Source organism: Coregonus clupeaformis, chromosome 30 (assembly GCF_020615455.1).
Source record: "Coregonus clupeaformis isolate EN_2021a chromosome 30, ASM2061545v1, whole genome shotgun sequence".
Lineage (NCBI taxonomy): Eukaryota > Metazoa > Chordata > Actinopteri > Salmoniformes > Salmonidae > Coregonus > Coregonus clupeaformis.
In genome coordinates, this window is record NC_059221.1 from 26811680 (window position 1) to 26939916 (window position 128237).

The window sequence follows — 128237 nt, forward strand, 5'->3', positions numbered from 1 at the left end:
ATGGGTTTTACCAAAACAGTGGAAGAGTTCCCCTTAAACATAGAAAATATGTTTGGTATTATACCCAGGGGCGCAACTTTGGTTTTAGAAGTGGGGGGGACATAATCAAAATAATATTCTAATAATATTCTAATAGATATTTTTTAGGGGGTAAATCAACTTTAATATTGCAGATAGATTGAGTATACCACATCAGTCACCGGCTTCATCAATAAGTGCATCGATGACCTCTTCCCCACAGTGACCGTACATACATACCCCAACCAGAAGCCATGGATTACAGGCAACATCCACACTGAACTAAAGGGTAGAGCTGCCGCTTTCAAGGAGCGGGACTCTAACCCGGACGCTTATAAGAAATCCAGCTATGCCCTCCGACGAACCATCAAACAGACAAAGCATCAATATAGGACTAAGATTGAATCCTATTACACCGGCACCGACGCTCGTCAGATGTGGCAGGGCTTGCAAACTATTACAGACTACAAAGGGAAGCCCAGCCGCGAGCTGCCCAGTGACACGAGCCTACCAGACAAGCTAAATTACTTCTATGCGCGCTTCGAGGCAAGCAACACTGAACCATTCATGAGAGTACCAGCTGTTCCGGATGACTGTGTGATCACGCTCTCCGTAGCCGATGTGAGTAAGACCTTTAAACAGGTCAACATTCACAAGGCGACTGCTTACATCACTGCCTGGTATGGCAACTGCTCGGCATCCGACCGCAAGGCGCTACAAAGGATAGTGCGTATGGCCCAGTACATCACTGGGGCCGAGCTTCCTGCCATCCAGGACCTCTATACTAGGCGGTGTCAGAGGAAGTCCCTAGAAATTGCCAAAGACTACAGCCACCCTTGTCATAGACTGTTCTCTCTGCTACCGCACGGCAAGTCGTACCGGAGCGCCAAGTGTAGGTCCAAAAGGCTTCTTAACAGCTTCTACCCCCAAGCCATAAGACTGCTGAACAGCTAATCAAATGGCTAACGGGACTATTTGCATAGACCCCCCCCCCACTTTTTTTTTACACAGCTGCTACTCGCTGTTTATTATCTATGCATAGTCACTTTACCCCTACCTACGTGTAGATATTACTTCAATTACCTCGACTAACCTGTACCCCCGCACATTGACTCGGTACTGGTACCCCCTGTATAAAAAAAACTGAAATACCTTATTTACATAAGTATTCAGACCCTTTGCTATGAGACTCGAAATTGAGCTCAGGTGCATCCTGTTTGCATTGATCATCCTTGAGATGTTTCTACAACTTGATTGGAGTCCACCTGTGGTAAATTCAATCGATTGGACATGATTTGGAAAGGCACACACCTGTCTATATCAGGTCCCACAGTTGACAGTACATGTCAGAGCAAAAAGCAAGCCATGAGGTCGAAGGAATTGTCCGTAGAGCTCCGAGACAGGATTGTGTTGAGGCACAGATCTGGGGAAGGGTACCAAAAAATGTCTTCAGTATTGATAGTCCCCAAGAACACAGCGGCCTCCATCATTCTTAAATAGAAGAAGTTTGGAACCTTCCTAGAGCTGGCCACCTGGCCAAACTGAGCAATCAGGGGAGAAGGGCCTTGGTCAGGGAGGTGACCAAGAACCCGATGGTCACTCTGACATGGCTCCAGAGTTCCTCTGTGGAGATGGGAGAATCTTCCAGGACAACCATCTCTGCAGCACTCCACCAATCAGGCCTTTATGGTAGTGTGGCCAAACAGAAGCCACTCCTCAGTAAAAGGCACATGACAGCCCGCTTGGAGTTTGCCAAAAGGCACCTAAAGACTCTCAGACCATGAGAAACAAGATTCTCTGGTCTGATGAAACCAAGATTGAACTCTTTGGCTTGAATGCCAAGCATCATGTCTGGAGAAAACCTGGCACCATCCCTACGGTGCAGCATGGTGGTGGCAGAATAGAAAGAGGAGTGGGAGGCCCCGGTGCACAACTGAGCAAGAGGACAAATACATTAGAGTGTCTAGTTAGAGAAACAGATGTCTCACTGGTCCTCAACTGGCTGCTTCATTAAATAGTACCCGCAAAACACCAGTCTCAACGTCAACAGTGAAGAGGCAACTCCGGGATGCTGACCTTCTAGGCAGAGTTGCAAAGAAAAAGCCATATCTCAGACTGCCCATCTTAATCTTTTCTTTTTATTGACCAGTCTGAGATATGGCTTTTGACGTTGAGACTGGTGTTTTGTAGGTACTATTTAATGAAGCTGCCAGTTGAGGACCTGTGAGGCGCCTGTTTCTCAAACTAGACTCTAATGTACAGTGAGGGAAAAAAGTATTTGATCCCCTGCTGATTTTGTACGTTTGCCCACTGACAAAGACATGATGTCACGCCCTGACATAGAGTTTCGATAGTTGGTTTGGTCAGGGTGTGAATATCTATGTAATGTGAATATCTATTATAGGCCACACCCGGCCTATGTTGGCCGGGTATGGTTCCCAATCAGAGGCAGCTGTCGGTCGTTGTCTCTGATTGGGGGTAATACTTAGGTAGCCATATTGCCTACCTATATTGTGGGATCTTGACTCTTGTTTGGCTTGTTTGTGTGTAGCCATTGTGAGCTTCACATTACGTTTCTTTTGTTGTTTTGTCATGTGTTAACGTCGTTAATAAACATGTACGCATTCCACGCTGCACCTTGGTCCAATCCTGTATTCAACGAACGTGACACATGATCAGTCTATAATTCTAATGGTAGGTTTATTTGAACAGTGAGAGACAGAATAACAACAACAAAATCCAGAAAAACGCATGTCAAAAATGTTATAAATTGATTTGCATTTTAATGAGGGAAATAGGTATTTGACCCCTCTGCAAAACATCACTTAGTACTTGGTGGCAAAACCCTTGTTGGCAATCACAGAGGTCATACGTTTCTTGTAGTTGGCCACCAGGTTTGCACACATCTCAGGAGGGATTTTGTCCCACTCCTCTTTGCAGATCTTCTCCAAGTCATTAAGGTTTCGAGGTTGACGTTTGGCAACTCGAACCTTCAGCTCCCTCCACAGATTTTCTATGGGATTAAGGTCTGGAGACTGGCTAGGCCACTCCAGGACCTTAATGTGCTTCTTCTTGAGCCACTCCTTTGTTGCCTTGGCCATGTGTTTTGGGTCATTGTCATGCTGGAATACCCATCCACTACCCATTTTCAATGCCCTGGCTGAGGGAAGGAGGTTCTCACCCAAGATTTGACGGTACATGGCCCCGTCCATCGTCCCTTTGATGCGGTGAAGTTGTCCTGTCCCCTTAGCAGAAAAACACCCCCAAAGCATAATGTTTCCACCTCCATGTTTGATGGTGGGGATGGTGTTATTGGGGTCATAGGCAGCATTCCTCCTCCTCCAAACACGGCGAGTTGAGTTGATGCCAAAGAGCTCGATTTTGGTCTCATCTGACCACAACACTTTCACCCAGTTCTCCTCTGAATCATTCAGATGTTCATTGGCAAACTTCAGACGGGCCTGTATATGTGCTTTCTTGAGCAGGGGGACCTTGCGGGCGCTGCAGGATTTCAGTCCTTCACAGTGTAGTGTGTTACCAATTGTTTTCTTGGTGACTATGGTCCCAGCTGCCTTGATATCATTGACAAGATCCTCCTGTGTAGTTCTGGGCTGATTTCTCACCATTCTCATGGTCATTGCAACTCCACGAGGTGAGCTCTTGCATGGAGCCCCAGGCCGAGGGAGATTGACAGTTATTTTGTGTTTCTTCCATTTGCGAATAATCAAACCAACTGTTGTCACCTTCTCACCAAGCTGCTTGGCGATGGTCTTGTAGCCCATTCCAGCCTTGTGTAGGTCTACAATCTTGTCCCTGACATCCTTGGAGAGCTCTTTGGTCTTGGCCATGGTGGAGAGTTTGGAATCTGATTGATTGATTGCTTCTGTGGACAGGTGTCTTTTATTCAGGTAACAAACTGAGATTAGGAGCACTCCCTTTAAGAGTGTGCTCCTAATCTCAGCTCGTTACCTGTATAAAAGACACCTGGGAGCCAGAAATATTTCTGATTGAGAGGGGGTCAAATACTTATTTCCCTCATTAAAATGCAAATCAATTTATAACATTTTTGACATGCGTTTTTCTGGATTTTTTTGTTGTTATTCTGTCTCTCACTGTTCAAATAAACCTACCATTAAAATTACAGACTGATCATTTCTTTGTCAGTGGGCAAACGTACAAAATCAGCAGGGGATCAAATACCTTTTTGCCTCACTGTATTTGTCCTCTTGCTCAGTTGTGAACCGGGGCCTCCCACTCCTCTTTCTATTCTGGTTAGAGCCATTTTGCGCTGTTCTGTGAAGGGAGTAGTACACAGCGTTGTACGAGATCTTCAGTTTCTTGGAAATTTCTTGCACGGAAAACGACGTTGGAGGTGCCTTATGGTAGAGAAATTAACATTCAGTTCTCTGGCAAAAGCTCTGGTGGACATTCCTGCTGTCAGCATGCCAATTGCACACTCCCTCAAAAGTTGAGACATCTGTGGCATTGTGTTGTGTGACAAAAGTGCACATTTTAGTGGCCTTTTATTGTTCCCAACACAAGGTGCACCTGTGTAATGATCATGCTGTTTAATCAGCTTCTTGATATGCCACACCTGTCAGGTGGATGGATTATCTTTGCAAAGGAGAAATGCCCACTAACAGGGATGTAAACAAATTTGAGCACAACATTTGAGAGGAATAAGCTTTTTGTGAGTTTGGAAAATTTCTGGGATCTTTTATTTCAGCTCATGAAACATTGGACCAACACTTTACATTTGAGTTTATATTGTTGTTCAGTGTACATCACTTTTGCAATGAACTGTCAAATTGAAGACAATTATTGACTTGTTTCACTATAACTAAGCCTAAAACATCTGGTTACTCTTTAAGTTCCACCACTTCATATTGAAAAGCTGAACCAATACCTAGGGTGAACACATTTAAAATACCCAAATTCATTCCATATCATTCTTCCAGCCCAGCAGAAATGTCCCATCCACATAATAGGATTGTAGATGTGCAGATAGACCCAAGCCCAGTCTATTTTACCGTTACTATAGTCAAGTCTGTGGGTTAAGGTATTTTAATATAGATGTTACCATTTTAGTAATCAACTTAGCTAGTTTTTTGGGGGGTCTTTCAGATGGGCGGACCGGAAACCCAGTGACAACACTTGGGTCTGTAGCTGCCATTTACCGGTGGGAAAGAGAAATGGCCCTGTATTTACCAGAAAATGTAGCTCATCCACCATGGCAGAAGAGAAAGATCCAAACTTAAATCCGTTTTACCTCATTTCTACCAGCATGTCACATGTGCAACCAGAGGGAAAAAAACTATAGATCCAGACTGTTGATTGGGAAACAAGAACAAACAATGAGGCATGAGGATTGGGTGTTGAGGGACCACTTGTCACATTGTCTAAGCTGGGTTTGTGTTATGATAATGCATTTTCTGTCCAGATAAAGATGTTGATACGGCATTGAAAAAGACCCACCACTGACCCACCGCATGTGGTAGAGAGAATCCCCTGGTCACCTATAGAGACCTACCAAGAGGAAGGATGTTAAGTGCCACATGCCTTTCAATGCATGACTTTGAACACCTTGAAATGCATTTGTTGTAAGAAATGTGCTATATAAATAAAGTTTGATTTGATTGATGACATTACAGCTGTAGAATATTTAATAAACTGTCATTTTCACATGAGGACAAGTGTAGTTTTTCCATAAACTTTTAATTTATACTGTGCCTATGAAGATTTGTCTCTGGTCATGAAACTACAATACATGCTGGATGTCTAAACAAAGTAAATTTCGAATGTCAATAGATTTTTTGATTCATTCTCATCAATGACAACATTCTAGAACTGAGTTATCACTCATCAAAGTCTGCTGTCTGGGGTAATCTGGTTAATGATTATATCGACTTCATCTCGGGCCTAACAACACCCATGCCAATATATCCTCCATACACCGGCTTCTCGGGCATTATCACTTTTATACAACGGGTTACCAACATATTCAAATAATCATTGACATATTTTCATAAAAAAACGTTATTTTGATTAATTTATTAATACTATTTCATCCTTCCACAAGATACAGTCCCGACACAAATCTAGGGTTGCTACCCAAGCCCGCTGGTCATTCCTTGTATTGGTTCGGTTGCCAGAGACCATAGATGTAGGTCCCCTGTAGCTCAGTTGGTAGAGCATTGCGCTTGCAACGCCAGGGTTGTGGGTTCGTTTCCCACGGGGGGCCAGTATGAAAAATGTATGCACTCACTAACTGTAAGTCGCTCTGGATAAGAGTGTCTGCTAAATGACTAAAATGTAAAATACAGTTGTTTAGTCATCTTGTTCATTCTAAATGTTTCATTGCCATACTGGCTAGCAACGTTTTTATCCCTTGCTTGCTAGCTAGCCAGCTACGGCTAATTTACAGTCACGTCAAACAGTGCAGCCAGAATAACAACAGTAGCTGCATTTGCATTTTTTAAGCTGTTTTCTAGTGACATTTATTTGGATACATCCATAAGAATGAGCTAATGAGGCGTGATTTTGCCTGGCATAGAAAATGTGCTCTCTCGCCAGGACACTGTTGTTCAGAGGAGCTAGCCAACAACACAGCTAACACAATCGCTTCAAACTGAAGCTGGAAAGACTGCAAACTAGCTGCACTTCGTTTCGTTTTACCTTTTTTCAATTGACATTTCTTTGTATATATTGTTAGAAATTGCGTCAATCCAAATCTGGTATTAGGAACAAAAGAGGTCAACACGACTTCTAAGATCTACTATTTATTTTAATTAATGCAAAAACCTTCAATGGTAAATATGATGTTTCGTATATACGGGCTCTCTGAGATGTCTCGCAGGACACTCCAGACAACTGACACATTGTTTCAGAAACAATACCCAAATACTCTGACAGAGGAAGTTTCCCACTTCTCTGCTGGCCAATTAGAGTAAAGACTTGAGCGTGGTTTAAACTTTCTCAGCCAATCCGTTAGTTCAGGGGTTGGTCTCATCTCCTCGGCGCCATTTGTTGCACACTTCAGCCAGGCACAAGATTATGATAACAACCTATCATAGTGAGAAGAGCCAGCTCCTTTAGACATCATTCCTATGTCCAAGGAAGGCTCATAGATCACAAAGAACTATTATAGTCTAGCATTTGAAGACACAATCCTTATCTTATTTTGCCCCCTAAAACAGCTCTTCACATCAATCACAGCCTTGCCAGGTGTCACAGCCTACATTAGCCCAGTCAAGACTGCATTCTTTCTAAGTTAGTCATCCCATCAATTTAGGAGAATAATAAATCCCCAATAATCCCCCTTTTCACACCTAATAAGGTGTGATTCAAAAAATAAGAAAACACAGATTGTCATTCATTATAATACAATACAAACAAAAAATCACACTTTTATTAATAGGCCATAATGATACTAAAAAATTAAAACCCTCAGTCCATCTACACCCCACTTGCAAATTGTTACCAGTCACCAAGGAACTTCAAACCATCACATAAGGAAAGACAAACATTCACATGGTTAACTTGATTAATAAAGCATAAAACACAGGATTAATAGAACACAAAACCTAAGACTATTAAAACATAAAACACAAACAGAGAAGTATATTTTGGCCCCCTTTAGACACCCTCTAGTGTCACTCCACCAAGCCTGGTAGGTCATATCCTCAATTCCTTAGGTCGGAGTCCAGGATTGGGCCATATCTCACCATCTTTTGGGAAATCACCTTCTCCATCTCCTTTCTCACCAAACCTCAGACACAGGAAATAAGACAACATCCACAAAGAACAAGTATACCCATAGAAGCTATAACTTCACCCAGAATAGTTACAACAATAGTTTTCCATTTACCAAATATGTTATCAATCCAACCTTTTATGGAGCTCTCACTACCAGAGTTCTCAGCCAGTTTGTTCGTCAGTGTAGTTACTCCCCTGAAGCTCTTTTGTCACTGACCCGTCCGGTGCTATATTGTTTGAGGATGAAAATACAGCACATAGATCCAAACAGAACACAAACTCCGCCCCTCTCAGCCAAAAGCATATCTAAAGCTATTCTATTCTGCCTTGTCATTAAGATAGTTGCCGCTGTCTGCTCATCTAATCCCTTTATTGCATCACAAGTGTGGTTTATAAATCTTTTCTGGTTATAGTAAATATAATTTATCCAATCTACGTTTTTATTAATTGTTGACCACCAAAAAATACTTGATTCAAACTCAACTGCGATCTGATTGTGGATCCCATCAATATATATCCTTTCATCAAAGGATCCCGGGAGGAGGTCCTACTTTCTACGTGACAACTCACCAGTCTCTGACACGTTTGATTGTTTACATATGTAGGTGAGTTCACAATCAGTTATCACCACACATCCATCAGATGTCAGCACGGGTCTGGTTTTGGTTCCTAAAATCCTCTGGCTGCAACAAAGAGGAGAGATTAGTCATGGTCTCTTTTAGTTGTGATATTCTCTGTGTGGGAGCAGGAGCTAAGATGCCCTACCCTGTATCCTATCTTATTAGTCCTAGAAAAACAATAAGAATCCCCTGTGACTTCAAACTGAGGCAACCCAGGTCGGGATGACTTTGTTATCGGGGAAACAGATAGTGCAAGTTACCATAAGACTCTTTCACCACATTCCCAGGTGGCTTGCATGGAGGATAAACCTGACAGAGAGTTAAAGCCTGTCAAGGGGAACGGATTAGTTGTTAACCTTGGTTTGGCTGTCCTACAGGCATAACAGTCCTCTTTAGACCGTATACTGAATCCATTCCAACCACAGGTTAAAATCTATTTACTCCATCTCCATCTGTACTACTTCCTTCAGGTCTATAGTTTGCACTGTCTCACTACCTCCCTCAGAGAGGTTTACTCTATAGGGTGCCCCAGTTGAAGAAGATATCTCACCTGTCAGGTCTGTAATCTGTTTTAGCATAATTCAGACTTTCAGACAGTACCTACCCTCATATGGGTCGCACTGCCATTTCTGATAATTCCCTACTTTCACAATACTCCACCTGTCCCTAAACTGTGTATGGAGATTGGTGATGTCCTTCCCTAAAGTCCCTTGTATTTCCCTTTTCCTACGTCTAGCTGTCTCCTATGCCTTTTCAACTTGTGTTAGGTTAACTACTACTTTTTGGCTGATCAGAAGGGTTTGAGTGTGTTAGGAATATGGCCCCCACAATCAGACAGCTACCTACCGTCAGGAGACCTGTGAATCCCCACCCTTGCCCTGAGAACATGTCAGATGCCAACCCATTGCTTCACCTTCTACCAAACTCACACAGGGATGATCAGACAGGGTAAGGGAATCTTCGTTAAGGAGCCAACCCCCGAGCCCTAATGGTGATCGGATCTTTCTCCTAACTCTGTGTTTGTTCATCAGGTGTAACTGGGTTTACCTTTTTGCAGTGTGTGACATGCACCCAGATGGATCTAATAGGACTTGATAGGGCCCTTCCCAACAGGCCTGCTTCCAGTTTTTCTTCTTTTAGGGACTGGATCCACACCCAGTCTCCTGGTGTGATAGAGTGGGTCACCTTCTCCTTTAGTTCACCTGTGGGGCACAAAACCTCTGACATACGGGTGTGGTTAATAAACTATCTTCACACATACATGTTGAGCTCTCAATTTCTATTGTTGTTTTTTCTTTTTAAGTATTTTTATTTATTTAATCCTATCATTATTATTTAATCCTATCATTATTATTTAATCCTATCACTCCCCCTTTTTGACACATGATTTGCCCATGTGTCAATATGACCACCTTTCTAAACCATTCCTTATGTAATTTATCATCCTATTGCCATGCCTTTCATTTTTGGGATTATCTTTTGCTTCTTTATTGCTCCTCCCACTTCCTTTGTCTTTTATGGCAGCTAAATTCAACTTTCATCCAGTTCAGAATCGATTAGTAATCCAATCAATCAATCTCTTATCTTGTAAAAACACTTATGTTTAGTTCAAACTCTGTTCTACCCAGGCTCTCCCGGGCTTGACCTGAAGACTAATTGTTGGACATGACAAGTCTATTTTTTAAGTCACCTAAGTCTTCTGTCTAGCAACAAAGAATAAAAATCTTTATGTTCATGATTAACCCAGTTATATCTAATAGCCCACCAAAAAACTTCATCATCTTTAAATCACTACCAATGTCATATCCCTCGTTACTCTCTACCATTTGGATAACATCCCTGATGTATGTATGCCTCCTTAGAGTTCCAAATTACTTTACCACGGGCTACCATTGCCTTCCCATAGATAAGATCACTTAATTTACCCGTATGCAGTACATAATGGAGTACGCAAACTTTACAGCACTTTATCATTACCAATAAGCTCATCATTTGTTTTTTGTTTTAACGGTTTTGGCGCTCCAAATATAGCAGTTTTCCTGGATGAGTTTAACATTCGCCCCTCCTGTGTTATAGTGTGTCCTAGGTAAATGACCTCGCTCTACCAAAGTTGAAGTTTCTTTTTGCTCACTTTGTGTCCCTGTTCTGCCAGGAAGGTTAACAATTGGATTGTATCCCTCTTACATCCCTCCTGAGTGGGATTAGCCAATAGAATATCATCTACATAAACTAACATTTGCTTCCTTCCCTAGGTTCAAACTTTCCCAAATTCTTAGTTATAGCCTGGGCTAAGATTGTAAGACTTTCCGAGTAGCCTTGAGGCATCCTAGCCTAAGTCCATTTCCTTCCCTGAAAAGTAAAGCCAAACCACCCCTGACTATCCGGATGAACTTGGATACTAAAGAAAGCATTAGCTAAATCTATCACTGTAAAATAGGAGTTCTCTGGTTTCAATTGGTTCAGCAATGTATTTCAGCAATGATATTTCTATTAACGCCCTGCAAGTCCATGACCATCCTCCAGTCGGCGCTAGGTGCCTCCTTTCTAACAGGAAATATTGGAGAGTTTCATTGTACCTCATCTCCAGGAATTATCACCTCTCCCTTAAGTAAATGCTCAAATGTAGGTGTTATCCCTTTTATTGCTTCTGGTTTCATAGTATATTGCTTTTGGTATGGTCTATTATCGAATCGAGGAATCACTTGTACTGGAGCTACCCCCTTAATTAGTCCTACATCTGCTGTGACCATAATTTGAACGGAATTGCTTCTAACTCAGCCTCCTGTTCCTGAGTTAAGAAAATCTATTCCTGTCATCCGTTAAAACTTATCTCCAGATGGACTCTGGGCTTGGTTTTTTGCTCTCCAATTTAACTTTCTTCTATATCTCCCAGTGGAGTGGCCATACTGATCCCCATTTGGTGTATTCTGCCAGTCAGTAATGTTTTCCCCCTGTTTTATCCATTTACCTAGTGATAACCATTCCTCTGAATGTTCTTTCACTAGGGCAACATGGGGGCTCCACCTTTCTCTGTACAGCCTCTGGCTCTGTGAACCCATTTTAACCCAATTCGAAAAAACAACAATCACAAATAGCCAGGCCTCACTCAATTTGATAGCTCACTTTTATGACCTAAATACTGCCTAACTGAGATGAGCTAATCTCTTTCTCCTAGTTATAATCTAAAGATGGTAGTACACACAAAACATGATAGATATTCCCAGTCTTAACCCATCAATAATTGTTTGTATCATTCTAATTCCTCCTAACTAATCCATTAAACCACTCAAAATTCCTCGAGTATACAATGATTATTTAATTGATTACCCTAACTCTGCTACATGTGATCTCATCTCAAATGATCCATTTATCAATTATTTATTCAACCCCCTAGGAAAACCTGTCTTCCCTTCTATTGTTCCTGTCCTCCCTGTAAATGTCATATTTGAGTTTTTAGCCAATACAATCACGGTTACATCAAATGTTCCCTCATTTAATGGTATTTTCTTTCTAATATAACTTCCCTAAATGAGATTAAATCCCCTGCCTTCCGCTACTATCCTTATATCATTACTGGATCAATGATAATAACCGTAACAACTATCAACAACAATTGTAATAACTATTTCACATTAAATTGTGTCTTTTTTCTGATAATGTTATAATTGTAGCCTATTCCATCACTTTAATTTAAAATATAAATTTATGTAACAAATCCATAACCCACTACAGGCTGGCGCTATTCCCCAGCACAACAGCCAATGCATACTTTCATCCTAACCAAAATAAATTATCGTTTTAAAATCGTCCAATTATTCTGTATTTTCCCGCTAACCCATTTCAGTTCGCTATTCAATTTATTTAACTGTTCTCTCTGATTAGGCCCTAATTAATAAAACAAATACTTGCTATCGTTTATCAGCATACGTTTAATGATGTTCCTACCATCTGAACTATACTGTCTCTCACCCTCCCCTTGCTCCTTCGGGGAGAGCGCATGGTAACCTTATAACATATTTTCATAGACTTTTCTAGAATACTTCTATTTAAGCTATCTAATTCAACCTTTCACATTTCTCAATCCACATAGTAATCTAGGTATATAGCCCCACTGCGAAAGCTTTGTCTACTGTCCCTACCTGTGTTCGAACCAGGGACATCGCCAGTCACTCCACACCATCTGTGATGCTCTCAAAGTAACTACTCCCAGCTCATAGAGCAAGTGACGTCACCAAATGAAAATCGCAGTAGCTTTCACCTCAGCAAAAAACTCTCTCTCCTTTTGATTCCCTATTGTATGATTTAGTTTTTCTATTTAACCCATAAACACGCTACAAATAGTCCATTCAACATTACCAAACCAAATACTCCATCGTACCCATTCAATCAACACATCAGCCGTGGAATTTACACTCATAAATGCAGATTGTTACTCCATGCCTTGAAATGATAAATAGATTTCCACTAATAGTACCATTAATGATCTCATCTTACCCTCTGACACAAAATGAAGTTCCCTCACTGTACTACGTTAGCTCTACCATGATAATTAGTTCAATTTAACCCTCTATTTGCTTTGTACTATATTATACATTACGTCTAAAACAACATTACTTATGGTCAGTTTATTCCAATCACATTATCCAACAACGCCACAATCTTAAACTCATATTGGGCGGCTGGCAGTTTAGTGACCAATAGCGCCGCGCCAACAACCGAGAGGTCGCCGGTTACAATCCCCGAGCCGACCAGGCGAAAAATCTGCCGATGTGCCCTCGAGCAAGGCACTCAACCCCAATTGCTCCCATAAATCGCTCTAAACAAGAGCGTCTGCCAAATTACCAAAAACGCAAATGTAAATATTCTCTACTTTCTCACCCAACGCACGTCTACGCTCGGTGAGCAAGTTTAGAACACTCTCTCGTCAGATACCCACATGCGTTCCCAGCCAACTGCCAGTCTTTTCTGGCTCCAAAAGCCACACTTTCGCTCTCTCCAGCCCCTCCCCTCGCAACTCTACCTTTTTGAGGAGCTGTGAGGAGCTGCTTCTCGTCCCAGCGCGCCTCCAATATTCCGCCGTTACTCAAAGTACTCCAGTCCATTTATTTAAATCAAATAATTCCCACCTAATTAGTTAAAGTTGGTGCACGTTTATAAACCGAATTATTTCGGTCTAATTGTTTAACCAGTATTTTGCACGGTCAAACATCAAACGTTAAATCAAATAATAAACCGAATTGCTTCGACACAACTATTCAAAAGCAGTATTATGCTATGTCAAACACCAAATGTTATATTTCAAATATCAAGGTACTCTATCATTCACACCCTCATGCATACAGTAACACTCTAGCTTTAAAGTACCTCCTATGGATCTCTAACCATAGCTCGCACCGTTTTTTAAAGGTACCTCCTATGGATTTTCTATCCATAGCCCGCACCGTCTTTAACACTCTAGCTTTAAAGTACCTCCTATGGATCTCTAACCATAGCTCGCACCGTTTTTTAAAGGTACCTCCTATGGTTGTCTAACCATAGCTCGCACCTCCCATGGGTTTTAACCATCACATTTACCAAAGGTTTGCATGTCACAATATTGTGCTTATCTACTCATAATAGTTTCATAATTTAGTTCACTTACATCAGACAGTTGTTTCACAAAATTAATTTGGATAAAGCCAATGTGCAGATCTTTGGTTATTTAACAACAGGTATCTGCTTACCTTTTTAGAAGCCCGGGCAGTTTGTGAAACATACGGTTCGATGAAAGAGTTGACCAAATGTGTCGAACATTACCCAGCAAAGTTCTACCAGACCGCGTCGGGGTCACCAATTGTTAGAAATTGCGTCAATCCAAATCTGGTATTAGGAACAAAAGAGGTCAACACGACTTCTAAGATCTACTATTTATTTTAATTAATGCAACAACCTTCAATGGTAAATATGATGTTTCGTATATACGGGCTCTCTGAGATGTCTCGCAGGACACTCCAGACAACTGACACATTGTTTCAGAAACAATACCCAAATACTCTGACAGAGGAAGTTTCCCACTTCTCTGCTGGCCAATTAGAGTAAAGACTTGAGCGTGGTTTAAACTTTCTCAGCCAATCCGTTAGTTCAGGGGTTGGTCTCATCTCCTCGGCGCCATTTGTTGCACACTTCAGCCAGGCACAAGATTATGATAACAACCTATCATAGTGAGAAGAGCCAGCTCCCTTAGACATCATTCCTATGTCCAAGGAAGGCTCATAGATCACAAAGAACTATTATAGTCTAGCATTTGAAGACACAATCCTTATCTTATTTTGCCCCCTAAAACAGCTCTTCACATCAATCACAGCCTTGCCAGGTGTCACAGCCTACATTAGCCCAGTCAAGACTGCATTCTTTCTAAGTTAGTCATCCCATCAATTTAGGAGAATAATAAATCCCCAATAATATCCATATAAATGATGCCAGCTGATTCATGATTTCGACTGCTTTCTGTCTCGTCCTGACTCCCGACACGTTCATTACTATGGGAGGGCTGGAGATTGAATTTGAATATTGAAACAATGTTGCAAATGTCGGAGAGACAGACATCAAGGTTTATACAAATCGCCACTGTTGAAAAAGAAATGTCAATCTTAAAGAAATGTGAGATAATGTCTAGATGCTTATTATAGTGGAGATCAAGTTTATAAATTGTCTGGCTGAGCTGATGAGATAGTGGATTGCGCAGTCAGATGGAATAGAGTAAATAGGCATTTTAATGTAATAGATTTAGCCGGCGCTAACTCGTGGAATAGACACCGGCTGGAATGCGGTTTTAACCAATCAGCATTCAGGGTTAGAACCACCCGTTTTATAAAATTAATTAAGTGGCTCTTTTCTAGTAGAATGTTGAAAGCAGTATAGAACACATTGTATTGCTAAGATGCTCAAACCTAACTTAATAGCTACACTCACTGACACAGGATCAACTTTATCCCTCAGGCTGGCCCTGACCAAACCGCTAAATTGCCTCTCACTATAGCTGCACTTCTCCACATGGCCAGACTTATAGTGGTCTTCTCCCCTTTTAATACTCTTATGCTCATCCTTGAAAAATGTCATAAGGTCTGAAATAGACACCAAAGTCGACATACTGTACAAACAATTATCTAGGCTAAGTAAAACAAAAATATTGTTTGATCTACTGCTCCGCAAACTAGCTAGCTAAAGTGTAGTCAATGGCTAGTTAAGACAGAGAAAGGGGACGGAAGTTCATGGATTGGGCACAGAAGGTCTCTGGGTACAAAGGTCTCTGATCGCGCTGGTGAACGGTAGCTGACAGTGTCAGCTAGAGATGACATGCAGGAGCTTCCTGCAGGAATTTATAGTCTTGCTGAGGTCTTCTCTGTTGCTAATTAGCATTTTGAATTTTTGAGAGTAAATTGAGGCGAATATATTGAGAAAACTCACCTTGTCTGAGAGAGAATTACATGGCTATCAGAGAGAATTACATGGCTATCAGAATGTCAAGCCAGGGTAAGCCTACACGAAACACAGACATTATATGAAGTAGCTCTAAAGTTCCAGACGCAAAAATAAAGGGAGAGAAAACAATTGGAACCATTACCGGGTTTTATCGCTAGGTTTTATGGGTATTATGACGAGTCCACTCTGCCGGACTATAGTCTGCAATAGTGGACGTGTCATAATACCCATAAAACCTAGCGGTCAAACACGGAAATGGTTCCAGAGGGGGACGATTTTGGAGGAGGAAGAAGACTTTCCGCGGGAACTTCGTTGAGGAGAGGGATTTTTGAAATCGTTGAGAAACAAACAAACTTTACTCGGTGTGGCGGAGGTTCGGCACGGCCGTGCTGTGAATGGGTCAGAGATGGTAGGAGATAGTGATGGAGAGGAAAGGGAAACAAGTATGGAACATTGTTGTGTCAATTCCTGACTACAAGCTATACCGAGCACTCAAGCCTAAATCCACCCAGGGTGCTCAAAGCACTCCCAACCTGCAGGGGGCAACCATGCAACCGGAGCTGTTGAAACCAACCACCAGGAAGTGCTCTGGGGACCATATTAACGTGCGCACCCACAAGCAGTGCATGTGCATGGCATCGAAATGTTTGGTAAAAGCTTACTTGGCTCTCACTCATTCCTGAGAAGAGATACCAATGACCACAGCTCCTGATCATCCAAAGACGCAACTGGTAGGACAGAATGTGTTGTGAATTCATGCTTCTATATGCCCTTTTGTTTGGTTGTAACATACAATACAATTATTAATTAAATTAAATAGTAAGACTTCATTATGTGAACGTAGAACTTGACAGTAACGTTACTATAATCATGTGTATTGTTAAATGTTTAATTATGATATTGATATTTAATTATTAACTTGCAATGATCCTAGGTTAATCTAAATGATGAAATGATTGTTTGGTTAGGTTGAGGATTCAGTAACATTAGTTTATGCTTATTTTTGAGAAAGTGGAATTGAGAGTTATTTGTAACTAATCCATGGGTTTTGTTTGTGTGTTTTGAAGGTTATCAACCTATTCTGTTCCATCTTTATGACAATAAAAAATCATAAAGTGAACAGTTTTGAGTTGTCCTTTGCGTTCATCAAGGATAAAGCCGTTTTCAAGTTTGGGCAGAGCTGTGGTCAGCCAAAAATCACGCATAACTTGACAAACATAGTGGTACAAATAAAGGAGGGAGTAAGAAAGAGAAAAAGAAAGCGGGAGAGAAAGGGAGTAATAATAATAATAAAATGCCATTTAGCAGACGCTTTTATCCAAAGCGACTTACAGTCGTGCGTGCATACATTTTTGTGTATGGGTGGTCCCGGGGATCGAACCCACTACCTTGGCGTTACAAGCGCCGTGCTCTACCAGCTGAGCTACAGAGGACCACATAGGGGTATGAAGGGGAGCGAGAGTTCTATGGAGGTAGAGAGGAGGCAGAAAATGAAGTTTGAGGAGAGCAACCTAGATTCCAACGATAGTGGAAGTTCGGAGGCAGAAAGTGCAGAGGAAGGGCAAGATAAGACACGAGAGGAACATGGAGGTGAGGAGGAGCATAAAGTGATTATGAAGTTTAGGGAGGAAGGGGGAGTTGGGGCGTTGAGTCCGATAAGGTTGACGGCTGTGATAAAATAGTTGATTGGGGAAGTTGTTAATGCTAAAGTGTTAAGAGATGGGAGCTTGTTGGTGTTCTGTAAGGACATGGCGCAGGGGGGAAAAGCTATTGGAGTGAAGCAAATCGGGAAGTGTAAGGTGGAGTCGAGCAGCTGGTCTGACCAAGCAGGGAAGCAGTGGAGTAAAGGGGTGATAACAGGAGTGCCTGTGAGTGTTAGCACTAAAGAGATAAGGGAAAATTTGAGAGGAGGCGTTCTAGTGAATGCACAAAGATTGCAAGCAACAAGGGGTGGAGATAGGGTAGATAGCACGTCTATTCTGTTACATTTTAAGGACCGGGTACTGCCAAATAAGGTAACAATAGGATACACTGCTACTCCTACTGCTCTCTCCTCATCTGACCATGTGTTCTCGCATACCCCGAGAGCATCTGGTCAGCGGGGTGGTGGCACAGGAATCCTCATCTCTCCCAAGTGGACATTCTCTATTTTTCCCCTGACCCATCTGTCTCTCCTCATTTGAATTCCATGCTGTCACAGTCACTAGCCCATTTAAGCTTAATATCCTTGTCATCTATCGTCCTCCAGGTTCCCTTGGAGAGTTCATCAATGAGCTTGACGCTGTCAAAATGCTGAAGTGTATGCAGCGGTGAAGTCAGGCGCAGGACACAGAAGATAAGTAACGACTGCTTTACTTTCCAAAATACGCACAAAACAAAAGCCTCCAAAACACAAGAGGAGGATAATACGCAGAGTGCGTAATAAACAGGATGATCAATGCCAACCATACATACAGGACACGCGGACAATAACACACAAAGGCAAACATAAAACAAGGGAACTTATATGTAACATAATCAATACAGAATACGAAACAGGTGTACCAACTAGACATTACAAAACAAACATCGAAAACATCGAGCGGTAGTAGCTAGTATTCCGGGGACGACGAACGCCGAAGCCTGCCCGAGCAAGGAGGAGGAGCAGCCTCGGCGGCATCCGTGACAGTACCCCCCCCCTTGACGCGCGGCTCCAGCCGGTCAGGAGGACGCGGAGCAGGGCGCGTGGGATGACTCCTGTGGAACTCCGTCAGGAGGGAGGGATCTAAAATGTCCCTCCTAGGCACCCAGCACCGTTCCTCCGGACCGTACCCCTCCCACTCCACGAGATACTGCAGACCCCCCATCCGACGTCTCGAATCCACGATGGACCGGACTGAGTACGCCGGAGCCCCCTCGATGTCCAGTGGGGGCGGAGGAGTCTCCCGTATCTCATTGTCCTGGAGTGGACCAGCTACCACCGGCCTGAGGAGAGACACATGGAACGAGGGGTTAATGTGATAATCATTTGGCAGTTGTAACCTGTAACATACCTCGTTCAATCTCCTCAGGACTTTAAATGGCCCCACAAACCGCCGACCCAGCTTCCGGCAGGGCAGGCGAAGGGGCAGGTTTCGAGTCGAGAGCCAGACTCAATCTCCAGGTGCGTACACTGGACCCTCACTGCGGTGGAGATCGGCGCTCGCCTTCTGCCTACGGATAGCCCGCTGGAGATGTACATGCGCAGCGTTCCATGTCTCCTCCGAGCGCCGAAACCACTCATCCACCGCAGGAGCCTCGATCTGGCTCTGATGCCATGGTGCCAGAACCGGCTGATACCCCAACACACACTGGAAAGGGGTCAGATTCGTAGAGGAATGGCGAAGGGAGTTCTGGGCAATCTCTGCCCAGGGATATACCCCGACCACTCCTCCTGCCGGTCCTGGCAATAAGATCTCAGAAACCTACCCACATCCTGGTTCACTCTCTCCACCTGCCCATTACTCTCAGGGTGGAAACCCGAGGTAAGGCTAACCGAGACCCCCAAAGCGTTCCATGAACGCCATCCAGACTCTAGAGGTGAATTGGGGACCGCGATCAGACACTATATCCTCGGGTACCCGTGAGTGCCGGAAGACGTGGGTAAACAAAGCCTCAGCAGTCTGTAGGGCAGTAGGAAGACCCGGCATTGGGATGAGACGACAGGCCTTAGAGAACCGATCCACAACGACCAGAATAGTGGTATTCCCCTGGGAGGGGGGAAGGTCCGTGACAAAGTCTACCGATAGGTGAGACCACGGCCGTTGTGGAACGGGTAGGGGTTGTAACTTCCCCCTGGGCAGGTGTCTAGGCGCCTTACACTGAGCGCACACCGAGCAGGAGACATAAACCCTCACGTCCTTAGCCAATGTTGGCCACCAGTACTTTTCACTAAGGCAGTGCACTGTCCGGCCAATACCAGGATGTCCAGAGGAGGGTGACGTATGAGCCCAATAAATGAGACGATCACGAATCTCGAGCGGAACGTATGTCCGCCCCACTGGACACTCTGGAGGAGTAGGGTCGGTACGTAACGCCCGCTCGATTTCCGCATCGACCTCCCACACCACCGGTGCCACCAGACAAGACTCCGGCAGTATGGGAGTGGGCTCAATGGACCTCTCCTCTGTGTCATATCGCCGGGACAGGGCGTCTGTCTTAACATTCTGGGACCCTGGGATGTAAGTGAGCTTAAAAACTAACCGGGCCAGAAACATGGCCCACCTAGCCTGACGAGGGTTCAGTCTCCTAGCTGCCCGGATGTACTCCAGGTTACGATGGTCAGTCAGAATGAGAAAAGGGTGTTGAGCCCCCTCAAGCCAATGCCTCCACACCTTTAGGGATTGAACCACGGCTAGCAGCTCCCTGTCCCCCACGTCATAATTAAGTTCCGCTGGGCTGAGCTTCTTAGAGTAAAAAGCGCAGGGCCGGAGTTTAGGAGGCGTGCCTGAGCGTTGAGACAGTACAGCCCCAATACCGGCCTCTGACACGTCCACCTCCACCTGGAACGCTAAAGCGGGGTCCGGATGCGCCAGCACTGGAGCCGAGGTGAACAGGTCCTTCAGTTGTCCAAACGCCCTGTCCGCCTCAGCCGACCACTGCAAACGCACCGGGCCCCCCTTCAGCAGGGAGGTGATGGGAGCTGCTACCTGTCCAAAACCCCGGATAAACCTCCGGTAGTAATTGGCAAAACCCAAAAACCGCTGCACCTCCTTAACCGTGGTTGGAGTCTGCCAATTACGCACGGCTGAAACGCGGTCAATCTCCATCTCCACCCCTGACGCGGACAACCGATGGCCCAGGAAGGAGATGGACTCCTGGAAAAACAGACATTTCTCTGCCTTGACATACAAGTCATGCTCCAACAGCCTACCCAACACTCGACGCACCAGGGCTACATGCTCGGCTCGTGTAGAAGAGTACACTAGAATGTCGTCAATATACACCACTACACCCTGCCCATGCAAATCCCGGAAGATCTCGTCCACAAAGGATTGGAAGACTGAAGGAGCATTCATTAACCCGTATGGCATGACATTTTTACATTTACATTTTAGTCATTTAGCAGACGCTCTTATCCAGAGCGACTTACAGGAGCAATTAGGGTTAAGTGCCTTGCTCAAGGGCACATCGACAGATTTTTCACCTAGTCGGCTCGGGGATTAGAACCAGCGACCTTTCGGTTACTGGCACTACGCTCTTAACCACTAAGCTACCTGCCGCCCCAGGTCATAGTGACCCGAGGTGGTACTAAATGCTGTCTTCCATTCATCTCCCTCCCTAATGCGCACCAAGTTGTAGGCGCTCCTGAGATCCAGTTTTGTGAAGAAACGCGCTCCGTGTAATGATTCCGTCATACTCGCAATCAGAGGGAGAGGATAACTGTATTTAACAGTGATCTGATTGAGACTACGGTAATCAATACACGGGCGCAACCCTCCATCCTTCTTCTTCACAAAAAATAAACTAGAGGACGCAGGAGAAGTGGAGGGCCGTATGTATCCCTGTCTCAGAGACTCGGCTATGTATGTCTCCATAGCCGCCGTCTCCTCTTGAGACAGAGGATACACATGACTACGCGGAAGTGCAGCACCTGCCTGGAGGTCTATCGCACAATCCCCCTGTCTATGAGGTGGCAATCGCGTCGCCCTCGTCTTGCTGAACACGAGTGCCAAATCATCATACTCAGGAGGAATGTGCAGTGCGGGCACTTGGTTCGGACTTTCCACCGTGGTCGCCCCTACGGAAACACCTAGACACCGCCCGACACACTGGTCAGACCACTCCTTGAGAGCCCTCTGTTGCCACGAAATGGTGGGGTCATGGGAGATTAACCAAGGAAGTCCCAGCACCACGGGATACGCAGGAGAGTCGATCAGATACAACTGAATGATCTCCTCATGACCCTCCTGCGTCTTCATCTTTAGTGGCGCTGTGACCTCCCTAATCAACCCAGATCCCAATGGACGGCTATCTAGGGCATGAATAGGAAAGGGCACATCTACTGGTAGGAGGGGAATCCCTAACTTAACACAAAAATTACGATCAATAAAATTCCCAGCTGCGCCTGAATCGACTAGCGCCTTATGCTGGGAATGAGATGCAACCTGGGGAAATACTACTGGTATCCACAGGTGAACAACAGAGAGCTCTGGGTAAGTTGGGTGCCTACTCACCTGGAATGACTCCCCAGTGCGTGACCTGTTGCCTCGATCCCCTGGAGGCCCTCCCCAGCACCGAACCGCAGTGTGTCCTCTACGGCCACAGTTGGTGCAGAGGACGGCCTCCCTCCGGATCTCTCTCCTCCTCTCTCTAGCGCCAGCACCCCTGAGCTCCATAGGGCTCGGCTCGGAGGTGCTGGGGGATGGAATGGACGGCCCCAACTCCGGACGTCCGCGGGTAGCCAGCAGGGTATCCAGACGGATCGACATGTCCACCAACTGATCGAAGTTTAGATTGGTGTCCCTGCAGGCCAACTCTCGTCGAACGTCCTCTCACAGGCTGCACCAATAGTGGTCGATGAGGGCCCTCTCATTCCACCCCGCATCCGCCGCCAGAGTCCGGAAGTCCAGGGCGAACTCTTGTGCGCTCCTCTTCCCCTGTCGGAGGTGGAACAGACGCTCCCCCGCCGCTTTACCCTCTGGGGGATGATCGAAAACAGCCCTGAAGCGGCGGGAGAACTCCGCGTAGCTGATGGTGGCGGCGTCTATTCCCCTCCATTCGGCATTGGCCCACTCCAACGCCTTGCCGGATAGACAGGAGATGAGGGCGGAAACGCTCTCGTATCCCGAGGGCGCCGGGTGTATGGTTGCCAGGTAGAGTTCCACTTGAAGTAGGAACCCCTGACACCCGGCTGCGGTGCCATCATATGCCCTCGGGAGCGAGAGCCGAATCCCACTGGACTCCGGAGATGGTACGATGGGGCTGGCCGATGGTGGTAGTAATGTAGGAGGAGGTGTGGGCAAGCCTCCTCTTTCCCATCGGTGCAGGGTGTCCATCACGTCTTGCATGGCGGAGCCGAGTCTATGGATCATGGCGTCCTGGCTGCTGACCCGATCCTCCAGTGACTCGGTCACCGCCGCTGCTCCTGCTGACTCCATGAGTGGTGTGTTATTCTGTCAAAATGCTGAAGTGTATGCAGCGGTGAAGTCAGGCGCAGGACACAGAAGATAAGTAACGACTGCTTTACTTTCCAAAATACGCACAAAACAAAAGCCTCCAAAACACAAGAGGAGGATAATACGCGGAGTGCGTAATAAACAGGATGATCGATGCCAACCATACATACAGGACACGCGGACAATAACACACAAAGGCAAACATAAAACAAGGGAACTTATATGTAACATAATCAATACAGAATACGAAACAGGTGTACCAACTAGACATTACAAAACAAACATCGAAAACATCGAGCGGTAGTAGCTAGTACTCCGGGGACGACGAACACCGAAGCCTGCCCGAGCAAGGAGGAGGAGCAGCCTCGGCGGCATCCATGACAGACGCCTTGATAAGTTCCTTTCCTGAGGATGGCTCACCCCTCACAGTTCTGGGGGACTTCTACCTCCCTACGTCTACCTTTGACTCATTTCTCTCTGCCTCCTTCTTTCCACTCCTCTCCTCTTTTGACCTCACCCTCTCACCGTCCCCCCCTACTCACAAGGCAGGCAATACGCTTGACCTCATCTTTACTAGATGCTGTTCTTCTACTAATCTCACTGCAACTCCCCCTCCATGTCTCCGACCACTACTTTGTATCCTTTTCTCTCTCGCTCTCCTCCAACACTACTCACTCTGCCCCTACTCAGATGGTAATGCGCCGTCGCAACCTTCGCTCTCTCTCTCCCGCTACTCTCTCCTCTTCCATCCTATCATCTCTTCCCTCTGCTCAATCCTTCTCCCTCCAATCTCCTGATTCTGCCTCCTCAACCCTCCTCTCCTCCCTTTCTGCATCCTTTGACTCTCTATGTCCCCTATCCTCCCGGCCGGCTCGGTCCTCCCCTCCAGCTCCGTGGCTTGATGACTCATTGCGAGCTCACAGAACAGGGCTCCGGGCAGCCGAGCGGAAATGGAGGAAAACTAGACTCCCTGCTGACCTGGCATCTTTTCACTCCCTCCTCTCTACATTTTCTTCATCTGTTTCTGCTGCTAAGGCCACTTTCTACCACTCTAAATTCCAAGCATCTGCCTCTAACCCTAGGAAGCTCTTTGCCACCTTCTCCTCCCTGCTGAATCCTCCTCCCCCTCCCCCCCTCCTCCCTCTCTGTGGATGACTTCGTCAACCATTTTGAAAAGAAGGTTGACGACATCCGATCCTTGTTTGTTAAGTCAAATGACACTGCTGATCCTGCTCACACTGCCCTACCCTATGCTTTGACTTCTTTCTCCCCTCTCTCTCCAGATAAAATCTTGCGACTTGTGACGGCCACCGCCCAACAACCTGCCCGCTTGACCCTATCCCCTCGTCTCTTCTCCAGACCATCTCCGGTGACCTTCTCCCTTACCTCACCTCGCTGATCAACTCATCCTTGACCACTGGCTATGTCCCTTCCGTCTTCAAGAGAGCGAGAGTTGCACCCCTTCTCAAAAAACCAACACTCGATCCCTCTGATGTCAACAACTACAGACCAGTATCCCTTCTTTCTTTTCTCTCCAAAACTATTGAGCATGCCGTCTTTAGCCAACTCTCTTGCCATCTCTCTCAGAATGACCTTCTTGATCCAAACCAGTCAGGTTTCAAGACTGGTCATTCAACTGAGACTGCTCTTCTCTGTGTCACGGAGTCTCTCCGCACTGCTAAAGCTAACTCTCTCTCCTCTGCTCTTGTCCTTCTAGACCTGTCTGCTGCCTTTGATACTGTGAACCATCAGATCCTCCTCTCCACCCTCTCCGAGCTGGGCATCTCCGGCGCGGCTCACTCTTGGATTGCGTCCTACCTGACCGGTCGCTCCTACCAAGTGGCGTGGCGAGAAGCTGTCTCCGCACCACGTGCTCTCACCACTGGTGTCCCCCAGGGCTCAGTTCTAGGCCCTCTCCTATTCTCGCTATACACCAAGTCACTTGGCTCTGTCATATCCTCACATGGCCTCTCCTATCATTGCTACGCAGACAACACACAACTAATCTTCTCCTTTCCCCCTTCTGATAACCAGGTGGCGAATCGCATCTCTGCATGTCTGGCAGACATATCAGTATGGATGACGGATCACCACCTCAAGCTGAACCTTGGCAAGACGGAGCTGCTCTTCCTCCCGGGGAAGGACTGCCCGTTCCATGACCTCGCCATCACGGTTGACAACTCCGTTGTGTACTCCTCCCAGAGTGCGAAGAGCCTTGGCGTGACCCTGGACAACACCCTGTCGTTCTCCACTAACATCAAGGCGGTGACCCGATCCTGTAGGTTCATGCTCTACAACATTCGGAGAGTACGACCCTGCCTTACACAGGAAGCGGCACAGGTCCTAATCCAGGCACTTGTCATCTCCCCGTCTGGATTACTGCAACTCGCTGTTGGCTGGGCTCCCTGCCTGTGCCATTAAACCCCTACAACTCATCCAGAATGCCGCAGCCCGTCTGGTGTTCAACCTTCCCAAGTTCTCTCACGTCACCCCGCTCCTCCGCACACTACACTGGCTTCCAGTTGAAGCTCGCATCTGCTACAAGACCATGGTGCTTGCCTACGGAGCTGTGAGGGGAACGGCACCTCCGTACCTTCAGGCTCTGATCAGTCCCTACACCCAAACGAGGGCATTGCGTTCATCCACCTCTGGCCTGCTGGCTCCCCTACCTTTGCTGAAGCACAGTTCCCGCTCAGCCCAGTCAAAACTGTTCGCTGCTCTGGCACCCCAATGGTGGAACAAGCTCCCTCACGACGCCAGGACAGCGGAGTCACTCACCACCTTCCGGAAACATTTGAAACCCCACCTCTTTAAGGAACACCTGGGATAGGATAAGTAATCCTTCTACCCCCCCTTACCCCACCCCACAAATTTAAAAAAAAAAAAAAATGGTAAAGTGGTTATCCCACTGGCTATAAGGTGAATGCACCAATTTGTAAGTCGCTCTGGATAAGAGCGTCTGCTAAATGACGTAAATGTAAATGTAAATATATGAGTTACTATGTGAGGGCTTATGTACCGAAACCTTTAAGATGTTATAAATGCCAGAGGTTTGGGCATGTGGCAACAGTCTGTAAAGAGAAAAAGAGGTGTGCCAGGTGTGGAGGGGAGCATGAGTATGGGAAGTGTGGGGATGGTGTACAACCAAAGTGCTGCAACTGTGGGGGTGCTCATAGTGTTGTTTTTTTTTGGGGTCATTTAGCAGACGCTCTTATCCAGAGCGACTTACAGGAGCAATTAGGGTTAAGTGCCTTGCTCAAGGGCACATCGACAGATTTTTCACCTAGTCGCTTCAGGGATTAGAACCAGCGACCTTTCGGTTACTGGCACAACGCTCTTAACCACTAAGCTACCTGCCGCTCCCTACTATAGTGGGTGTGAGGCTATGAAGAAGGCAGTGGAGGTGCAACAAGTGAGAGTAGAGAGAAGGGTATCATATGCTGAGGCAGTGAGGGTGGTCCAGGTCCAGGGAGATACAGGTTCAAGGGAAAGAAAGGTAGGAGCATCTAGACCGGGGATTACGGGGCAGGTGGGCAGCGATATGGTATACATAGAAAAGAGAAAGCTGGTGACGTTCATAGCAGGAGCTATCAATAGCACTGATAAAGTATAGTCTAAAACGGAGAGGATTCAACTAATAGTGAAAGCTTCTGGGAGACATTTGAGTATGACAGGGTTGACATGGGAAGAGGTTCGAGATGACCTCAATCAGCCGATGGTGGAGTCATGTATTACTGGATCTTAGTTATGGTAGTAGTACTACAATGGAATGCTCGAAGCCTGTTGGCTAATGGGCAGGAATTCAAGCAATTCATTGTTGATATGCTAGCTAAGCCGGATGTGATTTGTGTGCAGCAAACATGGCTCAAACCGAATGTGGAGTTTATTATACAGGGATATGTAGTGGTTCATAGGGACCGAGATATGGGGGGTGGGGGGGATGTGCCACCTTCATAAAGCAAGGAATTCCCTACAAGATGATAGGCAAAGGTATTGAACAGGAGTATGTGGTGGTGGAGGTGTGGCTGAGAGGAGGGGTGCTAGTGGTAGTGAATTACTATAAACCGTGTCAGATATTGGAAATGGAAGTGCTGGAGAGGGTGGAGGGCCAGGAAAGAAGTAAGGTAATGTGGTGTGGGGATTTTAACGCCCACAACATGCTTTGGGGGGGAAACGGATGGATGGAAATGGCCAAGTGATGGAAAATATGATAGATAATAAAGATCTGGTGTGCCTGAATGATGGCCGAGTGACCAGGATTGATGTAGCCACAGGGAAAGTGTCTGCCTTGGACCTCACTCTGGTATCTAGTGTGATGGCAGGAATATGTGAGTGGGAGGTATGGGAGGAGTCGACAGAAGAGAGTGATCATTACCCCATTGTATGCACAGTAGGCCGAAGGGAGGAGGAGGTGTTAGTGGAGGGAGTAGGCAGGTGGGTGTTTGGAAGGGCAAAGTGGGATCAGTTTCAGGAGCTGAGTGAGCAGGTGATGGCTTGGGTGGATATGAGAGGGGATGTAGATAGTATGAATAACTGGGTGAGAACAGCGTTAGTGGGGGCAGCTACTGAGGCTACACCTAAGAGTTCAGGGAGGAGGAGGAGGAAAGCAATTCCATGGTGGACGGAGGAATGTGGGGCAATGATGAGGATTAGGAACAGGGCATTTAGAGTACTGAAAATGACGCATAATTTCCAACATCTGATTCAATATAAGCAGGCCCAGGCCATGGTGAGGAGAACTATCCGTCAGGCAAAGAGGTCATGTTGGCATCGGTTCTGTGACACCATTGGAAGGGCGACACCTGTGGGAGAAGTGTGGGGGATGATTAAGAGGATGAGTGGGAGCGGGAGTGGGATTATCCAGTGTTGACGAGTGGGGAGGATGTGGCAGTAACAGATGAGGAGAAAGCAGAGATGATGGCCAAAGCATTTGTTCAAGTGCATAGCTCAGCAAATCTGTCAGAGGAGGGGCAGAGGGGGAGAGAGAACACGAGAGAGGAGCATCCTAGAGTGCTGGAAAGGAGGGAGGATGTAAATGATGCGTTGAGTGCACCATTTACCAGGGCAGAGGTGAAAAGGGCAATAGGTAAGGGAGGGTTAACTTCACCTGGGAAAGATGAAGTGTGCTATGTTATGTTGGCCCATCTTAGTGATGAGGCAATGGATAAGGTATTGGTGTTGTACAACAGAGTGTGGGAGGAGGGGAAACTACCAGGCAGTTGGAAGGAGGCAGTAGTGGTACCAATCCGGAAGCCCGGGAAGGATCCAACGAAGCCAACAAGCCATCGGCCAATAGCTTTAACATCACATGTATGTAAGATTATGGAACATATGATCACGGAGAGGCTAACTTACTTCCTGGAGAGCAGAGGGCTAGTAATGCCATATCAGAGTGGGTTCAGGAAGGGTAGGGGAACTTCCTGTTTGGAAGGTCTATTCAGGTGAGGGTGGGAAGTCTTTATCAGGCAGCTACTTGGTGGATAATGGTACACCGCAGGGGAGCATGATTAGTCCTCTGTTGTTCTCAATCATGATCAATTATGTTTACTCTCAGGTACAGCCGGATATAGGGAGGTCATTATTTGCAGATGATGGTGCCTTATGGAAGATGGGAAGAAATGTGCCATACTTAGTCAGGAAGGTGCAGGAAGCAATTGATGAGGTAGAGCGATGGGCATTAATGTGGGGATTCAGGTTCTCTGTAGAGAAAACTCAAACAGTGTTCTTTACCAGGAGGAAGGTGGGAGATGAGGTATGCTTGAGGTTATATGGGAGAAACCTGGAGAGGGTGGGGGCCTTCAGGTTCCTTGGGGTATACTTTGATACTAGACTGACCTGAGCAGAACACATTGAGAGAGTGGTGGGAAAGTGTAAGAAGGTGCTAAATGTGATACGCTGTCTGACGGGGAAGGAGTGGGGGGCTGGGCGTTCCTCATTGAAGACCATGTATGTTGCATTGATCCGATCTGTAATAGATTATGGAAGTATAGCATATGGTTTGGCAGCCCGGACCTCACTGGAAAGGCTAGATGTCATACAGGGGCAAGGATTCAGAATATGTAGTGGGGCGTTTCGAACGTCCCCAGTGGCTGCATTACAGGTGGAGATGGGGGATATGCCATTGCAGATTAGGAGACAGCAGCTGGCATTTAATTATTGGTTCAACCTACAGGGACATGGGGTGTCTCATCCTGCAAAAGGGATTTTACAGGCATGCTTTGGGTGGATGGGTAATACCCAGGCGAAGGAGATGGGGCTGTATGGAAAGGAGTTTAGTCCAATGGTAGTTATTCCTGTAAATCCACCATGGCTACTCCCGCCTCCAGTAGTTGATCTAGAAGTGTTGGAGAGACTACAGAAAGATAGGGAGGGTGTTGATCCAGCTGATTTCTTTAAGAGACGTCTGGAAAGGATTTTGTGGCCATTTACACAGATGGTTCAAAAGATCCAAGGACAGGACATACTGGGTCAGCATTTGTATTGCAGGAATGTGGGGTGGAAGTCAGGAAACATATTACAGATCATCTGGCTCTATATACGGCGGAGCTGATGGCCTTGCAGTGGGTGGAGGAAGTTAAGCCAGACAGAGTAGTTATTTGCTCTGACTCATGCGCAGTGTTAATGAGTCTCCAGTCCTTTAGCTCACGTAGCAGACAAGACCTGCTTTATGAGGTGCTACAAACCCATGGCAGGATTAAACAGATGGGTATTCAGATAAGATTTACTTGGGTTCCAGCCCATGTGGGGGTGGAGGGGAATGAGGAAGTAGATGAACAGGCTAAACAAGCACTTAGTAGTGGGGATGTTGATGTTGAAGTGTCAATGAGCAAGGCAGAGGCAAAAAGACTGATATATACAGTGATGGTGCAGAGAAGGCAGGAGCAGTGGAATATAAATATTAAGGGAAGGCATTTATTTCAAGTACAGAGGAAAGTTGTGGAGGGGAGGACGACAGGAAGAGACAGAAGAGAGGAGGCTATATTTACAAGATTAAGGTTGGGACACAGCCAGTTGAATAAGACATTAAGCGTGATAGGAAAGCATCCATCAGGAAAGTGTGATTATTGTCAGGAAATCGAGACTGTGGAGCATGTATTGCTACAGTGTGGGCAGTATCAGAGGGAAAGAGAGGGGGTGAGATTAAGGATGAGGGAGAAGGGGATACAGGAAATTAGTTTAAAGAGTATATTGAGTAGAACGTCATTAGATATAGTATCACATATTTTGTTGTCTTTTTTAAGAGAAACTGGGTTGGCAGGTAGGATTTAGTTTATCCCTGTCTCTGGCCCACACTCCAGTACGGTAGGTGGCGGTAATGCACCATAACGTTGGATGCCAACTGCCGATAAACCCCACTGAAGAAGAAAAAGGAAACCGTTCCAATCGCCTTTTCAATTTTACAAACACTTCAAATGAAGTATGTGGTTGGTGTAGGCTGACCTTTGTTGATAAAACAAGTTTACTGGAGAACGGAGACCAAGTAGAGACTTTCGGACACGGTGGATAATTGTATAATATGAGGCAGTTTATTCAGAGGTAAAGATATCTGTAAATAGCGTGCACGGACCCGTTCGTCAACCTCGTAGGGAGATATCTGAGAGCGCGCCTCTAAACATTGTGTGCTGACATTTTATACAATAAAATAAAGTAGGTTGATTCTAGGAGTTCTGATCTTCTGATTGGTCCTGATGAGTTGGGCGAGGTCCCCTCCAGGTTAGCATCACTGTTGCATTGGCTCTGAGTCGGGTTGTCTGTCTTCAGATGTTCAGCCTAAAAGAAGGGGGGTTTTTGTGTGTGTGTGCTTAACAATGATATGTGTGTGTATGTGTGTGTATGTGTGTGTATGTGTGTGTGTGTGTATGTGTGTGTGTATGTGTGTGTGTGTGTGTGTGTATGTGTGTGTGTGTGTATGTGTGTGTGTATGTGTGTGTGTGTGTATGTGTGTTTTGGGAAAATGTTCAGCCGAAAGAGGGGATTTTGTGTGTGCGTGTGTTATCAGTAATAATGTGTGTGTGTGTGTGTGTGTTTGTGTTTGTGTGTGTCATGGGAGAACTCGTGAGTTGGAAGGACTGAGAGACCTATGGCGTGGGTGTTGTTCTTAGCCACCTGCTGACAAGGCCGACAAGATAGAAGTCTTTGTCCATTGTATTAAATCCGAAGGCCCAACACAAGATGGGTCATGCACAAAATTTTAGCCAGACCAAGCTATAACATAATATATTTACTACGACAAATCCCTCTCTTCACGTCTCCCCAGAGACGTGACCAAGTAACAGTAAAGAAGGAAAACTTAAGACGTGACACAAGCTAACAGTGTAATTGGCAAAATAGGGAAAACTTTATCAGAAGATAAAGTTTTACATTCCCCCTCTTCACGTCTCACAAGAGACGTGACATAAAGCTTAAATGCTGCAATTTGGCAAAATAGGGAAAACTTTATCAGAAGATAAAGTTTTACATTCCCCCTCTTCACGTCTCACAAGAGACGTGACAAAAGCTTAGATGCTATTCATCATCCAGATATCCTTGGTCAGCATCGTCAATAGCAAGCAAAGGAAACATCTGACCGTTATCTGCAGGATGCGGATCAATAGCGGTGGTTATAATCCTGGTTGTCAGCGTCCGTATGCATGGAATGCAACAGCATCCACAAAGCACTAGAATTGCAGCAAAAACAGAGATGGATACAAGTATAGAAGAAACAAAGCGTTTTATATTTACCAAACGCATCCATCCAAGAGTCCCACATTGAAGTATCCACCCCTGAGTGACTCTTCATTTTGCCATTAAGAGTTCGTAACCCTTCCAGGGCGACAGTCAAGCTGCCATCTGTGGCTGTATTGTTGGGAATAAAGGTACAACATTGTTCACCAAACATAGCACATACTCCTCCTTTTTCAGCCAGGAGCATGTCGACAGCAATACGATTTTGGAAAGCCATGAGAGAGGTCGCAGCCAACTGGCCATGCACCGCCTCAAAACCTTGTTGTGTCCAATTGCCTAATTTTTGAACATTAAAATGGACATAATTGATTCTGTCAACATTTTTATTAATTGTGCACCACCAGCAAAATGAAGATTCAAAACCTGCGGCTACTTGGTCAATCAATTTATACTCATCTGGTACCCCCTAGGGACCCCAATTGCATCAATGTAGGTTGGGTCCCCATGAGTAGGGCCCACAGCGCGCCTGGTCCTGGTAGGATTTAAGTCAGACACATGGGTCACCAGCTCCTGAACACCTGTTGGATACACAGAAATTGGTAGCAAAAGAGAGACTAGTGCACAGGTGCCTGTGGCATTTCCAGGCAGTCCATCAAACAGATGAACGCCTCCACACCACCACCAGACATCAGCCCTGGAAACAGGTTTAAACTCAGCATTAGGCGTATAGATAAACCGACACCATCCAACAGGTACCATACCCAACAATGGTAGACCTTTCGTGAGATTAACACAGGTAAAGTTAGCTCTAGCCACCTGATAGGAAAAAATTGGTTTCTTAGTTGCTTTAGTAACCAAGGGATGAACTACGTCCCATAGTGTACAATTGGCGGAAGGGTTGTCATGTTTCATGACAGACAGGAAGCATTCTGGCGTAATGGCGGCAGGGATAATGCGAAGCAATGGCCGTGCCTCCATACAAACCACACAACTCTGATGAGTCACCTTTGCCGCTTCCTCAGTCAACAAGAGCCAGTTGTTAGAAAGGCCGGAGACACCTGTAGCGGTCAGGATTGCATCATCCAAAGTAGGTGGAGTGTTAAGTAAAATAATATAATTATTCTTATTACCATTTTCATTAATAGCCTGTGCTTTTGTGTTATTAATATGACAAATTCGAACCTTCCAATAGACTGGTGCAGTGGTACAGCTTTCATAAGGAGCAAGTCTAAAGTCCTGGCAGCCTAATGCAATACCAGGATAGATAGTAAATTTGAGTCCTTTAGAGTTTTTTTGTCAAAGTCAAGAGTTTCCTCCATTGTTTTCCTAATGTAGTGGAGGTGCAACTGGACCAGTCATAATTAGTCTCACATACCAAGTTTGTCCAAGTCCAATCGCTATGGGTGTCCCCCACTGTCATATACCAGTCCCAGTCACGGTAGTAGGTCAGTTTTCTGAAGTCTACCCACGGCACTGTCGCAGTAGTGGTAACATTAAAGGGTATACATAATGTGGTGCTTCTATACAATTGTCTGGGCCTACAGGAAAGGGTGTTAGAGACAACTTGTCGTTTATTTACGTGGTGGCTGTGGCTTACATTCTGATCTGGGCTCAATGTGTCGGAGTGCAGGTTGGTCGGACGTATGGTTGTGGCATTGAATGTGTCGTTAGGTTTACTAGTGGGTGTAATGGGTGTCTGTGTCATGTGCTGTACTGACCAGAGTATGATTCCTAGAGTAACCCCAATAGTTACAATCAGCAAAACAAGGAGTGGAGCAGAGCACCCCAGTCTCTCCCATGGTGGTCTGTCCCTCCTCTGTCTTTCCCTCCAGTATCTGAAGATGGGAGTCTCCTCCACATATTCAGATAGTGTTGGTGTCAAGAATTTGATCCGAATTTAATGTGATTAAATCACTTCTGACTTCAGTCAGGGTTCTGGAAGGAGTTGGTGCTGGTGTACAATGTGTCAAGTGGTGCCAAGGTGCGCCTGATTTACCTTTGACCTGGACTGAGTGTGAAGTAACCTCCTTCACTTCGTACGGTCCAGTCCACCTGGGATCTTGCCACTTTCTCTTGTGAACCTTGATCCTTACCCAGTCGCCAACTTTTACCCTTCAGCAGCGCCGGATCTCCCGTCAGCTCCCCCTCTTGGACCTTGTGAATCTGTTTGGAGAGAGCTGCAGAGAGTTCCGTTAGTTTTCTCACATATTCAGACATTACAATTTGTTGTACATCAAGGGCGGGCATATGACCTCCCTCCCTTGGTGGACCAGGCATGACTCTACCAGTCATAATCTCATGTGGAGAGAGATGGGTGCCTGCTCCTGGAGAGGCTCTCATGGCCATCAACGCCAGGGGCAGAGCTTCAACCCACGTCAACTTTGAACCTGCACATACCTTGGCTATCTTAGCCTTCAAAGTTTGATTGGCGCGTTCCACGAGGCCCTGAGATTGCGGCCGGTACACAGACCCAAACTTGTGCACAATGCCGAACCTCTCCTCCACCTGTCTCAGGTGTTGGTTACTGAAATGGGACCCGTTGTCGGATCGAATTTGTCTTGGAACCCCATACCTTGGTATGAGTTCAGTCTGCAGCCACTTAATAACTGACCTAGCATCCTCACGTGCTGTTGGTATTGCCTCAACCCATTTGGAGAATCGATCTACCATTACCAATAAGTACCTTTTCCCATTAGTTACATTATCAGCCCCCCATGTCAGTGTAATCTATGCTAATGTCCTGAAAACATGCATTAGGTACTGGGTATGAACCCATGGGTGTTTGGAAAGGTTTCTTTGGGTTGTGGCTGCCACAAATGCTGCACTCATCACAAAACAAGTCTGTCATGTCCTTAATGTGTGGGTGCCACCAAATATGGGAAACCTTCTGTAAAGTTTTGAGTTTCCCTTCATGGGTGGGCCCATGAGCCTCACGTATCAGCTCGGGGCAGAGATTAGCTGGGGCCACCAACCTGCCGTCATGGCATCTCCAAAGTTCATCAGGTCCTTTGGTGGCTCCCATCTGTCCCCATACCGAGTGCTCATACGGGCCCGCTGTGAATTGTAGTTCCTTTATGTGTTGGTCTGTGAGTTCTGTTCTAGCTGGTTGAGTCTGCAGCACCATCTGTCTTGGAGTGTAGCCCCCAGCTTTCTTGGCTGCTTTGTCAGCTGCGTCATTTCCCTCGCTGACTTTGTTCTTGAGTTGCTGATGTCCTTTGCACTTCATGATGGCCACCTGCTCAGGTAGTGAGACTGCTTTTATCAGTCTCTCCATTTGTGCCTTGTGTTTGATCGGAAGGTTTCCTGTTGTGGTGAAGTTACGTCTGACCCATTGTGGTCCATCTGTATGGACTGCTCCATGAGCATATGCTGAGTCAGTGTAGATGTTCACAGTCTTTCCTTCAGCCTTTTCCAGGGCTTGAGTCAAACCAATGATCTCAGCTAGTTGGGCTGAGGCAGGTTGTGGGATGATGTCTGATTCCAGGGTCACGTGTGACCCGTCTGGAAGCTGCTGTACCACTGCATATGCTGCTATGTTCCCTTCTTCTCCTCTATAGCAGCATCCATCGGTGTACAACCATAGATCAGGATTGGTAAGGGGTTCGTTTCCCAAGTCTGGTCGCAGTTTCAGTTCCTGTGCCGCTCTCTCTTCGCAGGAGTGTGCCAACCCTTCTTCTGCATTGAGTGCGTCTGCCATGTTTTTGTCGGTGTTGACAAAAGTAATGTGTGATTGGGTGCATTTATTCTGGATTTTGTTCTTTCTTTCAGCGCTGAACGTGAATTCCTTGCTCATCAGATATGCTGCAACCCCATGATGCGTATGGATTTCCAATTTGTGGCACATTACCAGGTGGGCGGTTTTTTCAATAGCTTTTGCCACTGCAGCCACGTACCTGGAACATGTTGTCTGACCTGCTTCAATATGGTCCAACTTAGAGGAATGATACATCAGTACTCTTCTCTCCCCCCTCTTGTTTCTGAAAAAGGATGGAAGAAGTGAACCCCTCCTTTTCAGAAACATCAAGATGAAATTTGTTTTTGTAGTCGGGTGCTGTCAGAGCTGCTGCCACCGAGAGATCGGTTTTTAGGAGAGCAAATGCTGTTGATGCTTCAGGTGTCCAGGTAAGTGAGGAGTGTAAGTTTCTTGGTCCTGCTTCTCTCACTATTTCTCTCAGTGGTTCAGTCCTGGATGTGTAGTCAGGGATGTGAGTACGGCTGTACCCTGTCAACCCCAGGAAGGACAACATGCCTGACACTGTGATGGGACGTGGATGATGGAGTATGGAATCTCGGTGGGATTTCGAGTGACCAGCACCTTCTCCTGAGATTTCTCTGCCAAGGAAAAGGACAGTTCTGCGACAGGACTGGACTTTGCTCATTTTGACCTTGTAGCCTTTGACAGCCAAGAAGTCAAGTAGGGTTTTTGTCATTTGTAGACAGAGATCAGATGTGGGAGCCCCCCAGCAAAAGGTCATCTACATATTGGATGAGTATCACTCCTTCAGGGATTTTCAATTCAGCCAGGTGTGTCTTTAGGATATGATTGAAGATTCCGGGAGAACACCTGTAACCCTGTGGAAGAACCGAATACGTATACTGTTGATGTTCATATGTGAAGGGCAAAGAGAGGCTGTGAAGCCTCATCCAGTGGAATGCTGAAGAAGGCATTAGCCAGATCCACAACGGTGAAGTATTGGTGTTTTGGTGAGAGATTACTCAGTGTAATGTGAGGGTCAGGGACAGGTAGGTCAATGGGTGCAGTGACGTCGTTCACTGCTCGGAAGTCTTGTACCATCCGGTATGTTTCACCTCCTGTTTTCAAGACTGGTAAGATTGGTGTGTTCCATGGAGACACAGTGCGATATATGACACGAGCTCCCAACAACCCATCTATGGTTGGTTTGATCCCCATGGTCTGTTCAGGTTTCAGACGGTACTGTGTTCGGTAGATAGGAATTTGATCAGGGTTGAGTAAGGTGATGGTGACTGGTGCCACCTGTAGTTGTCCAACATCAAATGGGGTGTGTGTCCATATGCCTTCATCAATGGTGGAAAGCAGTGCTTGTGATGAGGGGTGGTCTGTGTAAGGTTTACCATGGTGTCTTGGGAGAGTCAAACGTTCAGGAAGGCAATGTTCCTCTGTGTCAACTGTCATAAACCTCCACATGTTCTCAGTGGTGGCTTTGGTTATTCCTGGAGTTTGGGTGGTTTCCCACTGGAGTTTGGATGCTCTTCTGATCATAGGCCCAAGGCTCCTTGCTTCAAAACCGTTTCCAACTGCCAGTGTAACATGGGGAGCAGATTCTTCGCCCAGTAGGTACCAGGATTTCAAATGGGAAGGTAGGATAACCGGAGCAGCCACTCCTTCCTGTCCACACACTATGGTACAACATCTGATTGTTGGTGTCAGGTGCATCATGTTTTCATCCCAGTCATCGGTATATGGGTTGACATCATTATCAGTCACATTAAGTGTACAGTGAATTTCAGCTTGAGGAGTCTTGTATGGGTGAAATGTATAAATGAGTTGTCTCAGCTGGTTGAACTTGAATTGAACCTCAGGGGTTCCTTGGCCGGATTCGATGCACTTCAACCAGTATATTTCTTGGGTCAGGGAGAGCACTGGAGTTGGGATGATGGGTAGCATCAGCACCCTAACTGGATGAACTGGTGTGGAGGTAATGGGATCAATGGAAACCTCCACACCCTTTTCGGTAAGGTAGATTGAACATTTCAGTTTGCACAATAGGTCCCTTCCTAATAGGTTGATTGGACAGTTGGGACAATATAGGAATTGATGCTTCAAATTGGAAGGGCCCCATTGGAAGAGCAATGGTATGGTCTTGTTTTGTGCTTCGGGTGTTCCTGATACCCCCACCACCTGTATTGATTCCGAAGAGAGTGGTTGACGAGATCTTATGGCAGAGTACGTACATCCTGTATCTACCAAAAATTGGTGGGTAACTCCCTCCACTTCACACATGACAGTTGGTTCAGTGTGGAGTGGAAAATGCTGACCCCCATTCCCGTTCTGTGGTGGTGGGCAGCTTCAGGGCCAGGGAGGATATTCGTCTGACATGCCCTGGAAGGTAGGGAGCTGGCTGCTGGTTAGGCTGTTGGTTTGGGTCTTGTTGTGGGTGGTTATATGCTGGTAGGGCAGCATGTGGCTGGTACATCGGTCTTGGGCCTCCTCTTGATCTGAAGGCATAACCTCTACCCCTGTTTGCCAGCCAGTGTAGTTGTTGCGGACTAGGTGGTAATGGACACCATCTGACAGAGTGTCCATATTGATGACAATTGTAACAGGCCCCCCATTACCTTGTGTCCTTTGCTGTCCCCATTGAGTCTGGTATGGTGCCACCGGTGGCTGATATGGTGGAGTTGGTGCTTGATAGTATGGCTGAGGCACCATTGCGATCGTTGGGAGTGTTGTTGGAGGCGGCTGTTGTGTTTGTATCATTTGTGAGACAGTTTTTTCAATTATTTGAGAAATGTCAGGTTGGTCTTCAGCCACCATCTGTTTCTTTGGCTTATCTCCCTTCTGTGCCTCTTTCAGTTGTAGTTTGAGCAGCTGCACCTGCAGGGATTGGACATGTGTTTCCGCCCCTCCCTTGTCTTTGTTGTATTGGGTGATGTGATGATGAACATGGGAGTTAAACTGCGCCCTAGGGAGTGCCATTAATCCCACAGTTCCCCTTAGTTTGGTTCGAACGTCACTTGGGGTCCCGCTCACCACCATCTCTTTCCCACATGCTGCACGTGGTGTCGGAGTGATCATATGGTTCGTCATGGACCGTTCTCCAGGTGGTTTTGGCCCTGTCCAGGTAGGCAGCTGGCTGTTCCCAGGACCGATGGTAAAGAGGTCAGTGTTGCATGGTTTCGTTCGGTAGGATATGCCCTCCTCAGAACTTCCCACAACACAGTTCTATAGACTTCCGGTGGCGTCACACCTCCGCTCTTTTCCAGACCTGCCTCTCTTGTCAGTACCATCATGGTGGTGTGATCTGTGGCCCTGGCCAAGAGTGCCTTCATGTCTGCCAGAGCAAGCCTAAATCCAGATGTAAGGGTTTGAAGTTGCAACAGCCAAGCAGACGCTCCACCATGGAGGCTGGGCATCTGATCCATCAGGGCGGTCAGGTCAGTCATCTTCCAGGGTTGGTATTCTTCATGTTGTCGGTCTGCTGTTGGTCTAAGTGGCATTTGGGAGTTCAATCCCCTTTCCCTGAGTCTGGCAGATTTTCTGATGGGTTCATGCAAGTCAACAACTTCCCCCACCATCACCCCTTTCAAGGCCCAGGTCTTCCCCTTCTCTGCTTCTTCTATTATGGTGGTGTTATGTGACGCCTGTCCCTGACACGCATCCCACTCAGCCTCATAGGTTTTTTCTTCCTTCCTTTGTTCTCCTTCATCATCCTCACTTGGTGGGTCCCCGATTGAGACCCCCCGTGAGCTTCTTAATGAGCCGGACCCTATCGACCCCCAAAGCTCATTGTCCCCTGCACCCCCCTTCTGTCATGGATTGGGTACTTCCCCTTTCGACAAACCATTCTGAGAGTCTGGGTTTAGGCTGATTGGGTGCAGCTGCTTGTCTTAGGCCAGATGCTCCCCCTTTCCTGTATAGATCTGACGGTTGGTTTTGAGTCATCATTACCAGGGACTCTGGGTTGGAACCCCCACTTGTGGGACTGGGTCTGGGTTGGGTTCCGCCGGCCGGGTGTGGCTCCTCTCGTCCTTGTGGCTCGCTGTTGGCTCGGACTTCCACACAGTGAAGTACTCCTTGCCCTACGCTTAGTGCCATGTTCCCCTCTAGGTGTCCTCCTTGCACCACGAACACAGGCGCTTGTACCACTGCAGGACTTAGGAATGGGTTATAAGGGTTAGTTGGAGGAGTGGGTGTGTATGCGGGTGGTGTGCTCTTCGCTTCCTGTGGCAGGGTCGGATACAGTGGTGCTGAGGGCACTGGTATGTCACTCATGGACTGTGTCCCCACTATTGGTGTTGTCTCAGTTGTGGGTTCAATCACCACACCCATCATGTCTGGTTTCTTGTATGGGTGTGCTCGTCGTGTTTCCTCAATTGCCCACGTACCTATCCTTAGCTCAGCCTCTGCTCTCTCTCTGTGTTTAGTCCCTTCCTTCTTGAATAAGTGAGACTTATTCCTTTTCACTTCACTTTCTGTTCCTTCCCTCACTGCCTCCCCTAGCTCTATCTCCATAGAGGTGAGTTGCCCTTTAGACGGGGCACCCCGCTAAAGTAACCTGCCTGTGTCCATTTGAGTTTCACTCCCTCCCACACTTTCTTTACTGTCTTATACTGTTCTTTCCCTCCCGCTCTATCCTGTATTCTTTGATCTAGATATTCATTAAATTTGAGTTTTGGGACGGTAGTGGTTGCCATGGTTATACAGTTTATTAGACTATCTTGGTGCTCTTAGCCCGTCACTGGCCGAATCCAGCAATGTATTCTTGGCGCTGACTGAGATTTATCTCTGATGTCCCACCCTCGTACACAAAAAATGTTCAATGCTTTATTATTAGGAATTATTTTGCAAAAGGTATTATTGTTTTTCAATTATTCGAATTATTATATATTTTCCCAAAAGGTATCAGAACCGCCCTTTTGGAACAATATATTAACAAACCCAGCGCTCCCAAAACAATCATCAATTTAATCCCATGAATTATTTTGCAAAAGTTATTATTGTCTTTCAGGTACTCGAGCTATTATATACTTTCCCAAAAGGTATCAGAATCGCCCTTTTGGAAGAATACATTAACAAACCCAAGCGCTCCTAAAATAATTATCAATCTAATTCTAGGGATTTATTTAGCAAAAGTTATTATTGTTTTTCAGGTATTCGAGTTATTATATATTTTCCCAAAAGGTATCAGAATCGCCCTTTTGGAACAATATATTAGCAAACTCGAGCGCTCCCAAAATAATTATCAATTTAATTTTGGGAATTATTTAAATACCAACACCCCAAGAGGGAAAAAGTTCAAGTCAGCTTTTAGCGCAGCGGCTACATAACAGGCAAAATAGGACTCAGTGGTCCTCTTAAAAGTTATCCACTAGTTAGTCTCATGAAACGGCCAATCTTACACAACATTCAGGTTATCATTTCAACAATTACATTTTCATTACATATCAGCATCAACACACGAATTCAGTTTAAGTTCCTCACAGTACATATAGTTGAGTGCCACGTCAACCAAATTGCCCGACTATCTGAACTTGTATTTTTTTATTATTTTTTTTGATTCTCCTCAAGGAGACTCCCAGTCGTTTAAACCATTCAACTGGCGTCTAGTCGGGAGAACCTTTTCTGGACTTGGATTCTCACGGAATTAACTCAACCCGACTATCTGAATCTTTTTATCAAGTCACCAGATCCTTCTCTTGTGGATCAAATAAAAGAGTCCATCGCTTGTGGACCAAAACCTCTGTAATAGGCTCCTCACTAGAAAGCCGCATTTCAACAGGAAAAAACCACTGTAACTAGACTTCTTCTCTTAGAGTCACATTTCAACAGTAAAAACCTAAGATTTCAGATATCAACAGCAAAAAATAAAAGGGTCCGTCTCTCGTGAACCACAACCTGTAACTAGACTCCTCCCCTAGAGAGTCACATTTCAACAGTAAGAACCTAAAAATTCAGATATCTTTACATATGTGCCTTTTGAGTCATAATAGATATGTTATAAATTTATCAGTAATCCATACTCACGCCCAGTACTACTGATCATAATTTGGGTTTATCCTACAATACAATATGCAGATTTTGTTTTAACAGGTTCTGCTTACCTTTGTATTGACGGCCGTCTAGATCAGTTTCCTGAGGCGAGCTGGATTCCCGGCTGCTCCTGCGGACAGGTCACCCGTCCTTTCAGATCCGTCTCTTACTTGTCTCCTGTCTCTATCAACTTTTATGGACCGAATTCAGAGTTAGAAAACCCTCCTCTGCTACCAAGTTTTGTTGATAAAACAAGTTTACTGGAGAACGGAGACCAAGTAGAGACTTTCGGACACGGTGGATAATTGTATAATATGAGGCAGTTTATTCAGAGGTAAAGATATCTGTAAATAGCGTGCACGGACCCGTTCGTCAACCTCGTAGGGAGATATCTGAGAGCGCGCCTCTAAACATTGTGTGCTGACATTTTATACAATAAAATAAAGTAGGTTGATTCTAGGAGTTCTGATCTTCTGATTGGTCCTGATGAGTTGGGCGAGGTCCCCTCCAGGTTAGCATCACTGTTGCATTGGCTCTGAGTCGGGTTGTCTGTCTTCAGATGTTCAGCCTAAAAGAAGGGGGTTTTTGTGTGTGTGTGCTTAACAATGATATGTGTGTGTATGTGTGTGTATGTGTGTGTATGTGTGTGTGTGTGTATGTGTGTGTGTATGTGTGTGTGTGTGTGTGTATGTGTGTGTGTGTGTATGTGTGTGTGTATGTGTGTGTGTGTGTATGTGTGTTTTGGGAAAATGTTCAGCCGAAAGAGGGGATTTTGTGTGTGCGTGTGTTATCAGTAATAATGTGTGTGTGTGTGTGTGTGTTTGTGTTTGTGTGTGTCATGGGAGAACTCGTGAGTTGGAAGGACTGAGAGACCTATGGCGTGGGTGTTGTTCTTAGCCACCTGCTGACAAGGCCGACAAGATAGAAGTCTTTGTCCATTGTATTAAATCCGAAGGCCCAACACAAGATGGGTCATGCACAAAATTTTAGCCAGACCAAGCTATAACATAATATATTTACTACGACACCTTGGCGTGATGTTTTGATAACCGTGTAATACTCTCTCGGACAAGGTGAGTTTTATCAATATAGTCGCCTCAATTTACATTCAAAATGCTAACTAGCAACAGAAATGACCTCAGCAAGACTACAAATTCCTGCAGGAATCTCCTGCACGTCATCTCTAGCCAACACTGTCAGCTATAGTTCACCAGCACAATCAGAGACCTGTGCCCAATTCATGATGAATCCATGTGCTGTGTTGAAATGAATTGAATAAAGTGTTGAACTTCTTCCACCCCCTTTCTCTGTCTTAGCTAGCCACTGACTACACTTTAGCTTGCTAGTTAACAGAGCAGTAGATACAAAATATTTTTGTTTTACTTAGCCTAGATAATTGTTTGTACAGTATGTCAACTTTAGTGTCTATTTCAGACCTTATGACATTTTAAGGATGCGCATAAGAGCATTAAAAGGGGAGAAGACCACTATAAGTCTGGCCATGTGGAGAAGTGCAGCTATAGTGAGAGGCAATTTAGCGGTTTGGTCAGGGCCAGCATGAGGGATAAAGTTTATACTGTGTTGGTGAGTGTAGCTATTATAAGTTAAGTTTGAGCGTCTTAGCAATACAATGTGTTCTATACAGCTGTCAACATTCTACAATGAAAGAGCCACTTAATCAATTATATGATCATTAACCAGATTACCCCGGATACCAGACTTAGATGAGTGATAACTCAGTTATAGAATGTTGTCATTGATGAGAATGAATCAAAAAATATATTGACATTCAGAATTGACTTAGTTTAGACATCCTGCCTGTAGTTTCATGACCAGAGACAAATCTTCAAAGGCACAGTATTTATTTATTCAGAGTGGTACATGCATTCACACAGTCTTGATTTATAGGATCCCACTATTTGATTGACATGTCAAGTGATAAATTCCCAAGTTATCAATTAAAAGTTTATGGAAAAACTGCACTTGTCCTCGTGAAAATGACAGTTTATTAAATATTGTACAGCTGTTATGTCATCAATCAAATCAAACTTCATTTATATAGCACATTTCTTACAACAAATGCATTTCAAGGTGTTCAAAGTCATGCATTGAAAGGCATGTGGCACTTAACATCCTTCCTCTTGGTAGGTCTCTATAGGTGACCAGGGGATTCTCTCTACCACACGCGAACGCCTCTGTGGAGCTCATAAGTGTAGCCATACAGCCTATATTGCCGGTTTACAGTATTTGCCGGACGGATGTGGAATACAACTGGAGGAAGCCAGCCGTGCCTAACCAGGTGCAGTCAGTGAAGGACCTGTACCCGGCTGAAGACTACAACCCTCTGTCCCGAGAGCCCACAGAGGAGGATCTTCAGTTGCTAAGGAACCGTCTCCGGGGCAGGTTCAGTGGAATGGCATGTCTCCTTGAACCTGAGACAACCTTACCGGCACCAGGTCCAAGGTCAGCTCCACATCACTGGAAGGGACACCTGCTTCTTCGTTGTGTGGACCACCAAAACCTCCATCACCATCCCCATGCAGCTTGACGACCTCTGACAGACTCATATTGCTCCTCCTGTCAGTACCCGTTTTCAGGGAAGCCAATGGTCCAAAAATATTCCACATAGTTCATACAGACACACTAGGCTCCCAGAATAGGTTATATTATATACAAGTTTTGCTCAAAGCAGCCAACTAAAGTAATGTAGTTAGCTTTATCATGGGCACAGTGGGAATTTATATCTGTGATGTTCAAATTATTTCTTACCCCGTGTCTTACTTGCTGAAGGCCCCAGACATCTCTGCCTGTACCTGACATTGTTGAAAAACAAGTGAACAATTAATAAAGATCATACACAAACAATAGGCTCTTAGAATAGGTTATATTATATACAGGTTTTGCTCAAAGCAGCCAACTAAAGTAATGTAGTTAACATAAGTTAAATCACAAAGGCTTGTCTGAGTGCATCTCCTCACAGTTTCATTCAGTAGTACAACACAATTCACATAGCATTTTATCATGGGCACAGTGGGAATTTATATCTGTGATGTTTAAATGATGTCTTACCCCCAGAGTGAGAGAGAGAGTACATTACTTCCAGCAGATCTCCTTGCTGAGGGTGGCATTGATCATGCACTGCTTCTCGTGGGGTGAGCCTGATGTTCCGCATGTCACACCTAATGCCTAAAACATGGGGAAAAGGGGACATAAAGTCAAAATTTCGATGCATCTACAAATTCAATGTTTTACACAATATAGTATCATATTTGATGAGTTACTGACCTGTCCATCCACAGGCTCGATGTGCTGTAGTCTCCACAACTGGACGCTCACGCTTGGATCACACTGGAACAGGATGTCCATGCACCGGATGGTCTGAGGAATGCACTCTTGTTGGACTGGAAAACAAAGAGACATTTGGTCAGTGGTGGGTCTTTTTCAATGATGTATCAACATCTTTATCTGGACAGAAAACGCATTGCTTATCATAACACAAACACACCTTGGACAATGTGACAAGTGGTCCCTCAACACCCATCATCATGCCTCATAGTTTGTTCTTGTTTCCCAATAAAATCAAATTTTATTTGTCACATGCGCCAAATACAACAGGTGTAGACCTTAACGTGAAATGCTTACTTACAAGCCCTTAACCAACAATCCAGTTCAAGAAATCGAGTTAAGAAAATATTTACTAAATAAGATAAAGTAAAAAATAGAATACAAAGTAACACAATAAAATAACAATAATAGTCTTGGCGCTCCGGTACCGCTTGCCGTGTGGTAGCAGATAGAACCGTCTATGACTTGGGTGACTAGATTCTTTGACAATTTTTTGGGCCTTCCTCTGACACTGCTTAGTATATAGGTCCTGGATGGCAGGAAGCTTGCTCAGGATGCTCTCAATGGTGCAGCTGTATAACTTTTTGAGGATCTGGGGACCCAAAACAAATCTTTTCAGTCTCCGGAGGGGGAAAAGGTGTTGTCGTGCCCTCTTTACAACTGTCTTGGTGTGTTTACAACTGTCTTGGTGTGTTTACAACTGTCTTGGTGTGTTTGGACCATGATAGTTTGTTGGTGATGTGGACACCAAGGAACTTGAAACTCTCGACCCGCTCCACTACAGTCCCGTCGATGTTAATGGGGGCCTGTTCGGCCCTCCTTTTCCTGTAGTCCACGATCAGCTCCTTTGTCTTGCTCACGTTGAGGGAGAGGTTGTTGTCCTGACACCACACTGCCAAGTCTCTGACCTCCTCCCTATAGGCTGTTGTGTCATCAGCAAACTTAATGATGGTATTGGAGTCGTGCTTGGCCACACAGTCGTGGGTGAACAGGGAGTACAGGAGGGGACTAAGCATGCACCCCTGAGGTGCCCCAGTGTTGAGGATCAATGTGGCAGATATGTTCTTGCCTACCCTTACCACCTGGGGGGGCCCGTCAGGAAGTCCAGGATCCAGTTGCAGAGGGAGGTGTTTAGTCCCAGGGTCCTTAGCTTAGTGATGAGCTTTGTAGGCACTATGGTGTTGAACGCTGAGTTGTAGTCAATGAAAAGCATTCTCACATACAGTTGAAGTCGGAAGTTTACATAACCCTTAGCCAAATACATTTAAACTCTGTTTTTCACAATTCCTGACATTTAATCCAAGTAAAAATTCCCTGTTTTAGGTCAGTTAGGATCACCACTTTATTTTAATAATGTGAAATAATAATAATAATAATAATAATAATAATATGCCATTTAGCAGACGCTTTTATCCAAAGCGACTTACAGTCATGCGTGCATACATTTTTGTGTATGGGTGGTCCCGGGGATCGAACCCACTACCTTGGCGTTACAAGCGCCGTGCTCTACCAGCTGAGCTACAGAGGACCACATAGGGGTATGAAGGGGAGCGAGAGTTCTATGGAGGTAGAGAGGAGGCAGAAAATGAAGTTTGAGGAGAGCAACCTAGATTCCAACGATAGTGGAAGTTCGGAGGCAGAAAGTGCAGAGGAAGGGCAAGATAAGACACGGGAGGAACATGGAGGTGAGGAGGAGCATAAAGTGATTATGAAGTTTAGGGAGGAAGGGGGAGTTGGGGCGTTGAGTCCGATAAGGTTGACGGCTGTGATAAAATAGTTGATTGGGGAAGTTGTTAATGCTAAAGTGTTAAGAGATGGGAGCTTGTTGGTGTTCTGTAAGGACATGGCGCAGGGGGGAAAAGCTATCGGAGTGAAGCAAATCGGGAAGTGTAAGGTGGAGTCGAGCAGCTGGTCTGACCAAGCAGGGAAGCAGTGGAGTAAAGGGGTGATAACAGGAGTGCCTGTGAGTGTTAGCACTAAAGAGATAAGGGAAAATTTGAGAGGAGGCGTTCTAGTGAATGCACAAAGATTGCAAGCAACAAGGGGTGGAGATAGGGTAGATAGCACGTCTATTCTGTTACATTTTAAGGACCGGGTACTGCCAAATAAGGTAACAATAGGATACACTGCTACTCCTACTGCTCTCTCCTCATCTGACCATGTGTTCTCGCATACCCCGAGAGCATCTGGTCAGCGGGGTGGTGGCACAGGAATCCTCATCTCTCCCAAGTGGACATTCTCTATTTTTCCCCTGACCCATCTGTCTCTCCTCATTTGAATTCCATGCTGTCACAGTCACTAGCCCATTTAAGCTTAATATCCTTGTCATCTAAACAAAGACCCTTGGAGAGTTCATCAATGAGCTTGACGCTGTCAAAATGCTGAAGTGTATGCAGCGGTGAAGTCAGGCTCAGGACACAGAAGATAAGTAACGACTACTTTACTTTCCAAAATACGCACAAAACAAAAGCCTCCAAAACACAAGAGGAGGATAATACGCAGAGTGCGTAATAAACAGGATGATCAATGCCAACCATACATACAGGACACGCGGACAATAACACACAAAGGCAAACATAAAACAAGGGAATTTATATGCAACATAATAAATACAGAATACGAAACAGGTGTACCAACTAGACATTACAAAACAAACATCGAAAACATCGAGCGGTAGTAGCTAGTATTCCGGGGACGACGAACGCCGAAGCCTGCCCGAGCAAGGAGGAGGAGCAGCCTCGGCGGCATCCGTGACAGTACCCCCCCCCCTTGACGCGCGGCTCCAGCCGGTCAGGAGGACGCGGAGCAGGGCGCGTGGGATGACTCCTGTGGAACTCCGTCAGGAGGGAGGGATCTAAAATGTCCCTCCTAGGCACCCAGCACCGTTCCTCCGGACCGTACCCCTCCCACTCCACGAGATACTGCAGACCCCCCATCCGACGTCTCGAATCCACGATGGACCGGACTGAGTACGCCGGAGCCCCCTCGATGTCCAGTGGGGGCGGAGGAGTCTCCCGTATCTCATTGTCCTGGAGTGGACCAGCTACCACCGGCCTGAGGAGAGACACATGGAACGAGGGGTTAATGTGATAATCATTTGGCAGTTGTAACCTGTAACATACCTCGTTCAATCTCCTCAGGACTTTAAATGGCCCCACAAACCGCCGACCCAGCTTCCGGCAGGGCAGGCGAAGGGGCAGGTTTCGAGTCGAGAGCCAGACTCAATCTCCAGGTGCGTACACTGGACCCTCACTGCGGTGGAGATCGGCGCTCGCCTTCTGCCTACGGATAGCCCGCTGCAGATGTACATGCGCAGCGTTCCATGTCTCCTCCGAGCGCCGAAACCACTCATCCACCGCAGGAGCCTCGATCTGGCTCTGATGCCATGGTGCCAGAACCGGCTGATACCCCAACACACACTGGAAAGGGGTCAGATTCGTAGAGGAATGGCGAAGGGAGTTCTGGGCAATCTCTGCCCAGGGGATATACCCCGACCACTCCTCCTGCCGGTCCTGGCAATAAGATCTCAGAAACCTACCCACATCCTGGTTCACTCTCTCCACCTGCCCATTACTCTCAGGGTGGAAACCCGAGGTAAGGCTAACCGAGACCCCCAAGCGTTCCATGAACGCCATCCAGACTCTAGAGGTGAATTGGGGACCGCGATCAGACACTATATCCTCGGGTACCCCGTAGTGCCAGAAGACGTGGGTAAACAAAGCCTCAGCAGTCTGTAGGGCAGTAGGGAGACCCGGCATTGGGATGAGACGACAGGCCTTAGAGAACCGATCCACAACGACCAGAATAGTGGTATTCCCCTGGGAGGGGGGAAGGTCCGTGACAAAGTCTACCGATAGGTGAGACCACGGCCGTTGTGGAACGGGTAGGGGTTGTAACTTCCCCCTGGGCAGGTGTCTAGGCGCCTTACACTGAGCGCACACCGAGCAGGAGGAGACATAAACCCTCACGTCCTTAGCCAATGTTGGCCACCAGTACTTTTCACTAAGGCAGTGCACTGTCCGGCCAATACCAGGATGTCCAGAGGAGGGTGACGTATGAGCCCAATAAATGAGACGATCACGAATCTCGAGCGGAACGTACGTCCGCCCCACTGGACACTCTGGAGGAGTAGGGTCGGTACCTCTCCTCTGTGTCATATCGCCGGGACAGGGCGTCTGTCTTAACGTTCTGGGACCCTGGGATGTAAGTGGGATCACCACTTTATTTTAAGAATGTGAAATGTCAGAATAATAGTAGAGAGAATGATTTATTTAAGCATTTATTTCTTTCATCACATTCCCAGTGGGTCAGAAGTTTACATACACTCAATTAGTATTTGGTAGCATTGCCTTTAAATTGTTTAACTTGGGTCAAACGTTTCGGGTAGCCTTCCACAAGCTTCCCACAATAAGTTGGGTGAATTTTGGCCCATTCCTCCTGACACAGCTGGTGTAACTGAGTCAGGTTTGTAGGCCTCCTTGCTCGCACAACGCTTTTTCAGTTCTGCCCACACATTTTCTATAGGATTGAGGTCAGGGCTTTGTGATGGCCACTCCACAATACCTTGACTTTGTTGTCCTTAAGCCATTTTGCCACAACTTTGGAAGTATGCTTGGGGTCATTGTCCATTTGGAATACCAATTTCCGACCAAGCTTTAACTTCCTGACTGATGTCTTGAGATGTTGCTTCAATATATCCACATAATTTTCCTTCCTCATGATGCCATCTATTTTGTGAAGTGCACCAGTCCCTCCTGCAGCAAAGCACCGCCACAGCATGATGCTGCCACCCCCGTGCTTCACGGTTGGGATGGTGTTCTTCGGCTTGCAAGCATCCCCCTTTTTCCTCCAAACATAACGATGGTCATTATGGCCAAACAGTTCTATTTTTGTTTCATCAGACCAGAGGTCTGGCTTTTTTATGGCGGTTTTGGAGCAGTGGCTTCTTCTTTGCTGAGTGGCCTTTCAAGTTATGTCGATATAGGACTCGTTTTACTGTGGATATAGATACTTTTGTACCTGTTTCCTCCAGCATCTTCACAAGGTCCTTTGCTGTTGTTCTGGGATTGATTTGCACTTTTCGCACCAAAGTACGTTCATCTCTAGGAGACAGAACGCGTCTCCTTCCTGAGTGGTATGACGGCTGTGTGGTCCCATGGTGTTTATACTTGCGTACTATTGTTTGTAAAGATGAACGTGGTACCTTCAGGCGTTTGGAAATTGCTCCCAAGGATGAACCAGACTTGTGGAGGTCTACAATTTTTTTTCTGAGGTCTTCGCTAATTTCCTTTGATTTTCCCATGATGTCAAGCAAAGAGTTACTGAAATTGAAGGTAGGCCTTGAAATACATCCACAGGTACACCTCCATTTGACTCAAATGATGACAATTAGCCTATCAGAAGCTTCTGTTTAAAGGCACCGTCCACTTAGTGTATGTAAACTTCTGACACACTGGAATTGTGATACAGTGAATTATAAGTGAAATAATCTGTCTGTAAACAATCCTTGGAAAAATTACTTGTGTCATGCACAAAGTAGATGTCCTAACCGACTTGCCAAAACTATAGTTTGTTAACAAGACATTTGTGAAGTGGTTGAAAAACCAGTTTTAATGACTCCAACCTAAGTGTCCAGTGGGGGAAAAAAGTATTTAGTCAGCCACCAATTGTGCAAGTTCTCCCACTTAAAAAGATGAGAGAGGCCTATAATTTTCATCATAGGTACACGTCAACTATGACAGACAAATTGAGAAGAAAAAAATCCAGAAAATCACATTGTAGGATTTTTAATGAATTTATTTGCAAATTATGGTGGAAAATAAGTATTTGGTCACCTACAAACAAGCAACATTTCTGGCTCTCACAGACCTGTAACTTCTTCTTTAAGAGGCTCCTCTGTCCTCCACTCATTACCTGTATTAATGGCACCTGTTTGAACTTCTTATCAGTATAAAAGACACCTGTCCACAACCTCAAACAGTCACACTCCAAACTCCACTATGGCCAAGACCAAAGAGCTGTCAAAGGACACCAGAAACAAAATTGTAGACCTGCACCAGGCTGGGAAGACTGAATCTGCAATAGGTAAGCAGCTTGGTTTGAAGAAATCAACTGTGGGAGCAATTATTAGGAAATGGAAGACATACAAGACCACTGATAATCTCCCTCGATCTGGGGCTCCACGCAAGATCTCACCCCGTGGGGTCAAAATGATCACAAGAACGGTGAGCAAAAATCCCAGAACCACACGGGGGGACCTAGTGAATGACCTGCAGAGAGCTGGGACCAAAGTAACAAAGCCTACCATCAGTAACACACTACGCCGCCAGGGACTCAAATCCTGCAGTGCCAGACGTGTCCCCCTGCTTAAGCCAGTACATGTCCAGGCCCGTCTGAAGTTTGCTAGAGTGCATTTGGATGATCCAGAAGAGGATTGGGAGAATGTCATATGGTCAGATCAAACCAAAATAGAACTTTTTGGTAAAAACTCAACTCCGTCGTGTTTGGAGGACAAAGAATGCTGAGTTGCATCCAAAGAACACCATACCTACTGTGAAGCATGGGGGTGGAAACATCATGCTTTGTTGCTGTTTTTTCTGCAAAGGGACCAGGACGACTGATCCGTGTAAAGGAAAGAATGAATGGGGCCATGTATCGTGAGATTTTGAGTGAAAACCTCCTTCCATCAGCAAGGGCATTGAAGATGAAACGTGGCTGGGTCTTTCAGCATGACAATGATCCCAAACACATCGCCCGGGCAACGAAGGAGTGGCTTCGTAAGAAGCATTTCAAGGTCCTGGAGTGGCCTAGCTAGTCTCCAGATCTCAACCCCATAGAAAATCTTTGGAGGGGAGTTGAAAGTCCGTGTTGCCCAGCGACAGCCCCCAAAACATCACTGCTCTAGAGGAGATCTGCATGGAGGAATGGGCCAAAATACCAGCAACAGTGTGTGAAAAACTTGTGAAGACTTACAGAAAACGTTTGACCTGTGTCATTGCCAACAAAGGGTATATAACAAAGTATTGAGAAACTTTTGTTATTGACCAAATACTTATTTTCCACCATAATTTGCTAATAAATTCATTAAAAATCCTACAATGTGATTTTCTGGAATTTTTTTTCTCATTTTGTCTGTCATAGTTGACGTGTACCTATGATGAAAATTACAGGCCTCTCTCATCTTTTTAAGTGGCGGAACTTGCACAATTGGTGGCTGACTAAATACGTTTTTCCCCCACTGTATGTAAACTTCCGACTTCAACTGTAGGTGTTCCTTTTGTCCAGGTGGGAAAGGGCAGTGTGGAGTGCGATTGAGATTGTGCCATCTGTGGATCTGTTTGGGCAGTATGCGAATTGGAGTGGATCTAGGGTTTCCGGGATGATGGTGTTGATGTGAGTCATGACCAGCCTTTCAAAGCACTTCATGGCTACCGACGTGAGCGCTACGGGGCGGTAGTCATTTAGGCAGGTTACCTTCGCTTTCTTGGGCACAGGGACTATGGTGGTCTGCTTGAAACATGTAGGTATTACAGACTTGGTCAGGGAGAGGTTGAAAATGTCAGTGAAGACACTCTGAGTACACGTCCTGGTAATCCGTCTGGCCCCGCGGCCTTGTGAATGTTGACCTATTTAAAGGTCTTGCTCACATCGGCTACGGAGAGCGTGATCACACAGTCGTCTGGAACAGCTGGTGCTCTCTGGCATGCTTCAGTGTTGCTTGCCTCGAAGCGAGCATAAAAGGCATTTAGCTCATCTGGTAGGCTCGCGTCACTGGGCAGCTCGTGGCTGGGTTTTCCCTCTTTAGTCCGTAATAGTTTGCAAGCCCTGCCACATCCGACGAGCATCAGAGCCGGAGTAGTAGGATTCAATCTTAGTCCTGTATTGACGCTTTGCCTGTTTGATGGTTCGTCTGAGGGCATAGCGGGATTTCTTATAAGCGTCCGAATTAGTCTTCCGCTCCTTGAAAGCGGCAGCTCTAGTCTTTAGCTCGGTGCGGATGTTGCCTATAATCCATGGCTTCTGGTTGGGATATGTACGCACGGTCACTGTGGGGACGACGTCATCGATGCACTTATTGACGAAGCCGGTGACTGAGGTGGTATACTCCTCAATGCCATTGGATGAATCCCGGAACATATTCCAGTCTGTGCTAGCAAAAAATGTCCTGTAGCATCCGTGTCATCTGACCACTTTCGTATTGAGCGAGTCACTGGTACTTCCTGCTTTAATTTTTGCTTGTAAGCAGTAATCAGGAGGATAGAATTATGGTCAGATTTGCCAAATGGAGGGAGAGGGAGAGCTTTGTATGCGTTTCTGTGTGTGGAGTAAAGGTGGTCTAGAGTTTTTTTCCCTCTAGTTGCACATTTACATTTTAGTCATTTAGCAGACGCTCTTATCCAGAGCGACTTACAGGAGCAATTAGGGTTAAGTGCCTTGCTTAAGGGCACATCGACAGATTTTTCACCTAGTCGGCTCGGGGATTAGAACCAGCGACCTTTCGGTTACTGGCACAACGCTCTTACCCACTAAGCTACCTGCCGCCCCCACATGTGACATGCTGGTAGAAATTAGGTAAAACGGATTTAAGTTTGGATCTTTCTCTTCTGCCATGGTGGATGAGCTACCTTTTCTGGTAAATACAGGGCCATTTCTATTTCCCACCGGAAAATGGCAGCTACAGACCCGAGTGTTGTCACTGGGTTTCCGGTCCACCCATCTGAAAGACCAATTTTTAAAAAACTTTTACTAGCTAGCTAAGTTGATTACTAAAATGGTAACATCTATATTAAAATACCATAACCCACAGACTTGACTATAGTAACGCTAAAATAGACCCGGCTTTGGTCTATCAGCACATCTAAAATCATACTATGTGGATGGGACATTTCTGCTGGGATGGAGGAATTGTCTGGAATGCTCAACTATAATAGATGATCAGGACAGTCTAGGATACCATTTGCCCAAAGAGGTGAAGCATTGCGATGAGCTATTCGACTGTACTTCTGATTCTAATTCTCAAAAGGAAAGTTAAAACCCTCAACCGTGAGGTCACTGAGGAGGACCAGCAGTGATAGGGGGATCGTCTGAAAGGGACTGACATGCACGGATGGAACATAAGGATTTTGGGCACTGGCCAGCAGACCATGATTTCTACTAGCCCAGGTAACATTCAGGTCCTAAATCTGTGGCATGCGATGTTTGTAGAGGCAACATTTCACTGCTGTTTCGGGCTAGTTTTGCACATTTTCTACTAGCCATTTCACTGCTGTGTCAGGCTAGTTTGGCACATTGTCTACTAGCCCAGTCTGAAAAGTACTAGCCTCTGGCTAATTTAATTTCCATCCCTGCTGACATGTATAACTGACTTCACAGGTCATTTGATTAGTCATGTACAACAGATGCACTCGTGGAACAAAACCGTTTGTGTTTTGTATGGGAAAACATTGAGCCTACAATTCCTTTGTGCGCTAGCTAGCCAGCTAGTTAATGTTAGCTCACCGTTTGTGCAGTCACACTTTTCCACGTGGTGACATGCTAGATAATATTAGCCGACCAGAGCAGGGATATTTAGCTAACGTTTAGCTAGCTAGTTATGTTAGCTCATCGTTCGTGCAGTCAGACTTTCCCCACACCCCACGGGTGGTGACATGCTAGCTAGTCCACCAGGGCGGTGTTAGAAATTGCGTAATTCAAATCTGGTATTGGAATAAGAATCAAGAGATCTTCAATCCAAGCTTAATTTATTATATGCAAAATGTATGTATGATAAGTATGAAGGTTCGTATATACGGGTCCACTGAAATACCACGCAGGGCACTCAGAGAACTGATCCATTGTTTACAGGTTATTTCTCAAATACTCTGACAGAGAGTTCCCACCTCTTCTGTTGGCCAATCAGAGTAAAGGACTGAGTGTGGTTTAGACTTTACTCAGCCAATCTGTTGGTGCACGGGTTAGTCCCACCCCTTGGCGCTCCACCCCTTGGCGCTCCACCGTTCCCAGGCATAAGTTGCTATCATAATAACCTGCGGAGTCAGCACCCAAAAGACACCCCTCCAATCTGTACTCCATGTACCCACGTTCAAGGACGGTTTCACAGACAACAAAGAGAGTGTTCGTATCTGTAAGAAATACAAATCTTATCTGTCCTACCCCTAACGTTCCTTACATGAATCACAGCCTGTTATGTGAAACAATTTATATCAGTATAGTACAAACCTATGCTCCTCATTAATGCATTCCTTCTAAGTTATTCATCACATACAGATCCAATTATGAGAAAAATAGAACCCAACAATCCCCCTTTTGACACCCTCTAGGGTGTCACTCATTAAAATACAATACAAACAAAAATAAACACTTTTATTAATAGACAATTTGATAATAAAAGGCCTTCAGTCCTTCCATCTACACCCAACTTGCAAACGGTTGGCTACCAGTCACCCAGGAACTTCAAACCTTCACATAAGGAAAGACAAACATTCACAATGGTTAGCTTGATTAATAAAGCATAAAACACAAACAGGGAAGTACATTTTGGCCCCCTTTAGACACCCTATAGGGTGTCACTCCTCCAAGTCTGGTAGGTCATATCCTTCATTCCTTAGGTCGGAGTCCGGGATTGGGCCGTATCTCACCATCTGTTTGGAAACCACCTTCTCCATCTCCTTTTCTCACCAACCCTCAGACACAGGGAATAAGACAACATCCACAAAGAACAAGTATACCCATAGAAGCTATAACTTCACCCAGAATAGTTACAATAATAGTTTTCCATTTACCAAATATGTTATCAAACCAACCGTTGATGGAGCTATCAATACCAGAGTTCTCAGTCAGTTCGTTCGCCAGCGTGGTGATGGTCACGGACCCTTCCGGTGCTGTATTGTTTGGGGATGAAAGTACAGCACATAGATCCAAACAGAACACAAACCCCGTCCCGCTCAGCCAAAAGCATATCTAAAGCTATTCTATTCTGCCATGTCATTAAGCTAGTTGCCACTGTCTGCTCAGCTAATCCCTTTATTGCATCACGAGTGTGGTTTATAAATCTTTTGCTGGTTATATTAAATATAATTTATCCAATCTACATTTTTATTAATTGTTGACCACCAGAAAATACTTGATTCAAACCCAGCTGCGATCTGATTCCTAGCTTTGAATTGTTCTGGAACCCCTCGAGGTACTCCTATCCCATCAATATATATATCCTTTCATCAAAGGATCCCGGGAGGAGGTCCTACTTTCTACGTGACAACTCACCAGTCTCTGACACGTTTGATTGTTTGCGTATGTAGGTGAGTTCACAATCAGTTATCACCACACAACCATCAGATGTCAGCACGGGCCTGGTTTTGGTTCCTAAAATCCTCTGGCTGCAACAAAGATCAGGGACTTTGCCCACAGCTCCTTCCAGATGGGGCTGCAAAAAGCCTGGCCTCTGTACCTCAGCACCAAGAACACCATCCTCAAGAAGTACGACGGACGCTTCAAAGATATCTTCCAGGAGATCTACGAGAAGCAGTACCGCTCTAAATTTGAGCAGAAGGGGTTCTGGTATGAGCATCGTCTGATTGATGACATGGTGGCTCAGGCCATGATCACGTCGGGGTCACCAATTGTTAGAAATTGCGTAATTCAAATCTGGTATTGGAATAAGAATCAAGAGATCTTCAATCCAAGCTCAATTTATTATATGCAAAATGTATGTATGATAAGTATGAAGGTTCGTATATACGGGTCCACTGAAATACCACACAGGGCACTCAGAGAACTGATCCATTGTTTACAGGTTATTTCTCAAATACTCTGACAGAGAGTTCCCACCTCTTCTGTTGGCCAATCAGAGTAAAGGACTGAGTGTGGTTTAGACTTTACATTTACATTTTAGTCATTTAGCAGACGCTCTTATCCAGAGCGACTTACAGTTAGTGAATACATATTTTTTTATACTGGCCCCCCGTGGGAATCGAACCCACAACCCTGGCGTTGCAAACGCCATGCTCTATCAACTGAGCTACATCCCTGCCGGCCATTCCCTCCCCTACCCTGGACGACGCTGGGCCAATTGTGCGCCGCCCATGAGTCTCCCGGTCGCGGCCGGCTGCGACAGAGCCTGGATTCGAACCAGGATCTAGTGGCACAGTTAGACCACTGCGCCACTCAGGAGTACTTTACTCAGCCAATCTGTTGGTGCACGGGTTAGTCCCACCCCTTGGCGCTCCACCCCTTGGCGCTCCACCGTTCCCAGGCATAAGTTGCTATCATAATAACCTGCGGAGTCAGCACCCAAAAGACACCCCTCCAATCTGTACTCCATGTACCCACGTTCAAGGACGGTTTCACAGACAACAAAGAGAGAGTGTTCGTATCTGTAAGAAATACAAATCTTATCTGTCCTACCCCTAACGTTCCTTACATGAATCACAGCCTGTTATGTGAAACAATTTATATCAGTATAGTACAAACCTATGCTCCTCATTAATGCATTCCTTCTAAGTTATTCATCACATACAGATCCAATTATGAGAAAAATAGAACCCAATGGAAGACATACAAGACCACTGATAATCTCCCTCGATCTGGGGCTCCACGCAAGATCTCACCCCGTGGGGTCAAAATGATCACAAGAACGGTGAGCAAAAATCCCAGAACCACACGGGGGGACCTAGTGAATGACCTGCAGAGAGCTGGGACCAAAGTAACAAAGCCTACCATCAGTAACACACTACGCCGCCAGGGACTCAAATCCTGCAGTACCAGACGTGTCCCCCTGCTTAAGCCAGTACATGTCCAGGCCCGTCTGAAGTTTGCTAGAGTGCATTTGGATGATCCAGAAGAGGATTGGGAGAATGTCATATGGTCAGATCAAACCAAAATAGAACTTTTTGGTAAAAACTCAACTCGTCGTGTTTGGAGGACAAAGAATGCTGAGTTGCATCCAAAGAACACCATACCTACTGTGAAGCATGGGGGTGGAAACATCATGCTTTGTTGCTGTTTTTCTGCAAAGGGACCAGGACGACTGATCCGTGTAAAGGAAAGAATGAATGGGGCCATGTATCGTGAGATTTTGAGTGAAAACCTCCTTCCATCAGCAAGGGCATTGAAGATGAAACGTGGCTGGGTCTTTCAGCATGACAATGATCCCAAACACATCGCCCGGGCAACGAAGGAGTGGCTTCGTAAGAAGCATTTCAAGGTCCTGGAGTGGCCTAGCCAGTCTCCAGATCTCAACCCCATAGAAAATCTTTGGAGGGAGTTGAAAGTCCGTGTTGCCCAGCGACAGCCCCAAAACATCACTGCTCTAGAGGAGATCTGCATGGAGGAATGGGCCAAAATACCAGCAACAGTGTGTGAAAAACTTGTGAAGACTTACAGAAAACGTTTGACCTGTGTCATTGCCAACAAAGGGTATATAACAAAGTATTGAGAAACTTTTGTTATTGACCAAATACTTATTTTCCACCATAATTTGCTAATAAATTCATAAAAAATCCTACAATGTGATTTTCTGGATTTTTTTTCTCTCATTTTGTCTGTCATAGTTGACGTGTACCTATGATGAAAATTACAGGCCTCTCTCATCTTTTTAAGTGGCGGAACCTGCACAATTGGTGGCTGACTAAATACGTTTTTCCCCCACTGTATGTAAACTTCCGACTTCAACTGTAGGTGTTCCTTTTGTCCAGGTGGGAAAGGGCAGTGTGGAGTGCGATTGAGATTGTGCCATCTGTGGATCTGTTTGGGCAGTATGCGAATTGGAGTGGATCTAGGGTTTCCGGGATGATGGTGTTGATGTGAGTCATGACCAGCCTTTCAAAGCACTTCATGGCTACCGACGTGAGCGCTACGGGGCGGTAGTCATTTAGGCAGGTTACCTTCGCTTTCTTGGGCACAGGGACTATGGTGGTCTGCTTGAAACATGTAGGTATTACAGACTTGGTCAGGGAGAGGTTGAAAATGTCAGTGAAGACACTCTGAGTACACGTCCTGGTAATCCGTCTGGCCCCGCGGCCTTGTGAATGTTGACCTATTTAAAGGTCTTGCTCACATCGGCTACGGAGAGTGTGATCACACAGTCGTCTGGAACAGCTGGTGCTCTCTGGCATGCTTCAGTGTTGCTTGCCTCGAAGCAAGCATAAAAGGCATTTAGCTCGTCTGGTAGGCTCGCGTCACTGGGCAGCTCGTGGCTGGGTTTTCCCTCTTTAGTCCGTAATAGTTTGCAAGCCCTGCCACATCCGACGAGCATCAGAGCCGGAGTAGTAGGATTCAATCTTAGTCCTGTATTGACGCTTTGCCTGTTTGATGGTTCGTCTGAGGGCATAGCGGGATTTCTTATAAGCGTCCGAATTAGTCTTCCGCTCCTTGAAAGCGGCAGCTCTAGTCTTTAGCTCGGTGCGGATGTTGCCTATAATCCATGGCTTCTGGTTGGGATATGTACGCACGGTCACTGTGGGGACGACGTCATCGATGCACTTATTAACGAAGCCGGTGACTGAGGTGGTATACTCCTCAATGCCATTGGATGAATCCCGGAACATATTCCAGTCTGTGCTAGCAAAAAATGTCCTGTAGCATCCGTGTCATCTGACCACTTTCGTATTGAGCGAGTCACTGGTACTTCCTGCTTTAATTTTTGCTTGTAAGCAGTAATCAGGAGGATAGAATTATGGTCAGATTTGCCAAATGGAGGGAGAGGGAGAGCTTTGTATGCGTTTCTGTGTGTGGAGTAAAGGTGGTCTAGAGTTTTTTTTCCTCTAGTTGCACATTTACATTTTAGTCATTTAGCAGACGCTCTTATCCAGAGCGACTTACAGGAGCAATTAGGGTTAAGTGCCTTGCTTAAGGGCACATCGACAGATTTTTCACCTAGTCGGCTCGGGGATTAGAACCAGCGACCTTTCGGTTACTGGCACAACGCTCTTACCCACTAAGCTACCTGCCGCCCCCACATGTGATATGCTGGTAGAAATTAGGTAAAACGGATTTAAGTTTGGATCTTTCTCTTCTGCCATGGTGGATGAGCTACCTTTTCTGGTAAATACAGGGCCATTTCTATTTCCCACCGGAAAATGGCAGCTACAGACCCGAGTGTTGTCACTGGGTTTCCGGTCCACCCATCTGAAAGACCAATTTAAAAAAAACTTTTACTAGCTAGCTAAGTTGATTACTAAAATGGTAACATCTATATTAAAATACCATAACCCACAGACTTGACTATAGTAATGCTAAAATAGACCCGGCTTTGGTCTATCAGCACATCTAAAATCATACTATGTGGATGGGACATTTCTGCTGGGATGGAGGAATTGTCTGGAATGCTCAACTATAATAGATGATCAGGACAGTCTAGGATACCATTTGCCCAAAGAGGTGAAGCATTGCGATGAGCTATTCGACTGTACTTCTGATTCTAATTCTCAAAAGGAAAGTTAAAACCCTCAACCGTGAGGTCACTGAGGAGGACCAGCAGTGATAGGGGGATCGTCTGAAAGGGACTGACATGCACGGATGGAACATAAGGATTTTGGGCACTGGCCAGCAGACCATGATTTCTACTAGCCCAGGTAACATTCAGGTCCTAAATCTGTGGCATGCGATGTTTGTAGAGGCAACATTTCACTGCTGTTTCGGGCTAGTTTTGCACATTTTCTACTAGCCATTTCACTGCTGTGTCAGGCTAGTTTGGCACATTGTCTACTAGCCCAGTCTGAAAAGTACTAGCCTCTGGCTAATTTAATTTCCATCCCTGCTGACATGTATAACTGACTTCACAGGTCATTTGATTAGTCATGTACAACAGATGCACTCGTGGAACAAAACCGTTTGTGTTTTGTATGGGAAAACATTGAGCCTACAATTCCTTTGTGCGCTAGCTAGCCAGCTAGTTAATGTTAGCTCACCGTTTGTGCAGTCACACTTTTCCACGTGGTGACATGCTAGATAATATTAGCCGACCAGAGCAGGGATATTTAGCTAACGTTTAGCTAGCTAGTTATGTTAGCTCATCGTTCGTGCAGTCAGACTTTCCCCACACCCCACGGGTGGTGACATGCTAGCTAGTCCACCAGGGCGGTGTTAGAAATTGCGTAATTCAAATCTGGTATTGGAATAAGAATCAAGAGATCTTCAATCCAAGCTTAATTTATTATATGCAAAATGTATGTATGATAAGTATGAAGGTTCGTATATACGGGTCCACTGAAATACCACGCAGGGCACTCAGAGAACTGATCCATTGTTTACAGGTTATTTCTCAAATACTCTGACAGAGAGTTCCCACCTCTTCTGTTGGCCAATCAGAGTAAAGGACTGAGTGTGGTTTAGACTTTACTCAGCCAATCTGTTGGTGCACGGGTTAGTCCCACCCCTTGGCGCTCCACCCCTTGGCGCTCCACCGTTCCCAGGCATAAGTTGCTATCATAATAACCTGCGGAGTCAGCACCCAAAAGACACCCCTCCAATCTGTACTCCATGTACCCACGTTCAAGGACGGTATATCAGTATAGTACAAACCTATGCTCCTCATTAATGCATTCCTTCTAAGTTATTCATCACATACAGATCCAATTATGAGAAAAATAGAACCCAACAGCGGGGATGTTTAACGTTAACTAGTTAGCTAGTTCTAATCGCTAACATTAGTCACATTCGCTAGCATGTCTCCGCCTGTCGGGAAAGTCTGACTACACCACGGTGAGATATGGTTCAACGTTAGCTAGCTAACGTTCGCTAATGTAGCCAACCAGGGTGCCTAAACTAGCTAGCCCACCAGGCGATATTTAGCTAGCTGAATCCCTGCCCTGGTGTGCTAAAGTTAGCTCGCAAGTCACCACATGAAAAAGTATGACTACACCAAAATAGCTTGTTAGCAGCTAGCAAATAGGGCGTACCTTATCACACAGCACTCCAGCAACACCTCTCGCTTACAGAGGTCGGAAAACTATGAAATGCACATGTGCTTATCGGAGTAGTAATTACAATCCAGTACATAGCACAGAACCATCCTTGCTTTTGATCGATGGAGAGACCTAAGGTTAAGTAGCTAGTTAGCTACAAAGGCCAGGATAATTTAAAAAAATTATAATAATACAAAAATGCTAAGGTAGCTAGCTAGGTCATTTGAAAAATGCTAAACAAGAATACACATGAGAAATACACATTATCAATTATTTACACGAGATACTAAAAAGGCTATAATTTCTACTTGCCAGGTTACTTACTACTTGTCGCTGAGAGTTTGCATGGAGAAATGTGGAGGATTTTACATTTACATTACATTTATTTTCCCGCCTTGAGTGATTATATCAAAGCTTGCAACAGGATGTATAGTTCTATATGACAGCTAATTAGCATTTAATTTTTTTGGGGGGTAATTACAGGCGAATGTATTGATAAAAGTTACCTTCTCCAAGATAGATTTGTGCGGTTATCAAAACGTCACGCCAGGGTAGGACTACACAAAACACAGACCTTATATGAATTACTTTTAAAATCCCCTACGGAAAAATGAATTGTGGAAAAACGATTGGAACCATTTCTGGGTTTTACCACTAGGTTTTCTGGGTATTATGATACTGTGGTACTCAATATAACCTTCCTGTATTTTGTTTCAATCCAAACACATTCTGCCTAGTGGCGAGTGGCATGCGTGGTTGAGTTTTGGCCGCATTCGATTTTTTTGTTGACTATTCAGCTAACCATTCTAAAATCTCATAAGAAATTAGGTGGTGTTTTTTTAAATAATAACGTTATACTATGCTATTATATTTGGCTTTGTTATGTAGAAAGGAATTAATCATTTTGATCTTACAATACAATGATTCAGCTTTGATCTAACTTTACTAAACCAGCACGATAGAGCTCCACAGTGGAGGTGTCATAATACCCATAATAATCGTTTTTCCACCATTCATTTTTCCCATAGGGGATTTTAGAAACACTTAAAATAAGGGCTGTGTTTCATGTAGGCTTACCCTGGTGTGACGTTTTGATAACCATGTAAATCTCTCTCGGACAAGGTGAATTTTTATCAATATATTCAGCTCTATTTACGCTCAGATTCTAAAATGCTAATTAGCATCAAAGTAGACCATGCAAAACTACAAATCCCTGCAAGCTCCTGCACGTCATCTCTAGCTGACACCTTTGCTAACAGGTATTGTGTCAATTTAAAACGTGCACAAGACAGGTCACAGAATTGTCCATTTAAATAAATGTTGCCTATTTATTCATTACTATATTTAGCTAACATTAGATAGTTCATCCAGAGATTCTTACCTTTGCCTCGATATGGCAGTCTCGTCCAAATCATCATGGCATTTGCAGTTCTTTATGATAGCCACATTAGCAGCTAATTAGCATTTCATTTTGGGGGAGTAAATACAGGCAAATATATTGATAAAAGACCTTGTCCTAAAGAGATTTACACAGTTATCAAAACGTCACGCCAGGGTAAGCCTACACGAAACACAGGCCTTATTTGAAGTGTTTCTAAAATCCCCATATGGAAAAAATGAATGGTGGAAAAACGATTGGAACCATTTCCCTGTTCGACCTTTAGGTTTTATGGGTATTATGACTCATACTGTGGTACTCTATTGAGAAGTGGAGGAGCTACGCTCCCGCTGCACTGAAGGACACGCACCTAGTAGGCTATAGTCTACTCTTTTGCCTTGCGCAAAATTAGGTGATGCTGAAAGAGAGACCAGGTGTGGCTGTTTTATGAAAATCTGGGAATATTTGCTGAAAGACACATTTCTGGTTGGTCTCAGTGAATATAAAACAGGAAGGGTGACTTTTAAAACCGGATTGAGTGAAGTAGCAGCAAATATGTTGAATGAGCAAGGAGAGCCTCACACGTTTGACGAAATTACCTTATATCGTTCAGTCAAATATGGCTATTTACTTACTTGTGTAGCTCTTCGTCAGAAGCACACTTTTTATAACCGCCCTCTCCAAGTTTAGCTAGAATTTAACTCAAAAGGATTTGAGAAATGTGATTGGTTGACGATAGGCCTATGACCTATGGCCTACACCTCGTCTTGTGCTGCGCAGAATATCAGATCTCAACAATGATTGGAGAAGTGTTAAACATCACCAGAACCACAACATGACTGCAATAGACAGTTTGGAATGTCTGACTGAAATACGGGACAAATCAACTATTTTTTCAAAATTAGTGGTGTTTGAAATTGCTAATAAAATACGTGACAAAGGGCCAAAATTATGCGGGACTCTCACGCACAATATGGGACATGTGGTCACGCTACCAATACCTGATAGGAGCAATGCGACACCTTTGGGTTGCTGGCCGAAATAAAAAACCTACCAGAGAGTCTGCACTACACATTGCATCACTGGGGCCAAGCTTCCTTCCATCCAGGACCTCTATACCAGGCGGTGTCAGAGGAAGGCCCTAAAAATTGTGAAAGACTCCAGTCACCCTAGTCATAGACTGTTCTCTCTGCTACCGTATGGCAAGCGGTACCGGAGCACCAAGTCGAGGTCCAAGAGGCTTCTAAACAGCTTCTACCCCCAAGCCATAAGACTCCTGAACATCTAATCAAATGGCTACCCTTTCTTAAAACTGCATTGTTGGTTAAGGGCTTGTAAGTAAGCATTTCACTGTAGTATTCGGCGCATGTGACAAATAACATTTGATTTGATTTGCACCTATCCATTTAAATGCATTGCTCATAACACCAGTCTAGCTACACAAATATTGCACATTTGTTACATTTTAGATTTGGATAGTAATATTCATATAATTGGTCTAAAATAGGGGCGGCAGGTAGCTTAGTGGGTAAGAGCGTTGTGCTGGTTCTAATCCCCGAGCCGACTAGGTGAAAAATCTGTCTGTGCCCTTAAGCAAGGCACCTAATTGCTCATGTAAGTCGCTCTGGATAAGAGCATCTGCTAAATGACTAAAATGTAAAATGCGTAAAGTTATACACTTCACCAATTTGTTATGCATTAATTAAGTTTTCCATAATCACTCCGGCTAATGCAATGCTGCATTTGAAATTAAAAGACCTCATAGACTAAAGCAATACCTTGTGAGGAAGTGAACAATGTTTTTTATTTCTTTAGGAAATTACATTATTATGAAAAGTGTAGTCCTAATAAACTACTTTGTGTTACTAATGCTTCATGAAGTCTGCATAGACATACGTGACCAAAGGCAGTGAAATCACATAGCTAGACATATCAATTCAATGTGTCATTTTCTAAGTTGACAATGCTTATTCCCCTCCAGACTTGTGCTTTGATCAAAAGACTCTGGAAAAAAGTCAGACATTTAGAGATAGCATTGGAGCTGACCAAAGTCCATTTAAAAAATTGATATTGCAACTGTGAAATCATTGTTAATGATAACGTATTACCTATGTGTCACATGGAGGAACATTTATACAGGCCCGACTCTCTTTTGTGTCCTTCAACAGTGTGCAGTTCACATCTGGCCTCCCTTCAAAGTATGCTTTAGCCTTAACAGGATACCCTATTTTCTCCCTGGCATGGAAACAAATAGCAAATAAAGAGTTAGATTCATCCAATTTACACCTGACACACCAAACAATAGCAGAGTGCACATATTTCACACTGCACCAGATAATATTGAATGTGCCACTGAGCCCAAGCAATGCCTAAATCGTGTGTAGCCTACTTATTGAGAGGCATAGGGGTAGATACACACAAATTACTTGGCTAATCATTGTATAATAATAGTATACTATACAGTCTCCTTACGGGTATTCTGACAGATCAGGTATGCACTTGCGTTCTCTGGTCCTTTTGGCTCCTTCTCCACAGGGGGGCTCACAATGACTCCACTCACTCCATTCACCCCACTTACCATCAACTAAACACAAGTGAAGCATTATGTGAGGAACATGACTTCTTAGCCTACTGGTTATGAAATCTGATTTGTATTATTCAACTATCACTGCAAAAACATGCAACAGTTGGACTGAATTAAAGTTGAAAGAGGCATCAAAACAAATAACACAGCTCAATCAATGGAAGATAACATTTGTTTAACTCACAGAAGCAATATTTAATGTCAAAGCAGGGCCTGTAGTCTGTGATCTTTCCTTCACACGTCAACCCACCAAAATCTGTGTGTTTACACCATCTTTGGCGTCTTTGCTGTCCACCGATTTTTCGACAGTTAATTTTTCCTCTATTAGATGTACATTCTTCCCATTTCTCCCACTGCGACCACTGACCATCCACTGTGGAACAAAGAAATAACTATTATCCCCATGGGAAGTATTTCAGTTCTTAGGAGGACTTGAAGGATGCAATGGTTTCACTACTGAATACCATATACAGTGTTACGAAACCAACTAGCTAGCCTACAGATATTGATACACTCGCTATATCTAGGAGTCCTAAGCCTAGCTAAATGGTCTATAACCTGATTTAATGTGTGCATTTATGTGAAAAGTCAGAGTATGCAGACCATGTTGTATGTATGTGCCCCCAGGGGACAGCAACCTTAACTCGGTCCAGGGCCAGCTCCGTCTTGAACTCTTGGTTGGCCAGCCCAAGGGGATTATCATTTGTTCAGGTCATGGTGACGAAAATAAATATATAGAAAAGGAATGTACAAAAATACAAAACTAAAGATGTAACGCAAAACAAACACTGGCAGGCCGTACCTGTGTGCTTATCAAGGCCTGGCACAGCACTTGGACCCGGTTACTGCTGTCACCTAGGGATGAGGTGTGGAAGTGTGCTGTCTATCTATGTGCTAACACTAAACTACCCCCCATATCATAACAGTAATAGTATTACTGTAAAAGTATGTAATATTATTATAATTACAGTGACAAAAATATAAACATCTGACCTCAGCTGTGTGAAAGCTATAATCCTCTCAAGTGAGGCTAAGTTTGACCAAATGACTCATCCACTAAAAACAACATTTGCTCAGAGGTTAATAACTGATGAAATGGGCAGAGGGAATGGGTTATTCTCCGGCTGTCAATATTTTACCTGGGCACTGGTTTTTGGTATTGCAGACTTTTGTGTCTTTATTGGATCCAGAGCAGGGCAGACCTCCATGTTTAGGGGCTGGGTTGTTACACTGTCTGAGCATTTCATTAACCCCCACCCCACAGGTAACGGAGCAGGAGCTGGGGGGCCCCCACAGCCCCCAGTTACCATTCACTGTTGAGGATAAAGAGGGAGGTTTGATTTACATACACTATGAGTACATGTTATTGCTACATTCTGTGTATGAATACAAGCAATAGCTTTAGGATATCAGTCAGAACCTCAGAGGAAAATTTGATTGCTTGGCCATGCCATTTACCAGGACATGAAGGAAGCTCATCACAGGTCCTAGATTCGCTCCCTAACCCAGGGCATTCATCACCAGGGGGCACTGAGGACGGTGGTGGATTGGAGCATGATCTAGAGCGCCGCTGTGTAGGTCTGGGTAAATCCTCCCTTGCACAAGTGCCTGAGCATGGCTGCCAACTCTCCCAGTTTGACCAACCACCATTGGCTACAGTCGAAATAGGAGATGAATGGTGAAAAAAACATGTAAAACTTGTATAATGTATGGAGATGATTATTGCATTATGTGAAGGAATAGAGAGTATTGTCTAAATCATGATGGTCTTTACTTGGACAGACACGATCAACCACGCAGGGTTCCTCCTCTTCACTTGGACCGTCACAGCTGCCTCCACATCTAGGTGGTGGTTCGGTGCATGTCCTCACTCTCTTTCTCAAGCCCTTCTCACAAGTCACTGAGCAGGGCTGCCACTCAGCCCACTTGCTCCATTGTCCCTGTTCTGAACAATTTTCAGCAAGATCATCAAAAGAGACACAAAATACCTTGACTTCAGATATGATTGAATTTATGTTCCCTGACTGTTAGAAATGGTCTGTACCTGGACAACAGTCTGGCTCAATGCAGACTTTGGTCTCTAACGTGAGTTTGCGAAGCTGTCTAGGGGTAGTCTCCTGAGTACATTTTCCCTGTCCCTGGCATTCTCGTCGTCTCTGCGAAACTCCCTCGTTACAGGGGACAGAGCAGCTGCCCCAAGTAGTCCATTCAGACCACGAAGCTGGCCTACAGGTGACATAAAACGCAACATATCACATCCTGCACTGGGACATTGGACGTCCAAATCTGAAACTAATTGAGACTCACCCACAAAACTTGCATTTTCCATCTGCTCCAATGTAGCCATAGTGAGGGTTAAGACAACAGTCTTCCATCGTCACTTCTCCCAGGAGATAGTCACAATCCCCATTATCAAACCTGCTGTAACATTTTACCTCCTGTGATACTGGAAACATATAGATTGTTCTAGTCACTGCTTCAACAAATAAATCTAGCACCATATTATTCAAAAGTAACGTGATGTGTCTAGCATAATAGTGAAGTGTTGTGTTCACAAATCAATATATTAAAATATAACATTTCGTTTACTGTTGCTATGAGGTTCAAAATAGACTTATTTTTAAACAACAATAATAAAGTCACTGACCTGATTCCCTGAAGATGATCAGCAAAACCAATAAAGTCCACAACAACTGGACCATTTCTCTGTCTGTCTATGCCTAGTACTTCTTACTCTAGCTCTCTGTCCACTCTCACTAGCAGGCTTCTCCAGAGATACTGTATATAAAGACGAGATGGTATTGTCTCCACCCTAACAATGGGAGTCGTTGTCCCAAAGGCGGGAAAGCAGGTGATCTGCTCTGCTTATCAGTCTGTCTATTATTGGTCTACTTATTGCTGTATTTCCGCGTGGACCGATTATGATGGGAGTGGGCCCTCTCCCTTCGCCTCTTCCTCTCTGGCTTATGTTTCACTTTATTGGAATTTGGATACAAATAGGAAAGGCATGCATCCCATTCCCGTAAGGTTAATAAACTCATACCTCCCCCTGAACCTCTTGACCTTTTTGCAGCATTGTTACGCAATTGTTGTACAGTGTTGCACAAAATGCCAAATGCACTAGCTAGCTATGTCTAAACCTAGAAGACTTACAGACTTTTGGCAATATAAAAGAAGATGAAAGTGAAATGAAGAATATGTAATCAAATAGTATAAAAGCGACAGGTAGCGTGTTAGAGATACAGTTTAAGATTTTGGATGCCTGATTACCATACATTTTGAAGACAGTCATTCTAATCACTGTATGAAGCAATTTGGAAATATATGATGCAATTTTGGCAATTTGCCCAATAAAAGTACATAACCTGATTACGTTTGACATATGATTATTTTTTATTGTCATTTAGCAGACGCTCTTATCCTGAGCGATTTACAGATCATCTAAAGGTAGCTAGTTTAGACAATCACATATCATAGTCATATTAAGTAAAACGTTTCAAGGCCGCTATCAGCAGTCAGTGCTAGTAAGAAAAGACAAGTGCGTGTAAGCAAGGGTGGACGTTTTTTCTTCTTCTGTGAAACCTTGAATTTGAATCAATATTTGCTCAACAAACATTGCACCTCATAACAAATATATTTTTGCAACTGTCTTTTCTCATTATTTCCAATAGGCTGTGCTCGTGGTAGGTGAAGAGCCACTGACACCCCGTCCAGTAGGTGGCGATCAATAACCTATCTTGAAATTATCTGCTGCTGTCCTACAAGCTGAAGAAGAAAAGGCGAAACAATTCCGGTGCCGGGTCGACTCGACTCGACAGTGTTGCCCTGACAAAATGCTTGCCCGGTTGTCACGCTTTGGGCCTGCCTTGACCCGTTTTCGCACAAATCCAGCGTGTGGGATTCGGTTCGTATCGCAATCTCCACCCTCGGGTTCTGCTGGTTCGGCCACTGTGTCGGATTTGCAGCCCTCGCATGCCAAGGAAAGTCATGGACACGCAGAGGTCAGCGCGTTCGAGAAGGTGAGTTGGTTCTGAATCGAAACTGAAATACCCGTCGCTAGCTAGCCAGCTCATATCTGGTATTATTTACAATATTTTTCACATTCAATGTAGTTTTTGACATAACGATACACATTCCTTCAGTCAAACATAGTGGCTAAATACATTGCTATCTGCACTCCGAGGTAGCTAATACTAGCTAGCTAACGTTAACACATTGTTTACAATCCAGTATATCATGAAACCATAATAAATCTTTCAATCTCAACAGAATCGAGATTATCATGGGTTCTCTCAAGATCCTGTCGTTGACGAGTGGAACATGAGGATGGCCTTCTTCTTTGGCATCTCTATGGCGATTGTGGTTGGGGGTACCTTCATCCACTACTTGCCAGACCATGGGTATGTTTAAGCACACTGCACATCCCTCTTTGTTACTTGCTGTGGCTTGTTTTTCATCACTTGCTGGAACAGGTGCACAAAGAGTAAGTGACAACTGAAAAACCGAGCTACAAGATAGCTTTGATACCATGCTGTTTTAAATGCTGTTTGGGAGAAATAGGCCTACCCACAAGGGCCGATCTAGGCGTTGCCTTACTGCAAAGTACACTGAACAAAAATATAAATGCAACATACAACAATTTCAAAGATTTTACTGAGATACAGTTCATATAAGGAAATCAGTCAATTGAAATAAATTCATTAGGCCCTAATCTATGTCATTCACATGACTGGGAATAAAGATATGCATCTGTTGGTCACAGATATGTACCTTTTGGAAAAAAGGTAGGGGCGTGGATCATAAAACCAGTCGGTATCTGTTGTGATCACCATTTGCCTCATGCAGTGCAACACATTTCCTTCGCATAGAGTTGATTGTGGCCTGTGGAATGTTGTCTCACTCCTCTTCAATGGCTGTGTGAAGTTGCTAGATATTGGTGGGAACTGGAACACGCTGTCCAGAGCATCCCAAACATGCTCAATGGGTGAAATTTCTGGTGAGTATGCAGGCTATGGAAGAACTGGGACATTTTCAGCTTCCAGGAATTGTGTGCAGATCCTTGAGACATGGGGCCGTGCATTATCATGCTGAAACATGATGGCGGCAGATGAATGGCACGACAATGGGCCAGGATCTCGTCACGGTATCTCTGTGGATTCAAATTGCCATTGATAAAATGCAATTGTGTTCGTTGTCCGAAGCTTATGCCTGCCCATACCATAACCCCACCGCCACCATGAGGCACTCTGTTCACAACGTTGACATCAGCAAACCACTCGCCCACACGACTTATCCAGAGCGACTTACAGTAGTGAGTGCATACTTTTTTCTTACTGGTCCCCCATGGGAATCGAACCCACAACCCTGGCGTTGCAAGACCATGCGCTACCAGCTGAGCTACACGGGACAATAAGCTGTATTACAATGGACTGATGGAACTTTGGATAGTAGACCAGTCGATTCCACTTGCACAAGTCAATGCTGTGTTTCTGGACTCCAAAAATGACAAAGGTGCATATAGATATCGGAATTCAGATATGACGTCATTGTTTTAGCACTATGTACTGAGTTTTTAAACAATGGCGCGTGACATGGTTCAATACACTGATAAATCAGCACAATCTACTTTTTCGTTTTTTCAAATTGACGGCATCTTGGAGCTAAAATGGTGATCATGTATACTGTGCTAATGACAAAAAAAAATTGGTAACGGAGATCAATGTACACTACGGCGAACTTAGCCAACAAGGCATTTGTGGTACATGCGTGGGGGCCAACATTTTTATGCACCTCCGCTATTGTTACTGTTGTCTGCACCTCTAAACAAGTATCCAAGACACACACACAAACACCTCTTATGTGCTTGATTGAATTGATCATCACAAACACAATCATTGATCATTAGTCTTTTTGACCTGTCTTTTTCTAACCAGTATGAGGCAGTGGGCCAGGAGGGAAGCAGAAAGGTTGATCACACAGAGAGAGGCTGCAGGTCTTCCTCTTATGGAGGAGAACTACTATGACCCAAGCAAGATTGTGCTACCAGGAGCCGGAGAGGAGTAGGATGTACTATAAGGAGCTGTTCACTGAAAATGTTTTTCTCTTTGACTGTTTATTTCTCATCAGTATAATGTAATAAAAAATGTATACCACACTATTGATCATTCTTTTGTGGTCAGTGATCAAACTGAATAGCCCTTGGTAGCAACTGTGACTATCGGTGATCATGAAATAGTACGATAGTCAAACTACTGGAGTCAGTGCTCTGCGAGCCCCTTGTAGCTGCCCCGGGCCATGCCGCCACATCTCCATTGTCATCATGCACCACCCGCAAATAATATTAAAGTAGCAAATCAAATCAAATCAAATCAAATTTTATTGGTCACATGCGCCGAATACAACAAGTGCAGACATTACAGTGAAATGCTTACTTACAGCCCTTAACCAACAGTGCGTTTATTTTAAACAAAAAAAGTAAGAATAAAACAACAACAAAAAAAGTGTTGAGAAAAACAAAGAGCAGAAGTAAAATAAAGTGACAGTAGGGAGGCTATATATACAGGGGGGTACCGGTGCAGAGTCAATGTGCGGGGGCACCGGCTAGTTGAGGTAGTTGAGGTAATTTGTACATGTGGGTAGAGTTAAAGTGACTATGCATAAATACTTAACAGAGTAGCAGCAGCGTAAAAGGATGGGGTTGGGGGGGCAGTGCAAATAGTCCGGGTAGCCATGATTAGCTGTTCAGGAGTCTTATGGCTTGTGGGTAGAAGCTGTTGAGAAGTCTTTTGGACCTAGACTTGGCACTCCGGTACCGCTTGCCGTGCGGTAGCAGAGAGAACAGTCTATGACTAGGGTGGCTGGAGTCTTTGACAATTTGACAAGCAGACACCATCTCCAGAAATACATTGACAACACTGAGTGATGGCATGGATGCACTAGTGCACACAGTAGTCAGCAATGTGCTGGTTATTGACAAACTTGAATTTGGTCTAATGACCATTCTGAAAGAAAAAATACGGCTTTAAGTACCTACCGGTAACTAAGAAAGATAATGCAGGTAACAGTCTGATTAATCAAAGCTGTCCTGACTTCTGCTCCAGCAGTATGTCCACGCTGCAGCATTCTGTATAAAACTTGATTGTCAGTCTTCAAGGGTGCTCAATTTGTCCACAGTACCTTATCCCAATACGTTCAGGAATAGGCTTCAGTTAAGCTCTATTATGAAACGTTTCATAAAACGTCAAAGTTCAGCCCCTGATTCTCAAATAGGTGACCGGGTGCCAAATCCAGTCCACAACATATTTTCATGTGGCTGATTTAACATTTAGTAGATTAAGAGAAAGCCATTGGAATTTGTAAAGATTGTGTTACGATACTATTTAAATATATGCACGCATGACTAAATCACTTTGGATAAAATCGTCTCATATAATAGACCGTTTGAAAGAGGTTGGTCATATGACGCAGCGCAAGAGTTCTCTACCCGTTATGGAGATTGGGGTCAAGGCATCCCATTGGTCGAGTTTCTGCCCAACTAGATGTCCAGGTGTTGCATTGCATCAACCAATGGTTGTGTTCTACGTCATCGACTGTGCAGTCGTCAGATAGCTATGGTCATGTTCCCCTGCTCAGACGTTGCTGATGCATGCCAGATCTTACAATGCCTAGATAGGTATTTTACGTATCAGCTAACCACATATGTTATAGCAATCTGGTGCCCGATGGCACTGTCGATGACGTGACACGCAACCATTGGTTGATGCGTGCAAATTCTTTACAGGGGAACACGACCATGATGTGGTTAGCTGATTTGTTCAATACCTATCCAGGCGTTGTAAGATCTGGCATGCGTGTACAATGTTGAAGGCTTTTCAATTAGCATGAGATACATTTCTATCCCTATTTCAACCATAATACTGCCACTGCTATTAATGATGCTGTCTCTACAGAGCATAAGCAAGCAAGCAATAACGTTTAAATTACAATCACAACGCCTATTATTGATTTACTGCTGTATACAATTTTTTCTGGTTTGACCCCAAAAAATATTTCCTTATTGTTGAAACCATGGCATAGGGTTGGGGGAAGAAAGATCCACTCTTCACTTCCGTTTTTCCCATGCACCGGTATACATGTATCGAGTTGTTGGCTTAAATATCTGTCACTCATTAATTTGAGGCTTCCTATTAGCTCGAGATCATGGGCTTAGGCGGATGTTATCGGCGTGGCACACTGTTGGGGGCGGGGTTGAAGGGTCGGACAGGAAAAGAGAAGGAAGGCGAGGACATCTGTAACGAAAACGGTACTTAAACGAGGAAATGTAACCTATTTATAACAGTGTTATTGCTCACCTTGAAAATAGATAATTTATTAAGTAAATATTTGAATGAGGCTTTAAACGTTTTCTGTAGCCAAGATGACATGAGGCTAGAGTATTACGAGAGACCGCTATTAGCTAACATTAGATGGCTAAATTAGCTAGCCTTAATGACGGAAACGAACGAACAATTGAAATGAAAAGACTCCTTGTTTCAGACACCACCAGTTAGAGCTGGACAGGCAAAGTTATCAGGTCATCATAGCCAGGTATACAGTGACATCATCACCCTTGTGAAGTTAGCAACACACTCTGGTCTGGAAGCTAGCAACTATTCGCACTAGTGCCTGCCCTGGGCAAGATCTCTACGCTAACTCGCTAGCCACCGCTGACAAGTGGTTTAATTTTCGTAACCGTCGTCCACCGACACAGCATATGTTACACATGGGCGTTTTTAAATAGGAAAATCATTGTAACTAGCTATTTGTTTGTCCAACTAGCTAACACTTACTGAGTTGACGTGAAGTAAAGGAGGAAATTAACTAGTTATTAGTTTGGGTGCGGCGTGTTGTTGTTGTTGAGGCCATTCATCCAACGGCTAGCTGGATGGCAAGCAGTGTTTTCTGCTGGTAGTCTGCTCTTGTTTAGTCGCGATAGTGTCACTGTTTTGAGGTATTATGGGTAATTTCATGTGAACATGGAACAAAAATGTCCATACATTTATTTACCTGAAATTCAGTAGTTAGGCCTAGAAAGATAGCTGACATGGCATGTATTTGCATTTTTATCTGAATTTGAATATTGGTTATTTACGAAATAATGAATCAAAGTTTGGTTATTTAAAAAAATATATTTTTACAAGTTTGGTTATCATAAACGTTTGGGTTTACAGGCCTCCAACACTAATGGATTGAAAAGCACTGCGCAATGTTGCCTAATGAATCAGACTGTGATACCCCTGGTTACACAGTCTGGGATTAATGCAATACATTTGTTTGGAAAATGTCCTCATGAGTTCTACATGCCAGAATGTTGAATACAATTTAATTTTAACTTACTCTACCGGTTGTCTGTGTGGTTTGTCCTTTTGCAGATAGGAATTTGAGAAAAAATATCCACAGGGATATTGTGCGCATGCTTCAGGTGAAGAGCAAACAAATCCAGACCCGTGTTTTGATGTCGGTTTAATAATAATTTAATGTGAAGATTTTGTCAAATTTCCTAAGGCAGAGGGACGAAATCAGCGGACAACGGGTAGAGTATGTTCAAATTAAGTTTATTCAACATTCTGACTTGTAAAGGGACTATTTGTTTTGTTTTTTATCTAAATGTTAGAGATGAGTGGAAGTTTATACTGGGATTCGTAGAGGCAATGTAGCCTCTTTGCTCCAGGAGACTTGTACACATTGGGCTCCCATCGCTGAAGGCTACAGCCCGTATCCCCGAAAACATATTTACCAGCCCTCTATTTGACCTATTTCCTAGGAATTTCCCGTCACCGAAGGCAAATCTATAGTCTAATTCGGAATGCCTTACAAGTCGGTATGGGTTATACAATGTGTGAAAAAAACTTTTATATCCAACTTTTCCAGAGTTTACCAAATTAATTCCATATTTCCCTAAAGGTGCGCTGGGATCTCGCGCAGCAACTATTACGGACTAAAGGGACTAGGCAGTGAGCTTCGGAAAATGAGGATTTAAACATTATTTTACCGAAGTAGTTAACACATTGTATAACGTGTACTGACTGGTAAGGCATTTCGGCTTATAGATTTTACTTCGGTGACTGGATTTTTAAAAAGGAAATAGGTAAACCCAGAGGCCTGGTAAATATGTTTTCGGGGATATGGGATGTAGCCTTCAGCGACGGGAGCCCAATGTGTACAGGACTCCTGGAGCGAAGGGTCTATGTGCAATGGAAATTCTCCATTGGATGTTCTTAGTCCAGGAGGACTAAGCTAAATGTTTCAGATGTACATATTCTGTAGCCTTACACAGTCTGTAGTCACTGGAGCTGAAGTTGATGGCTGGCTTTCATGTGTCCTTTGGGGCCAAAGTGGGAATGCTCGTCGAACATCTCATTCCAAAATCATGGGCGTTAATATGGAGTTGATCCCCCCTTTGCTGCTATAACAGCCTCCACTCTTCTAGGAAGGCTTTCCACAAGATGTTGGAACATTGCTGTGGGGACTTACATTCATTCAGCCACAAGAGCATTAGTGAGGTTGGGCGATTTAGGCCTGGCTCGCAGTCGGCTTTCCAATTCATCCCAGAGGTGTTCAATGGGTTTGAGGTCAGGGCTCTGTGTAGGTCAGTCGAGTTCTTCCACACTAATTTCGACAAACCATTTCTGTATGGACCTCACTTTGTGCATGGGGGCATTGTCATGCTGAAACAGGAAAGGGCCTTCCCCAAACTGTTGCCACAAAGTTGGAAGCACAGAATTGTCTAGAATGTCATTGTATGCTGTAGCGTTAAGATTTCCCTTCACTGGAACTAAGGGGCCTAGCCCGAACTATGAAAAACAGCCCCAGACCATTTATTCCTCCTCCACCAAATTTTACAGTTGGCACTATGCATTAGGGCAGGTAGCGTTTTGCTGGCATCTGCCAAACCCAGATTCATCCATCGGACTGCCAGATGGTGAAGCGTGATTCATCACTCCAGAGAACGCCTTTCCATTGCTCCAGAGTCCAATGGCGGAGAGCTTTACACCACCACAAGGAGAGAGGTTCAATTGTTGTGAAGAAGGCGTCAGGGCGCCCAAGAAAGTCCAGCAAGCGCCAGGACCGTCTCCTAAAGTTGATTCAGCTGTTGGATCGGGGCACCACCAGTGCAGAGCTTGCTCAGGAATGGCAGCAGGCAGGTGTGAGTGCATCTGCACGCACAGTGAGGCAAAGACTTTTGGAGGATGGCCTGGCATCAAGAAGGGCAGCGAGGAAGCCACTTCTCTTTAGGAAAAACATCAGGGACAGACTGATATTCTGCAAAAGGTACAGGGATTGGACTGCTGAGGACTGGGGTAGTCATTTTCTGTGATGAATCCCCTTTCCGATTGTTTGGGGCATTTGGAAAATACCTTGTCCGGAGAAGACAAGGTGAGCGCTACCATCAGTCCTGTGTCATGCCAACAGTAAAGCATCCTGAGACCATTCATGTGTGGGGTTGCTTCTCAGCCAAGGGAGTGGGCTCACTCACAATTTTGCCTAAGACACCGCCATGAATAAAGAATGGTACCAACACATCCTCCGAGAGCAACTTCTCCCAACCATCCAAGAACAGTTTGGTGACGACCAATGCCTTTTCCAGCATGATGGAGCACCTTGCCATAAGGCAAAAGTGATAACTAAGTGGCTCGGGGAACAAAACATCGAAATGTTGTGTCCATGGCCAGGAAACTCCCCAGACCTTAATCCCATTGAGAATTTGTGGTGGATCCTCAAGAGGCGGGTGGACAAACAAAAACCCACAAATTCTGACAAACTCCAAGCATTGATTATGCAAGAATGGGCTGCCATCAGTCAGGATGTGGCCCAGAAGTTAGACAGCATGTCAGGGCAGATTGCAGAGGTCTTGAAAAAGAAGGGTAAACACTGCAAATATTGACTCTTTGCATAAACTAAATGTAATTGTCAATAAAAGCCTTTGACACTTATGGAATGCTTGTAATTATACTTCAGTATACCATAGTAACATCTGACAAAAATATCTCATAACACTGAAGCAGCGAACTTTGTGAAGACCAATACTTGTCATTCTCAAAACGTTTGACTATGACTGTGTGTGTGTGATATATATATATATATATATGTGGTCCTCTGTAGCTCAACTGGTAGAGCACGGCGCTTGTAACGCCAAGGTAGTGGGTTCGATCCCCGGGACCACCCATACACAAAAATGTATGCACGCATGACTGTAAGTCGCTTTGGATAAAAGCGTCTGCTAAATGGCATATTATATTATTATATATATATTTTTTTATTTATTTATATTGAACAAAAATATAAACGCAACAATTTCAAAGATTTTACAGAGTTACAGTTCATAGAACGAAATAAATAAATTAGGCCCTAATCTATGGATTTCACATGACTGGGCAGGGGCGCAGCCATGGGTGGGCCTGGAGGCCCACCTACTTGGGAGCCAGGCCCAGCCAATAAGAATGAGTTTTTCCCCACAAAAGGGCTTTATTACAGACATAAATGCTCCTCAGCACCCCCCCTCCTCAGACGATCCAGCAGGTGAAGAAGCCGGATGTGGAGGTCCTGGGCTGGCGTGGTTACACGTGGTCTGCGGTTGTGAGGCCGGTTGGACGTACTGCCAAATTCTTTAAAATGACAGAGGTGGCATATGGTAGAGAAATTAACATTAAATTATCTGCCAACAGCTCTGTTGGACATTCCTGCAGTCAGCATGCCAATTGCACGCTCATTCTAAACTTGAGACATCTGTGGCGTTGTGCATTGCACCTTGTCCCCAGCACAAGGTGCACCTGTGTAACGATCATGCTGTTTAATCAGCTTCTTGATATGCTACACCGGTCAGGTGGATGGATTATCTTGGCAAAGGAGAAATGCTTACTAACAGGGATGTAAACCAATTTGTGCACAACATTTGAGAGAAATAAGCTTTACATGGGACTAACACTTTACATGTTGCGTTTTATATTTTTGTTCTGTAATATTGATTTGCTTGGTTGTGTTGCTATATTATCACTGTGAAACTCAAAATAGTTTTTCCAAAAAAATGTCACTTTTGCTGGATTAGCACTTTAACAGACATTTTCTTGCAGATGGCTGCGATCCGTAAGAAACTGGTGATCGTTGGTGATGGCGCTTGTGGGAAGACCTGTCTGTTGATAGTCTTCAGTAAAGACCAGTTCCCTGAGGTCTACGTACCTACAGTGTTTGAGAACTATGTGGCAGATATTGAGGTGGACAGTAAGCAGGTGAGATTGTACTGTTAGTCACACAGTTTGCCATCAAGACATACTTTGAAGCACAATTTATATGTGGAAGTCTTATGGTTTGCACATTTTGATAGGTAATCATTTATTCAGAGCAAATTGCAGTGTTTGGCCAAACAGCAGTGTAACTGTGAATATCTGCTCTCCATGTGGGTTCTAGGTGGAACTGGCCCTCTGGGACACAGCCGGACAGGAGGACTACGACAGACTAAGGCCTCTCTCCTACCCCGACACTGATGTCATCCTCATGTGCTTTTCCATAGATAGCCCTGACAGCTTGGGTAAGACCTTGGTGACTGTAATGTTCATATATGTCTTACATGGTAAATGCAACAAATGATCGTATCACTTGCAGCAGTTTCCTAAAATGATCCCCTGTGTCTGAAACAGAGAATATCCCAGAGAAGTGGACCCCTGAAGTAAAGCACTTCTGTCCAAATGTGCCCATCATTCTTGTGGGTAATAAGAAGGACTTGCGGAATGACGAGCACACACGTCGGGAGTTAGCAAAAATGAAGCAGGTACAGTATGCATTATGAAATCTTATTATGGAATTTTATCAAGTAGACTCATTGCCCTGATCCATTGAGGATATTTTTTAATTGAACATTGAAATTGAACAAACCATGGACATTTGTTTTAACGTGGTTGTGTTGCCTTATAAGCTACCTTCACTTCATGTACTGTTTGCGGTTGTCTAATTATACACAGGTTCAGAGGTTTTTGTTTTGTTCAGTTGGTTTATCCAACATGCTAGTTACGTTTTTGTTTGGCTTGTTGTAATGATTGGTGGTTTAGTATGTCACAAAGGATGCCAACCATAGAATGCCTCTGAAAACGTTTCCACCTCTGACACATGAACAGGAACCAGTGAAGCCAGAGGAGGGCCGGGACATGGCTAACCGCATCAACGCGTTTGGTTACTTGGAGTGCTCGGCCAAGACGAAAGATGGTGTGAGGGAGGTGTTTGAGATGGCCACCAGGGCGGCGCTGCAGGCCAAGAAACGCGGCAAGAAGAATGCCTGCCTCCTGCTATAGAGAGCTGGGGAAGGAGGGGAGGGGAAAACCAATCAGGCCAAGGAAAACGCTGCACCCCTCTGTCTCCCTCTGGAAGGGTGGGGGAGGTTCGAGGTGGGCAAGGGAGAAAAAGATAATTAAACAAGGAGGAATGGAGAAGAAGGTCAAATGTAACGAAAAGGGGAGTTTACATTTTTAAGGCCAAGGTGATCGCCAATCGGCTTTCAGTATAAGATTTTTTATTCGGTCTTGGATGACTAGAAGGGTAAAGCAAAAAACACAATATCTCTCTGGTAAACTTATGTCTGAGCGTGGTGGTGATCTCTGAGGGAAGGGATAAGATTGGTGTTCTTGATCGGGTCATAAACCCCAGCGCTATTGCCCTGGTTCATAGAGCGGAGCATCATCAGAGAAAAAGGGTGATTCATTACATCAGAATGGATGTATGTTCTCCTGACTCTCTTTGACCTCATTGGCTTGCAGTGTGTCTGTCTGCGCTTGTCTTTCATTTCTGTCCAGCCATACCATAGGTGTTTATTTTCTTTGTTCTCCCTATGGATAGACTAACCCTATCCTTGCATGGACCAGCACCTCCTTCTATGATATCATTTAGTTCTATCAATAATATAGTTCACTTGATACAAGCAATTTTGATTTATTTAAATAGCTAAATATTTTTATTTGACTTTGACTATATAATTCATATTAAAATGCATACAATAATAATGATAAACTGATTTTTGTTAGTTTTATAAGCCTGTTCATGAATTGTAATGAACAATTATTTTAGAATTTGGTTTTGTCATAAGTTGGGCTCAAGTCAGATAAATATATACATTTGATGTGGACTGTCAGACACTGGTTTGAAAGGGGAGTATGACTTTTGTATTAAGTGATATTAAGTTCAGCAAATTTGGTATTTTCCGCTTGCAGATTGTTTTTGCCTGCATGACAGGCTGTTATTGGGAGTGAGTTTTTAATGTTGACCTATTTCTCACTCCCTCCAGTCCACTCCTCACTCCATGTCTTTCTAACAACTGTTGATGATGGCTTATGGCTTATCCTGTACCAGTTATGCATATTTAACAAATCTAGTAACTTTAGAATGAAAGGTTAAAAATAAAAGGTAAAATGCTTGAAAAGTAATTAATGAATAAGAATGACAAGATGTCAAACTATTAAATGCAAGTAACTTCTTTAAAAAATATCTTGGTCATTTGTGAGGGGGGAGGGGTATTGTATACAAATGCATCCTCACATTTCCTCAGTCCTTTTAAATGTACTCTAAGAAAATAAATTGTTTTAGGGAATAATTGGTTGTGTCGTTCATTCATGTTTCATGCCTCAACACAATCACATGATGTGCATAGAATTTATAAGATTATCAGTTACAAAACATTTCACAGAATAGATCAAGGCATCTAGAAAAGGAGTGGGTCTCCTGACCATCCTTCATCACGTTACCGTTCCATAGTTTTCACTTCAGTATTTACAAAGTGTGGTGTAGTCCAGTAACAAACTCCTTTTAATAGTGCTCTGAAAAAAAGATGACAGTCAGATTTGTCTTGAATCTTCTGCTGTTCTTCTTGGTGTTTAAAGAATTTACAATTGCACTACTGTTAATAATCTTTAGAACTATACTGAACAAAAATATAAATGCAACATGCAACAATTTCAAAGACTTTACTGAGTAACAGTTCATATAAGGAAATCAGTCAATTGAAATAAATTCTTTAGGCCCCAATCTATGGATTTCACATGACTGGGAATACAGATATGCATCTGTTGGTCACAGATACCTTTAAAAAAAGAAGGTAGGGGCGTGGATCAGAAAACCAGCCAGTATCTGGTGTGACCATTTGCCTCATGCAGCGTGACACATCTCCTTCGCATATAGTTGATCAGGCTGTTGATTGTGGCCTGTGGAATGTTGTCGCACTCCTCTTTAATGGCTGTGCGAAGTTGCTGGATATTGGCGGGAGCTGAAACACTGTCATAGACTTCGATCCAGAGCATCCCAAACATGCTCAATGGGTGACATGTCTGAGTATGCAGGCCATGGTAGAACTGGGACATTTTCACCTTCCAGGAATTGTTTACACAATGTTGACATCAGCAAACCGCTCGCCCACACGACACATTTGTGAGGCCGGTTGGTTGGATGTACTGTCAAATTCTCTAAAACAACGTTGGAGGCGGCGTAGGGTTGAGAAATTAACATGAAATGATCTGGTAAGCGCTCTGGTGGACATTCCTGCAGTCAGCATGCCAACTGCACGCTCCCTAAAAACTTGAGACATCTGTGGCATTGTGTAGTGTGACAAAACTGCACATTTTAGAGTGGCCTTTTATTGTCCCCAGCAAAGGTGAAATATTCACTAACAGGGATGTAAACACACTTGTGCGCAACATTTGAAAGAAATCAGCTTTGTGCATATGGAAAATTTCAGGGATCTTTTATTTCAGATCATGAAACATGGGACAAACGCTTTACATGTCGCATTTATATTTTTGTTCAGTGTATGTTCTCCTGTGTCATTTATGTACTGATACAAACCTGTGTCGGGTTGTATGTAGGAGTGTCTGATGAGGAAGTCTAGGACCACCATGGCACAGTTGGGCTTGAAGTCGTCACTGACCAGCACTTCTTTCACCTGAAAACAACACATTGTAGGCCTACTTGAATTCTTTCTTCATGGGCCAGACATAAGAACCATCATGCAGGACTGGAGGTGCTCAAAAGTAGAGTGGTTGACCTTGTCCATGGAGTAGAGGTAGAAATCTTGTACCTCCCCATCCCCTATCCTAAGCTTGAACTCAGGAGGTAGCGGCCAAGTCGAACACAAACTGGCTTTCTGGAAACACCCCCTCCTCATCCTCATATGTAGAGCTATGAGAGAAGACACAGGGGATATTGAAATACTGTGGATGAGAATGTAGGCCTACGTAAAAGCATGCAAAGAGACAACATTCTCAATGAGACACTGCAGAGTGCTGCCCACTCATTTTACATTTACATTTTAGTCATTTAGCAGACGCTCTTATCCAGAGCGACTTACATGAGCAATTAGGATTAAGTGGGCACATCAACAGATTTTTCACCTAGTCGGCTCGGGGATTAGAACCAGCAACCTTTCGGTTACTGGCACAACGCTCTTAACCACTAAATGACCTGCCGCCCCCACTCCTGTTGAGACATCAATCAACTCACTGTGCTCACGGGGCATGCAGTCTCTGCTATGTCTGCTGGGATGCAGGCCTCCTGCTCACATTCCTTGATCGTTTTTCACAATGATACCTGCTACTAGACCCCCAGCTGCCTGAAAACATGGTGGAAGAGCATTATCAAACCACAGTTTGCCATTCACTGAAATAAAAGTAAAAAAAAAGTAAAATATAAAATCAACAAGTGCTGACCAGGTTGTCCAGTTTTCCAGGGTAGGTCTGCTTGGTCATGGATCGTCATCCCACCCACATCCTGAGTTCCCCATTTTCATCCTGACAGTACCCTTTAATATGGACTCCATACAGTTTCACTCCAAAAAGGCATACAAAGACAATGTTTATGGGGCATGCAATGGCAAGGGAAACACTGGGATTGTTTTCTATTGTTATTGCTTAGGACAGGACTTACTTGTGGCCGATCTCTCCATACACATTAGTGGAGTGTCGCAGATCTCTCCATACACAGTAGTGGAGTGTCGCAGACTCTGGGCATTACTTCATAATTCTATAGAAAATACACAAATGTAGAAATGTCAAATTTCAGAGTTTGGTTGAATTCTCAGAGTATATTGTAGTAAACATTCCCTCTCACCTCATTTCTCCATCCTTTCAAGACGGTCAGAGAGCCTTCCCTCCTAAGTGGCTGAAGAACAGAATCTACAGCCTCTGACTTCCTCCTATAGAAGTCACAATTCTGGCGCAGAGTAATAGCGCCGCCATGTGGTGGATTGAAGACCTCTGGAAATTGACTAAAAATGGACGCCACTTTGCAAGGCACCCACACAATTTGCTCTCCTCCCACCTCAAACCGATGGCAAGTGGTGCGACTGGAGCATGGGTGATATAAACAGAAATGTTGGCTGCTAGAGAGATGTATTGTAGTATAGGCTAGAATGATAACTTTCGCTATTCAACACACATAGCTAGCCACCGCTTGTCATTCCCTCCCATATATCACAATAGTTTCACTCTGACCTGGCGAATAAAAGTTACTCATTCTGCGAAGCACCTGGAGCATTTGATCGGACCAGGTAGTCATGATTTTTTTTACCTAAGTTGCTGCCATTAGTCCAACGCTATTACGAAGGGTAACATTTTGAGAACAAGATGTAATGATTTCTTTAGCTAGCTACATAGCTAATCTTTTTTTAACTGGCGAATCTGATGTTGCCTAAGTCATATTTCTACGCACAAAACCAGTGACGTATATAAACATAATTGTGCAAAAAAACACACATGAATCGATACATTTCCATTGGTTGAAACAAGCTTCTGCAGCAGACGCGCTCTCAGATGCCGGCTGTAATTTAGACTTCTTCACATTGGCTCTGTCCTGTAAACCCACCTAAGAAATGAAGATACTTTAACATTTTCCATAATATATATCTAATTATGAAATATGAATGGGATCATGATGTGAGATATTCAATCTGTGTGTTTCACAAAATGATGAAGTGATGCCTGGTGTTAACCCCTGCAAATCTTGGAATTTCTCACTCATCTCAAGAGCCTCACCAGGCCTACATTGTGTCCTTTATACAGCAACGACCCATTGTGCTATTCCTTTGTTCTACAATGCAATGCAATTCAATACAGTAACATACAATACAATGGTGATAAGCAATCCTGCTGATATCAATTTCATTGAATTGAAGACTTTCATCTGGATTACTGAAAATCTTTCTTTATTGAAAATATACAGTATTGTGGAGAAGAGTGTTTCCTCCCCTAGGTTAACATTTTAAATAAAATATTATAGGATTATGGGGGGGTTAATCAATTTGTAGTTCAGAAATTCACTTCAAGGACATAACAATATCTTTTGTCTTTAAGGTCCCTTAATAATGCTATGGATAAAAACTAGACCACATACAAGATGTCAACCAAGGCCGATACACATTGAGGATATAACACGTGTTTAGTGGTAGATTCAGCCAAGCAGAAAGAGGTTTTTATTTAAATGTTGTCCAACGTGTTCAGGCAATAATGTGATGGTCTGAGCTAAGAGGAGGTATGAGTATTTTCCTGGGCTGAGAGTCCATGAGTCTTTTGAGTCCTTTACTCAACCCCCTTCATGAATTCCAGGAACTCTGTGGAACAGAATGACACCCACAGCTCATGATGGATCATTTCTTATTGACTGCCCGGATTTGAACTGTGAAAGGTTTTGAATGGATTGCCTAGACGAGTGTCATTGGTACATGTAGCTGACCAAAAAACATACAATTACACATTCTGGAAGTGCCAGCCTGATCTTTTGGCTAAAATTATTGTCTTACCATCATAATCAATCTTTCCGTCATTATTTTTGTCTCCATCCTTCATGAGTTCTTCAATGTCATCCTCAGTGATGGCCTCTCCAGTCGACTCCAGCATGCTTTTCAGCTCCTCCAAATCAATGTAGCCATCTCCGTTTCTGTAAGCAGCATCAATGAGTACACATATCCCTGATAACATTTACATTACTTTTTTTGTTTTCTATATTTTTGTCTTCATAGGTTCCTGTCAGAGTAAGCACAAATGTTTTTTGGCAGCCACTTTGCTTGATATTAGCCTTACTTGTCGAACATGCGGAAAAGTTCGGCCAACTCTTCCTCTGATTTTCCTTTGCTCTCCTCCTTCATGCAGCGCACCATCATCACTAGGAACTCATCAAAGTCTACTGTCCCGCTGCCTGTAACCCCCCCCCCCAACACACACACACACACACACATACACAAGCACGCACGTACGCACACACACACACACACACACACACACACATACACAAGCACGCACGTACGCACACACACACACACACACACACATACACACACACACACACACACCAGCTGTAACATGTGTCTTAATGCTGAAACATAGAAATGTGATGACTTTGGAATTAACATTTTAGACCAGTCTGAAAACTATGTATGAACCACCCCTCAGGCTACCTGACCTAATGACTTTGCCTGAGGTTAATTCATATTGAAGTGAAGGGGATGTAGTTTTGTGTAGTATTGAGTGTTGATACGTTTGTATCCATGGTGACGCACCATCCTCATCCACCTCATCTATCATCTCCTGCAGCTCCTCAGGGGTGGGGTTCTGCCCCAGCATCCTCATCACTTTCCCCAACTCCTTGGTGCTGATGCAGCCGTCCTCCGCACCCTGACATGCAATGTCAAAGGCTGCCTTAAACTCTGTAGGGAAATAGTGGTGAGAAGCGGTTTAAATGGAGCTTATGGGTATTACTAGTGCTTCTCCATAGACATGAATGGTGCAAAAGTAAAGAAGAAATGGTTTGTAAGAGCAATTATTGTGTCCAAAAACCAAGACTCACCATTTTTCTGCTCTTCTGTTAAGTTCTCAACCTGAAGGGAACAGTAGGGAAAGTTACATACTGTATGCAATTTACTCACATTGACAGACAGGGTATAGTGCTTTTGAACTAATCTTAGTCTACTTTATGTGCCTAAATTATGCAGATTGGTTTGCCTCGTTTACATTTATGTTTGACAAATTGTCGACTCATAGTTGGACCACACTGGAGGCCCTTGGTGGCCATTTCCCCATTGTCTTGTCTCTCTTCACCTTTGTTTGCAGTCAGCCCCGAGGCCTCGCAGTGTGTCATATATTCCATCAGTACCCCAGCCCCTTCTCCCTCTCGTTGAACTCAGCCCAAAACCTGTCGAGCACAGCCCCCTACCCCTGGTGCAGTCTGACTAAAATGTCACGCTGCTTTCTTCACTTACTATTCTTGTATTGTGGCGAGGGGGGCTCTGGCACAGATTCTGCTGACAGACATTTGTTTGAGCCGACAGCTGTCTACTCTGTTCTTCTTCCTAACTGTCCTTTGTTCTATATTGTCAGGCAGAGAAATGGCAGAAATCCCATCTAACCTCACAGTATGTCATCTGGGTACTCAGAAAAGATCATGCTGAGCTCAAATGGTCATAATGTCATGCCATGGCAATGAGCTTTTTGTTGTGCAGTTCAAATTGAAATGACCTTTTCAGAATAGCTGGCCTCATAGAATGTGACTAACTTTGTGTTTAACCTTGGTGAATCTTGGCACTTGTAAGTTGTTTATTCAAAAGATACAATGTTGAATTTCCATTGACTTTACAACTCTTTTGGTGAGATAATTTATTCATACACTGTGAACTCTTATCTTAGAAAGACAATGTCCTATTCTCAGAGGGACAATAATGGTCAACACATTCAGAAAAGCTCTGCTGGCCCTTCTCGATTACTCTCCTCTATAAAAAGATGGTGTTGAATGACATTTTCACATGCTTTCCCATCGTATGACCATGTTTAGTTGGGTCTTGACACTCAATATTACTGCACTTACTTTTGACCAATCAATGCCAAGGTGGTAACATGTCTATGTGACTACCAATCCCTTTCCTTTTACGAGCATTTGGTTTGTCAAAGGTACCTTGGGTATACTGAAATCATAATTTACAACTCGGTAGCTCTCGTGAAATATATCTTGAATTGAGGTTGACTGGCAAAACCATTTCTCGCTTCTCACATCTCTTGGAAGCGGATTAGGGCTTTTTGACGTCATCAATGTCTAATTCAGTTGAACAGCTAGAGATGGCTTTCCTCAGGGCCCATTAACCTCTATTCACCTCTGGCTCGTGTCCAGAGAGTGTGTACTGTAATATAATGTGAGCTGGAGCATATAGCCATTGAGTGAAATGTGTTAACCAAAACACCACAGTCATGACGGGCTGTTGTTTTTATATATTCATGTTGACCTCAACAGATATACCACCATCCACAACCTGGGCCAACAAACCGCCAAAGAAAAGGCACGTGATTTCATAACAGTGCCTTGTTTTTCACTCAGCCACAGTACACCCAGGTACGCCAATGAATGAAGATTGAGATCATGTGTCCCTCCTTCCTCCCTAGTATATCAGATGAAGACTCCTAGCTGACCTCAGTCAATCGATTCTAACTGTAGTGTGAATGTGCAGTGAAAAAGACTGTCTATTATTCCAGACTAAAATGATCTAGCATCCCCCTGTGTCAACTAACCCCCACCCTGCAGGTTTTGTCCCTGTGTCTGTACTCACCGCTGCTTTGTATACATCATCCATGGCTGCTGGCCTGTCTTTGTCTCTGTCTCAGTCACTGGAACACACTGACGCTCCCACAAACGCCTCAGACACAGGACAAAGGATAGAAGCAACACCTGCCCCAGCCTTTATTGTTAGGGGCGTGTGGTGTTTAAAAAAACTTCTGACCCCCTCTCTGCGTCATCTCACTGTTCTCATCGAGAGAGAGAGAGAGAGTGAGAACTATAAATAGAGGAAGAACCAGGATGGTCCAACAATAGGAGAGCCTAGACCGCAGCACCTAAATTGGTGATATGTATTGTCTCCAAGCTAGATCTGGAGCAAACGTGATTCCAAGTAGGATTTTTTTTTTTAAGGATGTCAAATCAATACACTTGTTTTTTTTTATCCCACTGTGGTTGTCTTGGACATAAGAGCATTTTTCTGTGCAAAATAATGATCTTTCACAGACAAGATTTTGTGTTTTGTTGGGGATTTCGTGGCCTTTTACGCTGTGGTCTGTGGGGAAAGAAAGTAGTTCCAATCAGTATCTTCCAGCAGGGATCCTGTACTTTTTATGTGTTGTACTTGCACTTTGTCGCTCATTCGGCTATGGAGATAATAGTGAACACTGTGTATGAAATGTATACAAATAGTCAGTTTAAGCTAAAGATCTCAGTTTTTTTGCATCTGCCTATGTCGGCCTTCTGCATCTGCGGTGGAAGGTAGCCTAGCTACAGCAGTGTTTGTCAGACCATGAGACATCCCAAAAATCTGGCTTCTCACGAAAACGTCTGTAGCGTCCGAAAGGTTTGGAAAACTAATATGACCACTCTATGGAAAAGATTAGACTCCCACGAACACGATGGTTATCTCCGTTTTTCTCTACGATCCCCACAAGTGTCACAGGACTAGTCTGAATGTCACCCGGGACCAGTTAAAACAATTAGTATGGAGATAGTTTTGTGCCAACAAAGAAAGGGGTTAAATATGTGTCCAAAAAATATATACAGTGGGGAGAACAAGTATTTGATACACTGCCGATTTTGCAGGTTTTCCTACTTACAAAGCATGTAGAGGTCTGTAATTTTTATCATAGGTACACTTCAACTGTGAGAGACGGAATCTAAAACAAAAATCCAGAAAATCACATTTTATGATTTTTAAGTAATTAATTTGCATTTTATTGCATGACATAAGTATTTGATACATCAGAAAAGCAGCACTTAATGGTACAGAAACCTTTGTTTGCAATTACAGAGATCATATGTTTCCTGTAGGTCTTGACCAGGTTTGCACACACCGCAGCAGGGATTTTGGCCCACTCCTCCATACAGACCTTCTCCAGATCCTACAGGTTTCGGGGCTGTCGCTGGGCAATACGGACTTTCAGCTCCCTCCAAAGATTTTCCATTGGGTTCAGCTCTGGAGACTGGCTAGGCCACTCCAGGACCTTGAGATGCTTCTTACGGAGCCACTCCTTAGTTGCCCTGGCTGTGTGTTTCGGGTCGTTGTCATGCTGGAAGACCCAGCCACGACCCATCTTCAATGCTCTTACTGAGGGAAGGAGGTTGTTGGCCAAGATCTCGCGATACATGGCCCCATCCATCCTCCCCTCAATACGGTGCAGTCGTCCTGTCAACTTTGCAGAAAAGCATCCCCAAAGAATGATGTTTCCACCTCCATGCTTCACGGTTGGGATGGTGTTCTTGGGGTTGTACTCATCCTTCTTCTTTCTCCAAACACGGCGAGTGGAGTTTAGACCAAAAAGCTCTATTTTTGTCTCATCAGACCACATGACCTTCTCCCATTCCTCCTCTGGATCATCCAGATGGTCATTGGCAAACTTCAGACGGGCCTGGACATGCGCTGGCTTGAGCAGGGGGACCTTGCGTGCGCTGCAGGATTTAAATCCATGATGGCATAGTGTGTTACTAATGGTTTTCTTTGAGACTGTGGTCCCAGCTCTCTTCAGGTCATTGACCAGGTCCTGCCGTGTAGTTCTGGGCTGATCCCTCACCTTCCTCATAATCATTGATGCCCCACGAGGTGAGATCTTGCATGGAGCCCCAGACTGAGGGTGATTGACCGTCATCTTGAACTTCTTCCATTTTCTAATAATTGCGCCAACAGTTGTTACCTTCTCACCAAGCTGCTTGCCTATTGTCCTGTAGCCCATCCCAGCCTTGTGCAGGTCTATAATTGTATCCCTGATGTCTTTACACAGCTCTCTGTTCTTGGCCATTGTGGAGAGGTTGGAGTCTGTTTGATTGAGTGTGTGGACAGGTGTCTTTTATACAGGTAACGAGTTCAAACAGGTGCAGTTAATACAGGTAATGAGTGGAGAACAGGAGGGCTTCTTAAAGAAAAACTAACAGGTCTCTGAGAGCCGGAATTCTTACTGGTTGGTAGGTGATCAAATACTTATGTCATGCAATAAAATGCAAATTAATTACTTAAAAATCATACAATGTGTTTTTCTGGATACTCCGCTACACGCGACGAGCATGTGTCCCTGGTGCGCAAGGTGCTTGGTAGACTGTTGGAGCATGACCTGTACGTTAAGGCTGAGAAATGTCTGTTCTTCAGACAGTCCGTCTCCTTCTTAGGATACCGCTTGTCAGAGTCAGGGGTCGAGATGGAGTGTGACCGCATTTCAGCCGTGCGTAATTGGCCGACTCCTACCACGGTAAAGGAGGTGCAGAGATTTTTGGGTTTTGCCAACTACTACCAGAGATTTATCCGGGGCTTTGGCCAGGTAGCAGCTCCCATAACCTCTTTGCTAAAGGGCGGTTCGGTGCGCCTGCAGTGGTCAGCGGAGGCGAACAGGGCTTTTGGTCAGCTGAAGGCGCTGTTCACCACGGCTCCCGTGCTGGCTCATCCGGATCCGTCCTTGCAATTCATAGTCGAGGTGGACGCGTCCGAGGCGGGGATAGGAGCTGTACTGTCTCAGCGCTCGGGTACGCCTCCCAAACTCCGCCCCTGTGCTTTCTTCTCGAAGAAACTCAGCCCGGCGGAGCAAAACTACGACGTGGGGGATCGGGAGCTGTTAGCTGTTGTGAAAGCTCTTAAGGTGTGGAGACATTGGCTTGAGGGGGCTAAACACCCTTTTCTCATTTTGACTGACCACCGCAATCTGGAGTACATTTGGGCAGCGAGGAGACTGAATCCTCGTCAGGCAAGGTGGGCCATGTTTTTCACGCGTTTTGTGTTCACCCTATCGTATAGACCAGGTTCCCAGAATGCTAAGGCAGACGCTCTGTCCCGGCTATATGACTCAGAGGATCGGACCAGGGAGCCTACTCCCATACTTCTGGCTTCTTGTCTGGTGGCGCCGGTGGTATGGGAGGTTGACGCGGACATCGAGCGGGCGTTACGCACAGAGCCCACTCCCCCCCAGTGTCCAGTGGGTCGTGCGTACGTTCAGTCCGAGGTTCGCGATCGTTTGATTTATTGGGCTCACACGTCACCTGCTTCTGGCCATCCTGGCATTGGTCGGACAGTGCGCTGTCTTAGTGGGAAGTACTGGTGGCCCACCTTAGCTCAGGACGTGAGGGTTTATGTTTCTTCCTGTTCGGTGTGCGCTCAGTGCAAGGCACCTAGACACCTGCCCAGAGGTAAATTACAACCTCTCCCCGTTCCACAGCGGCCATGGTCACACCTATCGGTGGACTTTGTTACAGATCTTCCTCCGTCACAGGGTAACACCACGATCCTGGTCGTTGTGGATCGGTTTTCTAAGTCCTGTCGTCTCATTCCTTTGCCCGGTCTCCCTACTGCCCTACAGACCGCAGAGGCCCTGTTTACACACGTCTTCCGGCACTACGGGGTGCCTGAGGATATAGTGTCTGATCGGGGTCCCCAGTTCACATCGAGGGTCTGGAAGGCGTTTATGGACCATCTGGGGGTCTCGGTCAGCCTGACCTCAGGTTTTCACCCCGAGAGTAATGGGCAGGTGGAAAGAGTAAACCAGGATGTGGGTAGGTTTCTGAGGTCGTATTGCCAGGACCGGCAGGGGGATTGGTCAGTTTACATCCCCTGGGCAGAAATGGCTCAAAATTCCCTCCGCCACTCCTCCACTGACCTGTCTCCCTTTCAGTGTGTACTAGGTTACCAGCCGGTCCTGGCACCGTGGCATCAGAGCCAGATCGAGGCTCCTGCGGTGGATGAATGGTTTCGGTGCTCGGAGGAGACATGCAACGCTGCCCATGTACGCCTGCAAAGGGCGATTAGGAGACAGAAGGCGAGTGCCGACCGCCACCGCAGTGAGGCTCCGGTTTATGCACCGGGGGACCGGGTCTGGCTCTCGACCCGAAACCTGCCCCTTCGCCTGCCCTGCCGGAAGCTGGGTCTGCGGTTTGTGGGGCCCTTTAAAGTCCTGAGGAGGTTGAACGAGGTTTGTTATAGGTTACAGCTCCCCCTGATTACCGTATTAACCCCTCGTTCCATGTGTCTCTCCTCAGGCCTGTGGTAGCTGGTCCGCTCCAGGAGTCCGAGGTGCGGGAGGTTCCTCCGCCCCCATTGGACATTGAGGGGGCACCGGCGTACTCGGTCCGTTCCATCATGGATTCGAGGCGTCGGGTTGGAGGCCTGCAGTATCTCGTGGAGTGGGAGGGGTACGGTCCGGAGGAACGGAGCTGGGTTCCCAGGAGGGACATCCTCGATCCCTCCTTGTTAAGGGAGTTCCATCGTCGTCATCCGACTCGTCATCCGACTCGCCCTGCTCCGTGTCCTCTTGGCCGTCTCCGAGGCCGGTGTCGGGGTGGGGGGGGTACAGTCACGGATACGGCCGAGGCTGTCCCTCCTCCTCGTTCGGGCAGGCTTCGGCGGTCGTCGTCACCGGAGTACTAGCTGCCACCGATCGATGTTTCTGTGTCTCACTAGTTCTGTCTGTATTGTTCACACCTGTTACTCATTAGGCTTATTAGTTTCCCTATATTACCTCTGTTTTCCCTCCTGAGTGTGTGCGTGATTGTTCTTGTTACGTCGTCTGTTGAGCTGTTGTTTTTGCTCTTCCCTGCGTGGAGGGTTTGCTATATTTACTTGGAGTCGAGTAAAGCCATTTATTCTCAGTTCTGTGTCCTGCGCCTGATTCCGTTTCCCCACTGCACCCAGACGCTGACAACGTGTAAGAGGTGGTGGACGAGGAGGAAGAGTACGAGGACGAGGAAGAGCAAGACCAAGAACAGTAATTTCAGAAGAAATTCGAGCAACTGTGATAGACCATGTTGTTGTTCATGGAATGACAATGAGAGAAGCAGGACAAAAAGTACAACCCAATTTGAGCAGATTCTCTGTGGCCACCATAATCAGGACATTCAGAGAAGAGAACAGGTAATTGTTTATTTTTATTTTGGTCATTGAAAGTTTACTGTATACATTTGATTCAGTACATCACTTTGTCAATAGAAAGGGGACTGGGGAAAAAAAGAGACATTTTCTTACCATAAAATATTTTACATATAGAAGCAATGTCCATTACTATATTACTGTATGTATATGTTTGTAAGTGCATTTTCCCTTTTTGTAGAATTGCAAGACTACCACATGAGGGTGGAAGGCCTGCTATGTTCTCCCAACAGCAAGAGGCACTCATTGTTGATATGGTCCTTCAAAACAATGCCATCCGACTGTGTGAAATACAGCAAAGAGTTGTTGAACACAATGTAAACTTTGAAGGAATCAACAGTGTCAGCCTTTCTACCATTGACCGTGTCATCCAGCGCAACAGGGTATGCATGAAGCAAGTGTACAGAGTACCCTTTGAGCGCAACTCAGATAGGGTCAAAGATCTACGAGTTCAGTATGTGCAAGTAAGTGTACACTCAGACACTTTCAGCGCTGATGCTTACAGTACAATGCTATGCTACTAGCCTACTGTTACTGTAAACTGCACTATATTGTAGTGTATGTAAATCAGAAGTGCATACAAATGCACTATTGCAGAAGTCTGTCTTTCTGTATTACTTACTAAACTACTTATTTATTTTTATATAGAGAGAGTGTTTGAATTGGATTCCATGGAAAGCCCCATGAATACATTTTTGTAGATGAAGCAGGGTTCAATCTGGCGAAGAGGAGAAGGAGAGGCAGGAACATAATTGGCCAATGTGCCATTGTGGAAGTCCCTGGCCAGCGTGGTGGCAATGTCACCCTTTGTGCAGCCATAAGTAATCATGTGGTTCTCCACCGTTATGCAACCCTGGGGCCATATAACACTGAACATCTTCTTACATTTCTGGGTGGTCTTCGGGATGTTTTGTTTGAGCGTGCGCAGCAGGATCATCAGCAGGCAGTGCATCCTGTCTATGTCGTGGTTTGGGACAATGTCAGCTTTCACCGTGGTGTCTGGATACACAAGTGGTTCAACATCAACCAGCGATTCATAAATGTTTGCCTTCCACCATACAGCCCTTTCCTCAACCCAATAGAATCGTTTTTCTCTGCGTGGCGGTGGAAGGTCTATTACATTTACATTTACATTTACGTCATTTAGCAGACGCTCTTATCCAGAGCGACTTACAAATAGGTGCATTCACCTTATAGCCAGTGGGATCACCACTTTACAATGCTTTTGTTTTGTTTTTGGGTTGGGGTAAGGGGGGGGTAGAAGGATTACTTTATCCTATCCCAGGTATTCCTTAAAGAGGTGGGGTTTCAAATGTCTCTGGAAGGTGGTGAGTGACTCCGCTGTCCTGGCATCGTGAGGGAGCTTGTTCCACCATTGGGGTGCCAGAGCAGCGAACAGTTTTGACTGGGCTGAGCGGGAACTATGCTTCCGCAGAGGTAGGGGAGCCAGCAGGCCAGAGGTGGATGAACGCAATGCCCTCGTTTGGGTGTGGGGACTGATCAGAGCCTGAAGGTACGGAGGTGCCGTTCCCCTCACAGCTCCGTAGGCAAGCACCATGGTCTTGTAGCAGATGCGAGCTTCAACTGGAAGCCAGTGGAGTGTGCGGAGGAGCGGGGTGACGTGAGAGAACTTGGGAAGGTTGAACAGCAGACGGGCTGCGGCATTCTGGATGAGTTGTAGGGGTTTAATGGCACAGGCAGGGAGCCCAGCCAACAGTCTATGACCGAAACCCATATACCAGGGAAAATCTCTTACAGGCAATGGAATTGGCCTGTGGTGACATAGGTGTGGAGTGTTGTCAAGGCAGGATCCGGCACACCAGAGGGTTTTTCCCCCGTTGCCTGGCAAGGGACAACGTTGCCTGTGATGTGGACGAAGTCCTCTGGCCGGAACCAGCACAAAGACGTGATGCTGAGGCAGAATGAATCTCTCATTGACTTTGATTTCGTAGTTGCACAAAATGTTTGAGTGTACTGTAATGTGCTTTTCATTTAGAGTTTTCTTTGTTCTTTGGGCTTTTGCAGTTGGACTACTGTATTTTTATGCAAGTGCTGAATATACAGACATTCAATACTGTATTACTTGCAGTACTTACACTACACAATATATTGACTGTACTAAGTTGTGATTACTATATTGTGGTCCTCTGTAGCTCAATTGGTAGAGCATGGCGCTTGTAACGCCAGGGTAGTGGGTTCGATCCCCGGGACCACCCATACGTAAAAATGTATGCACACATGACTGTAAGTCGCTTTGGATAAAAGCGTCTGCTAAATGGCATATTATTATTATTATTATTACTATACTTTTTATTTTAATTGCAAAATGCATTTACTATATACAATAAATAAAAATATTCTGTAACTACATGCCCTGGACGCTGTGTTCTCCATTTTTTTGATGTAGTGTCTAATGAACGCTCTGTAGTGTTTATATATTGACTGACTGTGTGTATGATCTGAAAGCATTGTTTGATTTTGAGCACAGATTAAATGGTTTTGAGGCGATTGTTTGATTTTGCCAGAAGAGTCAGGGGTTTTGTGAATGTAGTTTGAAGATTTGGTTTTGTGTTTAAAGTTTTGAGAAAATGGGTGAAGGTTTCAAGAAATGTGTCTTAGCAATCGAGAAACTGTAATGTCCTCAAAATACACCATGTCAACACAGAGGCATCAAATATCAATTTCATTTTAATTGTTTAAGCTCTTCATATTCTGTCATCTTTAAGGATAAAAAAAAAGCAATCACATTAACATTGGACTGTATTGGTCTGTACGTTCCCTATATTCTGGATTGTCCTATATAGATGTGTATATATACAGCGAACTCCTTAAATCAGTAAAGAAAGAGACAGGTGAAATGGGCATGTGGAGTCATTATGACAACAGATACTGTACATAGATAAATCTATTTTGGATGCTTTGTGTCCTTGACTGGAAATAGTGCGCCTGCACTAACATCTCAGCTGTCGGAGAGAGAGGGAGGGAGAGCGAGAGAGAGAGAGAGAGAGAACGAGAGAATGAGAGAGATAGAATATGGTATGGTGATAAATCTTCAATCTTCAACTACTGCTGGAGAGACAGACAGCAGCTGCCATTGTCTGCCAGCTGGATTACAGGTCCCAGGTCAAAGGTCAAGCGCAGGACACCGAAGTATAGTCCAAAAGACTTTAGTTCAATTTCCAACAAGGAAAATACGAACAAACTTGCCCGAAGGCGAAACTACGCACGAAGGCGACAAAACAAAAGGCGCACTAAACATGTGCGTAAACGCTCCAACACAGTGGAGTGAAGCTCAACCGAGCGAATAAGCAATATACAAGCACAACACACGACATAAATAAATAAATCACACACAACACTAGACAAACACAACGAGAAACTTATAGGACACTAATTACGCTAAACGAGAACAGGTGTCACAACAAACAGACAAAAGCAAACGAACATGAAACATACAACGGTGGCAGCTAGTATTCCGGAGACAACGAACGCCGAAGCCTGCCCGAACAAGGAAGAGAGGCAGCCTCGGCCGAAACCGTGACAAATTCCCTTATTGTGGCAACAGATACTGCACATAGGTCTAAGTTGAATTCACCAATTTGTAAGTCGCTCTGGATAAGAGCGTCTGCTAAATGACTTAAATGTAAATATAAAACATAAATTATATATTGAGACAAACGTTCTATAATAGTGAGAGATGGTAAAAGTAAAACAAAAAATATTAAATTAATTGTGTTGCAAACCAGACTTGATTCTCACATGGACTCAAATAACCTTTCTGTGTTTCGCTGTCAATGGTCAATGGAGGTCATCCTCTTAGCCAATCACCTGCTTAGTAAAAAGGCACTGTGAAAATATTCAAGATTTCAGAATTCTCAGACCATGTAGTGCTATTGAAGGCGCAAGGACAGATTTATTAAGTGTTTGCACCTGTTGTTATAACAAAGCGAACCCATGTTTTCTATACTAGCTGTAAGGCTTTTCCTTCTCACAATCTTTCATTGACCTTTACCAGGAAATATCGGGGACCATATTCATCAATCAATCAATCAATCAATTTTATTTTATATAGCCCTTCTTACATCAGCTAATATCTCGAAGTGCTGTACAGAAACCCAGCCTAAAACCCCAAACAGCTAGTAATGCAGGTGTAGAAGCACGGTGGCTAGGAAAAACTCCCTAGAAAGGCAAAACCTAGGAAGAAACCTAGAGAGGAACCAGGCTATGAGGGGTGGCCAGTCCTCTTCTGGCTGTGCCGGGTGGAGATTATAACAGAACCATGCCAAGATGTTCAAAAATGTTCATAAGTGACAAGCATGGTCAAATAATAATCAGGAATAAATCTCAGTTGGCTTTTCATAGCCGATCATTAGAGTTTAAAACAGCAGGTCTGGGACAGGTAGGGGTTCCATAACCGCAGGCAGAACAGTTTAAACTGGAATAGCAGCAAGGCCAGGCGGACTGGGGACAGCAAGGAGTCACCACGGCCGGTAGTCCCGACGTATGGTCCTAGGGCTCAGGTCTCTCAGTTGGCTTTTCATAGCCGATCATTTAGAGTTGAAAACAGCAGGTCTGGGACAGGTAGGGGTTTCGTAGCCGCAGGCAGAACAGTTGAAACTGGAATAGCAGCAAGGCCAGGCGGACTGGGGACAGCAAGGTGTCATCATGCCCGGTAGTCCTGACGTATGGTCCTAGGGCTCAGGTTCTCAGAGAGAAAGAGAGAACGAGAGAATTAGAGAGAGCATACTTAAATTCACACAGGACACTGGATAAGACAGGAGAAGTACTCCAGGTATAACCAACTAACCCCAGCCCCCCGACACATAAACTACTGCAGCATAAATACTGGAGGCTGAGACAGGAGCGGTCCGGGAGACACTGTGGCCCCATCCGAAGAAACCCCGGACAGGGCCAAACAGGAAGGATATAACCCCACCCACTCCGCCAAAGCACAGCCCCCGCACCACTAGAGGGATATCCCCAACCACCAACTTACAATCCTGAGACAAGGCCGAGTATAGCCCACAGAGGTCTCCACCACAGCACAAACCAAGGGGGGGCGCCAACCCAGACAGGAAGATCACGTCAGTAACTCAACCCACTCAAGTGACGCACCCCTCCCAGGGACGGCATGAAAGAGCACCAGCAAGCCAGTGACTCAGCCCCTGCAACAGGGTTAGAGGCAGAGAACCCCAGTGGAGAGGGGAACCGGCCCGGCAGAGACAGCAAGGGCTGTTCGTTGCTCCAGCCTTTCCGTTCACCTTCACACTCCTGGGCCAGACTACACTCAATCATATGACCTACTGAAGAGATAAGTCTTCAGTAAAGACTTAAAGGTTGAGACCGAGTCTGCGTCTCTCACATGGGTAGGCAGACTGTTCCATAAAGATGGAGATCTATAGGAGAAAGCCCTGCCTCCCGCTGTTTGCTTAGAAATTCTAGGGACAATTAGGAGGCCTGCGTCTTGTGACCGTAGCGTACGTATTGGTATGTACGGCAGGACCAACTCGGAAAGATAGGTAGGAGCAAGCCCATGTAACGCTTTATAGGTTAACAGTAAAACCTTGAAATCAGCCCTTGCCTTAACAGGAAGCCAGTGTAGGGAAGCTAGCACTGGAGTAATATGATCAAATTTCTTGGTTCTAGTCAGGATTCTAGCAGCCGTATTTAGCACTAACTGAAGTTTATTTAGTGCTTTATCCGGGTAGCCGGAAAATAGAGCATTGCAGTAGTCTAATCTAGAAGTAACAAATGCATGGATTAATTTTTCTGCATCATTTTTGGACAGAAAATTTCTGATTTTTGCAATGTTACGTAGATGGAAAAAAGCTGTCCTTGAAACAGTCTTGATATGTTCGTCAAAAGAGAGATCAGGGTCAAGAGTAACGCCTAGGTCCTTCACAGTTTTATTTGAGACGACTTTACAACCATCAAGATGAATTGTCAGATTTAACAGAAGATCTCTTTGTTTCTTGGGACCTAGAACAAGCATCTCTGTTTTGTCCGAGTTTAAAAGTAAAAAGTTTTCAGCCATCCACTTCCTTATGTCTGAAACACAGGCTTCTAGCGAGGGCAATTTTGGGGCTTCACCATGCTTCATTGAAATGTACAGCTGTGTGTCATCCGCATAGCAGTGAAAGTTAACATTATGTTTTCGAATAACATCCCCAAGAGGTAAAATATATAGTGAAAACAATAGTGGTCCTAAAACGGAACCTTGAGGAACACCGAAATGTACAGTTGATTTGTCGGAGGACAGACCATTCACAGAGACAAACTGATATCTTTCCGACAGGTAGGATCTAAACCAGGCCAGAACTTGTCCGTGTAGACCAATTTGGGTTTCCAGTCTCTCCAAAAGAATGTGGTGATCGATGGTGTCAAAGGCAGCACTAAGGTCTAGTAGCACGAGGACAGATGCAGAGCCTCGGTCTGACGCCATTAAAAGGTCATTTACCACCTTCACAAGTGCAGTCTCAGTGCTATGATGGGGTCTAAAACCAGACTGAAGCATTTCGTATACATTGTTTGTCTTCAGAAAGGCAGTGAGTTGCTGCGCAACAGCTTTTTCTAAAATTTTTGAGAGGAATGGAAGATTCGATATAGGCCGATAGTTTTTTATATTTTCCGGGTCAAGGTTTGGCTTTTTCAAGAGAGGCTTTATCACTGCCACTTTTAGTGAGTTTGGTACACATCCGGTGGATAGAGAGCTGTTTATTATGTTCAACATAGGAGGGCCAAGCACAGGAAGCAGCTCCTTCAGCAGTTTAGTAGGAATAGGATCCAGTATGCAGCTTGAAGGTTTAGAGGCCATGATTATTTTCATCATTGTGTCAAGAGATATAGTACTAAAACACTTAAGTGTCTCTCCCGATCCCAGGCCCTCGCAGAGCTGTGCAGATCCAGGACAGCTAAGCCCTGGAGGAATACGCAGATTCAAAGAGGAGTCCGTAATTTGCTTTCTAATGGTCATGATCTTTTCCTCAAAGAAGTTCATGAATTTATCACTGCTGAAGTGAAAACCATCCTCTCTTGGGGAATGCTGCTTTTTAGTTAGCTTTGCAACAGTATCAAAAAGAAATTTTGGATTGTTCTTATTTTCCTCGATTAATTTGGAAAAGTAGGATGATCGAGCAGCAGTGAGGGCTCTTCGGTACTGCACGGTACTGTCTTTCCAAGCTAGTCGGAAGACTTCCAGTTTGGTGTGGCGCCATTTCCGTTCCAATTTCCTGGAAGCTTGCTTCAAAGCTCGGGTATTTTCTGTATACCAGGGAGCTAGTTTCTTATGACAAATGTTTTTCGTTTTTAGGGGTGCAACTGCATCTAGGGTATTGCGCAAGGTTAAATTGAGTTCCTCAGTTAAGTGGTTAACTGATTTTTGTCCTCTGACGTCCTTGGGTAGGCAGAAGGAGTCTGGAAGGGCATCAATGAATTTTTGTGTTGTCTGAGAATTTATAGCACGACTTTTGATGCTCCTTGGTTGGGGTCTGAGCAGATTATTTGTTGCGATTGCAAACGTAATAAAATGGTGGTCCGATAGTCCAGGATTTTGTGGAAAAACATTAAGATCTACAACATTTATTCCATGGGACAAAACTAGGTCCAGAGTATGACTGTGGCAGTGAGTAGGTCCAGAGACATGTTGGACAAAACCCACTGAGTCGATAATGGCTCCGAAAGACTCAGAGTAATAAACCGTCTCAGAGTAATAGCACGGATCAGTTTAGCCTTTTAGACAGGGGGGACGTGATCCTAGATCAGCACTCCTAAGATTCTTTATGAATACGGGCCCAGGTGCAAACGTTGAACTAGTAAATCTGATCCTATAAGTGTCTATGGCGTATGCTCAGATAACACAGTCTGTTTTGGTTGGCCATGCAGCAGGTCTGCAGGTGTCTGTTGGAGTGTTTGGTATCTGTTGGTTTCAGGCACACCACAATGTGGACACCACAATGAAGTAGGAGTAGGATGATTGGATGTGGTTTTGAGAAATTAGACATGAAATGCAACAAGGGGTCATACTGGGAGAAATAGTAGCAGACGGACAGTGACCGAGGTGTTCCAGAATACAGTAAGTGTTGCTGCAATCATATTCCACTCCACTCCCAGATAAGGTTACGTTTTTATGTATACTAAACTTATTATATTGGGAAACATTAATCGACGGTGTCGACATATATGGTGGTTGTCTTAGTTACACGAATAGTGTGTGTAAACAGAGGAGATGCAAGGCCCTTGTGACACTACAGGGAGGAAAACGTGCGGTCAAGCAGGGTCGCAAAGCAGAAAGAGAAAACTCCCAAGAATTTCTCAGGAGTGTGGTCTCTGTGTCTCGCTGCCTGCTGGCTGGTAGTGGTTGGTGGTGGGGTGGGCTGGGGAGGTATTGGACACAAAGCAGCCTTTCATTCCAGCTGGACTCCGATTTGAGAGCTTGGAGAGATTTTTTATTCCTTCCTGGCCATACCGTACAGTGGGCTATACCTCTTCTGGCTCGTGGCCAATGGAAATGGGCCGTAGATAAACTGTCTGTTTGGGCTGTGAGAAAGCACTCCGCTGGTTGACGTCACAGTAATTATTTGACCCCTCCGATATGCAGTCTCTGACTGGACCTCCTCTATTGGTTTGTTTGGTATACCAGGGGCTGGGGTTGGAGAGGAGAGAGGTGGGGAGAGGAGAGGTAGGTGGTTTCTTAAAGACGAATGAAAGGAGGTCTTTGTCCTGAAAATGTTTTCCTTTTATTTTTTTCACCCACTCCCCTACTTCCTCTCGCCACTCCTCTCTCCTCTCACCTTTGGGGTTTCTCTGTGGTGTGTGGCCAAAAATCATGTCTTGGGGGTGAGAGTGTATAAAAGCCCTTCAGAAGTTGAGATTCCTCACACTCACTTTGAAAGGGTTTCTGTCCAAAGGAAGGCTGACCAAGAGAGTCCATGGCAGAGCTGACCATGAACAGATTAGCGCTCCTATATTTCTGCTTATATGCAGCAGCCTCACTAATTGATGGGAAGCCCAGCAGGAGAACAGAGAAGCCCAGGAGCTCCAAACCCGTGGTAGCAGCTGATTCACCTGAACTGGATGATACTGATGATGCTCTCCTCCCTGGTAAGTTTTCAACATGCTCTTGGAAAAGGATGGTGGGGGCAACATGCATGCATACTTCACAGAGCTTCTAGTTTTTGTGATTACAGTGTGTTCTCCCAAGTCAAGGGTGGTCCACAATCCTTCAGAAAGAACTGCACTGAGTTTTCAAAGACTGAATTTGAGTGTGGTGCATATCTTTTTTATTTAGCATCAGTTTCATGTGGACTTTACCTGTGGGTCATGTGTAGTTTGGGTGAGTAGTGCTGTGTGTATGTGTGTGTGTGTCTGTCGTTCTGTCTGTCTTGCAGGTGGCAGAGGGCAGTGCTCTGTGAATGGGATGTCCCTGTTTGACAGGGCCATGTGGTCGCCTCAGCCCTGCTCCGTGTGCCAGTGTCAGAGGGGAACTGTCAGCTGTCACCCTGTCCCCTGCAGCGGTAGGCTGGCAGCTGCTCAAATAACAAACATTTACTAGCTACATTTACACTGCAGCCACTTCTGCCTTCACTCCTATTATTTATCATTCAAGTTGTAGATTGTTATGGAAGGATTGTAATCTTATTTGTGGTTATTATATTTAATGCCAGCTTTTTTGTTGAAATGGTCCATGCTGACATAAAGTGTACAAACTGATCAGGGCATGGAATTGTGTACAGTATGTGTACATACAGTTGAAATTGGAAGTTTACATACACCTTAGCCAAATACATTTAAACTCAGTTTTTCACAATTCCTGACATTTAATCCTAGTAAACATTCCCTGTCTTAGGTCAGTTAGGATCACCACTTTATTTTAAGAATGTGAAATGTCAGAATAATAGTAGAGAGAATTATTTATTTAAGCTTTTATTTATTTCATCATATTCCCAGTGGGTCAGAAGTTTACATACACTCAATTAGTATTTGGTAGCATTGCCATTAAATTGTTTAACTTGGGTCAAACGTTTCGGGTAGCCTTCCACAAGCTTCCCACAATAAGTTGGGTGAATTTTGGCCCATTCCTCCTGACAGAGCTGGTGTAACTGAGTCAGGTTTGTAGGCCTCCTTGCTCGCACACGCTTTTTCAGTTCTGCCCACAAATTTTCTATAGGATTGAGGTCAGGGCTTTGTGATGGCCACTCCAATACCTTGACTTTGTTGTCCTTAAGCCATTTTGCCACAACTTTGGAAGTATGCTTGGGGTCATTGTCCATTTGGAAGACCCCTTTGCGACCAAACTTTAACTTCCTGACTGATGTCTTGAGATGTTGCTTCAATATATCCACATAATTTTCCTTCCTCATGATTTTCCTTCCTCATGATGCCATCTATCTTGTGAAGTGCACCAGTCCCTCCTGCAGCAACGCACCCCCACAGCATGATGCTGCCACCCCCATGCTTCACGGTTGGGATGGTGTTCTTCGGCGTGCAAGGAACCCCCTTTTTCCTCCAAACATAACGATGGTCATTATGGCCAAACAGTTCTATTTTTGTTTCCTCAGACCAGAGGACATTTCTCAAAAAATTACGATCTTTGTCCCCATGTACAGTTGCAAACCGTAGTCTGGCTTTTTTATGGCGGTTTTGGAGCAGTGGCTTCTTCCTTGCTGAGCGGCCTTTCAGGTTATGTTGATATAGGACTCATTTTATTGTGGATATAGATACTTTTGTACCTGTTTATTCAAGCATCTTCACAAGGTCCTTTGCTGTTGTTCTGGGATTGATTTGCACTTTTTGCACCAAAGTACATTCATCTCTAGGAGACAGAACGCGTCTCCTTCCTGAGCGGTATGATGGTTGCGTGGTCCAATTGTGTTTATACTTGCATACTATTGTTTGTACAGATGAACGTGGTACCTTCAGGCGTTTGGAAATTGCTCCCAAGGATGAACCAGACTTGTGGAGGTCTACAATTCTTTTTCTGAGGTCTTGGCTGATTTATTTTAATTTTCCCATGATGTCAAGCAAAGAGGCACTAAGGTTGAAGGTAGGACTTGAAATACATCCACAGGTACACCTCCAATTGACTCAAATGATGTCAATTAGCCTATCAGAAGCTTCTAAAGCCATGACATCATTTTCTGGAATTTTCCAAGCTGTTTAAAGTTACAGTCAACTTAGTAGACCACTGATAATCTCCCTCGATCTGGGGCTCCACGCAAGATCTCACCCCGTGGGGTCACAATGATCACAAGAACGGTGAGCAAAAATCCCAGAACCACACGGGGGGACCTAGTGAATGACCTGCAGAGAGCTGGGACCAAAGTAACAAAGCCTACCATCAGTAACACACTACGCCGCCAGGGACTCAAATCCTGCAGTGCCAGACGTGTCCCCCTGCTTAAGCCAGTACATGTTCAGGCCCGTCTGAAGTTTGCTAGAGTGCATTTGGATGATCCAGAAGAGGATTGGGAGAATGTCATATGGTCAGATGAAACCAAAATAGAACTTTTTGGTAAAAACTCAACTCATCGTGTTTGGAGGACAACGAATGCTGAGTTGCATCCAAAGAACACCATACCTACTGTGAAGCATGGGAGTGGAAACATCATGCTTTGGGGCTGTTTTTCTGCAAAGGGACCAGGACGACTGATCCGTGTAAAGGAAAGAATGAATGGGGCCATGTATAGTGAGATTTTGAGTGAAAACCTCCTTCCATCAGCAAGGGCATTGAAGATGAAACGTGGCTGGGTCTTTCAGCATGACAATGATCCCAAACACACTGCCCGGGCAACGAAGGAGTGGCTTCGTAAGAAGCATTTCAAGGTCCTGGAGTGGCCTAGCCAGTCTCCAGATCTCAACCCCATAGAAAATCTTTGGAGGGAGTTGAAAGTCCGTGTTGCCCAGCGACAGCCCCAAAACATCACTGCTCTAGAGGAGATATGCATGGAGGAATGGGCCAAAATACCAGCAACAGTGTGTGAAAACCTTGTGAAGACTTACAGAAAACGTTTGACCCGTGTCATTGCCAACAAAGGGTATATAACAAAGTATTGAGAAACTTTTGTTATTGACCAAATACTTATTTTCCACCATAATCTGCTAATAAATTCATTAAAAATCCTACAATGTGATTTTCTGGATTTTTTTTCTCATTTTGTCTGTCATAGTTGACATGTACCTATGATGAAAATTACAGGCCTCTCTCATATTTTTAAGTGGGAGAACTTGCACAATTGGTGGCTGACTAAATACTTTTTTTCCCCAATGTATTTGGGCTGCAAAATTGAGGTGCAGTTAAATCTAATGAACTTATCCTCTCCAGCAGAGGTAACTCTGGGTCTTCCTTTCCTGTGGCGGTCCTCATGAGAGCCAGTTTCATCATAGCGCTTGATGGTTTTTGCGACTGTACTTGAAGAAACTTCAAGTACAAAGTTCTTGAAATTTTCCATATTGACTGACCTTCATGTCTTAAAGTAATGATTGACTGTCGTTCCGCTTTGCTTATTTTAGCTGTTCTTGCCATAATATGGACTTGGTCTTTTACCAAATAGAGCTATCTTCTGTATACCACCCCTACCTTGTCACAACAGAACTGATTGGCTCAAACGCATTAAGAAGGAAAGAAATTCCACAGATTAACTTTTAACAAGGCACACCTGTTATTTGAAATGCATTCCAGGAAACTACCTCATGAAGCTGGTTGAGAGAATGCCAAGAGTGTGCAAAGCTGTCATCAAGGCAAAGGGTGGCTACTTTGAAGAATCTCAAATATAAAATATATATTATAGATTATATTATAGATTTGTTGAACACTTTTATGGTTACTACATGAATCCATATGTGTTATTTCATTGTTTTGATGTCTTCACTATTATTCTACAATGTATAAAATTGTAAAAATAAAGAAAAACCCTTGAATGAGTAGGTGTGTCCAAACCTTTGACTGGTACTGTATATACTGTATAAATATGAATTTCACATATATTGCCCTCTCCCTCAGGTTCAAATAGCCAGCAGACAGTGGCTCCCAAAGCCAAGAAACCCTCCCCTAATGCAGAGAAGAAAGAGGGGATCCCAAAACAGAAGAAGAGTCTCCAAAGGACATCAGAAGAAGGAGGAGCAGCACATCAGAAGAAGGAGGAGCAGCATGTTACTCCAGCGAAAGCGGTGGGTGCCCACCCAATGGTGCCCATGGGAATATGAAGAAGGCAATGCTATGGGACCTGCACAGCAGATGAACTAACAATGCTTTGACTATTGTATTAATGCTTTGCCTATGACTGAGTATTGACTGACAGGGATATTTTGAGGTATTTAAGATATCTAATTTGATATATTTTGTGTGTGATGTCTATGTTGTACAGGTTGCTGTTATGAAATCCGTGGCCACCCAGAACAAAAAGCAAGAAGTAGCGGTAAAGAAACAGGAAGTGGCTGTGAAGAAACAAAAAGTGGCTGTGAAGATACAGAAAGTGTCTGTGAAGAAACAGGAAGTGGCTGTGAAAATAAAAGTCAGGAAGACCGAGGTCCCCATGGCTAAGAGGCGTAACCCGACGATAACCAAAGACAGCCTTCCGTACCTTCCCTACGATGACAATGACAATGATAATCATGATGACCATGACCACAGCGAACATGACGATAATGACGACGATGACGATTACATCATCAGGGCCACCGGAAAACCCACCATGAGGTTGGCACCAATGGGGAGACCAGTCACCATGGCGACTGGCCGACTGGCTACTACCACCACTAGGAAACCCATGGCGAGGGCACCGGGGCCGGGACGTGCTGTAGTCACATTCCCCAGGAGACACAGCATCATGGAGTCTCTCCCTGCTGGCTGCCTACTCTCTGAGTCTCTGATCGCCTGTGGCAGCACTGGCATGGTCCACATCCCTATCCTCTCAGACCAGGGGGTCAAGACCCTCTATCTGGCAGGTGAGGCGATACAGAGATCTCACATGTTATTAGAGGGACAATTAGTAGAGTCAAGAGGGGGGACAATAATCTGAGTTCAGGTTTACTAAAATGGGTACCTATGTTTAATAAGTTGGAATTTCGGGAAGGCAAAGGATTTACCGTTGTGTGCTTCAATACAATCAAATGTCCTTTGCGGCATTTACACAGTTGCATATATAAACATATTTTGTACACAAAGGTACTGCATAAACATTAAGGCAGGTCCAATGGCATGTGGACCCAGGCCTTACTCTGTTTGAGGTGACTGGGTCAGCATGTGTTCTATTCTCTTATAAGACAATAAGATCAGTAAGATCCCTCCCCGGGCGCTGGCTGGGCTGCCCAACCTGGAGTGGCTGGACCTGAGCAAGAACAAGCTGGACGACTCCGCCATTAGCACTGACCTGTTCCAGGTGAGTCTGAGAGCATCGTTCATTTCAACACATTTGGCTTTAGTTCCAGTTGGACCTCTACTGTTCTGCCAGACCCACCTGTACATCTCAGCCTCATGTTACTAAGGGCTCTATTGACCATTCTCATGCTGCATTACCTGGATCCCTCTCAGCCTGTTATCATAGAATATAAACATAATATTATGTCACAGTGTATTGGTACAGAATAGTACAGGTATGTGCATGCCACAGTCATTTAAGTTATAGGTAGTGCCTAATGTATCAACAAGATGATCCATCTTGTAGTTGGAGTGCTAGGACTTCTGCTGTCTCCCAGGTAGAGCATAAGAACAAAAGTTGAATCTGGCCCCATCTAGACGAATGTCAATTAGCTGTTGCAATGAACATGGGAATATTATCGGTCAACATACAAGCCACAACTAAAAACAGAACAATCCTTTTTGGCAAGGTGTCCTAACATGCACCTGTTCCCACTAAGGTGTCAGAGTCCCTGATGCCAGGAGCTCACGTGCTAAAAACTCCCTTCAGAGAGCATTAGTGTTTATTAACTACTTCTCAGAGTTGACAAAGACTTGATAACAAAACATGTCATGAAAAGCACTTCATGAATAAGACATAGGGTGGAATTCAATCAAATCACCACTGGGAGAACTGCCATTGCTGTAAAAAATCATATTATTCCTGCACCATTAAAAAATACTATTGTGTACTTAGCCTACTAGCCTGTTACAGCGTTTAATAATCGTGTAGGTTATTCAACTGGTAGTTACACAGGTTATACTGGCATAAGGCCCATGTCATAGGCCTTATACCAAAAATAAGTGTTTCATTTTGTACATCTCTTAAAGCTGGAATCCGTAGCGGTGAAACTGCCACGTCGATTTGCGATATAACAACAACAAATACCTCAAACAACGAACACAGTTTTTTCCCTCGGACATGATTGCACGCGCGATAGAACAGCAGAGTATGTACTACAAAAAATGTTTTACCACGATGCTGGATGCTCCTCTGCTCCGTTTCATAAACAAAACAAAAACAATAACAAATGCGCCTGGGGCGACCAGTGGCGCTGATTCACCTTATGCAGATCTCAGCTATAAACAGCAAAGTAGAAACATAAGGTAACATTGCAGTTCTTGAGCTTGGCCGTGAGAGAGAGAGGGACACTGGTTAAAACACACTTAGCACTCGAATGTTCTAAGGTGGGTGGATTCTTGGCTTGTTTCAGAACCTGACCAAGCTGAGGAGGCTGAATCTAGATGGCAACAATCTGACCAAAGTCCCCTCATTTCTACCGCCGTCCCTGGTGGAGCTGAAGATCAATGACAACAAGATCCTGGGTCTCACACCTAGCAGCTTTAAAGGTATAGAATGGTGGGGTTTACGGAGAGAGAGAGAGAGTATGTGTACAAAGCTTTGTTCGTTCAAGCTTAGCTTGTGTCTGAGCACCTACTATTTCAAATCACCTCAGATAGGATGTGCAGATTAGCACATTAGCGTTGTTGGCGTAGCTCATTTAGCAACGAATATCAGCAAAACAAGTCAAATTACATTGGATATTATTGTATGTTGATATTGTCATGTTGGAATTTGAAAATGTGTCTCTCCTCAGGTTTGTCCAAACTGCTGACACTCGAGCTCGAGGACAACCACTTCCACGATGGGAATGTGTCACCTTTGACCTTCCGGCCCCTCAAGAAACTCATCTATCTGCGACTGGAAGACAACAAGTTCCGGGCCATCCCCTCGGGGCTTCCTGTGACCCTGCAGGTCAGTGATTGGACGAGGTGCCTGTGATGTCACTGTAGTGAGCATGCAGGAGCCAATAATATGCAGTAGCCTCAGTCCAACAAAGGAGCATAGCTCTCAGACATTTGAGACGTCACTTATTTTCCCTTATTTGAAATAAGTATTGGAATAGTCCACAGACTCTTCAATAATGTAGTAACATGAGAGGTTTCGGATGTTTTACTAAACATACTATTTTGGGTAATTGCGAGCTAGGTGCACATACAGTGCATTCGGAAAGTATTCAGACCCCTTGACCTTTTCCACATTTTGTTACGTTACAGCCTTATTCTAAAATTGATTAAATTAAATGTTTACATTTGAGTCATTTAGCAGACGCTCTTATCCAGAGCGACTTACAGTTAGCGAGTGCATACATTTTCATACTGGCCCCCCATGGGAATCGAACCCACAACCCTGGCGTTGCAAGCGCCATGCTCTACCAACTGAGCTATCACTCAACAATCTACACACAATACCCAATAATGACAAAGTGAAAACAGGTTTTTAGATTTTTCTGCAGATTTATAAAAAATAACAGGAATACCTTATTTACATAAGTATTCAGACCCTTTTCTATGAGACTCAAAATTGAGCTCAGGTGCATCTTGGTTCCATTGATCATCCTTGAGATGTTTCTACAACTCAATTGGAGTCCACCTGTGGTAAATTCAATTGATTGGACATGATTTGGAAAGACACACCTGTCTATATAAGGTCCCACAGTTGACAGTGCATGTCAGAGCAAAAACCAAGCCATGAGGTCGAAGGAATTGTCCGTAGAGCTCCGAGACAGGATTGTGTCGAGGCACAGATCTGGGGAAGGGTACCAAAAAATGTCTGCAGCATTGAAGGTCCCCAAGAACACAGTGCCCTCCATCATTCTTAAATGGAAGACGTTTGGACCACCAAGACTCTTCCTAGAGCTGGCTGCCCGGCCAAACGGAGCAATCAGGGGAGAAGGGCCTTGGTCAGGGAGGTGAGCAAGAACCCGATGGTCACTCTGACAGAGTTCCAGAGTTCCTCTGTGGAGATGGGAGAACCTTCCAGAAGGACAACCATCTCTGCAGCACTCCCCTCACCCTCATAACAATACGGTAGGTCCCCCTCACCCCCCTAACAACACGGTAGGTCCCCCTCACCCCCCTAACAACACGGTAGGTCCCCCTCACCCCCCTAACAACACGGTAGGTCCCCCTCACCCCCCTAACAATGCGGTAGGTCCCCTCACCCCCCTAACAATATGGATACTCAAGGGGTTTTGCGGCTTGTATTTCCAGACACTTCACTTGTCGGATAACAGAATAGAAGAGGTGCATGAGGGGATCCTCAACAAGACCGTAAACCTCAGGTTTCTGGATCTCAGTCATAATAGGATCCGGGAGGACCGCATAGCCCCAAGGGCCTGGATACACCTGTTGTAAGTCCCAACAACCTCTCTCCATTCTTGCTTTTGCAGCATTTAGGAGGTTATTGTCCAGTGTAATGATTACTGTTACTCTGGTTTTGAACACCACCTTGAGGGGAATGTTGGAAAACATTTTATTCCTATTTCTGATCTTGCAGAAAAGTGACCTCAGTATTTATTTTTTGAATGCATTTTTTTAAACAAAAGTTTTAGTAAAATGCATGAATATAAACATGATTGCATAACAGGATTCTTAAGCAAAAGTTTAAATGATGCAATTAATCTGACACTCTGTACATGTGTTAGTCTCCCAGTTTCCTGGCAATAACGAGTGGAAAATATAATGTTAATTGCATCTTAGAAGAAAGAGGAGAAAAGGAAAAACAAGAGAATAGAGGGCAAAGCCACGGAGGATATTGTTTTGGGGCGTGCTGATGTGGCTGGCTTGACAGCGGAGCAGCAGACACAGTCCAGGTTTATGATAGGTTGTAGAGAGTGTCAAGCCCAAAGGGAGGGACTGCAGGCCATCTGCCTTTGTGTGAAGGCTCTTAGTGGTTTGAAACTCCTACAATGTTGTGAGACAAATGTGATGGATTTGATGGAACCCTCTGGTGAAAGATGGAGAAAAGGGAAATATTGAACCAGCCTTCTGAAGGAAAGGTGGACTAGTAATATAGTCCTAAGATTGAAAAAGTCCCCTTTTAACTCAGTCAATTGGAGACATAATGCAGTACATTACCCTCCATCTCTTCATGTCTTCTAAACTTTTCACATCTCCCTGTATTTTCCCTACCATTTCAGAAAGTTGGAGTCATTGGACCTGTCGCACAATAAGCTGGTGCATGTCCCTTCCTTCCTCCCTGTGGGCCTACAGCAGCTCCACCTGCACCACAACCAGATCGAGCGGATCCCTGGCTACGTGTTTGGCCACATTAAACCGGGACTGGAACTTCTTCACCTGTCCCACAACAGGCTGGACAACAACGGCATTGATGATGTGTCCTTCCTGGGCCTGTACAACTCTCTGACTGAACTCCTGCTGGACCACAACCAGCTTCACTCCATCCCTAGGGGGCTACTGAAGCTCAAGATTCTGCAGCTCCTTCGCCTCAACCACAACGTTATCAGGTAACTCAACCAAAACGTTATCAGGTAACTCAACCAAAACGTTATCAGGTAGGTCTACCACAACGTTAGCAGGTAACTCAACCACAACATTATCAGGTAACTCAACCACAACGTTATCAGGTAACTCAACCACAACATTGTTAGGTAACTCAATCACAACGTTATCAGGTAACTCAACCACAACGTTATCAGGTAACTCAACTACAATGTTATCAGTAACTCAACCACAACGTTATCCGGTAACTTGACCACAATGTTATCAGGTAACTCAACCACAATGTTATCAGTAACTCAACCACAACGTTATTAGGTAACTCAACCACAATGTTATCTGGTAACTCAACCACAACATTATCTAACATAACTAACTTCCTCTGTCTGTCCTCTTCCTCCCACTGGGAGACTAACCAACTTGATAAGAGCACAGTAGCCACATGCAGTCTCTAACCATAATGATCTGAAATTGCTATTGTGAATCTCAATGTGTAATTTATGTTTCTCTCTCAGTCGTTATTTCCTTTAGTCGGATCAAAGGTTGTTCTGTCTTGTCTGAGTATCTGTCTTTCTGTCGGTGGTGACTGAGTGTCCATCATCTTTTTCTTTCCTCCCTGCAGATACGTTCCTCTGAACTCTCTGTGTGACACACGCCTGAGCGATGACTCACCCCTAGTCTCCGTTCACCTGGAGTACAACCTGATTGACCGGCGCCTTATCCCACCCATCGCCCTCTCCTGCATCAAGACCTACCACAGCATCATACTACAGCCCCAGAGTCATGAGGAAGATTACCAACATGAAGATTACTAGTACCCCCCTTCCTCACCTCCATCCTTCCTTTTCACCCCTCTCTCCCACCCCCTGTCAGTTTGTCCTGGGTTACACCTTGTCAGCGTTTCTCATTACATCATTTCCTCTGAGTCCGTCTCTGATTGTCTTCTTCTCTGATGAGTTGTGATTAGGTTAGTCAGACTTCTGATACCCAAGCGTTATGAAACAGGTGAAATTAGACTTCTATCCTAAATCTGACCATATTCCTAGGGCAATGTTTATGCAACCAGCCCTTTGTCAGTGGGCTTCATTATCACAATGAATGAGAAAGATTATGTGTGTGTCTTTGTCCTGTTTTAAAAGCTACATTCTGTAAAGCAGTTCTAGGTTTTACTTATGACTTTAATCTTGCTTGATACAGTAGCATGTATCGAAATAAAAATGATGTGTGGTTACCAAGGGAGATCCAGGTAGCTACTTGGCAGTAGTGAGAGCCAAAAGATGTCCAGGTGCCCTTTATACTACACTCACTGTTGTATGTACACCTGTTTCAACTTTGTGACAAACTTGTGTAATGAGAAATTGTGAAAATAAAAATTATTGAATAATTGCTAGTCATTGTCTATGGTAACTGTAAATAGTCTGAGTAAGTTTTAGTACCTCAAATAATCTGCATGTGTAGCACTGGGTAGAGACAGTTGCGGGGTGTTTTATTCTTAGTGGATTCTGTATTTGCCCTTTTAGTGCTGGGATAGTACTTTGTATTTTATTTTGGCCTTATACAGTAGCTTCAATAAAAATTGTTTAGCTCACCAGGAGTGGTTAGATTGCAATTGGTGTACATAGATCTCAAATGTTGAATCAAAATAAGTTTAAAATAACTAAAATCTCTCTCTCTCTCTCTCTGTCACACAGGCACAAACACACAATGAAGCAGCAATGAAAAGGGGACTGGACCAATTTTGGGTTATGGCTTAAAATACTTGTTTTTTTCCTTTTGGTAACTACTTCTGTGGTTTTTAACAGGTACTGTGCAGAGCTCTGACTCTGCTGGCAGACGGACTCACAGATAAAGGATCATCCCATGGAATAAAACACGTATCCTGTATATCAGTTTGAGGTTGAATTAATCTTTATTTCATTTAATTTGACCTCTAAACAAACTTGTTTTTTGTTTTTCCAAGAACTGAAACGGTAAGTGTCTTAGTAAATATATTTTAGCTTCTATTTGAGTTTCTTGACCTACAGATAATAGTATATTCAGTATTGTTTACAATAAGAGGAAACTATATTCCACAGCTTTATTCTACAGTTCCACAGTTGGTTTAACATTCTGCATTCAAAACATTTTTGATTGTTAAAGTAATATTTAACATTTGAAATTGACTATTTAGCTTTGAATAATTTGTTTAAGCCTTCTGGGTGCGACACAACCCTACCTAGTCTACACATTCTTTATTCCTTTTATTGGCCATATTTAATGAATGGATCTTGAGACAGAACAAAGATGTGGATAATTTCACAAACATTCAAAACTCGGAGCCACCCCATACTGTAGTTAAAGTGCTCGCTGCAGGGACACAAGTCTATTACAAAATGATAGACTAAGCAAATAAGTAATTTTTGTGTACGTCATACATCTCATTCATTGTATTTAGAGATTTGACACTGCTGATATAACTAATGAGTGCTATGACAGAGTGGGTCTATAAAAAGCCTTCCCTGAGACCAGCCAGTTATGTGGCTTCTGGGGCCTTACTGTGGTAAAGGGTGTGGGAGTGCTAAGGGAGGGAGCAGGCCTTTCACAACACGTGGCAAAGGCAAGGAAACGCCAAACTCCAGTTCCACAGCAAAGACTCTTCGCTCACATGAAAAACCCTCTTTGAAGAACAAACGATTTCAATGTTCTTATTTTCAACAAGAATCCTCTAACTGAAGGCTTATCTGAGATTATTCCAAAATGCCATAGGGCATCTATTGATAGTTTGCAATACAATCCTGCTAATAAATATTGACAGATGACACACACTGTACTATATTACACAGAATGACTTATACGTAATGAGGGAACTGTCTTTTGCAATATGTTATTGGATCTGAGATTCTACCATTTTAATGCATAAATCAAAGAAGGTACAGCCTCAGCTAAAAGCAAATAATTCATGAGAGCAGATGTCATAGTTACAGACCCAAAGACAACATAGTATCCATGGTCCATGATTTTACTGCCTCTTATACCAACCACAAAATTGATGGGAAGAGTAAGATTGGCTTTTAAGAGAGAACGCCTATGACATATATGATAGATCACATCTTGAGATTGAAGCCTAACAAACAGATGTATGAAAGCCAGGGTGTATTTCATTCTTTGTCACTGGCTACAATTGCTTTTGGAATGACTTTTGCTCTGGAGTGGCAATGTTGACAATGAGATTCCTCTGGACTGGAGGAGTGAACTGTAACACAATGCTAGTTATACTGCCCTACAAAGGCAAATCACAGTAACTACGAATTTGGTCAAACATATTTGATCTGTTGTAATAGTAAAATGTTTATAATGAGGAGCAACTCTCCAATTGTAGGCTACAGGAATTATAGCTAGATAGTTGCTGTATTCATAACTGTGGCACTTTATTGACTGCTGCTAATTTCTGTGTGCTTTTTTGTCTTCCCCTTGTAATTTCTCTTCAACAAAAGGCCTAGCCATGCTTCCCTTCTCTGTTGTCCTTTTCCTGCTGTGTGCCACCCCTCTTCCCACCCCCTCTGTGGCCCTGCCCTTTGAGCAGAAGGGCTTATTGGACTTTGGGAAGAGCATCGATGTAGAGGGGCTGATGATGATGATGAACGATGAAGAGGAAGGCTCAGCGGTTGAGGAATACTATAAACCAGAATACTATAAACCAGAACAGCCTACTTGCCCATTCGGCTGTCAGTGTAACCAGAATGTTGTGCAGTGCTCTGACTTGGGTGGGTGAAGAGATACAATGTCATAATTTCATAATATCACATTGTCTCCAAATTATTCTTCACACTGAACATACAATTGTTAATGTGTAGCCAGCAGTCACACTGCACATCTGCACGTTGCTTTTTAGTGCTACGTGGAGTCATGGCCATCTGATTTCTTCTTAATTATATGGTGACAGCTGAGCTCACACATAAACAACAATATATTGTATGCGTACAAACCATAGCCCAGAGCATTACTCAGCATTGACCAAATTACAGTATGACGATAAATTCTAACTCGTGGATTTATCCTGATATAACCTTAAGAGTGAGAACACACTGTGTGTGTCTGATATTGTCATGATTCATAGATTTTTATGAAAATGTAAAGCAACAATAACACAATATATTATATTGCAACTGATTTGTTATCATTGTGAACTGACAGAATGTGGTAAAGCATGTCAAATCAAGCAGGTAAGTGCATCTCGTAGTTTCTATCCGCAGGTTTACACTATGTGCCATATGACATCCCCCCGGAGACCAGGCTCCTGGACCTTCAAAGCAACCAGATCACTGAGATAAGAGAGGATGACTTCAAGGGACTCAGTAACCTCTATGTGAGCACAAGCAGTCAAAACACAAATGGTGGAAGAGAGTTCTGGCATTTCAATAGAAAACGTCACTTGTCTGTCTTTGCTTTTTTCATCGTAGCGCCCCCTTTCAGTATCCTAACTGAAAAGATGCATACTTTTAATGACGTGTCTTCAAATAATATATTGTAGAATGTGTGGGTTGTTCTTGAATTGCGTTGGCATTTCCGTCCCTTGCATTTGCAACCATGAAAAGCACTTTAAAATGACAAATAGTTACACATCATACATGTTTTTGTTTGTATTGAACAAAGTCCTTTATACTGCAAAATGTATGTTTATGCATTGTTTAAAGTACTTAGGGTAAGCAAATTGGCTTGTCCCAGTAGTGATTTGTAGAGTTGTGGTGACATGTTTTGGAGATTTAGAGATATCCATCAGTTATTTTCAATGATAGAAAGTGAACAAAATTAATTAACAGTATTGTATAGATCAATAAAAACAAAGAAGCTATTAAAATACTTTTTTTTACTAGAATAATGTCTCTCCCTCAGTTGTATGTCATTGGTGTTATAGCCTTGAAAATCACTCATTACAAAGATTTACAAGGACCTTCAGCATTCCCTCCAGTGGCAAACTGTTATCGGGGGAGGGGTATATATATTAAATAAAATTATTAGCTAATCACACCCTTTTACTATGTTATAAATTTAAGGATTCCATTTATAATTTGGTGTGTCTAAATCAAAAGTGTCACTTGGTGTTACTCAATTCAAATGAAGGAAATAACATTGTGAGCGAAAAATCACTTTAGTAAATTATTTTTTAAAGGGTTAATGAACTTACATTTGAGGATCTGTGGCCTCCATTTAAGAAAATCCTCAATAACCAAAAATGTCTCATTGGTGTTAGCATCATTGGTTTTACTACTCCTACTGGTGGCACAATGTTATCCTGACGGTAACACATATTTCAAGTAATTAAGCTGCCATATTAGCTGATGTAGAATGGAAAGATGTACCCAAATACATTTAAATAAAACGTTCATTTTTTCCAAAATGCCATGCCTAAATGCCACCGCAATTCAAGAACGACCTGTATATAACACACAACTTTTTCTATAATTGTAATGGGCTGATTCTTATCTGTGTTTGAATACATAATGGTTTAGTATTACATTGACAACATTGCTTGTATCAATCTGTGAGTGATGGTCTATATCTATTTTGGATTGGGGTGGCTGGTCTCCTCATGACCTATGCCTCCTTTCTCAGGCTCTAGTGTTGGTGAATAACAAGATCTCCAGGGTGCACCCGCGGGCCTTCATGCCCCTCAAAAGGATGCACAAGCTCTACTTCTCCCACAACCAGCTGACAGCCGTACCCAAGAACCTGCCCTCTTCCCTGGTGGAGCTGCGCATCCACGACAACCACATCAAGAGGGTGGCGGCCGGGGCTTTCTCTGGCCTGGGCAGCATGAACTGCATTGGTGAGATGGCAAGCTATAGTTAAGAAAGACCTTAGGCCAGATGTACTATGTGTTAGCACCAGATTTAAAGTTAGCAACTGTTTTTTTTCTTCAGTTTGGAAACACCAAAACACATCTAACATCTTAATGTCTTTGAAGTGTAAATCTAGCCGCTTTTAGTACTGGAGCAGGTTTTGGCATTGACTTAAAACACATACTTTTCTTCCACAGAGATGGGGAGGAATCCTATTCAGAACAGTGGTTTGGAGCCCGGAGCCTTTGATGGACTCAAACTTACCTTCCTTCGTATTTCTGAGGCAAAACTCACAGGCATCCCTAAAGGTAGAAAACATGACAACCTTTATAATACTTTTATTTGGAGTGTTCTGCAAAGCTGCAGGGCAATATTTGTTTCATTGCAACTTCCCACACATTTCCACTGAAAAGTCCTTTGAATCTACCGGTCACCTGTTTTCCCTCACCTTCTAGATCTCCCTGAGGGTCTACATGAGTTGCATTTGGATCACAATCAAATTCAAGCCATTGAACTAGAAGACCTAAGACAATATGAGAGTTTGCACAGGTATGTCTGGACAAGTAGCTTTACAAGAGGGTGTTCAATGTCCGAGAGTTTCTAAAAGTCCATCACATTATGAATGTATGAGGAGTTTATGAATGCTGTAGATGTTCACTACTCATCTTCAAAGGCAAAAACATATAATTAGAAAATAAAAAAGCATATAAGTAACAACAGCATAATGGGAGAGTCATTGTTGAAGTTGCACAAAATAAATTATGTCTGGTATCATCGTGATAGTAGCACCCTCTAGTGGGTTTGCCCTTCATTGTCTCATCAATCACTCGATTTCTATGTGTGTGTGTGTGCGTGCGTGCGTGTGTCTCTGTGTCTGTGTGTGTTAGGTTGGGTCTAGGCTACAATCATATTCACCTCATTGAGCATGGCAGCCTGTACTACCTGCAAAACCTGAGAGAGCTGCACCTAGAGAACAACCGGATCTCCAATGTCCCTGGAGGCCTTGCTGGAATGAAGTATCTGCAGGTAAAGTGTGGAGGGGGGTTGTGAAGCAGCATCAATCACATCGACATTGGTGATTTCACTTGCTATGTTATGTTGTGCTATGTTATGTTTTTATGTTATGTTGATAACAGTTGATATATGTAATGTTTTTTAAAATAGGTGGTCTACCTTCACTCCAACAACATCAGCCAGGTTGACGTGAATGACTTCTGCCCTAACGGCTTTGGTGTCAAGAATACTTATTACAACGGGATCAGTCTCTTTGATAACCCAATCAACTACTGGGAGGTGGTGCCGGCCACCTTCCGCTGTGTCAGCAACAGGATGGCTGTACAGTTTGGCAACCACAAAAAGTAGTGCATGAGAGGCACCAGCTGCAGAGGAATACATGCAACTCAGATACAAAATAACTAACTTTGTAACACAGTTAAAAAACAATTCATTGATAGAAAGAGCCTGATGTATGGTAAACGATAGATAACTAAAACATAACTGAAGTCTGTTTTGCATGCATGGAGTGGGTGATATTGTATGTTGGAAAGAAATTGGTCATCCATATCATATCAATCAAATTTAATTTCAATAAGAAAAAAAGAAAAAAAGTATGTTACCTTCAATTAAGCTGGTCCATAGCAATTTGGGATTCTCTGTGATTTTGTTTGTTTGTTTTTGTTTTATCTCAACTGACCTGACAACTGATCTCAAATTCTGGATATAGAAGAACAATACAAGCTGACAGTTGAAAGCACCTTCAGAAGAATTGATCAGCTTTATAAATGTTGTTGAAAAAAATGTGTTGTCATGATGTGTTTGCATTCTGTATGGAGTTGAAGACAGAATATTGAAGATTATTTAGAATATATTTTGCATACCTTTTTTTTTTTTTAATCTTGTGATTCCCTGAACAAATGAATGTCATAACAGGGGTTTTATTTTCTCACTCTCTCCCTGCCTGTTTCATTAGGCCTACTCTACGATCAGAGCAGGCTGCAGACAATGATCAGCTAGGGAGACATCAGATTTTCAAAATTTTTATGCTATATTTATAATTATATAAAATATATGGAACACATTTTCCACACAACCAATAAGCAAAGCATACCGACTTCTGGTGCTTCAATATCATGGTTTGCGTTTTCAACATCACAATAAATAGACTATGTCAATCTGGACAAACAGAACATACATTTACATTTACATTTACATTTACGTCATTTAGCAGACGCTCTTATCCAGAGCGACTTACAAATAGGTGCATTCACCTTATAGCCAGTGGGATAACCACTTTACAAATTTTTTTTTTTTTTCAAATTTTTTTTTTTTTGTGGGGGGGTAGAAGGATTACTTTATCCTATCCCAGGTATTCCTTAAAGAGGTGGGGGTTCAAATGTCTCCGGAAGGTGGTGAGTGACTCCGCTGTCCTGGCGTCGTGAGGGAGCTTGTTCCACCATTGGGGTGCCAGGGCAGCGAACAGTTTTGACTGGGCTGAGCGGGAACTATGCTGCCGCAGAGGTAGGGGAGCCAGCAGGCCAGAGGTGGATGAACGCAGTGCCCTCGTTTGGGTGTAGGGACTGATCAGAGCCTGAAGGTACGGAGGTGCCGTTCCCCTCACAGCTCCGTAGGCAAGCACCATGGTCTTGTAGCAGATGCGAGCTTCAACTGGAAGCCAGTGGAGTGTGCGGAGGAGCGGGGTGACGTGAGAGAACTTGGGAAGGTTGAACACCAGACGGGCTGCGGCATTCTGGATGAGTTGTAGGGGTTTAATGGCACGGGCAGGGAGCCCAGCCAACAGCGAGTTCCAGTAATCCAGACGGGAGATGACAAGTGCCTGGATTAGGACCTGTGCCGCTTCCTGTGTAAGGCAGGGTCGTACTCTCCGAATGTTGTAGAGCATGAACCTACAGGATCGGGTCACCGCCTTGATGTTAGCGGAGAACGACAGGGTGTTGTCCAGGGTCACGCCAAGGCTCTTCGCACTCTGGGAGGAGGACACAACGGAGTTGTCAACCGTGATGGCGAGATCATGGAACAGGCAGTCCTTCCCCGGGAGGAAGAGTAGCTCCGTCTTGCCAAGGTTCAGCTTGAGGTGGTGATCCGTCATCCATACTGATATGTCTGCCAGACATGCAGAGATGCGATTCGCCACCTGGTTATCAGAAGGGGGAAAGGAGAAGATTAGTTGTGTGTCGTCAGCGTAGCAATGATAGGAGAGGCCATGTGAGGATATGACAGAGCCAAGTGACTTGGTGTATAGCGAGAATAGGAGAGGGCCTAGAACTGAGCCCTGGGGGACACCAGTGGTGAGAGCACGTGGTGCGGAGACAGCTTCTCGCCACGCCACTTGGTAGAGCGACCGGTCAGGTAGGGACGCAATCCAAGAGTGAGCCGCGCCGGAGATGCCCAGCTCGGAGAGGGTGGAGAGGAGGATCTGATGGTTCACAGTATCAAAGGCAGCAGACAGGTCTAGAAGGACAAGAGCAGAGGAGAGAGAGTTAGCTTTAGCAGTGCGGAGAGCCTCCGTGACACAGAGAAGAGCAGTCTCAGTTGAATGACCAGTCTTGAAACCTGACTGGTTTGGATCAAGAAGGTCATTCTGAGAGAGATAGCAAGAGAGTTGGCTAAAGACGGCACGCTCAATAGTTTTGGAGAGAAAAGAAAGAAGGGATACTGGTCTGTAGTTGTTGACATCAGAGGGATCGAGTGTTGGTTTTTTGAGAAGGGGTGCAACTCTCGCTCTCCTGAAGATGGAAGGGACATGGCCAGCAGTCAAGGATGAGTTGATCAGCGAGGTGAGGTAAGGGAGAAGGTCACCGGAGATGGTCTGGAGAAGAGAGGAGGGGATAGGTTCAAGCGGGCAGGTTGTTGGGCGGCCTGCCGTCACAAGTCGCAAGATTTTATCTGGAGAGAGAGGGGAGAAAGAAGTCAAAGCATAGGGTAGGGCAGTGTGAGCAGGACCAGCAGTGTCATTTGACTTAACAAACAAGGATCGGATGTCATCAACCTTCTTTTCAAAATGGTTGACGAAGTCATCCACAGAGAGGGGGGGGATTCAGCAGGGAGGAGAATGTGGCAAAGAGCTTCCTAGGGTTAGCGGCGGATGCTTGGAATTTAGAGTGGTAGAAAGTGGCCTTAGCAGCAGAAACAGATGAAGAGAATGTAGAGAGGAGGGAGTGAAAAAATGCCAGGTCCGCAGGGAGTCTAGTTTTCTTCCATTTCCGCTCGGCTGCCCAGAGCTCTGTTCTGTGAGCTCGCAATGAGTCATCAAGCCACGGAGCTGGAGGGGAGGACCGAGCCGGCCGGGAGGATAGGGGACATAGAGAATCAAAGGATGCAGAAAGGGAGGAGAGGAGGGTTGAGGAGGCAGAATCAGGAGATTGGAGGGAGAAGGATTGAGCAGAGGGAAGAGATGATAGGATGGAAGAGGAGAGAGTAACGGGAGAGAGAGAGCGAAGGTTGTGACGGCGCATTACCATCTGTGTAGGGGCCGAGTGAGTAGTGTTGGAGGAGAGGGAGAGAGAAAAGGATACAAAGTAGTGGTCGGAGACTTGGAGGGGAGTTGCAATGAGATTAGTAGAACAACAGCATCTAGTAAAGATGAGGTCAAGCGTATTGCCTGCCTTGTGAGTAGGGGAAGACGGTGAGAGGGTGAGGTCAAAAGAGGAGAGGAGTGGAAAGAAGGAGGCAGAGAGAAATGAGTCAAATGTAGACGTAGGGAGGTTGAAATCCCCCAGAACTGTGAGGGGTGAGCCATCCTCAGGAAAGGAACTTATCAAGGCGTCAAGCTCATTGATGAACTCTCCAAGGGAACCTGGAGGGCGATAGATGACAAGGATATTAAGCTTAAATGGGCTAGTGACTGTGACAGCATTGAATTCAAATGAGGAGATAGACAGATGGGTCAGGGGAAAAATTGAGAATGTCCACTTGGGAGAGATGAGGATTCCTGTGCCATCACCCCGCTGACCAGATGCTCTCGGGGTATGCGAGAACACATGGTCAGACGAGGAGAGAGCAGCAGGAGTAGCAGTGTTTTCAGTGGTAATCCATGTTTCCGTCAGCGCCAAGAAGTCGAGGGACTGGAGGGTAGCATAGGCTGAGATGAACTCTGCCTTGTTGGCAGCAGAACGGCAGTTCCAGAGGCTGCCTGAGACCTGGAACTCCACGTGGGTCGTGCGTGCAGGGACCACCAGGTTAGAGAGGCAGCAGCCACGCGGTGTGAGGCGTTTGTGTAGCCTGTGCGGAGAGGAGAGAACAGGGATAGGCAGAGGCATAGTTGACAGGCTGCAGCAGATGGCTACAATAATGCAGAGGAGATCGGAATGAAATGAACTAAACATCTGGGAAAGGAGAGAGCGGGGCCTCCCTCACCACAACTCCCAAATATAACTCTCCCAACTTCCACCTCAGAAACTATAATTGTTGTAAACTACAGCGGTTCGATGTTTTCTAGGAATAGACTAACTTAGTTTATTCAGCTAGCTAACTAGGTGCAGTATTATTCCGTGAAAAACGTCCGGGCACCTCGTCATAAGACGCCACAGCCAGCTAGCATGCCGGTCTCCAACAACACGGTTTAGCGCCAATACTCGGCGACAACAAACCACCAGTGTATCAACACGCAAGCAGATCATTCGTGTCCGTGTCTAACGTTGTGGGTTAGTCCCGACAGCTTGAGCGAGTCCGTCGTCAACTTATTCAGCCAGTTAGTTAGCTAGAATAGTTAGCAAACTAGCTAGCCATTGCTTTCAGACAAAGAAGAACCCCTCCTTTCAAGGCACGAACACACAGAGAGAGCCAAACTAACGTTAACTAGTCACCCATGTCCCGAATTCCTTGAACGACTCGGGCTATCAATATGTAAAAAACAAAACACAAGTGTAGGTTATGACTTACCCCTAGCAGCTACTGTTAGCTAGCCAAGTGCAAAGCTAGCCACTGAATTGACTCAGCCAGTTCGCGTCTGTTCACTCGGTCGTTCCAGCTATTGTTTACTAGTAGCTATCCAGGTAGCAACAAGCTAGCTAAATTTCAAGCACAGTAGCCACTTGCTACCTAACGTTAACGGTTCAGACAATGAGGTTAGAAAACAGCTGAATGGTAGGCAATTATTGTATGTAATTATTGTAGGCAGCCAGCTGGCGTAATTACAGGCACTCTCAGGCGTGAAACAACTATACCGTTGCTAATAGCTACTCACCAGCTAGTCCAGGTGGTGAGTTAGCTAGCTAGCTTGCTAGCTTCGTGCTACACCCGGCACAGCCGAATACAATACTAACCTACAATAATTACATACAACAACCCACGATACCTACCTACAATACCTAACTACAATCTAAATACATAGTTTAAGCCTTACTCGACAAAGCCCAAGCTATGTATAAAGCCAAGCTTACCCGACGACCTCCTCCTTCCTCAACACATCCCTCCCTACCGTGTAGGCCTATGTCGTGTATTGGGATTATGCCTTTGTTAAATGTTTTTCTTGAAGAAATGGAATGTTGTTTATGTTAGGTCAAATGTGGCGTTTGTGGGGTGACGCCCCAGGGGAGACTGGTGATTGGCCAGAAGAGGGAGCCACCCATCTTTTTGCATTGTTTATAAGTAGGGGCTAAACGAAGAAGAAGTTAGAACGGCCATTGCAATCTGGGACGCCGTTCTCCGGATGTCATGACATCTGTCACTTATGCTGAAGCTTGTGATATGAATAAACCTTATGATCCAAGTTCAGTATGAGCGGACTCCTTTGTTTATCAGCAATAATTGCCAGCATTCACCCGATACGACAAATGGCGCCCAACGTGGGGCTGGTCTGCAAATCTCCTTTGCTTCATGCGTAGCCGCCAAGCTAACTCGGTCTGAAGTGCCAGAAAAGGGTGAGTTTTCCTCACAGGTTGTTGGTTTGGATGCTATGTGATTGTACACTGGAGAAATGTACCATTACGACCGTGCCTCGTGTGGCGTTATTGCTGATAACTGGGGTCTGGCTAATCATTATAAAAATTTTAAAACAGCACAAAAGTGGGTAGAGCTTATGGATTGTTTATAGAGATGTGTTGCTTGAATAGTAAGTCAAGAACAATCGGGGCCAAGATATGTATACAAGTTAGGACATTGCAGGATTTGATAAGCCCTCGGAACAAACGAGGCGACCCATAGGGTGAGCCATAAAATCCTAAAAACGCAGTCGGTGTGATTAGGTGTGTTCTGGGGACACGAGTTTTGGAATATAAATTCTATTGATGTTACATCTCAGCTGGTGGTTGACGAAGCATTTGTCTGGAGTAGCCTCTCATAAAATATCCAGAACTCACGGCAGCCTAAAGTTAGGACAAAGGAAAAAGTAATTAAAGACGCAATGTCGGGTACATTGTTTTTATGCTACATGGTGCATACAGGCTAAGGCTAAATGCTAATGCTAAATGCTAATATGCTGCATGCTAACATGTGACCGTGGAGGTCCACTGCGATGGGAGAAAGCCTCTTAAATTATGTTTGTCTGTAGAATTTCAGTTCTAGGTTTTGTGAGCGCTGTTAAATGTTGTTTGACTATGAGGGGGAAACGGAGGTACAGCAGGACTGTTAACCGTCTATTTGGGGTTGGGGAGAGATCTAAGAATCTCCCTTCCACGGTGAAAAAGTATTTTTGAATGTATCGCGCATGCGTGGGATTTTACTAAACAACACATCTGTTACACTGCAGGGGGAGACAGGGAGACACAGACGAGGGAACAAAGAGGAGAGATTTTAACACGAATCTTATAGTTTTAAAGCGGCTGCTGTTTGAAAATGAAACTATTTGTTGAGATGTAGTGAATTTATAAATTAAATATATGTTGACGGAGTGTAATGAATTAAATTAAATGACGGATTAAAATAAAATTAAAATGTTTTTGAGCGATCTATTTAGTCCTGGGTTAAGTCTTAAAGCGAATGTGAGTGGGGGAATATTGAATATGGTTGAAATAACTCAGTGATTGCATTAACTACTAAAATATTTTCCTGTGTCTCTGTTCTTTTGTCATATGAGAGGCGCAATAGGACGATACGACAGCAGAGAGGGAGAGAAAGAGAAGGGGTGCTGACGTACACGTCACGTGACGCGACAGAGGATCGAGTCAAGGGTTTGAGACTGGTCTGGTTACAAAAATCTTCCCCTACAGGATATTTGATGTTATGACAATTTCACATAGGCTTGGCAAATACTATTTCATTAAAAATTGCATTTTGGAGGCTATGTGCATCACTGGGTTGATTGGAGTTGTGTTGGGAATCAAGGACTGACATTATTCTCTAAATTTAAGATAATTAGGTGCGTATAGAGCAAATGTAGAAATAAAAAATTTGTTTTAATTATTCATAATTTTTAATTGAGTTTTTAATTGATTTTTTATTTTAATTAGAAATGGTTTTTGAATAAACATTTTAATTGAATTTTTTCATATTCATATTTTTATTGATTTATTGGGTTGTTTGGTTTATATTAATAATTAAAGGGGGGAAGCCATAGGCTATATAGTCTAAAATAAAATAATTCACGATAATATAAAAGGGTTGTTACAATGGGGAGAAAGGACAGCAAGGCTATGAAAGTGATTACACCGGTTGATATGGAAAAAATAGTAACCCTTTAACTAAAGTATTGCTAGGTTATCCGGCAAATGAAACAAAAGTTGCCCTTCATTCTCAAACAAAAACTGATAAAAGATTCCAGCGATAAGATAAACAAAGGTATAGAGAAGGTGACAGGAAAACTAATGGCAGAAGTTAGTACACCTTTCTCACATACGGATTCAGCAAAAAGACACCCACCTTATGAGAAGGAAGTAGAGCTTAGGGATGTTTATCCTCAGCTTCCAGTGATCATCCAGCAGGGTGATTATTGCATCAGAGATGAAGATGAACAAATAATAGATAGAGGACAAGCAGAAACGACAATGAAGATGAATCCAAAACTCCAGAAGTAAGAAAAACCGAGATGTCTGGAAACTAAGAGAAGAATGAGGTTCGAGTTCAGATGAAGACAGCGATAAAGAGGAGACTAAAGGTGCTGTGTATTCAAAAGGAGTTTGTCCTACAAGGACTGGCACAGAAGAAAAGTAAGAAGATGATGGAAGATGATATTTCGAGGACAGAACTTAGAATATAAGCTTTTGAAGAATCCTGATATGTCAACAGCAAGAAAGAACAGGATCAAGAAACTCTCAGAAAACTCAATCATACAACTGGTGGAGAAGAGAAGCTTTGGTTATGAAGAATCAGAGTGAACCAAATCAACAATCACTGTTACAGCTTCAACTGAACAAGATCAAATGCAATTGTACCAGCCAAGGGGGGTACCAGGTGTTTCATATCCACAGCCAGTTTCTGGACAGACACAGAATTGGAGAGGAAGAGGACGAGAAGGCTTAGAAGGAGGAGGAAGATTTCAGCTACACTTCTAGCAACTTTCAGAAGACTGTTATAATTATGGACAGATTGGTCACTTTACCTGTGAGTGCAATGGGCCAGGAGGAAACAACAGAGAACATTTTTAAGGAAGATACAGGGGCCAGTCAAGATCACCTGTTCTCCAGGTGAATCCTAAGGATTCTAGAGTGCCTAGAAGATACGAAGGGGGGTGTCAGCTGATAGCACCGATTAGAGAAGAAGAGAAAATATCTAACAATTGAAGTAAAACCAGAGGACTATGAGAAGTGATAGTGAATAGTGTAAAAGCTTTTATCTGTGTTCAGCCTAAAGAGGTTAAACATCTCACTATGTAAAATTAACTAATTAGGATAGGGATTTGAGGTAGTAAAACAGTTACTTACTCTTAAGGTACTAATATTAGAAAATATACCTATTGCATTGTTGGGAAGAGATGCATTGTTTAAATTGAATTGTACAATAAGATGTACACTAGACGGATGTCTGGTAGAGGATTTTAAAAGTAGGGTTTTTGGGAATCATATTTGCTTAAAAAGATAATATCATAGGAAGGATGATAATCTATTAGACTGCCTATTAGACAATCTGTCTGAAAAATAAAGTTAAAAGGGGTGACTGTTATTCTGGGTTACATTCTTACACCAAGGGATTTCAGGCTAGGCTAAAAGGTGTTTGGTCGTTTGCCAAGTCTGTGTGTAAAGAAGTCAGAAGCAGGTGGGGACTTTCCCAATCACATATCCAAAAAATTTGGTGGTAAAGGGATTTTGTGAAT

The 128237-nt window shown here is 44.4% G+C and overlaps 6 protein-coding genes and 1 long non-coding RNA gene across 10 annotated transcripts; 5 read left to right on the top strand and 2 right to left on the bottom strand.

Annotated features, from left to right (window-relative positions):
• The first annotated feature begins 42422 nt into the window (after positions 1 to 42422).
• LOC121545541 lies at positions 42423 to 44986 on the top strand. Its single transcript, XR_005996275.1, has 3 exons — positions 42423 to 42460; positions 43536 to 44539; positions 44687 to 44986. It is a non-coding gene; the product is annotated as an uncharacterized LOC121545541 (long non-coding RNA).
• Positions 44987 to 64796: 19810 nt separating this feature from the next.
• LOC121545539 (properdin) lies at positions 64797 to 68530 on the bottom strand. 2 transcript variants are annotated; one of them, XM_041856138.2, is made up of 10 exons: positions 68243 to 68528; positions 67903 to 68041; positions 67640 to 67821; positions 67370 to 67540; positions 67054 to 67248; positions 66735 to 66908; positions 65780 to 65968; positions 65484 to 65595; positions 65120 to 65246; positions 64797 to 65015 (listed from the first exon to the last, which is right to left on the bottom strand). In XM_041856138.2, the coding sequence occupies exons 1-9, from the start codon at positions 68295 to 68297 to the stop codon at positions 65120 to 65122; spliced, it is 1344 nt and encodes a 447-aa protein (XP_041712072.1). In that variant the 5' UTR covers positions 68298 to 68528; the 3' UTR covers positions 64797 to 65015. The 2 variants fall into 2 exon arrangements, with proteins under 2 accessions (XP_041712072.1, XP_041712073.1); XM_041856139.2 differs by having other exon boundaries at positions 64797 to 65246; positions 65846 to 65968; positions 68243 to 68530.
• An 830-nt stretch (positions 68531 to 69360) lies between these two features.
• On the top strand, positions 69361 to 71749 carry LOC121545540 (NADH dehydrogenase [ubiquinone] 1 beta subcomplex subunit 11, mitochondrial). Its single transcript, XM_041856140.1, has 3 exons — positions 69361 to 69614; positions 69865 to 69995; positions 71529 to 71749. The coding sequence occupies exons 1-3, from the start codon at positions 69429 to 69431 to the stop codon at positions 71656 to 71658; spliced, it is 447 nt and encodes a 148-aa protein (XP_041712074.1). The 5' UTR covers positions 69361 to 69428; the 3' UTR covers positions 71659 to 71749.
• Positions 71750 to 73794: 2045 nt separating this feature from the next.
• LOC121545542 (rho-related GTP-binding protein RhoA-C) lies at positions 73795 to 81208 on the top strand. The gene is made up of 5 exons (XM_041856141.1): positions 73795 to 73897; positions 78705 to 78860; positions 79039 to 79159; positions 79269 to 79399; positions 79743 to 81208. Exons 2-5 carry the CDS (start codon positions 78705 to 78707, stop codon positions 79914 to 79916), a joined length of 582 nt encoding a protein of 193 aa, XP_041712075.1. The 5' UTR covers positions 73795 to 73897; the 3' UTR covers positions 79917 to 81208.
• A 3964-nt stretch (positions 81209 to 85172) lies between these two features.
• LOC121545543 (troponin C, slow skeletal and cardiac muscles) lies at positions 85173 to 88325 on the bottom strand. The gene is made up of 6 exons (XM_041856142.1): positions 88190 to 88325; positions 86443 to 86473; positions 86156 to 86302; positions 85680 to 85794; positions 85400 to 85536; positions 85173 to 85210 (listed from the first exon to the last, which is right to left on the bottom strand). Exons 1-6 carry the CDS (start codon positions 88211 to 88213, stop codon positions 85179 to 85181), a joined length of 486 nt encoding a protein of 161 aa, XP_041712076.1. The 5' UTR covers positions 88214 to 88325; the 3' UTR covers positions 85173 to 85178.
• Positions 88326 to 101404: 13079 nt separating this feature from the next.
• Positions 101405 to 113624, top strand: LOC121545544 (extracellular matrix protein 2-like). 3 transcript variants are annotated; one of them, XM_041856143.2, is made up of 11 exons: positions 101405 to 101591; positions 102427 to 102619; positions 102847 to 103032; positions 106518 to 106684; positions 106882 to 107461; positions 107780 to 107895; positions 109127 to 109262; positions 109511 to 109668; positions 110967 to 111106; positions 111896 to 112222; positions 112837 to 113624. In XM_041856143.2, the coding sequence occupies exons 2-11, from the start codon at positions 102448 to 102450 to the stop codon at positions 113027 to 113029; spliced, it is 2175 nt and encodes a 724-aa protein (XP_041712077.1). In that variant the 5' UTR covers positions 101405 to 101591; positions 102427 to 102447; the 3' UTR covers positions 113030 to 113624. The 3 variants fall into 3 exon arrangements, with proteins under 3 accessions (XP_041712077.1, XP_045065449.1, XP_041712078.1); XM_045209514.1 differs by lacking the exon at positions 101405 to 101591 and having other exon boundaries at positions 102297 to 102619; positions 112837 to 113623; XM_041856144.2 differs by lacking the exon at positions 101405 to 101591 and having other exon boundaries at positions 102298 to 102619; positions 102907 to 103032; positions 112837 to 113623.
• Positions 113625 to 114035: 411 nt separating this feature from the next.
• On the top strand, positions 114036 to 119868 carry LOC121545545 (biglycan). The gene is made up of 8 exons (XM_041856145.1): positions 114036 to 114184; positions 115688 to 115957; positions 116447 to 116559; positions 117807 to 118020; positions 118231 to 118341; positions 118489 to 118582; positions 118921 to 119059; positions 119198 to 119868. The coding sequence occupies exons 2-8, from the start codon at positions 115696 to 115698 to the stop codon at positions 119393 to 119395; spliced, it is 1131 nt and encodes a 376-aa protein (XP_041712079.1). The 5' UTR covers positions 114036 to 114184; positions 115688 to 115695; the 3' UTR covers positions 119396 to 119868.
• The last annotated feature ends 8369 nt before the right edge of the window (positions 119869 to 128237 follow it).

Excerpts from the sequence above, each read along its gene's own strand:
- LOC121545543 (XM_041856142.1), bottom strand. The coding sequence starts at position 88,213 with ATGGATGATGTATACAAAGCAGCG. Across the intron at positions 85,795-86,155 it reads AGATGAGGTGGATGAGGATG|GCAGCGGGACAGTAGACTTT; the intron begins GTGCGTCACCAT and ends GGGGGGTTACAG. Across the intron at positions 85,537-85,679 it reads CTTTTCCGCATGTTCGACAA|AAACGGAGATGGCTACATTG; the intron begins GTAAGGCTAATA and ends TGCTGCTTACAG.
- LOC121545539 (XM_041856138.2), bottom strand. The coding sequence starts at position 68,297 with ATGGTCCAGTTGTTGTGGACTTTATTGGTTTTGCTGATCATCTTCAGG. Across the intron at positions 67,541-67,639 it reads TGAGCCAGACTGTTGTCCAG|AACAGGGACAATGGAGCAAG; the intron begins GTACAGACCATT and ends AAAATTGTTCAG. Across the intron at positions 66,909-67,053 it reads TGAGCTTCCTTCATGTCCTG|TGAATGGTAACTGGGGGCTG; the intron begins GTAAATGGCATG and ends TATCCTCAACAG.
- LOC121545540 (XM_041856140.1), top strand. The coding sequence starts at position 69,429 with ATGCTTGCCCGGTTGTCACGCTTTGGGCCTGCCTTGACCCGTTTTCGC. Across the intron at positions 69,615-69,864 it reads AGGTCAGCGCGTTCGAGAAG|AATCGAGATTATCATGGGTT; the intron begins GTGAGTTGGTTC and ends CAATCTCAACAG. Across the intron at positions 69,996-71,528 it reads CACTACTTGCCAGACCATGG|TATGAGGCAGTGGGCCAGGA; the intron begins GTATGTTTAAGC and ends TTTTCTAACCAG.
- LOC121545542 (XM_041856141.1), top strand. The coding sequence starts at position 78,705 with ATGGCTGCGATCCGTAAGAAACTGGTGATCGTTGGTGATGGCGCTTGT. Across the intron at positions 78,861-79,038 it reads TTGAGGTGGACAGTAAGCAG|GTGGAACTGGCCCTCTGGGA; the intron begins GTGAGATTGTAC and ends TGTGGGTTCTAG. Across the intron at positions 79,160-79,268 it reads AGATAGCCCTGACAGCTTGG|AGAATATCCCAGAGAAGTGG; the intron begins GTAAGACCTTGG and ends TGTCTGAAACAG.
- LOC121545544 (XM_041856143.2), top strand. The coding sequence starts at position 102,448 with ATGGCAGAGCTGACCATGAACAGATTAGCGCTCCTATATTTCTGCTTA. Across the intron at positions 103,033-106,517 it reads TCACCCTGTCCCCTGCAGCG|GTTCAAATAGCCAGCAGACA; the intron begins GTAGGCTGGCAG and ends CCTCTCCCTCAG. Across the intron at positions 109,263-109,510 it reads CACACCTAGCAGCTTTAAAG|GTTTGTCCAAACTGCTGACA; the intron begins GTATAGAATGGT and ends GTCTCTCCTCAG.
- LOC121545545 (XM_041856145.1), top strand. The coding sequence starts at position 115,696 with ATGCTTCCCTTCTCTGTTGTCCTTTTCCTGCTGTGTGCCACCCCTCTT. Across the intron at positions 115,958-116,446 it reads TGTGCAGTGCTCTGACTTGG|GTTTACACTATGTGCCATAT; the intron begins GTGGGTGAAGAG and ends TTCTATCCGCAG. Across the intron at positions 118,021-118,230 it reads GGGCAGCATGAACTGCATTG|AGATGGGGAGGAATCCTATT; the intron begins GTGAGATGGCAA and ends TTTCTTCCACAG.